Below are 126,259 nucleotides of genomic sequence, written 5' to 3' on the forward strand. Positions count from 1 at the left end.
CAGGCCTCAGTTTGTAATGCGTAGCTCACCACAAACGAGGTGCGACCGTGGGGCTGAGGTAGGGAATTGTATAGAACGCCAACCACAACTGCGAGGGCGCGTATAGAGTGTAGGATAGTCTTGCAAGCCAGATCAGGGTAATGGAAGACAGCGTAATGAGGTACTTGCTGGGTCTTGGAGTATAGATTAGCGGATCGTTGGGGTACGTAGCCAGAGTCAGGAATGGAGAGCGTAGAGTAGTCGTAGAGCCAAGCCAGGGTCAGTGCAGGAGAGAGCAGCGTCGTTGTGGTTCCATAGCCAGGGTCAGTGCAGGAGAGATTAGAGTAGTCGTATCCAAGCCAAGGTCAGTGCAGGAGAGTATCAAAGAGTAGTATCCAGGCAGGGTCAGGCAGCAGGGTTCAGGCAGATAGGCACAAGGCGATGAGAACTGCGTCACACAAACAGGAGTTATGCTCGGCAAGGCAGGAGAGCATAGAGAGGGTATAAAAAGGACCTCCCACCAATGGGAGGCAACCAGCAAGTAAGGGAGGCCTCACCGATAGGCTGCTGGATCGTGCAGGTGCGTCCTATTGTGCAGCCGATTAGGCATGGGGGTGGGACCTCTGGAGGCCGCGCGTGCGCCGCGCGTAACCCGCGTATCACGTTGGCGACCCGCCAGTCGCACGCGTCACAACACCTGCGTCAGTACGGGGTGTGCGGCTGCCGCACCGCCTACCGCTATCGTCAGGACGGGGGCGGAGTCGGGGAACAGAGGCCACGGAAGACCAGGAGGAACACTCACCGTGCATGCATAACGCGTCACCGCTGTTGCAGGGACCGCGCAGCCTAGACTTGGGAACTGCGGGGACAGACAAGAACCGCGCACAGAATGCCAGGCAGGACCACCTCTGGAACCTGCAGGAGAGGTGAGGGTTAAGGGGGCAGAACTGCCGGGATGGCGAATCCTCACAGTACCACCCCCACTAGGTGCGATCTCCGGGCGACTCCATGAAGGCTTTTCTGGGAAGATCAAATGGAATTTTCTAATCATCCTTGCTGCATGAATCCGATGATAAGGTATCCAAGACCTCTCTTCTGGACCAAATCCTTTCCAATGAACGAGGTAGTATAAGGGGCCACGAGAGAATTTGGAATCTAGGATGGATTGGTTTTCGTATTACGACTGACCCTGTACAAAGATGGAAGTGGTGGGAAGAACAGGAATAGAATGAGCGTTCTGGATCACCGGTTTGAGCAAGGACACATGAAACACAGAGGGAATTCTCATGGAAGGAGGCAAAGACAAACGATACGCTACTGGATTGATTTTTTCAGAAATGGAGAACGGACCGAGAAATCTGGGAGCAAACTTTATTGACAGGACTTTTAACCTAATATTTTTAGAAGAAAGCCAGACTTTGTCACCGGGCTTGAATTTAGGAGCGGGTCTACGATGGCGATCAGCCTGATGTTTCTGTCGCTCAACGGCAGATTTGATGTGTCTTTGCGTACTTTCCATAGAACTTGAAGTTTCCTGATCCTGTCGTCAGCGGCTGAGACCCCAGAGGAAGAGACAGTAAGAGGAAGAGTAGCTGGATGGAATCCGTAATTGATGAAAAAAGGAGATTCCGTGGATGATTCATTGCGAAGATTATTGTGTGCGAATTCCGCCCAAGGAAGGAGATCAGACCAATCGTCATGGGAAACAGACTCAAAGCACCAAATGAATTGCTCTAATGACTGATTAGTCCTCTCCGTCTGTCCATTAGTCTGCGGGTGATACCCAGAAGAAAAGTGGAGAGATATGCCCAACTGAAGACAAAAAGAGCGCCAAAATTTAGATACGAACTGCGATCCTCTATCAGATACAATCACTGTAGGAACCCCGTGAAGACGAAAGATCTCCTTGATGAATATCTCAGCAAGTTTGGGAGAGCTAGGCAAGCCTTTGAGTGGTACGAAGTGTGATTACTTGGAGAACCGATCTACTACTACAAGAATAGTGTTCATACCCTTAGAATTAGGTAGATCTACCACGAAATCCATGGATAAGTGTGTCCATGGCTGAACCGGAATAGGCAATGGCTGAAGTAACCCGGCAGGAAGATTTCTAGGCATCTTAGTCCTGGCACATGTTGGGCACGCAAGTACAACGTCCTTAACATCCTTCTGCATCCGAGGCCACCAGAAAGTCTGGGTGATGAGGTCCAATGTTCTTTTAGCCCAACATGACCTACCGATTTGGAAGAGTGTCCCCATTCTAGGACCTGTTTGCGCAAAGAAGGAGAAGTAAACAGCCGACCTTCAGGAACCGCAAGGTTATCCGGAACCTGATTTTGCTGAAGAACGATATCCATTAACGCCTCAAAGTTAGTGGATAAAAGAATAAGTTTGGGTGGAAGGATAGATTTGAGTTGGTCCTCAGAATTATCCTCAAGAGAAAATTGATGAGACAAAGAATCTGCTATAACGTTTTTTGTGCCAGGAAAATAGGAGATAACAAAGTTGAACCTTGAAAAGAAGAGTGACCATCTGGCTTGGCGGGCTCCTAGGCAACGAGCTCCCTCGATATACAACAAATTCTTGTGATCCGTAAGAATTGAAGTAGGCATCTCAGTACCTTCTAGCAGATGTCTCCATTCTTCCAAAGCAAGAAAAAAAATAGTTACTTTCGGCTGCGGAAATGTTTTTGGAGAAAAAAGCACAATGATGTAACCTGGCCTGAGTGTCCTTCCTCTGGGATAGAACAGCGCCCACCCCAACGTCAGATGCATCCACCTCGAGGGTAAAGGGGAGCTTAGGATCCGGATGAACCAGAACTGCGTGGATACGAACGCTTTCTTTAAAAGATCAAAAGACTTAACTGCAGCAGAAGACCAAGCCGAGGGATCTGCTCCTTTCTTGATAAGAGCCATCAGGGGAGCTACTAAAGAAGAGAAATTCTGAATAAATCTGCGGTAATAATTGGAAAACCCTAAGAAGCGCTGTACAGCCTTGGGCGTGGTGGGTTGTGGCCAGTCCAAAACCCCTTGACCTTTGCAGGATCCATCATGAGGCCAGAGTCCGAAATAATGTATCCTAAGAAAACAGTAGAAGATTGGTGAAAGTGACACTTTTCAAGTTTAGCGAATAAAGTATTCTCTCGTAATAAAAGTAATACTTGTTTGACATGTCTAATATGTTCCTCTAGAGACTTAAAAAAAAAATAAGAATATCGTCCAAGTACACAATTACGAAAGAATTGAGGAGATCTCTGAATATCTCATTGACGAAATCTTGGAACACAGCCGGGGCATTGCAAAGACCGAAAGGCATGACCAAAGTACTTGTAATGTCCATCCCGGGTATTGAATGCAGTTTTCCATTCGTCACCCTGACGGATTCTGATGAGGTTATACGCACCCCGTAGATCCAATTTGGAGAAGATTTTAGCCCCTTGAAGACGGTCAGAGTTCAGATATAAGAGGAAGAGGATAGAGATTTTTAATAGTAATTCTGTTAAGTCCACGGTAGTCAATATAAGGCTGCAGGGTTCCATCTTTTTTCTTCACGAAGAAAAACCCGACCCCAGCGGGAGATGTGGATTTGCGGATGAAGCCCCTCAGAAGGTTCTCAGTGATATATTCCTTCATGGCTTTGGTTTCAGGCATAGACAAAGGATATGATGCTCCTCTGGGTGGTGTAGTACCTGGAATTAATTTGATGGGACAATCGTAGGGACGACGTGGAGGAAGTAACTCTGACTTGACTTTGTCGAAGACATCCTTGAAGTCGATGTACTCCTCCGGCAATTGTACCCTTTCTTTATCTTCTGATACCGTAGTGGCACAAACGGTACTTGAACCCTTAAGACAATTTTGTTCGCAGTATGAACTCCACCGAATAGGTTCCTTGCTGACCCAATCAATCGGTGGATTATGAATTTGTAACCAGGGTAGTCACAATATTACTGCAATAGAGGGAGTGTGAATGGCATTTAACGAAATGTCTTCTACATGATTACTCACCGATCTTAGCTGAATGGTTGGGATCTCCAATGAGATGAAGGCAGGCTGAAGTGGTCTACCATCAATGGCCTCCTGTAAGCATCAGGGAACACCTCTCTCAAGGAGGGTTCCCCACTTACCTTGCCGCCGGTACTCCGCAGCGGGGACTGACCGCCAGAGACAGGGACCTCCTTCTGCTGCCCCAATTCCCGCTTCCGTATCTTCGCGCCCCGCGGCGCCAGCCCTCTGGATCAGCCAACAGAGGCGGCATTCTCTTCCTCTCACTGCCACGCCGAGCTCCATAGGGATGCACGCACTCGCACGCAGGGCTTCTTCTACCCTCGCGCAATAGCCCCGCCCCCCTATTGGTTCACGCACTCCTCTTGGCTAATTATCAGTTCCTCACCTGCTGCAGTGCCTTGCCCTATCACTGCCCTCTCTGGGACCACTCCTCCAGCACTCCATTGGCTCCTGGTCCTTTATTACCCTGCTCAGCCACTTCCTCTTTGGCTGAGCATAGCTTTCTGTAGCTTGTGTTACCCACGGTTGTGCCCTGCCTCGTGCCTTGTGCATCTTCCTTTTTTCGTAGTTTTCCTGTGTACCGAACCGGCTTGTCTGACTACCCACTCTGGATTACGACCCTGGCTTGTCCCTGACCATTCGATCTCTCCTATCCTCTAACCTGAAAACAGAAAAGACGGTGCAGAACAGCGCTAAAACACACAATGATATTAATATTGATATAATAAATTGGCAGCCAGACAAAAACTGACTGTACAGTCAGTAACTTGGCAAAGAAAAAAGATAAGCCGGCGCCAGTTCAAACTGTGACGTGTAAAGTCCAAATCAAGTCCTTTAGTGATGGTGATGAGCAAAGTGCAGATTCCTCCAAAACGTGACGTGATATGTGAAAAAATAAAGAGAGAATTATAGTGCAGTATGTCAGATTGAGGACATAAAAACATATAACACTGACAACATGAAACAAACAAGACAGACTCACAACATCAACTAGCCAGACAGAAATTAATCAAAAAGCTATTTAATGACAACTAATGCTGGATTCTGGATGATTTCACACACTAATCCGGGGGGGCAAAATCGTTGCCCTACTCACAGGATGCAGGATGTTTGAAAGCAGCAGGACTTGAAGCACTTTCTGTAGATCCAAGATGGCGACCGGAGCTCACTCTCTGGCGTCCCCACGTGTGGCAGATGCTGTATGGAGCTCCAGAGGGTCTGGATCAGTGGTGCTGCTACGCGTGTCTCTCTCCTCCTGCCGGTTTCCAATTCTCCTACTCTCCTGTTACCCAGCCGTGCGGTATACTCTCCACGAATAATTTGCTTCTAAAAACGAGTCCTCCCAACGCGTTTCGTGCGCATGCGCGCACTTCTTCAAGAGATGTCAATTGAAGAAGTGCGCGCATGCGCACGAAACGCGTTGGGAGGACTCGTTTTTAGAAGCAAATTATTCGTGGAGAGTATACCGCACGGCTGGGTAACAGGAGAGTAGGAGAATTGGAAACCGGCAGGAGGAGAGAGACACGCGTAGCAGCACCACTGATCCAGACCCTCTGGAGCTCCATACAGCATCTGCCACACGTGGGGACGCCAGAGAGTGAGCTCCGGTCGCCATCTTGGATCTACAGAAAGTGCTTCAAGTCCTGCTGCTTTCAAACATCCTGCATCCTGTGAGTAGGGCAACGATTTTGCCCCCCCGGATTAGTGTGTGAAATCATCCAGAATCCAGCATTAGTTGTCATTAAATAGCTTTTTGATTAATTTCTGTCTGGCTAGTTGATGTTGTGAGTCTGTCTTGTTTGTTTCATGTTGTCAGTGTTATATGTTTTTATGTCCTCAATCTGACATACTGCACTATAATTCTCTCTTTATTTTTTCACATATCACGTCACGTTTTGGAGGAATCTGCACTTTGCTCATCACCATCACTAAAGGACTTGATTTGGACTTTACACGTCACGGTTTGAACTGGCTTATCTTTTTTCTTATCCTCTAACCTGGCTTACGGATACCACCCTACTACCTGGCTCCAAACCCATGGCTCTCGGCATTGACTATTCTCCTGGTTCTTCCTATTCATCCGGCAAGTATTTGGACTACGCTATCTCTTCCGATCAGATCCGGCCGCACTGATAATCCACCTTCCAGGCATGTCTCCGCAGCTGTGGGTGCGAGCACTATACTTTCCACCTCAGTTCCGGGGTCCCTCCTTGTCCGTGGTGAGCGCAGCGTTACACCTCCATAGCGATGGGGTTCTTCTTGCACACTAAAGGGATCTTGTGATGCTCTGCAAAAGCTTTATCAATAAAGTTGCCCCCAGCACCGAATCAAGAAATGCCAAAGTGGAGACAGAGAATCCTTCACTAGAGGGGGTTCCGCAGGTGGTGGGTTGGGGGGGGGTTTGGCAGGTGGTGGTTGGGGTGTTCGGCAGGTGGTGGGGGGGGGGTTCGGCAGGTGGTGGTGGTGGCGGGGCGGGGGTTCGGCAGGTGGTAGTGGTGGGGTTCGGCAGGTGGTGTTGGTCGGGGGGGCTTGGCAGGTGGTGGGGGGGTTCGGCAGGTGGTGGGGTTTCGGCAGGTGGTGGGGGGGGGGGGTGTCGGAGGCTTAACTGCTTGGTTACCTGTGAGAAGAGTCAGCCAGGGGCGAGTGAGGAGAGGGTGACGTGCCCCACAGAGGTGATGGCGGGGTTCCCGGCGGGACTGTGGTGGTGCCAGGCGCGGTGCCGTGCCGTGCGCGGGGCGGTAGCTGGCAAGCCGTCCGTGGGTAATGCGGGGACCCGGCGGTACTGTGGGGGGTGGGTAGCTGGCGGGATGGACTGTGATGCGGGTGGGCCGGCGGAAGTGCGGGGGTGGTGCGATTGCTGGCGGACATGCGGCGGTGATGGGGGGGTTCGGCGTTACTGGGGTGGGTACGGTCAGGGGGGGTGGTGTATGGGCACGGGCGGTTGTGGGACAGCGGTGGGGATGGGCACGGGGGTTGTGGTGCTGCAGGGGAGGGAAGGGGACGGATCCAGGGGCTGGCATAGTACGGGGTCCGCGAGGGTAGTGAGGAGGGGAGAAGCGCCCATCACTGGAGGGGCCGTATTGGCCCCTCCTTGTGGGGGAGACACGGGAGGCTGCGGGGTTTGTGCAGGGGGGGGCTGAGTGATGCCGGGCGCGGGCGGGAGAGACATGGTAGGCTGTGGGGTTTGTGCGGGGGGGGGGCTGAGTGATGTCGGGCGGCGGGTGGGGGAGAGGTGGTAGCCGGCGGGTGGGAGGAGTTTGGCTGAGATGAGGCAGGTCAGGACGGTATGGCTGCACGAGACACACGGGGAGATGGGGCGGCGAGACACACGGCCAATGAGAGCCGTGGTGGGGTAGGACACACGGGGGGGGGGCGGGGCAAGACACATCGGCCAATGAGAGCCGTGGGAGGGCGGGCGGACCGACGGGCCAATCAAATGGTCTACAGACACTCACAACCAAGATTTTCAGTTTTATATATATATATATAGATAGCATGTTTGGTTAATAGGAGATCAATTAGAAGAACCAATATAGCTGCATATGTAATTAATATGTTACTTGAAAACGCAGCCAAAGAAAAGTCCCACATAACCTACGGGTCCCTCTCCTGCTATTTCATTAACAAAGGGTTATGGCTGGTATGAAATTATGCTGAACTGGATGTGGATAATCAGAATTTAAAATGGTGGTATATATTGAAGAAATACAGTGAATTTAAGCATGAAATAAGTCCGGTACTGGAGAAGAAACAAGCAGAATGTCCAATCGTCATTTGTTGGTATATCATGTAATAAATTATGACTAATTGTATTTCTTTGAATATGCTATACGACAGAGGACCCCTCTAGATGTGATCATCCGATTGACTATCCGGGAACAGTGCTGACTATACAAGAGCCAACTAACTTTGTTACTCACTAGCAGATGTATTTTCTTTCTTTTGCCTGTCGTGCTTAACCAGATGAAGTAACTCAGGGGTGCGCAGACTGGGGGGCGCAATATATTTTTTGGGGGGGCGCAGCGGTGACAGAGGCCCTGTGTTCTTCCCCAAGGCATTAACATTAAATGACGGGGGACCACGTTAGGCCTCTGTAAACTTCCCTTACTGTGACTCAGTTGGCTTGGACGATGCATCGCCATGGCTATGTGGCATCAAATGACGCAGCGGGGTCACGTGATGTGACGTCATATGACCCAGCGCCGTGATTTGACACTTCAGACTAGGTAAGGGGTGGCACGAGCAGTGGGGGAGAGCAGGCAGGGGGGCGCAAGGCAAAAAGTTTGCTCACCTCTGACGTAAGTGGTGCTGCATTATTACTCAACAGCACTTTTGGGGATTTGTTTTTGCCCTTCTGTGTCTTTGCTCAGCAGTTTCTGCCCAGACTTTTGAACAGTGTTTATCAGTCTTTTTTGACCGGCCGGTCTGAAACATGTTGATAGAAATGTGTTTCATTTTTTTGGTTCTCTGACTCACTGATGATTAGTGCACACCTTTTCATATAGAGGTTGTTTATAAATCAAGGGATATTGACGTGTTTTTTCTATGAAGGAATTTATATAGGAGTATAGGATCGTTGCATGGTTCTCTGTTTTTAAGCTGTCTTTTTCAATATTATAATAAATTGATATATATTTTGTGGTAACCAGGGTGCTTGTTTTTGGGATTCTTTTTCTCTTTTTCTCTTTACCCTCGCCATACGTTATCCCATAGCACCACCAGGAGTTTTTACTTCTAGCTTACGTTTCCTGTTTTTTTTTTTTGTACCTCTTATTTATTTGCCTTATATGCGATATCCCTTCCAATATTAATATGTGAACATGGAATTTATATTAATATGTGAACATGGAATATATATTAATATGTGAACATGGAATATATATATATATATATAAACACACAAGAAAAAGCCTGCAACAGACCAAAAATAATCAGTGCTAAAATCAGTTAATAAAGTGTATTAAATTAACACTATTGACGGTGCTAGGGATAATGAATATGTGAAAATAAGAAGAAAAAAAAAAGATCCCAACTACAGCACTCTAGCATACAAAAATATCAGATTTATTAAATACATCACATAAAACAACATTTAAAAATTACCACAGTGTCCCTAAAACACAAAATATAAAGCTAACAAGCTCACTAGTAACTGAGCAAAGAAACCTGTCTAATATATTGGAGATGAGCTATGCACTGAAACTAATAGTAACAAAATGCATGCAACTGCTAGTACACCCTTAAGTGTGGAGGCATGGAATCAGCCTCCTATCACTTAGACCGGCCGGTCAGTAATCACTAAAGTTAAAGATCTCCTAACTCTAAGGCAAATAAATAGGGATATAAATGATATCTAGCAAAAGCTGAGATCTTGCACAGAATGAAACAGAGACAGTGAACAAATGTCAACATAACCTAACTAAAGAGGAAAGATAATGTCCTGTAATAATGAGTGAATGATACTTAGCACAAGTCCAAATACAGGTATGCTATGACTTGAATCAGCTGCTGGAAGTATTGAGGACGCAGCAACCACACTGCACACGCTCTGTCGTCACCAGGAGCGTCACAGATGTATTCACAGTGGGAGAATCATAACATGACCAGGGACAGCGTGGCGCACACACAAACAAGAGAGCCCCGACGCGCACGTTTCGCCACCTGCTTCGCCGGGGGCTTAACGTTAGGGCTGATTATAGATGTTTATGTAGTCACAGTTGCCGTGACGTAAGAAGATTCAGTACAATGAAGATGCCAAAAACAGCAATGCTGATTGGTTGATTACCAAAAACACTCCTACGAGGGGGGAAGAGTAATCGTAGCAGGCCAAAAGGTAGTAACCTGAGTGCAAGTAAAGGCATAAAACAGTTAGGGGATACATATTTAAATTAAAAAACAAGCAGAGAAATATATTTACATAAAATTAAAGCTGTTGTGCAATGCTATTAATATGCACATCCCTTCAGACATACTGAAAAAACAAAGTGCAAAACAGTGCCTATTTTATGCCAAATGTGTACCTTAAATCACATAGCTTGAAAAAAACAAAGCTCTGATTTTAACTAATAGTATTGTTATCTTAGTATAAGATAAAGGTAGAGACACACTAACAAAGTGAACAGCTTTAGTCTAAAGAAACATGCAGGCCAGCATGATTAGGGGATATTATCACAAAGATGACAAGCCAAATTATAAAAAAATTATTATATCATAGATATAAGCCAAAAAAAAGGTTTAAAAAGAAAAGCAATATAAGTGTACCATGGGGTTGCCGCTGGATTGTTAAAGGAACATCGCATACCCCATAAATTCATTCATCCCTAAGGGCAGCAATGTTCCTTTTCAGCTAAACAAACTTACAAAACACACAGATACCCAGCAAGCTCTCAGAAACCCCCCAAAATTACCACAAAATATATACGTATATAAGTGTCAAAAGGAGTGCTACTGGGCTTCTTTGTCCTGCTGGACTCAGCTGTTTTGGAGGTCAGTGGCTCCTCCCTCCCAGGGTTTAAGCTCACCCCTCCCCACTTTCCAAGTAAACAGGTTTTCTTTTCATGCAGCTGGTTTTGACAGGTTCAATGCTAGGACCATTCTTCCTCTAATTATAGAGGTAAATAAGAATTTTAATCAGTTAGTGTTAGGACCTGTGAATTGGTCATGCCTTGTAGTGGCTCGCAGGCTTATACGCTTTAGCGAAAGGGTTAACTAAATGACCCCTTTTCCAGAGATATATAGGTATTTCACTGTGTATTTTTGTCACATTGGATGATGCTCTGGACTTCTTTGTTTCTTGTTATATACATTTAGCCATGCCCATATAGCACTCCTTTTGACACTTATATACATATATATTTTGTTGTAATTTTGGGGGGTTTCTGAGAGCTTGCTGGGTATCTGTGTGTTTTAAAAAAAATAGTTACTGTAGCGGCTATCCGCTATGGTAATGAAGCTGCTTTAATGTAGTTTGTATTAATAGTGTGCGGGAGCAAGGGGTCTCCTGAGATGAACCGCATTGATTTCATCCTCGGGACCCCCTGCTTAACGAGTTACAGGCCCTGTTATGGGGCGCCGGTATCTCCTCCATTATTTAAATACCACGGTCACGGGACGCGGACAATTAAAAAATGGTGGCGATACTGGCACCCAAAGCCCCATACCAGGGCCTGTAACTCGGGAAGTAGGGGGTCCCTGGGGCTGAAATCAAAGCGGTTCAGCTCAGGAGACCAACTGCTCCCACACACTATTAGTAAAAATTACATTAAAGCAGCTTCATTACCTTAGCGGCTAGCCGCTAAGGCAATGAAGGGGTTAAGGCACAATAGCAGGTTTATTAGGGGCAGAGGGGGTGAGTGAAGGGGGGTTCTTGGCCTTTCACTCACCCCCTCTGCCCCCAATAAACATTACAGTATCTACTACCCACCAATACAATACTACCCGCCCCCTATACCCCCACATAAAAGCATTTTTTATGCACAGGATTGCTACCTGAGGCCAGTGGGGGTCCTTAGGTGGTCCCCGCGGCTGTCTGGGGGCCTTCAGGTGGTCCCCATGGGGGTCTGGGTGTGATCCCTGTGGGTGTCTCTGGGCCTCCAGGTGGTCCCTGTGGGTGTCCGGGGGCCCCATGGGGGTCCTCAGGGTGTCCCATTGGGTGTCTGTGGGGCTCCAGGTGGTCCCCGCGGTTATCCGTTGGCCCCATGGGGGCCCAGGGGTCCTCGGGTGGTCCCCTCGGGTGTTTGGGGGTCCCCGCTGGCCTGCGGTACCAATCTTGTGCCGAAAATATAAAATGTGCAATAAATTGCTATAAATACACCCCCCCCAATGCATACAGTACCGTAATGGGCAAAATTACTATTATCCAGATTTCCCTTTTTATCCCAACTCATTTCACAGAAGGTATGTCAATGGCTCAAAATATTAAAGGAAATACAGAAACCATTTATTAGAACCTAAACACGTGAAATGACATAACACATATAACAAAACTACTCTATACATAAAACTATACAAAATTACAAAATACAACTTTTAAATAAATATATATATTTTTATCTTACCCCACTATAAACTTATGCTTAAATGAAAGTAAAATTATATTCTTCATTGATTCCATAAGGATATTTGGCCAATGGATTGAGGATTATGTGATCAAAATTTAGAATAAACAGATAAGGTATGTGCTAATCATTAGGTGAGCAATTACTTGTTTTATGGTATTGTACTGTAGGGTGGATGATTCAATATTTACAATCCTACTTTTGTCGGTATGCTAACTGCATAAATTGCCTTGACATCCCCCCCTTGAACCAGCAGCAGATACTCTGATTCCCATAGGGAAGTTTGTATTTTTAATAACATTTTTTTGTGATTTACACTGTGTTTTATTAATTGCCAGTTGAGCTACCGATTTACCATGATAGGTTTTTTTTTACACCTTTATTACAATAGGTCACATTTGACCATTAAACTGCATAGTATATCACTGCACACATTTTGTGCGCTTTGGGCAGCTTCTGTTGAACAACTACATAAATGTTGCACATTCTAACCTGGATGCACACAAAGATACTGTATATAAGCAGCTTTAGAACAATGATGTCTAATACCAGGCAAATGTGATAAATTGTAGGTGGTGATTAAGCTTTATAACTGCATTTGTTGAACTCTATAAATGCATATAATTAATTCCCATATATACTTGTTTAAACTTTATTTAGCACAGATTTCTTTTTAGTTCTGTACTTTTGCAGCTTTGTGACCCTTTTTATTAAGTGTTAATTAATCACTCAGACTATGTTACAGGGGAAGTGGAAACTGTAATATGTAGATTTGTTTTAATTGTTTCTTAATATAGCTATGTATAAGCATCTTAGTGACAATTTGACATAGCTGTTAGAGCTTCCATATCTAACGAACTTGGTAGTCAGGATATTTTATGAGTTATATTTATGTATGAAGGATCCATGAGTTTGTGTTCCTTCTTGGGAGTCTCACAAAATGGAGCGGTTTTACTCTTCATGGCTTCATGTAAACGATGACACTGACATTAAACAACTATAAGAGCACCAACTGAAGCTTTTGTCAATGAATTTTTTCCTTTTTTTGGAAGGATACTGTAAATGCACACATTTATTAAGGGTTTGTTTGCTATTAATAAAGATGATTATTTGTATTCTGTAATGTATGGAGTGCTCTCTCATGCGACACTGGATTTCCTGGGAATTAAATTTAGCCATGATTGGGGATTAATGACAGAATACTGATAATAGGAAAAATAATTAAAGCATTTGTGACCTGTAGTAGAATCTCAGTTGAATCAATTTTATATATGGACCAAAGGTTAAGACATTGTTTATGGGACAGATCAACCTACCAGATAAAATAAAATAAATGAAACAAACAGTGTAATTGGCTGTTTTTAAGAACGCATTAAATCACCCTTAAATAAACTGTTTTACTTGTTCATATTTTGTGAAAAATGAATATCTTTTGCATTCCGCTCGTTAGACTGTTCAATTATATCAGTTACGTATGTTTGTTTGTTGGACTAATGATGGCGCCATAATAACTTTTCACACAAAGAACAGAGCAGGATTTTTTTTCTGTGACTTTTAATCAGATTGGGGATATAGTTCAAACAATCAGATAGGCTGAAGTACCTTGTGACGGCAGCCATGTTGATTTTGGTGATGACATCACCAAAAATAAATAAATTAATTAAAGACACATGGTTTTCACAGCCAATCAGAGGCGTGTGAACCATTTGCACTCAAATGTGACGTCACAGGCCTATAAAAACCTGTACAGCCTCAATTGACGGCAAATAGCCAAGGAGAGGAGACCTCCTCCAATAGGATTACAAGGAAGAAAAGAAGAAGGAAGACGGAAGAAGACACCAAAAGAGCAAACCTTGGATTACAATTTAAAGATGAAGAAAAAGAAAGAAGAAAAGGACTTTGATTTTTTTTTACCTGTGGCCTGTTGCTGTTTGGGTTCGTGGATTGGTTTGAGAGCATGTGGTAACCACGGGAATCGGAGGGTGAAGACATCTAAAGGTAAGGAAAAAAATTGAATGAATGTTATTTTTCATTTACAGGTTTTTTTATTTTATTTTTATTGTGATTGCATTTTTTTTCACACATTCATTGCAAATGTATTTATGAATGGCTCTTTAGGGCTATACATACATACAGTGAGAAGCAAGGGTTGTGCTTGCTTGTATGTATTTTAAATGTATATTGGTTCTTTGTTTTTAAATGTGTATGCTATTTATATTGCATATTGATTTAGTGTTCTGGAATTTTTAGTAGTGTTTTTAATTGTTTATTTCTGGCTTTTGAATGGTGTTTGCTTTTTAATGTTGAATTATTTTTTTACTTTTGATTTTGAATGATGCAGTTTATTTGGATATTTATTTTATTTATTCATGGTTTTGTTTTGGTGTTGTAATTGTTTATTCTGGTCTTTATTTTGGCTTCGATTAATTGATTGGTGGTAATTTTGTTCTGTTTACTTCTTTATTTGTTTTTATTTTGAGATTGTTTTGAAGGCATTGGATCTTGTTTGTGATTGTTTTTGTTAGGTTGACCATTGACTGGCATAGTGTTAAATCGTGCCCATATTATATGGGTATGATGTACCCACTGTACCAATGAATGGGTGAAGGGTGGGGGTAGTTGCCTGGGGAGGGTGGTTGGGCCTCCAGGATGGGTAGTGGGAGAGGGTGGTTTAATCCCTTAATTACTATAGCGGTTACTAACTGGTAAGGTGATTAAGGTGTTAGGGGACATTAGATTGTATTTTTGATTATATTGTATTGTTTGTGGCAACGGAGGACATGAATGGTGATGAGGATGAAGGTGGCCATCGTGGCTGCCTGGCAGGGGTGAGTGCAAGTTTTATTTATTTCAGTTCTGCAACTTAATGTTTTATTTGTAATGGACAAATGCACTATTATCCATATCTGGATAATTGTAATTTGGACCATTAATGTACTGTATGTGTTAGGAGGCATAAGTGGGGTGGGGGGCGGGGGTGTATTTATTTAAAAGTATTGCCTGTTATGTTTTTTTGGGCGTACGATTGGTACTGCAGGCCATTATGGACCCCGGTCTCCTGTGGGGATCACCCGATGGGCCTGGACTCCCGCGGGGATCACCCAGGGACACTTGCTGGTCTGTTGTATTAAGTGTGTGGTGAAAAAAACATGAACAATGATTTTATTCATGGCTCCATTTCTTTTGCGCCAGCCTTTAGCTTATACAAAAATCTGGCGTGCTTTTAAAGTACGATTCCCTTATCACTGCTTAGTGAATCGCGCTGACTGGCAAAAAATGGCGCGTTTGACATTTTTTGCCCGATCGGACGATTTTTCCCAAATATTTTGGGGTGGAAAAATGTTTTTTTAAGGCCGATAAAGCACTGTTATCACTTCTTAGTGAATCGCGCAGCAGGCAGTATCAGTCTTAAAAGCCATTTATCGTACTTAAAAGCAGTTATCAATGCTTAGTGAATCGCCCCCATACTGTAGTGTCTCGAACTCCAATCATTACAAAAAGGTACATCAATGCAATCCAAATCATCTAATTTTCTGTGGTACAGAATTAGTGACATGCAATTGGAGAGGGGGGATCACATAAAAAAAATATCCCAGCGTGAATTCTATTGATTTATACCCTAAAAACGCTGGACCCCTTAGGTCATAATATTGATTGATTTGGTTTGGTTTCCTTTCTTTAAAGTTAGATCATGTGTCTCTTCTAATCTATAAGCGCTGAGTTATAATCAATATAAACGTACATTGCAGCATGACATTATCCGCAGGATGTTATTACAATATTTTTTGATTACGTCTTGCAGTTATGCTGTATTCTGCATATCATTTACACCTGAATAGCAGCAGACATGAACATATCTTTAATTCAAGATATATAATATAAATAACTACTTTGTGAAGTCTTAAGAATTATATAACTTGAAGTTTAAAATCTAGAACTCTGTAACTATTAAAATATTGAAAGCATGTATTTGGATGGGTTAGAATCTCCTATAGTTTTCTCTCTTTAATCTAGGGCAAAATGAGTCCCAATCTTAGATGGTAATAAATGATATCCTGTATTGGTGGAAAATCAATTATTAAGAAAAAATATTGTATTATTAATATTAGACAAAAATACAATTTTCCAACTATGTAACGAATGTAAACTATACATGCAAAATGGAAAAATTTGCAAGACATGCTTACAAACATCGTAAGTTTAATATAAGAAGAATGCACATAGTTGCTGTTGTGACAGTTTAAGTTACATTTGTTAAACAATTATAATGCATGCAACTTAAGCAACTTGCATAATATAGTTTGCCACTCTGCAAGTAAACACAATATCAAATGTGTTCTTTTCATGTATAATGTGCATAAATCGCAATAAAATCATGTGTACATTTCATAATAATTCATTAGAAATGTGCAACCTAGTGGAAACTTACCACAGATATCAAACATGAAGTGTTTAATCGTATAATCTATTTTATCTTTATAATATACTTGCAAAATGGACTCAGTATATACAATGGTATATAAGGATATCCAATAATATGCCAAACAAAATAAAGAAAAAAGAAGTAAAAAATGTAAACAAAGAAAAAAATGTGTCAATTAGGAATGGACATGATCTTTACATATGTGACCACTATATAAGGGTGCTGTGTGGTGCAGTGAATCATACCCATGAGGAAGCCAAAGTCTGGTGAAACGCATAGGATGTGATACCTATGCCTTGTGAGCACCCGTAGTGGAATACCTACACACAACCCATACCTGTTTTTGGCACCAAATCGGACCGGTGAGGAGGAAGAGTTTTGCGTGTCTGCTGTGGAAGCGGGAGTGGATCGGAGTTGGAGTAGGAGCAAAGTTTAAACAAAGACTACTGTACAGTGCTGCTATAGATCGTGAGGTGAATAAAGTACCAGAAGAGGTAACTAACACATCATCAGATGGATACTGCGACAACGATTCTCGGTGTATGCAGTGGAACACCTAGGAGCAGGTCCTCAGCTTAACACAGGATGGTGAGCAGTGATGGTGAATTTCAGCTCAACCACAGAGCCTGTGGGTAAGACTGTGTGAATCCGTGTTACCGGTACAAGCACTCACAGACCGAGCACATATGCCGCATATTTATCAACATCTTTAATGGAAACTTTAACTCATGATCGGATATAAGCGATTACATCAATCTGAAGAGAGGTAGTATCTATATACCTCTGAGTGAAATATCTTCTGTAGTCATAACAAAGTACATAACATCTTTAAGAAGAACTCCAACTAAAGCAAAACTCTAGGCTTCCACACATAACCAAATCAAGTGTGACTATACTCCATTTAGTCTGCCAATACTTTCTTCAATAAGAGGGGATCACACGCTTAGTGTTTTTTTTTACATTTGGGCCATGGTGCCTAGTATTAATTGAATAATAATCCGTTGAGGATCAGGACATTTTTCATTATTTCCATTTAGCCAAGTTCATCAATTGGATTTATATGTTGTATATTTTATAATATTAATTGTATATTGTGGGTTGATTAAGTTTAATGAAGACATAGGAATAATTGTGTCTGAGATTCCTGGTTATGATTTACTCAGTTGTACTTATTGTATTTTTTAATAAATTTATAACTGCATATCTAATTCCTTTTTCAAAACTCGGTATACCATTATACAGTAGCTTCAGATCATTCTTCAGTTCCTTATTCATGTGCCAGGGTGTTTTTTTCTTTTTTCTTTATAGGATGAACTAACCTGCAGAGATATCCCATCTGACCTAGAAGTACTGATCAGACTCTGCATCTCCTTCGACATCCGCAACCTAGAGAGTCAACAAGAGCGGAGGCTGGATCTACAAACCTTGTCGGTTCTACCAGAACCCCACTGTAACAGGGGAGTAATCCCTGTTCAAGTAATGTGCCTTAAATCTGGCAGTGTGGTGGTTAACTGCTGGTAGTCAATTAATAAACACCACCTGCCTGATTGCTTACAAAAGCCTGTCTGTTGAGACAGAAAGTGACTCCTTAGCTCTGACTGAGAGCTAACCTTTGGAGAGACAGAGGAGTGTTCTTGAGACTCCCAGGAGAGTCTGACCAAGAGAACACACATCTCTGGAGCTGACCGGTCTTGAGCTCTGCCCAGCATAGCTGATTGCAAGACACCAAATAAGACTTCTAAACCTGGATGCTGATATTTTCTGTGCACGCACGGGTGCGGTTCCAGGAGAGCAGAGAAGCTTACTCTACAGCAAGAAACAGATAAGACTTTCATAATTAAGAGACTGCTTATATCTGCTTATTTCATGCTATATGTTTTGGGGCTGCGAGACATGCTTGACTTATGGAGTTGTGAATTAATTGCATGGTATTTTCACTAGAGATACTCCCAAGGGAATAGAAGCTTTGTTCCCCCCTCCCCCTGTGTTTGGATGATTTCCTGATGAAAAGGAAAAGGCACAATAAAGCCTATTATAATTTCACCTTATAAAGTCTCCAATTGTGTACCTCTGTAAACGTCCGTCTACTCCCACCCTCCGATCCCTCTTCCAGCCCCAACTACCATTATGGAGGAGCTCATGGATTTGGGGGATATGCGGCTTTCAGAGGAGACAAAGCGCCTCTGACGTAGGACCGAGCCGTATCTCTACTGTAGTGAGAAGGGGTATATAGCTCGATCTTGTCCGAGGAAGCTGGGAAATGCCAAAGTCTATAGAAGGAGGGGGGAGCATCCTCGGGGTTGATGCTTCCGATGTTGGTGCCGGTGCAGTACTTTCAATGTGAATGGATTTCCAGTCACATCTGCATCCATGTTGCTTCTTCTCTAAGAAATTCTCTGCTGCAGAGCATAACTATGATGTCGGGAATCGGGAACTCTTGGCGGTAAAGATGGCACTGAAGGAATGGAGGCATCTCCTTGAGGGAACTTCAGTGCCTGTGACAATACTATGGGTCCACCTTAACCTGGAGTCCTGGGGGCGGCCCGTAGGCTGAAAACCTGCCAAGCAAGATGGGCTCTCTTTTTCACCCGCTTTAACTATTTTATTTCCTTTAGACCGGGATCCAAGAATGTTAATACCGATGCCCTTTCCCCCCAATTTTCCTCGGAGGATTCGCTGAAGACTGATGCGGCACCCATTATTCTCCCTTCTAGGATTGTCACCACCAGAACTCCCATGGTCATGGACCTCATTTGTAAAGCCCAGTTAGAGCTCCCCTTGATCTCTCTGTACCTCCTTGTCAGCTCTGGCTTCCCTCCCTTCTTTGTCTACAAGTCCTCCAATGGGGTCATCAATCAAGATTTGTGGGTCACAAGGTATTAAGAAAACGGCTGAGTTTCTTGAGTGGACCTTCTGGTGGCTGGAGATCAGAAACAATGTCAAAGACTTGGTTTCAGCTTGCATGGTATGCGCACGAACCAAGATGCCACACTCTCTACCACCTGGGTTACTTCATCCCCTATCCATCCATCCCATCCTTGGTCACACTTGTTCATGGATTTCATTGTGGAGCTTCTCCCCTCCCAGGGCATGACGGTAATCCTGGTCATCGTTTGCCGTTTCTCCAAGCAAGCTCATTTAGTCCCTCTGAAAAAATTCCTTCTGCTCCAGAACTGCCAGATATTTGCATCAGGGAGGTATGCTGCCTGCATGGGTCAGCAACACAGATTGTCTCCGACAGGGGCTCCCAATTCATTGCAAGATTCTGGAGGGCCTCTTGTGGCGGTTTAGACACTGACCTCCATTTTTCCTCCACCTACCACCCACAGTCCAATGGTCAGATGGAGAGGACCACAGACATTGGAAAAGTTCCTCTGGTGCTATGTCACCCAGCAGCAGGAAGATTGGGTAGACGTGCTGCCTCTGACATAATTCACCATGCACTTTCTGTCCCAAGACTCCCTGAAGTGCTCTCCTTCTTCACAGCTTTAGGGTATAACCCGACGGCCCTTCCCCGCGACTCCTCCGCGGTAGATGTCCCTGCAGTGGATACCAGGGTCGATGACCTACAGGATCTCTGGAAAGGCATACAGGGAACTCTTTGCATAGCAGCAGAGACTCAAAAGAGAAACGCGGACAAACATAGAAGGCCTTCCCCTGAATATCAAGTTGGTGATAAGGTCTGGCTCTGGACGCTGAATATTCGTCTACTTCAGCCCTCCGCAAAACTGGGACCACTTTTTATTGGTCCTTACAAGATTTCCAGTAGGGTGAGTGAAGTGTCCTTCCCTCTGGATTTCCCTCCATCACTCAATATGCCCTCCACCTTTAACATATCCTTGTTGAAACCGGCCATCTGGAACCGGTTTTCCAGGACTCTACCCTCTCCTGCATCTATTTCCGAGGATGGTCATAGTATGTCGTCCAGAAGATTTTGGACTCCCAAATCTCTAGGTGGTCCCTTCAGTACCTGATTAACTGAAAGGTATATGATCCGAAAGAAAGGAGTTGGGTCAAGGCATCCAATATCCACTCTGCTGCCTTGGTCAAGAAATTCCACAAGGGTTTCCTTCCAAACCCGATCCTGGACATTCGGAGCCTCCCCCAAAAAGGGGGATTCTATGAGGATCTACCTACATGACCGCCGAGGCAGGAAGTCAGCCTCTTCCTGAGCTTAGTGCTTCCACCTGACCTGTGACTCAATAAGACTTTCATTCCCTTCTCTGCCTTGTCTGTGCAAGGTTCTGGTTACCTAGCTTCCTGCTGAAAGCCTTATCCTACCTGTCTGGTTCCCTGCCTGTTGCCGGACTTTTTAATACATACAAAATGTTATTCAGAGTTGTTTCTTTTTTTTAAATGCTACAAGTATTTTCTTGTAGCACAGGACTGATTTATTTTTTAAAACGCACGTAGGATATTGCTTGGTCTGCAGCTTTAAATGACAGATTTACACTATGGAGCACTGTGGGTTTCTTTTTATTGTATTTACATTTTATCCGTGTCTAATACCAGGCAATTGTGATAAGTACTCAGCTAGCTGGTCATTCAGATATTATAATTGTATCTGTTGAACTCTATACTGCATATAATTACTTTCCATATAAACCCATTTATACTGTTGACAGATGTTTTTTTTGTGCTCTATTTTTGCAACTTTGTGACACTGAGCCTTTTTATTAACCGTGTTAATAACACTGACTATGTTACAGGGGAAGTAGAAGTTGTAATATCTTGATTGTTAAATTGTTTCTTAATATAGCTACTTATACTGTAGGCATCTTGGTTACAATATTACTTAGCTGTGAGAACGCCCATGTCTGCTGAAATGTATTTATGTATGAAGGATCCATGAGTTTTGGATTCTGGGTGAGTGAAGTGCTTCGCTCTTCATTTTTTCTCAAGATATGATACTGACATTAGTTAAGGCTTGATTTTCTATAGTGATTTCTATTTAACTAATTTTTTACTTTGTATCATTATTTTGGGTTCAATTACTTTACTGAATGAGTATCCATTATTGGAACCTTTGTCCCCATGCCTGATCTTCCCTACTGCTTACGCCCCCCACCCCCCTACCTTGTCTCAAGCATCAAATGACACTGTGGTCATGTGACGTCACGTAACCTGCAGCATCATTTGACACCACGTTGCCCTGGCGACGCATCGCCAGATGCCGTCTGAGTCAAGGTAAGAGAGACTTACAGAGCAGAGGCCTCATACGTTCCCCTGGTATTTAATTTAAATGCTTTGGGGAAGAGCGCGGGGCCTCTGTAACCACTGTGTCACTCCTGGAAAATCTCGCGCCCCCTGGTTTGCTCACCCGTGCCTTATACAATACTGTTGGGATAGCAGATATAAATGAATCATTATTAGAAATACAGTTTTTTTGTTTTTTTGTTTTTTAAACATTTTATTAACTTGCTTCAAATTTCTTTTTTTACAACACATTATAGATATTTCACATACAATATTATGTGCCTTTCTTAAGAACCTCTTGTTTCTACTAAAACATTACTATTGTATTCAACATTGTAAAATATTTTGGGGGGGGGGCAGCAGCTTGGTGAGAGCAGGCAGGGGGGCGCAGGGAGAAATGTTTGCGCACCCCTGCTCTACGCTAAACTTTTGTCTTAATAATATATCTAGATTAAATGTGTATATCCAAGTCATCACGTCTCTTCTCTCCTTTTTGCAGGATCTTCCTTTCCCACAGGATATATCTCTTTTGACCCCATGATCATACACCTTCTTTCCTCTGGTATACTGTACAGTATATTTTAAAATTAGTGTCCATTTTTCTGCAAATTTTACACCTAGTGGATAGACATACTGTTTGAACTCATTGGCAATTGTGCACTTACATGGTAACCTAGTTTAGAGAATATACTCATTCAGAAATGTAGCTTACAAATTATATTATAATTCAGGGGTGAACAATCTTTTTCCCTTGTGCCCCCCTGTTTGCACTCCCCCCTGCTCGCGCCCCTCCTTACCATGTCTCCGACGTCAAATGACGCTGCGGGGTCACGTTGCCATGGCAACATGGCGTCACGTGACCCTTTGACCCCGCGTTGTCATGGCGATGCATCGCCGGAGGCAAGGTAAGTGAAGTTACAAAGGCCTCACGCCATCCCTCTGCAATCGCCACGTCCCCCTGAAAAATCTTGCGCCCCCCCCAGTTTGCCCGTTATAATTGAAGTAATAAGTGCACAATTGTTGAATACATTGCATTTAGTGAATAATGTGCAAACTTAGCAAAGTAGGGCATTTAAAGTGGCAGTAGTTTTTATTTTATTTTAATAGATGCTGCAATTTAGTTACCTATGCTGCTGCTTGATCCGTTCTCCCATGATCAATAGGCAAAGATCCTGTTTACCCGGGTTTACAGTATGGCCACCTATTTCAGAAGAGGAAGTGTTTGGCTTCTGTATCTTAATACATTATAACTTACTAGCTGAGAGCCCCGGCGTTGGCCGGGATGTTTGTGGTGTGGGGGTGGCATTTGGGTGGGGAGTGGTCCACGCGGCCCATGGCGGTGTGCGGTGGTACTGCTGCTGTGGCTGTACTGATGGTGATTGTATCGGTGTGCTGATTTTGGAGGGTTTGTTGCTGATGTGGGGGTGCGGATGTGGGTGTGCCGATGGGGGAGGTGCGAAGGTGCCAATGTGTGGGTGCTGATGGTGTTGATGGGGGCTGGGAATGGTGGGGAGCCGAGAATGCCAGTGTGCTGGGGGGGGGGGGGGGCATGGGATACCGGTGTGCTGATGTGGTGGTGCTGGGGATAGTGTGTGTGTGTGTATACGTGTGTGTGTGTGTGTGTATACACACGTGTGTGTGTATACATGTGTGTATACATGTTTGTGTGTGTGTATACATGTTTGTGTGTATACATTGTATGTGTGTGTGTGTGTATACATGTGTGTGTGTGTGTATGTGTACGTGTGTGTGTATGTCTACGTGTGTGTGTGTGTGTACATGTGTGTGTGTATACATGTGTGTGTATACATGTGTGTGTGTATACATGTGTGTGTGTATACACATGTGTGTGTATACACATGTGTGTGTATACATTGTGTGTGTATACATTGTGTGTGTATACATTGTGTGTGTATACATTGTGTGTGTATACATTGTGTGTGTATACATTTGTGTGTGTGTATACATGTGTGTGTGTATACATGTGTGTGTGTATACATGTGTGTGTATACATGTATGTGTGTGTGTGTATACATGTGTGTGTGTATACATGATGTGTATGTATACGTGTGTGTGTGTGTGTGTGTGTGTGTGTGTGTATACGTGTGTGTGTATGTCTACATGTGTGTGTGTATGACTCCATGTGTGTGAGTATACGTGTACATATGTGTGTGTGTACGTGTCTACGTGTACGTGTGTGTGTCTACGTGCTTGTGAGTGTGTCTACGTGCGTGTGTGTGTGTCTACGTGTGTGTGTGTCTACGTGTGTGTGTGTGTGTGTGTGTGTACGTGTGTGTGCGTGTCTACGTGTGTGTGCGTGTCTACATGTGTGTGCGTGTCTACGTTTGTGTACGTGTGTGTGCGTGTGTACGTGTGTGTGCGTGTGTACGTGTGCCTGCGTGTCTACGTGTGCCTGCGTGTCTACGTGTGCCTGCGTGTCTACGTGTGCTTGCGTGTATACGTGTGCCTGCGTGTATACGTGTGTCTGCGTGTATATGTGTGTCTGCGTGTATACGTGTGTCAACGTGTGCTGTGTGTATACGTGTGTGTACGTGTGTATGTATACGTGTGTGTACACGTGTGTGTACGTGTGTGTGTATACGTGTGTGTGTGTATACGTGTGTGTACGTGTGTGTCTACGCGTGTGTGTCTACATGTGTGTGTGTGTATATGTGTGTCTACGTGTGTGTGTGTGTGTGTATACGTGTGCCTACGTGTGGTGTGTGTGTATACGTGTGCCTATGTGTGAGTGTGTATACGTGTGTCTACGTGTGTATACGTGTGTGTATACGTGTGTGTATATACGTGTGTGTGTGTGTGTATATACGTGTGTGTATACATGTGTATACGTGTGTCTGTGTGTATACGTGTGTCTGTGTGTATACGTGTGTCTGTGTGTATACGTGTGTCTGTGTGTATACGTGTGTGTGTGTATACGTGTGTCTGTGTGTATACGTGTGTCTGTGTGTATACGTGTGTCTGTGTGTATACGTGTGTCTGTGTGTATACGTGTGTGTGTGTATACGTGTGTCTGTGTGTATACGTGTGTCTGTGTGTATACGTGTGTCTGTGTGTATACGTGTGTCTGTGTGTATACGTGTGTCTGTATAGGTGTCTGTATAGGTGTGTGTGTGTCTACGTGTGTGTGTGTGTGTGTGTGTGTCTACGTGTGTGTGTCTGTGTCTGTGTACATGTGTGTGTCTGTGTACGTGTGTGTGTCTGTGTACGTGTGTGTGTCTGTGTACGTGTGTGTGTATGTGTACGTGTGTGTGTGTGCCTACATGTGTGTGTATGTACGGAGGGATCAGGCTGGAGATGAAGGAATGTGTGTGGGGGGGGGGAGGGGGAGCTGCTTACCTTACAGTCGGCAGCATCTTCCTCGTGCAGGCCGGGAGACGGACCCTGCAGTCATCTGGTACGGAGGGGCGGGGATCGGACGGGAGCCGGACAGAGGGCATGTGGAGGGGGGGGAAGCTGCAGAGAGAGCAGCACGGGGCATGTGGAGGGGGGGGGAAGCTGCAGGGAGAGCAGCACGGGGCATGGGGAGGGGGGGGAGAGCAGCACGGGGCATGTGGAGGGGGGAGAGCAGCACAGGGCATGTGGAGGGGGGGAGAGCAGCACGGGGCATGTGGAGGGGGGGTGAGCAGCACGGGGCATGTGGAGGGGGGGTGAGCAGCACGGGGCATGTGTGGGTTCCCTCCTGCAGGACGGGAGCCCCCCCGCTGGCCTCCGCCTCGAGGCGGTGCCAAGGAGCGTTGCAGGCGGCGCCTGGTAGGCTGGGCTTTGCTGTGAGGGGGGGTGGGAGAGGTGAGGCGGTGCCGAGGAGCATGCGGCGAGGCCCGTGGGTATGCTGCCTCACCCATCCGGCCGCTGCCTCACCCATCCGGCCGCTCCCACGTGGATGTGAGGCGGGAGGCAGCGTGTTGTGGCCCCCCCGCTGACTGTAGCGGCGCCGGGGTGTGAGCTTGGGGGGGGGGTGTGAGCTTGGGGGGGGATGAGCTTGGGGGGGGGTGAGGTGTGTGTGTGTGTGTGAGACACTGTGTGTGTGTGACACTGTGTGTGTGTGTGTGTGTGTGTGTGACACTGTGTGTGTGTGACACTGTGTGTCCTTTGGCCCGTCACTCCGCCTCAGGCCAATGAGAGGTGTGCGGGGGCGGCCCAAGGGACCAATGAGATTGCCGCTAGGGACACAGGCCATGCAGACAAACATACAGTGCTTTCACAAATATATAGTAGATTCAAAGGGGCATAAAATGTGGAGAGGGGGGGGGGGATAAAAAAACACAGTGAGTATTATCTAATACTTCACATCTGATTTATTAAAAAACACATAGGATTTTGAATGTAAACTTACTACAGATTTTGCAAGACTTACTGTCTCCGGCACCGTGGACCAACAAGCAAAAGTCTGCGGCGCCGAGACAATTTCAGCAACAATGGGGCAGGAGGAGTCCATTCGTCTGAATGGACCGCCCACAGCGTTAATCCTCCGGTGCCGCAACCGCTGCTGTACATTAAAATTCATTAAAAAGGGTATAAAGAGTGAGGGGGGGAATAAAAAAAAGTGCAGTAAGTTTAATCTAATACTACACAACTGATGTATTAAAAAACAAAAAACAAAACAGGATTTTTAATGTATTGCTGCTTTAAATGTTTAATGCCTATACTGTAACACTTTCAACATCACCTGTTTTCTAGCTGAAGCAATAGGGCATTCTCTTCTCCCCAGACTAGCCACAATGGGGATTTCCTAGAAAGAGAGAGAGAGAAATTCTCAAAATTCACAAACTCGCCTATGTGATGGAGGGGAGATATCTGAATAATCTTGCTGGTTATTGAATAGCATGCGAATACCTACTGTATATTTGCAGGCTTTCCATCTTTGCATACCAAGCAGATGCACTTAACTAAATTGCTATTTTCGCGCGGTTTGTACATGAGAGCTGTGTTTCCAATGCGAAAATATAAATGTTTACACAAAAACACCATTCTTGCAGGTTAATGACTGTACCCCATTTAAGGGGATGTAGATACGCTAAACAAATCTAGCTAAAATTACCCTGAAATAAATGCGCAGAAAATTGATGGTGATACAGGAAGTTCTATGACTTTATTGTAATGGCACAACATAAAATACGCATGGTAGCCACTGTATTAAACTTCTTCATCATAACGAAGAAAAAGAAAACAAAAACAGAGATGGCTACATTCCTGAAACAAAAAACACAAAGGGATGAACAGGAAGCAAGTATTCTAAGGGATGCACAGAAAGCAAGTTATCCCAAGCTTATGCTGTTCACAGGATGCATCATTGATTTAAAATTGTGCTGGAATGACAGTGTCCAATCACAAGGCGATATGCAAATGAGGCCTCTGTATTCTGTGCCGTATGCTGTACTGCTGCCTGGTTGTTATAGTGATACCCGAGGCCCTGTGCATCACAGCCTCTACTTATAACATTAAAACAAAACAACCTTCTGTTTCTCATGGGAAGAGAGAGGAAGGAAGACCACAAAAAAAATACATTAAGAATACCCGAGAGACGCTCAATAGAAGGGGGGTAGAGCTGAAAGAAGCCTGTTCTGGCCATGCCAGTACTCAACATTGCTGCTGAGTCAGAGACAGGTGTCCCCAAATCCCTTTGTGATGAGCTTCCCTTAGAAACCATGGAGGAATTAGAGCACACTTGTCCTCGGCCTCGCTTGGTAAGTAAAGATCATCGTTGCATGCGCTGGTGAGTTCAGACACAAAGGATTCAGATAAAGCAGTCCTTGCAAATGCTTTGTGTCAACAATTTAGCTGCAGGGTTAATCCACCCGTGCTGTGTGCCTGATATCTGCAGTGAGGGGAGTTAGGTTACAAGGCAGCATTGCACTGGTAGTGCAGAGAGATACTGGAGGATCCCTGAGATTGCTAGTGTGGCTTTGGAATAGAGAGTGTTCTCTCCTGTGTCACAGTGTGGCTTTGGAATAGAGAGTGTTCTCTCCTGTGTCACAGTGTGGCTTTGGAATAGGGAGTGTCCTCCTGTGGACAGTGTGGCTTTGGAATAGGGAGTGTCCTCCTGTGGACAGTGTGGCTTTGGAATAGGGAGTGTCCTCCTGTGGACAGTGTGGCTTTGGAATAGGGAGTGTCCTCCTGTGGACAGTGTGGCTTTGGAATAGGGAGTGTTCTCCTGTGGACAGTGTGGCGTTGGAATAGGGAGTGTTCTCCTGTGGACAGTGTGGCGTTGGAATAGGGAGTGTTCTCCTGTGGACAGTGTGGCTATGGAATAGGGAGTGTCCTCCTGTGGACAGTGTGGCTATGGAATAGGGAGTGTTCTCCTGTGGACAGTGTGGCGTTGGAATAGGGAGTGTCCTCCTGTGGACAGTGTGGCTTTGGAATAGGGAGTGTCCTCCTGTGGACAGCAGCTGTGATCTTGTGGTAAATAAATCCTTCTAAGTAAACCAGTCTTTGTTTTGGTTTGTGGAAGTCTCCGGGATTTTCCCCCCTCCATTAAGTTGAGTGATATCTGTGCTACACGGTTATACCTATTTCTATCATTCATTGTTCTAAAATTGTCTGATAAATGATAAGCAGAATATGTTGATTACTTAGTAGATGAATATCTAAGAAAGAAATTGAACGATGATATCACTTTCAAGCTGTTGACCAAATATGCTTTATGTTTCCAAAATATAATTTTGAACTATTTTACATTTTCAGCTTCATTTTGCAACCAGGAAGCATCTTTGGCTAAAAGCTACAAAGAACTATAATCTTATTACTGCTCTCTTTGTTTAAATATTATTGATAAAACAAAATACATCTGGATGTTGCTGGGTATGTTAGATGTATCCCTTGAATATATTTGTAAGTGTAAGAAATTCTGTGTTATTTCCCAGATACTAAAATACTATAGAAGTAATTGTGGAGAGTTGAATTGAGAAGGAGCTACCTCACACCTCCCTTGCACACGTGGCCTTCTACACAGAATATGGATATGCAATTTTGTATTGGCACCTGGCCCTTCAATTTTGATTAGATTTGACTTGGTCAATTGCTAATCAGTTTACATGTTTTAATACCAAAACGGTAAAATGTTAAACAACATTAAATTCACTTTCATAATAATAACTTTTTATTTCATATAGTGACTTTCTCCAAATTTGATTCAAAGTACTTCATAGCTACAGTGTAGTAATGTAATCAGCATTGTACATATCATTTTTTACAGACACAGTCCCAGCCCAAATAATTTTACTAATCTAGGTTTTGGTGCCTGAGGCACAGGGAGATAAAATGACTTGCACAAAGGCACAAGGAACTGACACTGGGATTCAAACCAGGCTCCCCTGCTTTTAACACAGTATTGTTCTTATCAGAGTCAGTGCCGTTACTCAGAGCCACTTTTAACTACCAAAGTTCCTGTTTAACATGTTATGGTGACTATTTTTCAAATGAACCACATCTTAGTGAAATCATTTTTTTTTCCTTCTGTTTTTTTCTTGTGGTGTTCTTATGTTTGCATTGTTTTAATTCATAATGCTCTATTCCAGGGGCGCGCAAACATTCCCCTCTGCGCCCCCTGCCTGCTCTCCCCCGCTGCTCACGCTCCCTCTGCTCCTTACCTTGTCTCCATCATTTGGCACCGCGTTGCCATAACAGCGCGTCACCAGAAGCCGCCAGAGACAAGGTAAGGGAAGTTACAGAGACTTAGGGCGCGCAATCCCTGGCATTTAATTTAAATGCCTAGGGGATGAGCGTGGGCACTCTGTAAGCGCTGCGTCCTCCCACCCCCCCACCCCAGTTTACGCACCCCTGCTCTATTCTATCGGTTACAAACATAATTAATACATTTATTAGAACACTAATATGCTGCTTACATTTTACATACTGCACAACAGTACTTCTTATTGGTACTGGTACTGATATCTGTAACTAGTTTCACTTTGGATTTCAGCCATTTTAAACTTGTAATTTATATCTGTGATTTTGGAGACACAATTGCGAGGCTCACAGATCTCAATTTTTTTTTTTTTTTTACATATTCTCAGAAAATTGCCCGTATGATCAAAAAAGATCCAAGTAAAAAATATTCCCAACCGATCTGTTTTGAGTGTAACCAGGTTTCATGTTATTAATATAAAGGTACATTGTAGTTTGCTTGGGCCCACAAAGTTTTGGAAAGAACATATTAGCTCAAATCTCGACTCTCAACTCCCTGGGACATTAGCACTAGCTCGACATGAATTTGAGAATCAAAGTGTAGAATGGCAGCTTAATCATAAATCCACAAATGTCAAGGATAAGCCTTTTTAGGATTAAAGGTGCAGTTCCACGTAGCTATATATTGGAGCCATGAACAAGTGAAAAACAATAAATCATGTAGCCCATTCCTTGCCTTTTTTTTTTTTTTAATAGAAAGCCTAATTGCAAACAACACCAAGATAATTACTATTCTATTTATTGTCCTACTTTCAATAAAGTATATTATATAATAAAGAACAAGAGCTGCACACACTATGTGTTCAACCCTGTATATATGTTCAAAGAGGAAATAGTGTTTCCACATACCCCACAAATTCTGAGTCATTGCAGAGTCATGCTGGAAGATATACTCGCTCTCCGTAAGTGAATGTGGTCCGGTGCTCCCAGTCCAATATTATAATGAAAATATAAGAGTATAAAAATCCAGCGTTTAAAAATACATGGAACAAATATATATATTGATTTCACCTCACCAGGTATAATAGACTCAACGACCGACAATTTGCATGGTCACGGTACTAGAACCCTGTAGGGTCAATAACAACTCATCCTACACAACACCGACAGTTGTTTCACGCCGCTCAGCGGTCAAGACATTAGGAATGGCAAACTGCACTACCGGGGGCACTTTTTAACCTTTCCGGAGACCCAAAGGTTCCCCCAGAAAAAGTGCAACATATCAAACAAAGTTAGGCAATTCAAAAAAGATACATACAATATTATTGCTCTACAAGACAGTATCAATCCAATCAACTATACTATCAAATGATGCAAATGTGCATACATTCTGAAACATTATTACAATATAACTATGGTAACCATTTATAGTAATAAATCTGGATATATTAAGGAGGAAAGGTATACAAGGCATAGTGAATAACACCCAAAATGCTCTCAACATTATTTGTAATAAGAATACACTCAGCACTGTACTTTTTTCTAGCTAATGATACAGAATCATAATATCACAGTATCATAATGATACATACAGTATCATTGAATTCCCTTGGAACCAAGGCTGATGGTCTATGGATCCAAAAACATTCTCTTTCTAATAATGTGGCACTCTCTGTCACCACCTTTCCCAAGTTTCTGCACTATCTCCTGTCACGGGAGAGCAGGCAGTTTACACCTTTTTACCAGGATCATTCATTGAGCAAAACGAGATAATGAAATTAATTAAGGTTTATTCACTTGAAATAGGCAAACATACAGTGGAACACAAAATACATAAGAAAGACACACGTACTGGAGGTCTGGGCTACAAAACCAGACTTTCCTAGTTGAAATGAACGAAAAACCAAAGTTTTTAGTTGACTGAAACTTAGCCAGAAATGTCCTGGAACTCAAATCAGCATGAAGTTCCTGACACTACCGCTCTCTTTCCTCTGTAGGTCCGGATATCACTTCACCGGGAGTTAGCCCCAAACGTCCTGGAACTAAATTCGTGTTACAATCCCAGCCGTGAATGCTAGACTTAGAAAATATTTCGACTTTAAATTTTTGAAGCCGGCTATTTCACTGAGGGCATCTTTTGGTACATGCAAATTTACCGCTGCTGTTCTGGCGCTTAGAATCTGATGTCCGGATTGGCTGAGGGATTCTTATAGTATTTCTGAGTTCATTCATGAAATACTACAGCCAATCCCAGCGTGGGAACTTTCTCACCAGTAAATCAGATGGCTGCCAGTCTTCTGAAGCTGGGCAAGCAGATCTTCTGAATCAGCCAAGGGCATGCGCAAGCTTGCCACCTTTGCCACTTGGTATGCAGAAGCCACCCGCTGATTTAGGCTCCTCACAGTCTGCTGGGGCAAATGGTAGTCCCAAGGACTTCCATTCATCCCAGGACGTGGCTACTCAAGCCTAAACCTCCTGCCCAAATGTTCTTCACACCTCTGTCATCCTCTGTGGCTTTCATGTCCGATGTCTGAGTAGACATGCTGGCACCAAGCTGGTAGCCCAGTGACTCACTCAGAACATCGGCCCGGAGAGACCCAGCTCATTATACTGTGCACAAGCATATATGTACTTAAAACACACTGTTTAATAAAATATACATTTTAGCTTTCCTACGTCTTCTGATATGGGGAATAGAATAAGAAGCCGCACTTTATTTCTTACTAGCCCTATTCCCCACACACTATAAACTAGACTTAACCTTTTAAAACTCCTCACAACCTTATCTATGGTTGGAGCACCCCAGAACCCCTATACCGGGTTCTGGGTGACCTGGGCATTAACTGGGTATCCCCCTTAACCTAGGGACCCCTTGACCGTTCCGTGGACACCTCACATCCCTATGCCCCATTTACCTTTCTGGTCTGTGCTGAAGCAGGGAATCCTAGCGGTGAGTCGCGCAAGCTTTTTCAAGGGGAGATTTTGCCGGGACAATGTGTCTAAATGTATCGGGGAATCCGGCCTGTTTCCCGGGTACATTTTTGGGGTATCCAGCAACTCTCGACCCCTACCTAGACACATTCTGACAACACTTTCTCAGCAAAACCCCCCTTGAAACTCATAGCCCAGCAATCTCTGCTTGCTGGCACTCCTGAAAATGTAAAAACACATACATTCTTTATTGTTGCATAATTTTTCACAATGCATGTACAATCACTGGGCTCAAGAGCTGACACTCCCGAACCCCAATACATGGATTGAGGTAACCAAACTGGCTTAACCTTTATTAGTGAGCCTGGTTACCCCTTCACCATCACACCTCCAAACCCATAACTTGGAGGAGATTAGAATGACTGTTATGAACATTTTTAAAGTGTTGATCCAGGTGTAAGGAGCTCTCCCCTCTGTTATTAATCTACGATGTTCCACGACCCTATTTCTCATCTGACGGTGTTTGCCACATATATATCATATTAAAGGGGCAGCATAGAAGATACAATATAAATATTCTTCTACAGTTATAAAATCTTAAATTCTATATTGCTGGCCATGAAGGATAAAGATTTTTTTTTTTTTTTTAAATAATTTTTTCACATAAAAGTTACAGGAAGCACAACAGTATTTGTGCTTTTGTTCTCAATTGACCGTTGGTCATTATTCAGACACTGTCTAAAAATAATTTTAGGTTGCTTACCGCAAATGGGAGAGAGTAATAGACCATTTATTACAAATTATTCTCCTAAGGGCCGTTCTATAGTGGCGGGGCATGCTACGCCATGCGCGTGCCCGGCTGTTATAGATGGCTGAGGTCAGCCAGCCCTTCTATACAAGGGCCACTCGCACGCGCACGGCAGGGAGCGGGGAGCCGACAGACAGCGGCGAGGACGGGAAAAATCATCTTTTCGTGCCGCTACCGGCGCTGAATGTATGTATATGTGTGTGTGTGTGTATATATGTATGCATGTGTATGTATGTATATGTGTGTGTGTGTATTTTTGTGTCTGCACAAATTTAATAAATATTTTATTTTTACCAATGTTTTGTTTTTTTAATAAATAATAAATTACACATACATACACACACACACACACACACACACACACACACACACACACACACACACACACACACACACGCATATATATATACACACAAACACACATAAACACACAAACACTGTACCTTCACAGCCCTCACAGTATACTTACAAAAAGCATGCGGCACGTGCACGCACCTTCGAACAGGCACACACGTGCGCACGGCCGCATGCAGTATAGAACGGGCCTAATGTCATCTGCCAGTGGTGAATAATCAAAAATAAAGTTCAATCTTTCCTCCAGTAGTTTAGGTCTTGATTTCAATAGCTTCCTTCTAACCAATTTGACATCATATCCGTTACAAAAAAAGCCATTCAAATAAATCTCTGGCTCGTTCCTGAAATGTACCAACATCTGAAGAGTTGCTATGTAACCATGGTAGCTACCCAAAAGGTATCCCTTTCCATACCGTTTTTTGATGGGAACTAGCATAACATAAAAGCGCATTCATAGCCACAGGTTTTCTAAATGTTTCAGTCACTTGTAGTCCCCTCTGATCTACATGTATTCTTAAATCCATAAATTCAATAGAATCTCCTCCAAGGACTGATATAAATTACATATTGATCATTTTAATGTTTTAGGGACATAACAAACAAATTAAAAGTCTGCTCATTCCCATCCCACATGATCAATATGTCATCTATAAACCTGGACTATATCTTAATTCTACCCACAAACGGGATGTTATTATAAACATTTTGTTCCGTCACTTACGGTATGACCTCTGACATTGCTTGGGGTTGGTTTTTCTCCTTATGTAGAGTCTATTTTGTCTCACATCCACCGTCGTTGAGCTGCACTACATACAGCCTCTTCAGGTCCAGTGACGCATAAGTGACTATATATACTGTACATTTTGCTTCTCTTTGGACCTTACTGCATGTTCTATGCTGCCTGTCCCTCTATTTCATATCTCGACCCTGCTGCAGCCTATCATTAATATCCGTATTCCCATCACTCATTTCTCTCTTGCCTTTTCTCTCTCTACTATCCTGTCTGCTCTTTCCTGTCTGTCTCAAAACTGTCGGTCCCCAACTGTTACTATCCAAATTGTCACTAGAATAACTGTCACTATCCTAACTAACCCTATTTTAAAAAAACTCTTCGAGTACTGTACTCTTTGGCAGCCACAAATGCGTCTCTTAGGAAAACTGGTGTTGAGTTGCCTGATGCAGTTTTGGGGAGAGTATGTCTGTGCAAGAATACAGAGCTGGGCTCTTCTCGGCCACGCGTGCACCTCCTCCTCCCCCCCCCCCCCGCTTCCTCTGGAGCATTGGGTTTCCATACTCCCATGCTCCAGCAGTCCAGGACCGCCGTTTGCAGCAACAACGCTGGCTCCCAAGACAAAAGACAACTCTTTTCTGTGCCAATTTATTTTAGCGTTATACCATTCAAATCTAAGTTTTAAATCATTCACCTTTCACGTCACGAGTGCAAATCTGTAGAGCTTGCCCTTTTTTGCCCCCAGGAGTTACATGTGCACAGATTATATACTGGGATCTATGAAAGTCTGCTTCTCCGTGCGTCATTTTTTTCTCCTTCAAAAAATTTGCTTTAAAAAATCCCCCAAGATTAAGGTGATTTTACTTTTTGGCTTCTAATAATTTGCACCAGATATAAGAAACTGTTTCTACATTTGATGTTTTGTGCCGAGTGTAATATATATATGTAAGAGCGAGGATGTTGTATTCTCTAAATGCAAAGAAGATCACCAACATAAATGCTTAATTTCGCAGTTCCATGATCAAAAATATTTAAGAATTATAACATGAATTATAATGGATTCTAGATGAATACAGCTCAACCTCATTATAGCGCGATCTGCTACAACGCAGATCCGCTTATAACGCGGTCTGAGCGTGGCTCCCATTCCCCCCCCCCCCCCCTTAGCACAAAACAAACAGCTAAGGTTGCCTCTCCAACCTGGGATTGTGCTGCCAGTGCTGTCGGCGGTGCAGGTGCGGGCAGACGTGGGCACCCCCCCTCCCTCTGCTACTGCGCTTCAGTGTCTCCACCTCCGCTCTGGCGTGAGCAGCACGTCCAGAGCGCATCATTGTGGACTGTCCCACCAACTGACCTCTACCCAGGGCTTGATTGGGCCATGGATTCTGTGATGTCAGGAGCGAGGGAGAGCACTGAGCTGAGAGGAGGAGTATGCAGGGTACGGGTACAGTACGTGGCAGATGCGGAACCCAGGATCACGGCCATTTTTTCCCGTGATCCGGTTACAACACGGTCGCATCGGGTGGACCCTGAGCACTACGTTCTAACGGGGTTCAGCTGTATTGTATGTAAAGTCTTATCATCCTTTCTCCTGTAGTAGTAAATTCAGAAGTGTGTCCCTTAAACTGTAAATCAATTAATATGCTGTGGGTGTTAGTGGTTAGGCCTACAGGTAATAATTGTCTTGCACTCTGGATGGCTAAAGTACAGTACATAAAATTAAGCACAACTAGTATTATAGAAACTGTTGAGCACACAATATGACAATGTACCCAGAACATACTTGAAAACGAGAGGTAACTCTCAATGTATTACTTCCTGGTAAAATATTTTATAAATAAATAAATAATAAATATTAACATGCAGACTCTGTTGTTTGTAAACAGTTAACTGCTCCTTACCCAAGTAAGAATGAGACAAACCGAATGCAGTTGATTCAGGGAGAATCCTAAATGTGTACTCCACAAAACAATGCCACCATCATACATGTGTACTGTATGTTGTGCAAACTGGTAGCATCAAGGGGTATTCCACAAAATAATTTGAGGAACAAGAAAAAGACAGTCCTCACAGCACCCACAGCAGTAAAGAAAGTACAAACCCAAGATCGGATTCCAAATATTTCATTTTATGGTACGTATTAGTACACTTCTAAATGACATTAATGCACACTATTTTAGGACTATGCAACAATCTAATCATGTTTGAAAAATTAAAGAGGCCAAAAACTGTTTGTGTAACATTAAATATTGTTATCTGTTAATATAGATGGCATGTGGCCTGTCTGTAAAGAGAAGAAATAATAATATTTTTTGTAAATATACTTTTTTTCTAGAAATCTATACACATTATGATTAAGTTGTGTTCACTGTAATTGAAGGTATTCAAGCAGTATTTCTGGTGATTCTAGACTGCAGTAAAAATGTCTCTGTCACTCTGCTCTCCAAGGGGTTAGTCCTTCCAGGAGTTCTCTGTTGTAGCTGCATCATGCTGCCTCAGAATTACCACTCCCCCTTAATTGGTCACTTAAAATCTTGCCAAAATGTCTTGCTTGCCTCTATTCCTTACTGTATACACCAGTATTTTGCAACTTGTTTGCTCTCGAGGCACATCTATACATAATGCTCAGTTGTGAGGGGCGCCCCTATTTATAATGATCAGTTGCCTGGCACCTCTAAAATAGTGTACACAGCTACACACACCCACACACACAAAAACGATAGATAGGCACACAAAAAACAAGGCCGGCAGTCACATAAGAAACAAGACAGACAGTCAGTCAAAGTGGATTTGAGGGATCCGTGGAAATTGTTCCAGCAGTGGGGTGAACGCTACAAGAAGGAAGAGCGACCAGATTCTTTATTGACTAGTATATTTGTGGCAGGTTTATGGTGGCGGATCTAAGGCGATACAGTTGGGGTGTGAAGCCTGCTCAGATAATTGGGTAACTTGTCCAGAAACGTGTCCCCAGTAGCCTTTCTGCCTTCTCCCTGCTCTGGGGGAGGTGAAATCCTGCAGCACTCCTCTGTTACTCACAGGGGAGGGCACCTAAGACTATTGTGGAAACCCGGTTGGGAAACACAGCTATACCGTACTACCACGGACATTATTGATTAAATGCATATGTATTGATGGGAACTTCAAGTTTGTTGTTTTCACATTTAGATAATCTGTACTGGCTCAACATGGCAATCTGACCTCAAGCATGTCTTCCCTGAAGTGCTCCTTCCTTCTAGTACAACTTTTATATAGACATCCATTGCTGCTATGTTATTTATTATCAGAAAACTTACTAAGTAATTGCCTTGTGTGAAAGTACACACATACTTTACTCATTCAATTATGACTCATTTAATTGAGTCATAAATTACATTAGTGTTTTTAACATTCCTGATTCAGTTTTGAACATTGTGTACTAAATAAATTAATATTTTTTTTTAAAGAAAGCATCAGATTGATTTTTTTTTGATGATTTACGTCTGATAAATCAGGAATTAGGAAATAATGTCTTCTCTTTTTTTAACGAACTGCATAATTTGGAGTATAACTACCTTATCGGAATATACACTTTCTGATTTATATGTTTGCAACAATAAAATACAATATCAGTACTGTAAGTATAAGAGATTGGGTTTATGTTATTGGATAATGCCACAAAATGTAAAAATATATCAAAATGATAAATGTCACTGCTTTTGCAAATTCATAGCAATAAATTATATTAATGTTTAACATTATATTTTTTCTCACGCCTGCATAGAGCTGCTATAGTAGTCAGAGTTGGCTTATACATTTCACTTTTCAATATACCTGAATAACCGGGAAGAGAAATAATTTGTCACTGTCTAACAAACCCAACCATGAACCCAGATGTCCTCCTTTGCATAGCTATATCCAATGAGTGCCCTTTTCCTCTTACGTATACAGTACTCCTATAACCATCACATAACAAGGCTTTGCCGTCCTATTGCTGTTAACAGTACACAGACTGCGATCAACAAATGAATCATGCTAGTCAAATCATTGTAATTACTAGATCTTATAATTATGCACTGGTGATGTAACATGGAGCTAAAAAGGCTGGAGACAATTGCAAAAATAGTTAGGGGGAAAAATGTAATTACTGAGGTTTTAACTACATTTATTTCAGTACTGCTTTGGCTAAAAGAATTTGACTAACTTTTTTTGGGGGGAGGGGGAAAGTATATTTGTAAATAAAAACATGTATGAGGGGGGTGGGGTGAGGACAGAGAGATTTAGTTTTGTAGAGTAAAATTCACCAATAACCACTGGCTATTGACTTCTATTTAGACATGTACCTTTCTTGGGTGTAAGATGCAACACCTGTCAAATGCAGTTGGGTGGACTTTCACTTGGTATATCATCTCTACTTAGGCTCTGCAGATAAATCTTCTCTTAGAATAGAAAAGTGGTCTAAAATAACGCTCAGATGATTTGCTCTGTTTGACAACAAATGTTGAAACCCAGACCTATTTTCTTTCAATAATCTCCCAGGGCACATCCTCTGCCTAGCTAGGAACTGATTACCATCTGCGGCCCCAGACCATACTTATTATTAGTTTAAGTTTTCTGCCTTCTTCTTTATCCCAGCATGAACTGGACTGCATGATACATAGTGCAACTTGACCTTGCTTGGAGATAAAGACACGGTTTGAGACCAATTCGTAGAAGAACAAAGTACAGTCATTATGTAATAAAACAATTTTGACTGTATGATCGGGTGTTGCAGTGAGTAGTAATACTCTACATGGATAGCAAAGTAGACATGTAATACTTGATTTCCTTTGTATTTCGTATTGCCACCTGGCCCCAAAGACAGCTTCAGAAAGCTCTGGTTTCTAAACAAAACCAGAAGAAAAAAACAGAACTGAGGGATTTACTAAAGGGCAATTTAAACCAGTTATGGCTTTTAAATGCTCTATCCCATATTACATACACATAGGGCCTCATGCAGTAAGCGCCAAAAAAGTGCTCTCGGCAAGTGTTCACTATCGGCATGATTTTGGCGATTTGCCTTTGCTGTATTCAATAAGGGCCGAATCTCTGGCGAATCATTGCGAAAGAAAAACGCAGATGAGCCGGTGGTGAAACAGAATGTCTCCCGATAACCTGCCGATAGGCCGTTTCTGCCGATATGTATTTGCAGCAGAGAGAGATCCGCCACTCTCTGCGCAAACATCGGCAAAATAAAAATCTTTCTAAACAACTTTTACTCATAGTGTACATGTGCAGGGGGTCTCGGAGCTGAACCGCTTTGGTTTTAGGTCCGGGGACCCCCTGCTTCCCGAGATACAGGCTCCTTTATGAGGTGCCGGTATCCCTCTGCATTTAAATGTCCCGATCACGTGACCGCGGAATGTAAACAAAGCAGAGGGATACCGGCACCCCATAAAGGGGCCTGTATATCGGGAAGCAGGGGGTCTCCGGACCTAAAACCAAAGCTGTTCAGCTCCGGAGACCCTCTGCACATCTACACTATGAGTAAAACACACATATAAATAAACAATCATTCCTTACCTTAGCGGCTATCCGCTATGGTAATTAAGCAGCATTAATGTATTTTTATTAATAGTGTGCGGAGCAGGGGGTCTCCTGAGCTGAACCGCATTGATTTGTGGCTCAGAGACCCCCTGCTTCCCGAGTTACAGGCCCTGGTAAGGGGCATCGGATGCCAGTGTCGCTGCCATCTTAATAGAGCCCACGTCGCATCTTGGACGCTATAAAGATGGTGCCGACACTGACCTCCGATGCCCCATACCGGGGCCTGTAACTCGGGAAGCAGGGGGTCCCTGAGCCACAAATCAATGCGGTTCAGCTCAGGGGACCCCCTGCTCCCGCACAATATTATCAAAATACATTAATGCTGCTTTATTACCATAGCGGTTATCCGCTAAGGCAATGAAGGGGTGAATGCATAATAACATGTTTATTGGGGACAATTGCCCCGAATAAACATTGCAATAAACAACATACACCCCCTGTGCCCCCAACAACCCCTATACCCCCATTACATATATCACATTTTTGGGATGCACAGCAATGATACTAGAGGCTGGCGGGGGCCCTCGGGTGTTCCCCTGCTGTACCAATTCTGTGCCCCCCCAAAAAAACACACAATACTTAACAATAAATACACCCCCCCTTAAACATACAATACAGTAAAGGGCAAAATTACTATTATCCACATATGGATAATAGTGAATGTGCCCATTTTAAATACATAAAGAACAATAAATACATTAAATACATATTGCACTCACCCTTGTCCGGCTGCCACGATGAAGGCCATCCTCATCTTCATCACCGTCCATGCCCCCTCCGATGCTGCAAAACAGAAACAAGAATAAAAACAGCCAATGTAATGTCCCCTAACCCCTTAATCACCATAGCGGTTATTAACCGCTACAGTCATTAAGGGGTTAACCCACCCTCACCCACCACTCGGGAGGCCTACATACCCTCCCCCACTACCCCCCCCACCCCGTAAGGCCTAACCACCCTCACCCAATACCTTGCCGGGAGGCCTACCCACATACCCTTGGGGCCAATACCCCCTCCCCCCACCCCCAGTACCCACAATAAAAACAATACATTGCCCCACAATAAACATTCTATTTATTAAATACATAACCCACCCCCTGTGCCCCCCCATAAATACATGATTTATTATTTTACATACAGGGTTAATACCCCAGGCCCATGTGAGTCCCCGGTGGGCCTGACGGGTCACCTCACAGACCTACAGGTTACCAGCATCATGTTTCACACAGGGTCTGGAGGCCTGTTGGTGGGTCCCGCCGGGCGCCATGGCCCACCAGGTGGTCTCCGCAGGTCACCGTGGGCCATAATGGGGTCCCCATGGTAGGCCCCCGGATGTCTGGGGGCCCCGGGTCAGACCCACAGGTGTCTGTGGGGCCTCGGGTGGTTCCCACGGGGGTCTGGGAACCACCCGAGGTGACGGCCTTTCAATGACATCACATCCGTTCTCCCCCAAGCCTCTGTCACATGGTCTACTAGAGCCAATCAGAGTTGGGATGTAGTTCCCACGCTCTGATTGGCTACCGTACCATGTGAGGCCGGCCATCTTTCTTTTCATGACGTCATCTTAAAGGCAATTGTAGCACAGCCATTCTGATTGGCTGGCGTCATTGCCTTTAAATGACGTCATCAAAATTAATTTTTTCCCCCCAAATCACATGGTTTTCACGGCCCAATCAGGGCCGTGGGAACCATATGACGAAAATGTGACGTCATAGGCCTATAAAAGCCTATGTCGTCTCATTTTGAAGGCAGACGCCGAGGAGGAAGGACCTCCTACAGAAGAAAGAAGGCCAGGGCATGGCCGAAGAAGACAAGAAGACCCCGGAAGAGACCGGAAGAAGATACAAGAAAGAAGAATACAGATGAAGATGGATTACAAATAGAAGACCCATGGATTGTTTTGGTTTATTATTTTATTGTTTATTATTTTATGGTTTATTATTTTATGGGTTCCTGTGCGTGGATTGGTTGGAGAATAAGCAGTTCAACGGGAGTCGGTGAGTGGGTCAAGTAATGGTAAGTGAACAAAAGAAATGTATTTTATTTAACTTGTTCATTTTTTTGTTTGTTTCTTACATGTGTTTTTTTTTTTTTTTTTTTAGATCATTTCTTGCCACTGTATGTATGTATGTATGTATGTATGTATGTATGTCTAGATCAATATATACATACAGGGTAAGAAATGATGTTGTTTTAAAAGCTTGTTTTGCAGTATTTAAAATTATTTTGGCTATGCTGCTATGCATGCATGTGTGTGTAATGTATTTTAGAATTAGATAGATGTCATTTTTGGTCTTGTATGGTGTACTTTAGGTCATGGTGAGGCTTGCTTTTGTATATTGTATTCTTTTTGGTACTTATATTTTGTCTGATGGTAACTTGTTCGGTTTAACGATTGAAATAGTTAATTGTTTAATTGTTATGGATGGAAATAAAATTGTTTAGTGATTTGATTAATGAATGCTAATTGATTTATGGTGACTTGATTGGTTTAAATAGTATACTTGTTTGGATGTATTGGTATTTTGTTTGGAATATGTTATTGTTAACATTCATTGGCAGAGTGTACATGGTGCATAGATTGCATTTACATTGTATACATGATGCATACAATGTTTTGATTGGCATTTGAGGCTTTTGATTGGAGGATGAGATTGTTTTTTTTTTAGGAAATATGATTTTATTGTACTGTGTCTGTATGGAGAAGTGGTATTTGTAGTATCTCTCTCTCTCTCTCTCTCTCTCATATATATATATATATGTTCTTCAGTATTAGGGGATACCTTTTTTATTGGACTAACAATTTATGTCATAGGACAAGCTTTCGAGAGTTCTCCTCTCTTCTTCAGGTCAGCAATAAGAACTCATTTATTCTGCACTATCGCAACTGGACTAACACGGCTACTTTCTGCTATATATATATATATATATATATATATATATATATATATATATATATATATATAGACCATACGATACCGGTTGCAACATGACATCAAGGGACAGCACGCAGGTAAGTAAATCAAAAATGTTCTATATTTGATAGAAGACACAAAAACTGACGTTTCGGTCCCCCAGTGGGACCTTTCTCAAGGTGGGGACCGAAACGTCGTTTTTTGTGTCTTCTATCAAATATAGAACATTTTTTATTTACTTACCTGCGTGCTGTCCCTTGATGTCGTGTTGCAACCGGTATCGTATGGTCTGTTATTGCTTTATGGGATAAGCACCAAAACTTACTTACTTGCATATGGTGTGCCGGCTGTGCATTGGATTCTATATATATATATATATATATGCAGAAAGGAGAAAGGAGAGAGCGCACGCCCCATAGTATAAAACCGTAAATTTATTGAGGGGAAGGGGGGGAAGGGGGGGAAAAAATGCACTCACAAGGGTACAAGGTATAAAAGCATTTCGTGATAATAATCACCACCATCCGGTAGCTACGCTAGGTTCTTGGGAACCCCCCGATCTCGAAAGTAGATGAACCACAGTCCTACAAGATGTCCAGGGCAAGTAGAGGCAAGGGTTCAGCAACACGTTCCAGAGATCGTAAAGTGTCGCTCCTTGCTGGCGAGTCTCTGTGATGTTGGCGCTCGGATCGGTCTGCTCCTGCGCTCCGTGATGACGTAGTGTTTCTGCGTCCTACGTGATGACGCTCCCTTCCCCCCCTTCCCCTCAATAAATTTACGGTTTTATACTATGGGGCGTGCGCTCTCTCCTCTCTCCTTTCTGCAGATTTCCTATGGACGTGGTTAGTCCTTCTGAGAGCAGCCGGAGACCCCTCACATCAGGATCTATCCACATCATTGGACTTTTACCTCGAGGACTGGTTTTTACCCTCTTTTTTTGTTTTTTGTTTTTTTCTTTTATCATTATCATTTTATTGTATTCTAATTTGGGATATTCACAGGTTTATCTTATTTATTTTTATATATATTGTTTGCACAGGCACTTAGTTAGTTTTACTTCACATTATACATTAAGTTTATATTGTATCTATTATCACATCATTTCTATCAATTATTCCATCTCTACCATTTTACTTATTTTTACACCTCCAGTAGGCGCTGCTTTTTTCTTTTTTGTTTGTCCTATATATATATGGCTTCATCATGCAACTATATATATACACTATATATATACACTATATATATATGTATATATATAGTTGCATGATGAAGCCACTGTACAAATGAATGGGTGAAGGGTGGGTATCGGGCCAGGGTGGCTTAACCCCTTAATTACCTTTGCGGTTATTATCCGATAAGGTTATTAAGGGGTTAATTGATATCTGAATGTAATTGCAATGTATTGACTATGTATTTTGTTGGCAACGGAGGACAAGGATTTTGCTGGCGACGGGGGCTTCTTATTGATGAGGTCAGTAGAACTTTATTTATTTTATTATGCTAGTTAATGTGTTTAATAATGGGCAAATAATCTATTATCCCTATCTGGATAATAGTTATTTGGCACATTATTGTACTGTATGTGTTGTGGGGGGGGGATTGATGTATTTAATGTATAGGTCAGGTGTATTTTTTTTACATACAGGGTTGGTTCCTTTTGTTCTGCGAGAGACCTCTGGAGACCACCTGCGGTATCCTCGGGCTTCTCACGGGTATCAGGCTGGCGGGTCCACGGGGGACACCTGCGGGGAAGACCCGGTGGCCCCACATCTGTGGGGGCACCGCGGACCCATAAGGAACACCCGTGGGTCCCCAGACCCCCGTGGGAACCACCTGAGGCCCCTCAGACACCTGTGGGTCTGACCCGGGGCCCCCAGACATCCGCGGCCTACCGTGGGGACCCCATTTTGGCCCACAGTGACCCACAGAGACCACCTGGTGGGCCATGGCACCTGGCGGGACCCACCAACAGGCCTCCAGACACTGTGTGAAACATGATGCTGGTAACCTGTAGGTCTGTGAGGTGACCCGTCAGGCCCACCGGGGACTCACGTGGGCCTGGGGTATTAACCCTGTATGTAAAATAATAAATCATGTATTTATGGGGGGGCACAGGTTGTGGGTTATGTATTTAATAAATAGAATGATGTTTATTGTGGGGCAATGTATTGTTTTTATTGTGGGTACTGGGGGTGGGGGGAGGGGGTATTGGCCCCAAGGGTATGTGGGTAGGCCTCCCGGCTGGGTATTGGGTGAGGGTGGTTAGGCCTCACGGGGTGGGGGGGGGGTAGTGGGGGAGGGTATGTAGGCCTCCCGAGTGGTGGGTGAGGGTGGGTTAACCCCTTAATGACTGTAACGGTTAATAACCGCTATGGTGATTAAGGGGTTAGGGGACATTACATTGGCTGTTTTTATTCTTGTTTCTGTTTTGCAGTATCGTCTGGGCATGGACGGTGATGAAGATGAGGATGGCCTTCATCGTGGCAGCCGGACAAGGGTGAGTGCAATATGTATTTAATGTATTTATTGTTCTTTATGTATTTAAAATGGGCACATTCACTATTATCCATTTGTGGATAATAGTAATTGTGCCCATTACTATACTGTATGTGTTGGGGGGCCGGGGGAGATTATTTCTTTATAAGTATGTATGTGTTTTGACATTAATTGGGGGGGGCACAGAATTGGTACTGCAGGCCTGCGGGTAACACCCGAGGGCCCCCGTCGGCCTATAGTATCATTGATGTGCATATATGTGTATGTTAGGGGGGTATAGGGGTTGTTGGGGTAATATATATATATATATATATATATATATATATATTTATATTTTTATTTATTTCGTGTGGGGCTGTTGTGTGTGTAATTTTTTTATTGTGGGTAGCGGGGATGGGTGAAGGGGGTATTTGGCCCCAACGGTGGTTTGTTTAGGGCTTGCGGAGGGGTAGCGGGAGGGCTTAACCCCTTCATGACCGTAGCGGTATTAACCTCTACGGTCGTGAAGGGGTTAAGTGCACCCGCAACCCCTCCGCAAGCCCTAAACAAGCAACAAGGGCCAAATACCCCCTTCACCCACCCCCGCTACCCACAATAAACCTGGTACGGCGGGTTAACCCCTTCTTTGCCTTAGCGGTTAGCCGCTAAGGTAATGAAGTGGGCTTTAAATGCATTTTTCCTGCCTAGGATGCATGCCGGGGGGCTCCGGTGCTGGTATTAGCGGGTATTAGCTCCGGAGACCCCGGCATCAATCACAGACAGGAAAAAGGCCTTGCCGATGCTTATACACCACCAGCCCGCCAATTTTAGTTGGCGGGCTGGATTGGCGTTCAAATCTCAATTCTAGAGTGCCGATCAGCAGCGAAAAGCTGATCGGGGCTACTAGATTACAGACGATTTGAAAAAGTGCCGAAAAGTGGCTTATCGGCACCAGCATGCCGATAAATTTTTATCGGGAACAAAAATTGCCGATTTTGGCCACTTTTCGGCGCTTACTGAATCAGGAAGGCATTTTTGGCGAGAAAATGGCGAGAAAAGCCTTTTCGGCACTTACTGCATAGAGCCCATAGAGTTTAACACTGTTATTTTAATATGAACTATTTCTCTTTCTAGAAACCACACATTTTCTATTAAACAAAATGAAAACTTTGCAAAATGTGAAGGATGTGTAAATAGAATGACATTTACTTTTGTAACCGTCCAATACATTACTGTGTATTATGTAGGAGTGTAATTTTTTTCAGATGTGTTCAATACTTAAACATTTACACATTGGGACAGTATGCTCCTTTAATCCCTCCACCGCTTAAAACGGCTTAAACGCATTGCTTTGTGTACATTACAGGCAACTCAAAGTGTTGGCCTTACGAATATGATCAAATTACCCTGACCATGCCTACTAAATGCAATACATCTCCAGGAAACGACACCCTTTTAACTTGGCAGTTGAGCAAGCAGCAAGCAGAGATTGTGTGCAGGTTCGGACTCCAGATGTTCTCTTGACTATCCTGGTCCACCAAAGTAATACTGAGACCAATTACAGTATGAGCGGTTATTTTTTAAACTGCGATCGTGAATTAATTGGGACCTTCCATGAGATAGTGCCCAGATCGGAACTATTGCAGAATTGTGATTAACTCCCATGGAGTATTGTTCTCCACAAATGTGAGTACTGTGACTTTATTATATTTGTTGGAAATCAGTTATGCCTTAATTGTTTTTTCTATATATCTTCTTAATATTACTATTATTTTTCAGCACTATTTACTATTATTTTCCTCCTCATGCAACGACTGAAAGTAAAGACAAAAACTTTGATGCCCTAATGACTGCAGAAAGGGGATTAGTTTGAAGGATGCAGCTCAGTTTTGTGTTACAGTACATACAGAGACAAGGAATACTGTGGTGTCCATTGACTGCAGGAATGCTTATTTGGTGCAGGGGTTTAGGCCGTGACTGGAGGCTTCTCTCCACAGACCTATCAGCAAATTTATTAAGGATGCGCTTGCTTTAAGCACAAGACAAACAACAATCTGTTGATTTAGAAAAAAATAACTGTTCCGTTAGCATTTTATTTCATTGCGTTTCTATTGTAAAATATATACATAATTAAACTTTTACCAATTCAAAACACAGTCTTTGTATGTCACCCAGTAAATGTATTACCATTTATTTATAGTCCAAGTGTTTGTGGATGGGTTTGACAGGGGGATGATGCACTATCAAAAGGTGGACACCACCGACTTTAATGACCTTTTAGACTTCAATCATGATTTTTGGCCGAAAACAGCCTGAACAGAAACCTCTTTGGAAACTATAGAATAAGGCGCCAAGCAAGATACACTGGTCTATATTAACTAGGAGTTGCCCATCCGCTTTGGCTGTAAAGTATCTTCTGCCAATGCATCGCCAAGAAAATATAAGCTACTACAGTATGTCCAAAAAATGAGAAATTAAAGGAAACTTTATATAAATATTAGCATAAAGAAGTTAATATGCTGCTCCCTTCCCTGCTTACATTTGAGTCAAATATGTTTCCTACATTTGTATTCAGGGAGCTTTATGTCAATCTCAGCCCAACCCAGGAGGATATTTTTTTGACCTAGTAAAAAGGAAAAAAATATGTACACTGATGCCAAATATAATACATCAATTTATATGCTTTCCTTGTCCCTGACTCCTTTAGACACTTCCAAAATCACAAGTTGACTCACACTGGGAAAAATAGGTTCATTGATGTTAGCAGATGCAAGTTGAAAATAATGCTTTGTGTGAATTTTGCTCACAAAATGCCCTGATGCATCACACTACAGCACCCAAAGTATAAACGTTTTAAGAAAATGAGAACAAGGTATTAATAAGATATTTCAGAGCTATAACACAATATGGACACAAACCACTTTACACAAATTCAGTACATGTATTTTCTTTAAACATCCGTGTAAATCATTTTAGCCTTATCACTTTAAGAAAAAATAGTTGTGTGAATTGTGTGAATTGTACCAACTGTGTGGTTTATTGGAGTCAAAAGTTTTTTTTTTTTAAATTAGCCAGTAAATTTTTTAAAATATTTTTACTAATGTTGTGATGTTGCTGTCATTCTCAAAGAGGGGACATGGCTTGTAGTCATATTGAATGATTACGAGAACATACAAGTTGTTTCTACAGATGTGCGTTTCCCTGTGCTGAAATTCCTACGCAGTCATCCAACCAAGACACTAGTGACGAGAACACTGCACCATGGTAGGGACCTGGAGACGTGCATGGGGACCCTCTGACTGGATTGTTGTGGAGAACTTTTACTTTGTGAGTGCATTGGCTTTATTTGTTTTTAGAATTTGTTGAATAAAAACTACTATACAAGAGGAGTTGTGTCTACTGCACTTCTATGTCTCACTTCTAAGTAGTTAAGGAAGGACCATTATGATGATTATTCTCTGAAAAGGGGAATTAGGTACTTTTTGAGCATTTTTAAAACCCATTTAGTATTTCTATCTGTAGTTTTATCAGTTGGTATGAGTTTTGGTTTTATGCTATCTTTATGGTAGAAAATTGATTTGTGTATATATTTTTTTACCCACTGTATCATTCCCTGTGTTCTACTTTAGTATACTTTTAAGATTGTGTTGGATATTTTGAAAATATTAATAGCTGTTGGGCACGTAAATACCACTGCCCACTAAATACCACCTAAATATTTCCTCCCTTCATTAATTGGTCATTTAAATGTGTTTTTTAAAAAAAAGTTGAATGTATAAATAATTAAGCTATTATTATTATCTTTCAACCTTTCCACTAAATGCACCAAATTTAGGCAACTTATAATGTAGTTAAAGTTAGGGCTACAATGGTGATACAAAGACAAAAGAAACAGCGCAAAAAACCTCATAGTATAGTATATAAAATTATATTGTGGTAAAACAGGTGAGTATTGCACGTACATCAAATTCAATAGTTACTAGCAGTACATGTTTTGGACATGTTACCAGTCAGCAACAGATGGTGGGTAAAGATCACCGGATGGCTCCCCTTCTCCTCTCCCGTTTCGTTCAGGATGCCGTGATACAGGGCAGCAGCCCCTCAGCATGAATACAGCAGTCCGATGGAATATAGCTGTCTCTCCACGTGTAAACCGTGGCTGTTTGCGGTAGGAGCAGGCTCTCAGTCACTGGCTTCAGGCGTGCGTCTGCACGTGTGGCGTCTGCTTGCAGCGCGCTTCGGATGACGTCATCAAGCGGCACCGATCACTCTGCAGTCTCAACCAGCCACAGTAGTTAAATGGCATGGATTGCAGTAACGGGGATGGGGCCAGGTGACAGAAATAGGGTACTGGCACACTGCGAGTAGTATCAGAATGCGCCCTCTTATCCAACGCGTTTCGTACTTCAAAGGTACTTCGTCAGGGATCCCTGACGAAGTACCTTTGAAGTACGAAACGCGTTGGATAAGAGGGCGCATTCTGATACTACTCGCAGTGTGCCAGTACCCTATTTCTGTCACCTGGCCCCATCCCCGTTACTGCAATCCATGCCATTTAACTACTGTGGCTGGTTGAGACTGCAGAGTGATCGGTGCCGCTTGATGACGTCATCCGAAGCGCGCTGCAAGCAGACGCCACACGTGCAGACGCACGCCTGAAGCCAGTGACTGAGAGCCTGCTCCTACCACAAACAGCCACGGTTTACACGTGGAGAGACAGCTATATTCCATCGGACTGCTGTATTCATGCTGAGGGGCTGCTGCCCTGTATCACGGCATCCTGAACGAAACGGGAGAGGAGAAGGGGAGCCATCCGGTGATCTTTACCCACCATCTGTTGCTGACTGGTAACATGTCCAAAACATGTACTGCTAGTAACTATTGAATTTGATGTACGTGCAATACTCACCTGTTTTACCACAATATAATTTTATATACTATACTATGAGGTTTTTTGCGCTGTTTCTTTTGTCTTTGTATCTATAGCTCTGGTCTGTGGAGCCATTCCTTGAATATAGCAGCATATCCTCACCAATTAAGTAACAGGTTTTTATTATATTAATATCACATTAATCTCACATTATAACACTAATCACGATTATCAGAGCGCAGTTCACCCTTTGTTTCTACTACAATGGTGATAGCATCTTTTCCGAATTTCAGCGTTTTTGTATTATGTTTATTGTTGAGAAAGAATGGCAACTAAGGAAAGCATGTAAGTGTTACATGACACATACAATACTGTATATTTAAGTATGTTAAAACATAAGGCCCGGGCCATAGAGGGGTGAGGAGATCCGAGCCGCGCTGACGCTGAGGCTCGCCTGCTGAAATCTGCGCGATTTCATGCCCATACAGGCGAGCCAGCGTGCGCGATCGGAGCCGGGGGGAGGTGGTTGGAGGCGGGGCAGTAATGTCGCTGGGCCAATCGCCCGCGACGCACTGACGTTGACACTGCTGTGCTGTGATTGGAGGTTTTCGGCCGACAGCGCGCTGAAAAACAGCTTGGCGCTCGGCTGAAAACTCCAACTCGTCAGCACGCCTGCGGACGCTCACGTGAGCCCCCTCTCAAGGCATCCTCATTGAGGATGCAGGGGCTCAGCGCTGAGCGTCCGCACGTCTCAGCACGGCCTGTACTTCTATGAACTCGGCCTAAGTGGGGCTATGTAGTATATCAATGTACACAAAAGTTTATTTTGACACACTTGCAGCTTTAAGCTGCAACATATGCAAGCTTGTTCATGTTGCTAACTTCTGCTACAGATTTCTAAACAAGAAGGTTTACTGTGCCATAGAAGTGGTGGGTTTTTTTTTTATGCTAAAAAAAAGAAGAAAAAGTGACACATAGGAGCACAATTTGATACACCTCACTGTAATATGTGCATCATGTAACTCCTTCCTAAATCCACCGACGGATGCTAACCCGAATTGCAACCTGACTCATATGGGAGGGAAATTATGATCTTTAATCCCTTTCGGGCCAAATAGCCCCTGAAAAGTTATTTTTTGAATAAGCAGAATTGTTTAGATTTTAGTGAATTCTTTACATAACCCATAATATTAATTATGTCAAGTAGATGATCTTGCTGCACTTGTTCTAATCTGTAGGATGTATTTAAAGATAATATATGCTTGTGCTGGCTTTGGAGAATGGCCGTGACCTCACAACCACCATTTGTATAAATTGCAGTACACAGCATAATCTCCTTTCAGCTGCATGTTCATTCAACTCCATACAAGGATGACTTTCAATCATACGCACACGACCCCCAGCATTTGTTCAAAGGATATTTGCAAGTAAAAAAGAAAAATGATTTAAAGTCATCCTCGTTTGGAGTTTAATGAATGTGCGGCGAAAGGAGACTACACTGTTTATCATATTAAATATGGCAAAATAATCTCATTGAAAGTCATTTTTGTAGTACTAGTCTATTGGACTCTCTCACAATGAAGCTCCATGTACAGCATTCATAGAACTTGTAGAGCTATTTACTAGAAAGCTGGAAAACGGAGAAAGAATTGGAAACTAATTGCACCAGATTGATGATCAAAGGGAAAACTCAAATGACTTGTAATGGGATTCCTTTTCTTGAATAAATATTCTGCCATTTTTTGCACTGATTGTCCCCTTGTTTTTAAACTGAGAGACTGTATTAAAACCTCTTGGTATTTATTGTTATTGGACTTCCAACCAAGTAAACCCTTAGGATGCTCCTATTATGTCCCAGAACGTCACAGGGGCTGGAGCTTTAGGGACCATTATGACATCCAGGGAATGTCATTTCATTTTTGCTTGTTGTCTAATGGGAGACCCACTTCCATTGATATCACTGGGGTTTTGCTACGACCACAGGACCGGTTAACCCAAGCAGTACCATGGATGCACTCCTGGAGTACAGACGGCACTCTTGTGCCACTGGTCTTCCAGCATCAAAAGGGTTAATGTAAGTTAAAAGGAAAAAAAATTACATTAAATTAAAACAGAAAAGCAGTCTAGTTTAAGAATACTAATTGATACAATTAATTAAAATTCCTATTTAGGGTGTATTTCAATTAAGTCTGAAGTGGCCATTTAGATTGCGATTTGTTGAAAACTCCCATTGATGGGAGTCAATGGAGTTTTCGTCCGATAGGCTGCTTCGGTCTATATCGAGTCAGCCCCTTAGAGAGAGAGGCATGTGCTTGTCTCTGTTGAATTGCAAATGTAGAGGACATAGCTTTCATTGTGAATGAGTGAAGCTTCTATGGAGGTTACTGAAGGGAGTTAAGTCATTCTGCAGAGACACAATCATGGGCTAAGCACAGAGGAGGAATTGTATTAAGGGATATTAGTGCCCTTTCACAATAAAAAAATTAATTCTGGAACTCCTATTTAACATGGTGAGAAGCCATTCCATTCAGGTAAATAGATGTTAATGATCATTAACTGCATTATTCTGCAGGTAAATTGAAATGAATGTATTAGTAACTGTGTGTTATCATCCTTCATATTCATATTTAATAAGGAGTCAGTGAGGCATTTCTAGGTTTCATTCAAGGTATTGTTCTACCTCTTTTCCCCGGTGTGTGTCATTTTGAAATTTGGGGGTAGTTAGAGGAGCAGTTACATGATGTCTGAGATGGTATGTATGAAATGCTGCATCTGGACGGACTGGTCTTTTTTTCTATTTTTTGTGAGACAAAAGTCTCGCATTGTTTGACATTGCATAACCTCTTACTAACAATCTGCGACATATGCAAAATTGGTCAAAAAGCACTTTGCGAAGGCTTATTAATACGTAGCCCCAAATTGTATAGAAATGCATCAAGATTGCAGTAAAACATACTTCCAATGTTTTCTCATTTGGTATATTCCTGTATGCCTTTCCTTTGTAGTAAGAAGTCCAAACTTTTCTTGAATATACAGTATCTATTGTATCTGTCATCACAGATGCTGGTGAAATCTTCTTTTGTCCAACCTTAAGGTACAACCCTGTGTTGTTTTTACTGTCCTTGGGATGAATAGTAATTTTGAAAGTGTTAACCTTGAAAATATTTGTAAACAGTTATCATATCCCCTCTTAGATGCCTCTTTTATAATGTAAATATCTCATTTAGCTAGCCTTTCCTCATAAGTCAGATCTTCCACCCCCTTTATTGATTTGGTGGCTCTTTTCTATACTTTTTCTAGTTCCATAGTGTCTTTTCTTTATGGAGTGGTGCCAAAAACTGCACTCCATATTCAATGTGTGAACTAATCACTACTAATGATTTATACAGTGTTATAGTTATGCTTTCTTCACTTCCACCCATGCCCTGTTTTATACAAGATAAGATCTTATTTGCCTTTGCAGTTACTGCCTGATGCAGTATGCCTTTGCACTATTGATAAACCTGTTCTCTACAAGCACTCCTAAATCATTCTCGATCAAGGATTGACCTACAACTTTAGCCCAACCTGAAAAAAGGTTCTAATTTACTATTATTAATAATTGTATTATCCAGTAGGTATTACTGAATATGATCTTGTACTGAACCTTCAAGTAGCTTCCCCACTATTGATGTCAGGTTTACAGGTCTGTAATTCTCTGGTTGTGATCTAACTCCCTTTTTAAAGAAAGGCACCCCATGTGCTTTACGCCAATCTTGTGGTACTGAGCCTGTTCAAATGAAGTCCTGGAATATGAAATATAATGGTTTGGCTATTACTTTTCCATGCTATGCTTTACTAACTGCTAAGACAAACAAAGGGTTAAGCCCAACTATCACCACCCTGGAGGTCCTAACCACCCACCCCAAGTGCCCCTAACCTGACCCCTTACCCTGAACAACTATCACTCCCTTAGAGTAATATCCATATTAGCCAAATGTGGCTAATGGGGCTTCTGGCCACTATATAAAAATCTGAAAGTCATATAAAGAAACATACATTAACATTAATATTACAATGAATACCAATTAATGTAAAATATATTGTAAACATATGGGTGCCTAGATAGGCACATTGGCACTTAATGGCAAGCTGTAATTAAAGTTTTGCCCTTTCCCCATCTATGATGAAGGCACTCATCATTTTAAGGGCCATAACCCCCGGAACCAATCCTAAAAAGAGGATGATGTCCAAACCATTAAATTAATCCATTACCTGATGTCGAAAAAATGGAGAGTGAACTCCAATGTTCCAATGCTGCAATCATATAAAAAAAGCAAAAAAATGCAATCACTGTCCAGGAGTAACTAGGAATGTCTTTAGGCAGGTGTGAGATAATAAGTATTAAGGAATAAAGTCAAGATGGCTATGAAGGTATGGGCACACCAGTCGGGGGTTAATTTGCAAATGTGAACCAAAGATACAAAGCAGTGAGACCGCAGCCACATCAACCATTGATCAATAATAGTCCCAATAATGCTAACCTGACCCGACCGGTAATCCTGCCACCTTTTCAGCCGTGTATTGCAATGAAGCAAAAAATCTCCTCCAACCTGTATAAGGCAGGGGAATCCCAGCTGCAGAGGAATCAAAGAACCTGGGTGCTCCTTCCGCTGATCTGCCGGTGGACACCGCAACTCATCTGCTGCCTGGCGTGTATGCCAAACCCTCAGCTCACCGATGTTGATGACGTAGGGGCTGCGTCTCCGAAATCCACGGCCGCGCTGTACTGGGGTCCCACGGGTGGTGCGATCAAGCCCATGGATGACACTGGGGCTCCATACCTCGAGGCAACCAGCCGCGCTGTGACTCAGGCAGATGACATGTAGGCAGTGTCACAGAGCTCGCCGGCTGTGTTGCACTGGGGTCCCCGGGTAGAGCGCTCCAACCCTCCGATCACACTGGGTCTGCCTCCAGAAAGAAACGGCCGTGCCGGGACTTGGGGTACTGCATGCAGGGTGTTGCTGTAGCGCAGATCAGCTGGATACCGCCTCCGTTCAGTGTTGATAGTAAACACCTGTAGCCTCAGAGACTGCTGTGTGCTCCATACCAAATAGGTAATAAGAGATAGGAAAGGCGGATGGTCAAAGATAAAGTCCCATGCTAGGGATGAAACGCGTTAGAGTGGTTCTACTATGATGTCCTACCTTTTTTTCTTAATAAAGTAAATTTAATTTTATTTTACTAGCTTGTAGTGTTACTAGGAGTAGTGACCATCCGCCTTTCCTATCTCTCATTACCTGATGTCCACCAATGAAAAGGAACCAAAAACAATTCATACGCACTGTAGACGGACGTCCACAGAGGTACACAATTGGAGTCGTTATAATGTGAAATTATAATAGGCTTTATTGTGCCTTTTCCTTTTCATCAGGAAATTATCCAAACACAGGGGGGAACAAAGCTTCCCTTCACTTGGGAGTATTTCTAGTGAAATCCTTGCAATTAGTTCACATCTCTATTAGTTAAGCATTTCTCCCATCCCAAACACATAGCATGAAAATAAGCAGATATAAGCAGTCTCTTAATAATGAAAGTCTTATCTGTTTATCAGCTGTAGAGTAAGCTTCTCTGCTCTCCTGGAACCGCACCCGTGCGTGCACAGAAAAATATCAGCATCCAGGTTTAGAAGTCTTATTGGGTGTCTTGCAATCAGCTCTGCTGTGTGGCTGGCAGAACTCAAGACATTGTGATGTCTCCAAAGGTCAGCTCTCAGTCAGAGCTAAAGAGAGTCACTTCCTGTCTCAAAGGCAGGCTTTTTGTAAACAATCTAATCAGGCAGGTGATGTTTAGTAATTAACTACCACACTGCTAGATTAAAGGAACATTACTGAACAGGGATAAGTCCCCTGTTACACGCACCTTGACCCCAAAAAGCAAAAATAAAAAAACATTAAAGTAATCCAAGTGACGATGGCCCCCAAAAAGAAAAAGGTCCATAAAAAGCAATACAGGCTCATTTATGATCCATTCTTATCCATAGGTCTGTGATGAGAGATCCTTAACTTGCCCTGAAGCCCTAATGTTCTGTTGCTTGAAGATTCTTCTGATGTATTATTTTTTTCTTCATTTCTTAAATTTTTTCTTTTTCCCTATGTATTCTTTCTTCAATCTTCAACCACCGGATGTGGCCTTCTTAACTCTTTTCCTGACTTCTGTGATGGCCCTGGCCTTCTATAGGGACTAGGGTCATTGCAGAATACATGGTATAGGGACACATGGTACAGCAACCACTTATATTAGTTGCTGTAACATGTGCTTCCCTACATTTGTGATGACATCACAGATTTTTCCAAACAGGGGTAGTCATCACAAATGGAGGGAAACACATGGTACAGAAACCAATATGTCCCTATGATACATCTTCTGTGACAGCCCTAGTCATTTTCAATGCCAGGGCCCTCACAAAAGACCAGAAGTCAGTCAAGAGGCTACATCCAGTGGCCGAAGATTGAAGAAAGAAGACATAGGAAAGAAGAAAAAAAGATCAGAAGAAATTAAGAAAAGAGAAGAAGAAAAAAAATGAATCAGAAGATTCTTCTATCAAAAGAGGATCCACACATGTTACGGGCCAGTTCAGGATCCACCGTTGCAGGACCATAGGTGAGACCAGATTACAAATAGGCCAACTGGCCTTTGGAGTGCAAATAGGCCTGGATTGATTTTTGGGGGGATTTTTATTTTGTAGCTTTTTTTAGGCCATCAAGCCTTGAAATAAATTTATGGGGGATTTTTTTTTAAATGTTGTGGCCATTGGGCCATTTTTATGTCTTTTTGAATGTTGGGCATTGGCTTTTTTCTTTGGACTAGTTTTGGGGGACTACAGCCCTGAATATGAGGGCAGACTTTAACAAGAATGGGGTGTGACATTTTGATTACAGCTTTCCATATAGTGCCAATGTGGCTTCCCATTGAGAGTGCCTAGGGAGCTACAGTGACAATCAGTTTATGTTTAATCTCTTTTTAAAATGAATTATAATATATTTTATTATTAATGTCAATGTATGTGTTTTTATATGACTAATATTTTTGTACTTGTAGTGGCTAAAAACCCTATTAGCCTCACGTTTAATAACCCTATTATTGCCCATCACTCTACAGGGGGCAGGTGATGTTTTTGGGGGAAAAGTGGGTGTTATTGCCCAGGGAGAGTAGTTAGGACCCCCAGGCATGGGGGTGGTAGGAGTTAAACCCTTGTTTTCTTAAGTGGCTAGTATGGCAATGCCTTACTAACCACTTAGGTAGCCATGGGTAGTTTAGTTCTGTTAATCCCTTTATAGCCTTTAGTGGTCAGCTAGTCATGGAAATCCATGACTAGCTGACCACTTGGGCAGCTAAGGTGTTAATATATTTTTAAATGCTCCATGTTGGGTTTGTTTATATTGTGTGTGTATGTATATGTGTGTATGTACATACATACACACACAATATAAACAAACCCAACATGGAGCATTTAAAAATATATTAACACCTTAGCTGCCCAAGTGGTCAGCTAGTCATGGATTTCCATGACTAGCTGACCACTAAAGGCTATAAAGGGATTAACAGAACTAAACTACCCATGGCTACCTAAGTGGTTAGTAAGGCATTGCCATACTAGCCACTTAAGAAAACAAGGGTTTAACTCCTACCACCCCCATGCCTGGGGGTCCTAACTACTCTCCCTGGGCAATAACACCCACTTTTCCCCAAAAAACATCACCTGCCCCCTGTAGAGTGATGGGCAATAATAGGGTTATTAAACTTGAGGCTAATAGGGTTTTTAGCCACTACAAGTACAAAAATATTAGTCACCCTCTGACATAGGTAGTCAAGTACTGTATATATATTCTTTAGGCAGCCGCCCATCACTTATAACATATTTACTTGGATGGAGTAAAGATGTTTACTTTGAGTGAGACACACATACATTTTCCTGCCATATGTATATAATGGCCACTATATATATAAAGCATACAGTTGTATTTGTGTGTATATATATATATATATATATATATATATATATATATATATATATATATATATATATATTATATATATATATATATATATATATATATATATATATATATATACTAAGGGTTGCTCATGTAATGTGAGCATGAGATAAAAAGTGGCACTGTGTGCTCATTTGCATGTCATTTCCCAGAATCCCTTGCTGCAGTGGAAGTGCTGTTTGCTGGGTGATAATGGTGAAAGACAGGGTTGCAGACCTGTCTAAGACATGCAAATGAATATACAGGAATATTTACAGTTGCTTTATGCTTTACTGTGGAGGGTTTTAGTCACTTTTTTTACCCACCATAACCTTAATAGTCGTGGTGATTACCTACTCTTATCTCATTTGAGCAAATGTCAGTAAGCCAACCTCACACTGATGAGACCCATCAAGGTTGAAACATGTCTGTGAGTGGGTTAACTGACTTTGCATCTCCCAAGTCCTTGCTTAAAAGCTGTGTTTAAAGCAGCATGCATTGACTAAGGGTTGCTCATGTAATGTGAGCATGAGATAAAAAGTGGCACTGTGTGCTCATTTGCATGTCATTTCCCAGAATCCCTTGCTGCAGTGGAAGTGCTGTTTGCTGGGTGATAATGGTGAAAGACAGGGTTGCAGACCTGTCTAAGACATGCAAATGAATATACAGGAATATTTACAGTTGCTTTATGCTTTACTGTGGAGGGTTTTAGTCACTTTTTTTTTACCCACCATAACCTTAATAGTCGTGGTATATATATATATATATATATATATATATATATATATATATATATATATATATATATGCAAATACAACTGTATGCTTTATATATATAGTGGCCATTATATACATATGGCAGGAAAATGTATGTGTGTCTCACTCAAAGTAAACATCTTTACTCCATCCAAGTAAATATGTTATAAGTGATGGGTGGCTGTCTAAAGAATATATATACAGTACCTGACTACCTATGTCAGAGAGTGACTGTGCAAAACAAAGAAAATATAATCGACACCTGATATTAAAGTCCCGGTACAGTATTGCCAAGACGAAACATATGTAGTATACAACCGTTGGATGTTAATTGAAGACCAATGTCCTGGTTATCCTGATTTCGATTTAGATGAGCACCCAATACATGAAATGAGAGAAAAAGACAAAACATAGCATAATACTGTTGTTTGACGTATCAGCACTAAAAGTGCTGGAAGGAAGCCTCAGAGATAGGTGAAAATAAAGGTAAGCGACAAAAGGGAAAAGCACATTTATTAACAGTTAAAATAACAAACAATATAAAATATGCAATATAAACAGCAATATGGATATGAAGGTCCAGTGCTGGTCCACTGCAGAAAAATTGGAGCCCTACTTACTAGATGTAGGTAGGATATGCACAGTGGATATACTGTATTAAGAGAATAACGTGACTTTAATATCATTATATTTTCTTTGTTTTGCATCTTTTTTCATATAACAATTTACATCTGACGAAGGTGCGTTTTGACCCCCGAAACGTGTTGATATGTCTTCTGCTCAATAAAAGAATAATAATTTTGCCTGAGTTGGAGTAACGATGTTTGGTTTAAGTGCAATGGACACAACGTTTGCTGCCATATATGACTGGATGTAGAAGGATCGTACATCAGTATGTGTCTGTACAAACAAGAAATCCTCTATGCGAATATATGCGTTTATTTGATGACAGTCACCTCTGCCTATCTTATTACAATTATATACATAGACAAGATAGGTCTAACGCCAATCTGGAGTAGGTGATAGAAAAATGCAGTATATTTGCCGTCAACCAGGTTCTCATAAATATCGGAACTTTATGGCTGGTACCAAAATTACAAAATGTGTGGTATTTAGTCATTTTGGTGCCAGTCCCGATATTTTTTATCAGATTTTTTTTTTGTTGCGGTACAACATTCATGACTAGCACCTTAAATGTAATGTGTTTTCTTGGACTATAATTTGGCTTTTTTTGGCTAACGCATTTTGATGACTTTTGGCTTAAATCTCTTAGCACCAAATTTAATAGAATAAGCGCCTATCGCACGGAAAGCAATCTTTCCGTGCAATCAGCGCTATCACAGTTTATAAAATAAGGTCCTTAGTCTTTCTCAGACATTTATATTACAATTATTTGTGCAATAGTGGCTGCTCATAGGATTACAGAAACTTAACTGGGTGGAAGAACATTCCTTCTTCTGTTGAAGCTTTATTTATTTCCAGAGAAATAAGTACTGTATGACCTCCAGGATACAACAATTCCCCCAGCTATCCTGTTCCAGGAACCCCAGATAGTCATATATTTTTTTACAGCTCTGTTTTCGAGCAATCGATTTTTTTTATAGCCTACTATAATTGAGCCACAGAGTCTGACTGTATTCAGTCCTGAATTAAATGCTGAGTCACTATATAAAACTCACATGAACAATTTCTTTAGATCAGCTACCAAAAACATAAAATAGAACAATCTCTCTTAAGAAGCAAGAGGAGTGAAATGCTAGTAAAAATATCGAAACACAAATTCACCTCCTTCAAGTTGCATAAAGAAAGGTGAGACTGGAAGTAGCAATACAATATATATATGTATATAAGAAACAAAAGGCATAAGCCAAAAATAGGTGGACGGAAAATGGTTATGAAAGTCCATTGATAATTCCAGGATGAGGCAAGACCTAAAAATTGAGAAAGATACCAAATATGGTGAAGTAAATTGTATTAGGATTACAGAGCTCTGATATATATTTTGAATATTTTATTAACTCTGTTAAGTTGTATAAGGCTGCGGTGCGCAAACTGCGGGGTGCGCCCCCCAGGGGGGGCACAAGACTGACTGTGGGGGGCACGGGGTTTACAGAGGCCCAGCGCGCTTCCCAAAGGCACTTAAATTAAGTACCAAGATTGTTGCGACGGCCTCTATTAACCTCACTTACTTCGGCTCTGGCGCCATCTTAGACGCGGCTCCATGGCAACGAAGCATCAAATGACGCCGCGAGGTCATGTGACGTCACGTTGCCACGACAACGTGACGTCATGACTCCGACGCCAGAACCGAGGTAAGAGGGGGGGGGGGCACGGAGAAAGGGGAATTGCTGCTGGCAGGGGTTCGCAGGGAAAAAAGTTTGCGCTCCCCTGATATAAGAGTTCCAATCAACTAATCATTGTTTATGCAGTCCGTTCATGCCTATCACCTGCATTCTGCTCCTTTGTGATTGGTACAACTATTGGGAACTCCAGCCTATCATAACTTGAGTCTGCCTATTTAAGGGCTCCATTCATGTGACAAGACATACCCCAGAAGTCTTTTTAGACGAAATACATAAGTTAAGGTCTAATGCAAGATCTTTTCCATTTAGCCCTTCCACAGACTTTTTATAGATGAAGCTGGTCGGACCATTAGACCTCTAAAGGTCAGAATTATGGAACATATTCGTTCCATTAAGAAACAAGATATTATGCTTTCCAGTTTCTAGACATTTTGTAAACTGTCCATCTGGAGAATTGCCTAATTTTCGGTTTTCTGCTATTGATTTTACATCTGTCCCTATACGAGGGGGCGATAGGATTCGTCAGCTGAATAAGCGTGAGATGTTTTGAATTCATTCTCTTAACACTCTGTCCCCTTCTGGGATAAATATAGAATGGGATATCAAACATTTCCTATGAATCTTGTTTTTTGATCTGGACACAGGAGATTACTGTTCCTTTATGTCTGTCCGACATCCCTTGCACATCCCAGGTCTATGCTGCATTTGTATATAGAAATTAATGTGATATATTCTCATGATGCAATATTTTCTATTTTGTCTTTGAAAGTTGTCTCGTTATATTTGGGCTTTTCTCCAGATGATAGGTTATCTAATAAATTACTCTTAGCTCACATTAATCTTTATGGAATTAGATATATTATTGCCATTACGTTTCTATTGAATTACACATGATAGATTAGTTTATTTGAAGATCAGGTTTCATACAATTATACTTGATCTATATTTACATTTATGTGACTTTTGTATTGCCATATTTGATCAATGTTATATTATCATAATTGTTTGATTGTGTTTATTCTTTAGACATCCAGTTTACTTATTTAATTTATTTTTAATGTTACCAGAGTCAATTTTATTTACTGTCTCTATGATTATGTCCTAATTTGGATTATTCAGTTAGTGTCCTTTTTGTGGGTGCATCTCTGACACTGTTAGATTGTCAGCTCTCCCGCGTTTTCATTCACTCTGGAGAGTTTCTGGTCCCTGGGGTTTCTTTACCTGGGAACACAGGTGGCAATTCTTCTGGTGGGGTAGTGCCTATAACCAGGCACCTTTTTGACTTTAGATACACTCTTTGATAAAGCGGCGACTGGCGAGAAATGCATTAGAAGTTTCTCTTCCTTTTTGCATTTTAGGCCTTATGCCTCAATAAAGTTTTGTTATTTTTCAAGTGGCCTCCAGTTCTCTCCTTCTGCAGTGCTTCTTTTTACCAGCGTCATCTAATCCGTTTACCTCACATCTGGAAGTACGCCGGGATGTCGGAACACCTTCATGGGGCTTGTGAGTAATCTCATTCATGTGACCGCTGAAGATTGCTGCATATACTAGGATTAGTTAGGCTAAGGCCCCGCTGCACGCGCCCGCACAGCCGCCTTGCTTGCCGGTGGCGCGTGCAAATTACTGCACCGCGATTTGCGGTTTGCTGATAACTTTTTTTGGCTCGGGGGGCGTGTCCAAAATGGGTCGGGGGGGCGGGGCCCATGTGTACTTCGGTGAATACAACTCTGAGTGTCCCTTGGAAGCAGTCTCTTCCCCCTGTATGCAGCGTGTCAGGGTCAGGCAGGGAGGTGATGTGTGGCGGTGCTCCTGTCTGCCGGTGAGTGCTGCCGCGGTGTCTCTCTGTGTTTGGGGGTTGCGCCCCCCCCACCCTCCCCTTCCTGAGCCGCAGTGGGCCGGGGCAGCCTGCGAAACGGGCACCAGAGGGGGAGGGGGAGAAGAGGAGAGCGAACGGCTGCCATACAGACTTGCCTCTCTCCTGTAGCTCCAGACAGCTCCCCTCCTCCCCTCCTCATTGGCTCACTGCGACACCGCGTGATGCGTCACAGCTGAAAAACACCAGAGCCTTGTAGCTCTAGCCGGCACACAGTGAGCCACGTCGGAAGGAGGCAGCGAAGACAGGCAGACTAGAGGTAAGGGGCTGGTGGCGCACGCGCCAGCGACCACAGCAGGACCTCAGCCTAACTCTCACTATGGGATTCTTGTTGCCTGATATGGCTGCTGGTTCCCTTTTGGTGACTACCAGCTCTGTTGGCCTCAATTCCCTGTTATTGTGATTCTGCCTTTGCATATACTTTCCTAAGCAGCCACGGTTTTCCCTTGCAGTTCATGGACATCCCGTTCTTCAGGAGTAAATATTGTCTCCAGTTTACCTGATTTCCAGTGTTTTGTAGCACCCTTCACTGAGGTCATTCCTCTAATTGTTGTTTCACTGACTTTTTATATACTTATTTATAGCTGCATGCCTTTATAAAGGCAATTGGGACTGCAAACATTAATTTCCCAAGAGAAACTGAGACTCTTCCAGATTTTTGAAGTGATCCTTGCCAAAACATTGTGAGATTTGGTGATTTAGGAGGAGGGGAACCGGAGCAACAGCGCCAGAGACGGCGTTCGAATGGCGTTCAACGTGGAGACCTGATCCCAAAGATACCCAGCTCACCTCATCTCTCTCATTTTTTAGGTCTTGCCACATCCTGGAATTATCTATGGACTTTCATTGTATCTATGTCCTTGTAGGTGGTTTTTAACTATTTTCCATCCACCTTTTTTTGTTTTGCGCATTTTGTTTCTTTCATCTTATATAACTCTTGGTTATTGTGTATAACTTATACATTGTGGCAGCATCCATTGATACAATTTTTTTTTTTCCAACTTCAAATTTTAATTGAATTTTTTCATATCAAATAAAACATTGCATATTTAGAACTTTCAAACGTGGAATAAAAAATATTCTTATCAAAATTGTAACATGTTATCTGTTTGTAAACCAGTAAAAAAAACAAAAGACACAACAACAAAAAAGGGTGGGGGGGGGAGGATGGAGAGATAACAGGTCTGAGATCTCTGCTTCTGTTATTTTACTATTACTCCTATGGGAACTTTCTTCAATTATTTTGTAGATGACTAATGTTCTTATTATTTTTTATATTTCTGGTTAGTCTTATTAAAAGGTGACCTATAGCTCATTCTTACGCATATTCTTACCCATACTTCAAAAGAGAACGCATTTATCTCTATCATTGCCAGATTGTGGTTCTCTCTACTCCTGGGATGTCTGTCTGGGCCAACCACGGCGTCCAGACTTTTATAAATTTGGCGCCGGTGTCATTAACCAAACTCATTAATTTTTCCATCTGGCAAATATACCACATTCTATTCCTAATCTGGGGGATATTTGGAATCTCTGCTTGTTTCCACAGTGCCATTGATACAATTTGATATTGTTTATACACATTTTGCACACTTATTTTCTCCCTAGATATATATATATATATATATATATATATATATATATATATATATACAGTATATATATATATATATATATATATATATATATATATATATATATATATATAAAAATAAATTTAAAAAAAAGAAAAACGCGCACCCCCTAGTGTATTATCTTCACAGTAGGAAGATGAATATTTATTTATAAAAATAGGTGGTAGGCAATGCACACTTACAAGAAATAAATATGCAATGTTCACATAAAGGTATCTTTAAGGAGCCTCGAATGCCCAGCCGGTAGATGGATTATGGGGACACAACCAACTCACTGCGATCACACTGGGCAGATGGCGTCTCTCATAGCACAGACAGCTTGTGCTAGCTGGTCAATGGCACAGCCCAGGCTTAAACGCGGGGTCCTCCGCCAGACAACAGGCAATCAATAGGCTCAGTATTTCCTCGATTCTAAGGTCCGTTCTGTGGCTAACGAAATGCTTTTATTTGTGCGAGCTTTCGAGATACACTGATCTCTTCTTCCGGCGATGTTACAATGAATGAAGCAAAAAAAGGGTTTTTACTTTAAAACAGTGCATACTGGAATGTGATCTGTGATGGAAGCTTATCCCTCTCCCCTGTGCAGTATTCGTTTTATGACTTGAGGTGTTAAATGGTCCCAGAATGTAAGTGATGTAAGAGTGTGTAAGTGTGTGTGTGTGTGTGTGTGTGTATGTACGTAAATATAATTTTGTAAAGTACCCACAGAGTATATATGGCTAACACGGTACTGATACCTCTACATCTATATATATAAAAAAAATTAATAGACTATACCGTTCTGTGGCTAACGAAAGGCTTTAATTTGTGCGAGCTTTCGAGATACACTGATCTCTTCTTCCGGCGATGTTACAATGAATGAAGCAAAAAAAGGGTTTTTACTTTAAAACAGTGCATATTGGAATGTGATCTGTGATTGAAGCTTATCCCTTCCCCCTGTGCAGTATGCGTTTTATGACTTGAGGTGTTAAATGGTCCCTGATTGTAAGTGATGTAAGAGTGTGTATATATATATATATATATATATATATATATATATATATATATATACACATATATATATATATACACATATATATATATACACACAGTTAGGTCTGGAAATAATTGGACACTGACACAATTTTCATAATTTTGGCTCTGTACGCCACCACAATGGATTTGAAATGAGACAACCGAGATGCAATAGAAGTGCAGACTTTCAGCTTTAATTCAAGGGGTTGAACAAACATATCGTATGAAACGTTTAGGAATTTTCATACACAACCATTTTCATACACAGTTCACTTATTTCAGGGGCTCAAATGTAATTGGACAAATTAACACAATCATAAATAAAATGTTCATTTTTAATACTTTGTCGAAAATCCTTTGCAGGCAATGACTGCTTGAATTCTGGAACGCATGGACATCACCAAACGCTGGGTTTCCTCCTTTGTGATGCTTTGCCAGGCCTTTACTGCAGCTGTCTTCAGTTGTTGTTTGTTTGTGGGTCTTTCTGCCTTAAGTTTTGTATTCAGCAAGTGAAATGCCTGCTCGATCGGGTTGAGGTCAGGTGATTGACTCGGCCATTGCAGAATATTCCACTTCTTTGCCTTAAAAAACTCCTGGGTTGCATTGTCCATTTGTAAAGTGAAGCGCCGTCCAATCAACTTTGCTGAATTTGAATCTGAGCAGACAATATATCCCTATACACTTCAGAATTCATCCGGCTGCTTCTGTGTTCTGTCACATCATCAATAAACACTAGTGATCCAGTGCCATTGTAAGCCATGCATGCCCATGCCATCACACTGCCTCCACCGTGTTTTACAGATGATGTGGTATGTTCCGGATCATAAGCTGTTCCAAGCCTTCTCCATACTTTTTTCTTCCCATCATTCTGGCACAGGTTGATCTTAGTTTCATCTGTCCAAAGAATGCTGTTCCAGAACTGGTCTGGCTTTTTCAGATATTGTTTGGCAAAGTCTAATCTGGCCTTTCTATTCTTGAGGCTTATGAATGGTTTTCACCTTGTGGTGAACCCTCTGTATTTGCTCTCGTGAAGTCTTCTCTTTATGGTAGACTTGGATAATGATATGACTACCTCCTGGAGAGTGTTCTTCACTTGGCTGGATGTTGTGAAGGGGTTTTTCTTTACCATAGAAAGGATCCTATGGTCATCCACCACTGTTGTCTTCCGTGGACGTCCAGGCCTTTTTGTGTTGCAGAGCTCACTAGTGCATTCTTTTTTTCTCAGAATGTACCAAACTGTTGATTTGGCCAGTAATAATGTTCCTGCTATCTCTCTGCTGGATTTTCTTATTTTTTGCAGCCTAAGGTTGCCTTGTTTCACTTGCATTGAGAGCTCCTTTGACCGCATGTTGTGGGTTCACAGCAACAGCATCCAAATGCAAATGCCACACCTGCAATCAACTCCAGACCTTTTACCTTCTTAATTGATGATGAAATAACGAAGGAATGCCCACACCTGTCCATGAAACAGCTTTTGAATAAATTGTCCAATTACTTTTGGTCCCTTGAAAAAGAGGGGTCTACATATTAAAGAGATGTAATTCCTAAATCCTTTTTCCATTTTGGATGTGAATACCCTCAAATTAAAGTGGATAGACTGCACTTTAAGCCCATATTAATTATTTAACTGGAACTTGAATTTATTTTGGTACACAGGAGAAATAACAAAAATTGTATCAATGTCCAATTATTTCCAGACCTAACTGTGTGTGTGTGTGTATGTGTATATATATATACACACATATATATATATATATATATATATATATATATATATATATATATATATATATATATATTGGAGAAACAAGAGAAAAAGCGCCCGATCCATGTGTAAAATCTGGTAACAAAATTTTAATAAAAAATCACAAGACAATGGGACAGATGACCCAATTTAGGGCAATATTGGGCGTATTTTACTTGAATTTTTCAATTGGATGGAAACTCCTTTAAATAGTAGCCCAATTAGAATGCACGTTATCCCCTGATGAAATCCATCAATCGGAAGAAACGCTTACACGTAGGGCACGTGGTTTCAAGGAGCTACGTTTGGTGGAATAGCTCGTGCGTCTGCTGCCAGGAGAGGGAGGACATTCCCTGAGCCACACACAGCATCTAATGCTGGAACAACAGACTGTATACCTGAATTTCTGGAGGGACATCTGACTGTGATGCACCGGTAGCAGGGAGGTCTGATGTACTGAAGTAAACATTCGGCGAGCAGCTACTTGTTGGCGCATGGGTTTACCCATACAATGCTTAATTTGCATTGACAAATTGTGAGTGTGCATTTGTCTTGTGATTTTTTATTAAAATTTTGTTACCAGATTTTACACATGGATCGGACGCTTTTTCTCTTGTTTCTCCAAAAGAATTTGCTGGGAGGTTGCTGAACCCAAAGAAGAAGCAGCCCGGACGTTGTAATCTCCATATAAAATCATCAACTTCTTTTGTGGAAAACACATATATATATATTTTTAGTTAATTTTTTACACGTTTTTTTATTTATTTTTTATTTTACATTTTTTAACATTTTAATTTTTTTGGTTAATACATTTCACCTAATCATATTATATTTTGATAATCATATTTTTCAGTGTTTTTTGCAATAATAGTTCATCATTCATCATTTTTTATTCAATATATTTTTTAACACACAACAATTATACATACAGGCATACCCCGGTTTAAGGACACTCACTTTAAGTACACTCGCGAGTAAGGACATGTCGCCCAATAGGCAAACGGCAACTCGCGCATGCGCCTGTCAGCACGCCCTGAATAGCAATACCAGCTCCCTACATGTACTGAAGCTGTGCGCAAGCGGGGAGACTATAGAGCCTGTTACAAATGCGTTATTTACATCAGTTATGCACGTATATGACGATTGCAGTACAGTATATGCATCGATAAGTGGGAAAAAGGGAGTGCTTCACTTTAAGTACATTTTCGCTTTACATACATGCTCCGGTCCCATTGCGTACATTAATGCGGGGTATGCCTGTATACAATTTTTACATTTTTATATTTTACACACACTCACCATCAATACTTATGACCACCATCTGAGTTCCTATATATATTTTATAATAATAAATTTTTACAATTGTTTTATACGGGTCATCTGTGTTAACATTTGTTGTGGTTTGTTTGTTCTCAGGAGTCTATTGTGGGGCTAGTACACACCCAGGCGCTGTTGAATCTTTCAATTAATATATAAATGTATTTGCATATATATATATATATACAGTAGAGGCAACTCTTATTCTAACAAAAACCAGTGGCAATTCCCCAAAAAACCCAGGAAACACCCAGGTACATTCTGAATACATGCCTTAAACTTTCCTTAAACTAGCCCCAGCATTTCTGCATTGATTAATGGCCTATCAGATTAACAGCGGGGGTCCTTGGCAGTCCCATTCAAACTGAATTGGACTGCCAGGGATCCCTGCTGTGTTAATCCTATGGGTCGTTAGTCAATGCAGAAATGCCTTAAACGTGCTTCAAACTAGCCCAGAACATACCCAGCACATACCCAGAATGTAACCCGGCTAGTTTACGGCAAATGTTAGAATAAACGTTGCCTCTACTGTATATATATATATATAAATATGCAAATACAACTGTATGCTCATCTGCATGTCTTAGGCAGATCTGCAACCCCACCTTTCACCATTATCACCCAGCATACAGCACTTCCACTGCAGCAAGGGATTCTGGGAAATGACATGCAAATGAGCACTCAGTATATATATATATATATATATATATATATATATATATATATATATATATATATATTGTGACATAGTCCAAAGATGTTAGGCAGCTTTCTGCCCCATTTTAGAGCAGAAAGTGCAGGAATAGTTACAAATGATCCGTTCCACAGCTTCCCATTAACTCAGGCAGCTGGATGGAAAATCCAGACCACAGATTACCATGGCTCTAGTTCTCCCTCACCTGCTCTTCTAATCACATGCACAGGTATTTAGAGCAGAGAGGTTTTGCATTTCTCTCTCTCTCTCCTTGGAGCCTGGAGGCTGGGGGTATCGCTGCTCCCCTGCATCCAGTATCGGGGTTGACGGCCCCTCCACGTATCACAGTACCAGAGGATTTGCCTGGACACGGGACCGAGTTCCCACCACGAACAGATAAGACCAAACAAATGTTTACTGCTGTTGCTAAAAGACTGTGCTGTATCTAAGTGACCCTAAATGAGAGAGCATTGTTTTAAGCTGGGGAACCAGGTTAGTTGGCCAGCAGCTGTTAGAGAGACTGATTCTATGTGTAGTTAGATCCCTGAAAGGGATAGGATTTTGTTTATATAATTTGGTTTCTTTTTACTTGAAATAACAGTGTGGGAAATACTGTAACAATGTAATGAGTGAACTGCTGAATGAAAGTATCTGAGTACCTCTAACCTACACATGTTAAAGCTGCAGTACCTTACTTGGATGAAAATAAAGCAGGCAGAAGCCTGAGTTAAGCAGCTTAATACTTTGCATGATCCTGTTTTTGTATTAAATAACCCTAGAAGACTGTGTCGGGAAGAACCCAGACAGACGTCAGCACTACAAAAGAGGGGCGTTTGTCACATATGGTGGAGAATGCGGGCAGACACTAAAAAGTCTGTGGGTTTGCAAATAAATGCGGGGGGTTAAAATGGCCGCCCAGCTGAACTAAAGTACAGATGCTATGAGGGAAGTCTGTCCCGCTGTGTATATCAGTTGTGCTTCTAGCATACACAGAGAATGTGCGAAGTGTGGATGCAATAGCACCCTGAACCCAAACAGAAAACCAAAATGTTTTGCTGAAGAAAAAAAAAAAAATTTTTTTTGCATCTAGCAAGTGCTGTTTGTAAAGCTTATGCCTTTTGCTGAAGTGAGTGAAATTGCAGCTAGCAAATTGTCCCTGCCGGGTTTCTAAAATGGCCGACGTGAAATGTTTGTTGTGTAATGTACGTAACCATACAAAATAGTGTCCCTTCAGGCCATACTATGATCACGACCCTGGAGGAGAGCCGTACCCACAGATGAATTTAGTATGCTGGGCCTGTCGTGAAGTAGGTCACATGGAAGATGTGTGCCCCAAAATTTTCAAAGACAAACAGCTGCAAAAGCAAGCAACGCCCTGTGAGTGCAAGCAAGATGTGGAAGCTGATAACAGTGAGTGTGTGCCCAGGACCACTGATATCTCTGGAGCTAATAAAGCAAAAAGAAAGAAAACTGTTCCTCAAGTCACAGGGGAAGTGACCGAGGCACTTGAACCTGCACTGTCAGGACATGCGTCAGAAAGGCGCCGAGATGAGCAACAGCCCATAGGGCCTGGCGCAATCGTCCCAGGAATGACGACACGCCTAGAGATGACAAAGGCTACTGCTACCATCATAGGCAGAGAGCCAAGCGAATCAAAGAAAACAAGAACTGACTGGAAACTATGCTATGAGATGTCCCAGAAAGATGTGCAAAACTTCATCACAGAGTTGGGGGTTTCTCGGCAAGAGGCTAGCGCGCTTAAAGCAGAGCTGGAACTCTCACGCCATGAGGTCTACGCTCGCAGCACAGAGCTGTGTACATTGAAGAAAACCTATGAGAATACCCTGAGTAATTTAGAGACTGTAAAAAGAGAGAATGTAAGTCTGACACAGAAAAATTCAGACTTGACTGACCAGATCAGTGAAGGTGATGAGAAGCTTCACCAAGCAGAAAAAGTGGAGAAGCAATTGATCCAGGAAAAGTTAGAAATGCAGGAAGCACTGCAGAATACAGAATCAGCGGCGATCCAGGCGACACAAACTGCAGAGCTCCAAAAAATGGAGGCGCTGATGCAAACCCAGAGCAAGCACCAGAAAGAGGTGAAGACCCTGAGGGAGGTCTGGCACGATCAGGTTGAAGAGCTGCAGAAGCAGATGGCTGAGCGCGAGATACAGTGCGCCAAGAGAGAGGAGGTGTCCGTCCGTCAGGTGGTTTGCCTGACACTGCGCTATAAAAGCGAGATGGCCGATATCTACAAGCAGCTGGACCACACGGCAAATGAGGGGGCCCGGCTGCAGCTGGAGCTGGACAAGACCCGGAAGGAGCACCTGCAGCTGCAGGTCAAGAATAGAGAAAATGAAACAGAGTTAAACCTCGCTCTGAAACAGATGACGGACATGGGAGAAGCGGCTAAAGTGGTTCAGTCGGGCTATCAATCCTACCTCCTAACCAAGCAAGCTGTACGTTCCTATACGTGTATCTTCAATGCTGTTGCAATATTACGACTTGCTATAAAGATGAAGTTGGAGAAAGAGATTCCAAGGCTAAAAGAGACACGGTCACAAAAGGAGACCAGGGAACGTAAACTCAATGCCCTCACTGATGACAAAGAGGAAGGAGAAAGAATTGACTTTGATTGTGCTGCTGTTATTCCAGAAACAGATAGGCACCCTCCTGAGAATATTCTCCCTGATCTGGGATTCAAAAATCCAGATCCTCAATTTCATTTACGTTGTCCAGAAGATTATCAAACCAGTGGACACACCCAGGACACCACAGAAGATGTTTTAGCCAAGTGGGTTGCAGTTCCTGAAAACACAAACTTGTTGACAGATCCTGATGACGTGGTTAATATGGACTACGTTTGTACAGAGGCAACTAGGTCTCCAAAACCCAAAGGCCCGATAATGGCCACAAAAGGGAAATCAAAGATTGAAAAGAAAAAACAACGAAGGTTAACACGGCGCCTGAATAGTTCCATATCTCACCAATCTGGACCACACTGTGGAGCCAAGGAGAATCCGGTCCAAGGGTCTCATCAGAAGCTAAAGAAACAGTCCAGTCATTTGCAGGTTGCAGCAGACTATGAAATAAAGTCAAAGGATGCAATAGACTGGAAGTCAAAAAAAAAAAAAAAAAAAAAAAAAAAAAAAAGTTTGGGGGAACTGACCGATTTATTTTTTTTATTACACGTGTGGACTATGTCACGGACACTTAACTTTGCAAATAAGCATTTTTGTCAATATTACAATGTTATATTGGTTCTCTGTGTTGAAAATGTAGCTAAACTACAAATTAATATACAGGGTTGATGGCCCTTAAGATTACAAGGCTGTAGTATAAAAAAAAAAAAAAAAAATGCCCTTTTCGGTTGGTAAATTTATAATGAGGTTCATATTCTAGAGTAGAAAAACCCAGGGAGGTAATAGAAATTGTCTGGTTTTGTGAATATATTTAGCAGATCCTGGGTTGCAAGAATGTGTGCTAGACATTTATTTTTCAAAATAGTTCCCTAATAGAGAGTAAAAAAAAAAAAAAAAAAAATATGTTTGCCAAGTATAGTCTCTTATGACGAAACCTATTGTCCATAATTGCCGTGGAAAAAGTTCATATTCGTGTCATGTGAATACTTAATGTTGTACTGAGGAGTTAGCTCAAGTATTTCAGATAGGACGCTCACCCCAGTGAGGTCCATGGCCGCTCACCCCAGTAGGTGTGAGCTGGGGAGGGGGATATGTGACATAGTCCAAAGATGTTAGGCAGCTTTCTGCCCCATTTTAGAGCAGAAAGTGCAGGAATAGTTACAAATGATCCGTTCCACAGCTTCCCATTAACTCAGGCAGCTGGATGGAAAATCCAGACCACAGATTACCATGGCTCTAGTTCTCCCTCACCTGCTCTTCTAATCACATGCACAGGTATTTAGAGCAGAGAGGTTTTGCATTTCTCTCTCTCTCTCCTTGGAGCCTGGAGGCTGGGGGTATCGCTGCTCCCCTGCATCCAGTATCGGGGTTGACGGCCCCTCCACGTATCACAGTACCAGAGGATTTGCCTGGACACGGGACCGAGTTCCCACCACGAACAGATAAGACCAAACAAATGTTTACTGCTGTTGCTAAAAGACTGTGCTGTATCTAAGTGACCCTAAATGAGAGAGCATTGTTTTAAGCTGGGGAACCAGGTTAGTTGGCCAGCAGCTGTTAGAGAGACTGATTCTATGTGTAGTTAGATCCCTGAAAGGGATAGGATTTTGTTTATATAATTTGGTTTCTTTTTACTTGAAATAACAGTGTGGGAAATACTGTAACAATGAAATGAGTGAACTGCTGAATGAAAGTATCTGAGTACCTCTAACCTACACATGTTAAAGCTGCAGTACCTTACTTGGATGAAAATAAAGCAGGCAGAAGCCTGAGTTAAGCAGCTTAATACTTTGCATGATCCTGTTTTTGTATTAAATAACCCTAGAAGACTGTGTCGGGAAGAACCCAGACAGACGTCAGCACTACAAAAGAGGGGCGTTTGTCACAATATATATATATAAAATGTACAATGCTGTACTGTATATTTTTCATTTATAAGTAGTTACCTGGTAGAACCCACAATAACATTTTGGTGTATGAATCCTGAAGCGCCTTAACCAAGACCACAAGAAGCCGACAATAGGATTTCAACCAGATTTTTGATAAATAGGATTTAGAGGAATAAAATACAGTATATATCCTGTATACAGTATATACCATATGGTGGTAACCGCTATGGTAATGAATGGGTAAACCCCTCTCGCTACCCACCCAAGAGGCCTATCCATCCACTCTGGGGCAAGTACCCCCTTCACCCACCCCCTCTACCCCCATGAAACATTAAAATCCAACAACCCTACTACCCACCCCCTCTACCCCCAACACCCCCCCCCCTCCCCAACACATACAGTATAATAATATACAAAATTCCTATTATCCAGATCTAAATAATAGCGCATTTGGCCATTAAAAATAAAACATTACTGTAGGCGGACGCTCACAGAGGTATGCAAGGGAGACTGATTATAGTGAAATTAAATAAGCCTTTTATTGCGCCTTTTCCTTAACATCAGGAAACCATCCAAACAAGGGGTAAACAAAGCTTCTATTCACTTGGGAGTATTTCTAGTGAAATACTACTGTATGCAGTCCACACTCCCTTTAGATAAGCATGTCTCCCAGCCCCAAACATATAGCATGAAATGAACAGATATAAAAAGTCTTGTAAATAAAAGTCTTATCTGTTCCTTGTGGTTTGGAGGGAAAATCTTCTCTGTCCCTGGTTGCTACCTTTTCTTCAGGGTTTGTCAGCATTCAGGTTTAGAAGTTTCCCCTGTGTCTTGAAAGCAGCTCTGCTGTTTCTTCTGGCAGAGCTCAAGACAAGTGTCTCCAAGTTCAGCTCAGGTGTGAGCTAAGGAGTCTCTCTTCCTGTCTCAAAAGACAGGCTTTTCTAAGCCATCTAATCAGGCAGGTGGGGTTTGTTAATTGACTACCAGCAGTTAACCACCACACTGCTGGATCATAGGCACATTACCTGAACAGGGATAACTCCCCTGTTACATACCTCCCCTGTTTGTGGGAAGCTTGGGCTTGCCACGGCCAAAGCCCATCCTTCCACTCTCATTCTAGATATCTCTGTGACTTGAATGAGAGTGGATGGAGGAAGAGAACCCCGAGTCCTGCTGGGATTGGAGCCCTTTCTCCAGTTTATTCGTGTCTCCTCCTGAAGGTGCTTGAGATCAGCACTCCTCAGTCGCTCGAGGAGGACTTTTTCTAAGTATAGTCTTTTTGCTACGTGCGCGATCATGAGATTTCCCTCGCGTCGGGTGCTCGTCTTATTGTAGGCATACTGTATGGCAGCAGTTGCAGAGCATTTCAAAACAGCCCTTTGAGTTTTCCGCTCTTGAAGCTGTCTCTCTGCCCTTTTCCCACTCAATGGGGTTGCTAGTTCAGCCTCTTTGGGGTTAAGTTGCAATTCCACACCCACTTCCAGAGAATGTCCCATCTTTTCAGCTTCATCAGCTAAGGATTCTTCTGGTTTTGATTCAGCACGTGTACCTTCCAAAAGTCTATTTATTTCCTTAAGCTCGTGTAGCTTTTCATTCTTTTCCTTGACTTCGTCTGTCAACTGAAAATTTTCTTCTTTCAGTTTTAAGTTTTCTCTTTTTAATCTTGAATTTTCTCCTTTTTCAGTCTCTGTACTATTCAGGGCCTCTTTGCAGTCCTCCTTCCATTTACGCACATCGGCTTTGAGAATGACAGTCTCCTGGCGTGAGACTTCCTTCTCTAGGTTGAGGGTCTGAAGCTCCTTCTGAGAGACTTTGAGATCTGTATCAAGATTGATAATAGTTTCTTTAGATATGTCCAGCTCCTCAGTGAGACTGTGTAGTTCCTTTCTGGAAACTTCCAGATCTGTGCGGCAGCTGTTGGTCTCATGATGTGAGGCATCCAGTGCTCTGCGGAGTGTCTGAAACTCTTTCTGAGATACATCCACCTCTGTCCGGACATTGTTGACCTCCTGTTGTGAGGCATTCAGCTCTACATGAAGAGTGTGAACCTCTTGCTGAAAGACTGTCATCTGCTTTAGTGCCTCCTCATACTTCCGCTTCAGCTTAGTCATCATTTTATCAGATTGGCTCTGCTTTTCATCCATGGCGGAAATAGTAGCATTTGCAGTATCTAGCTCAGTCTTGAGATCGTCTAATTCTGTCCTGGCTGCAGAGTACATTGAGAGCACATGTTCCTGTAGCTTCACGTTATTTTTAAGTAGCTCCGCATAACCATCTTTCTTTTGTTTCAATTGTTCACGGAGTATATCACAGTCACGCCTGGCATTTTTCAGGGCATCCTAAGGGCTGGTCAAGGGATCGACACTCACGGGTTCCGGCTCCACTTCCCTGGGATGGTTGGTTGAGGGTTTCTCACTGTTGGCACCGGACAGACACTTCTTTGGGGTACACGACTTCTGACTTGGGCCCTCTGGATATTCGGTTAACCGCGGGACGAATTCTCCATTTTCTCTAGGCTGCAGGGCAACTCGGCCCCCCTTTTCCTCCACAGGGTCTGCGGACGTGTCTGCTCCTTCTACGGTAAGTGAAGATCCGCTTTTCTTTTTTCGCCTTTTTGTTTTGGATGACTCGGTCCCCTCAGGGATACTGGGGTCTCCATCTTCATTTGAAATTTCAGCAGCGTCACTGGATCCACCCGGCTTTTCTTGCAACTGTAATAGCTGACGGAAATATTCGGTGATCCACTGCTCCCGCTCTTTCTCCTGCTGATCATATTCGTCATCAAAGGGAGCGGTCTTTTCTGTTCGTGCCGAGTTCAGGCACCCCCACCATTCTTGGGGTGTTTTGTGGGTGTGACTCGGTTTGGGTTCCCCGTAAGAGATGTCTTCCTCTTTATTGGACTGGAAGGGCCACTCTACCGTGGGGTAGGGTTCATTACAGGAATGCTGCATCTTGTCCTCCATTTTTAGGCTATCAGGTGTAATTTTCTTCCTGACCTCAGGAGGCGCTATTGCAGCTGTTGCCACTGTATTTGCTAGAACCCCCAATTGTGGTAGTCCTACAGGTGGGCATATTTTGCTTGTAGAGGTCGTAGCTCTCACAGGCATCTCTGTAGACTTTTTCTTTCTTGGGTAAGTTTTACAATATCAGCAGTGCTGTGCATGCATTTTCTCTTATCAGGTATACAAGATGTGCAGTTGCTAGGTAAAAACGTCTATTTGCTTTACACCATTTACTTGCTAGGTCTAATCTCTCATTAGGTATGCTGAATGTGTAGGTGAAATAATAGGTGTGTAATCAGCGCTTATGTAAACAGCAATTATAAACAATAATGAACCTTAGATACAGAGTCCCAATGGTAGTCCCGGAGCTGCCTTGAAAAGAATATTCTGGTATCTTCTACCCAGAGTTGGATTAAGAGCTGGAGATTATCTTTTCTGGCGCTGGGGTGATGTATTTGAAGAATGTACTTGCAATCTCTTCTGTTGAACAGTGACCTCAGGAAAAGGAAAGAAAAAAAGACAAAACATGCAGAGAATCTGCAATGGTGTATTACCCAAGGGATGACAGAGTTATGCAATGAAGGAGCAATTTATTAAATTAAAATATAGCAAGGTTAAAATAACCATGGATGACAATATTAAACACACATATAAAATACATGTAAAATGCAGATTAAACTAATAGAATGATGGACACGTGCCTCAGCACTTTCTTGCACTGCGGTGCTTAGTCCAGCAATTCTTGTCTTTGCTCCGTCTGGTATAAAATTGAAATCCTACTCACCAGAAGTTTTACAATATCAGCAGTGCTGTGCATGCATTTTCTCTTATCAGGTATACAAGATGTGCAGTTGCTAGGTAAAAACGTCTATTTGCTTTACACCATTTACTTGCTGGGTGTAATCTCTCATTAGGTATGCTGAATGTGTAGTTGCTAGGTAAAAACTTCTGTTTGCTTTACACCATTTACTTGCTAGGTGCAATCTCTCTGCTTCAGCCAAATAATGTGATTTTCTGTTTGAGTTCAGTCTCAACTTTGGGTATTATGACATTCACTCTTCACAGTTTGGGATACCTTTTACACAGTTCAGCAATTCCTTTTTTTCTAGTAGGCAATTTTACCCTCAGCACTTGTTTACTGAAAATTCCCCTGCTTCAGCACAGTCTTGCATCAATTTTCAAATTTTTCTGCATATACTCCATTCACAACTGGTAGTCCTATGCGGTGTGGCAGCCTTTACTTGCAGAATCAGTACCGCTCATGGGTCACCATCTGTATTCACTGCTTCAGCTAAACATTTGAAAATAACAAACAACTATCCCTTTCAAGGGCTAACTCACTTCTTGAACCCTGACTATGGCTGGAAGGCAAACCCCCTATTTCAATGACCATATTACACTTTATTGTGATAGGCAAATAAGGTTTTACCTGCTTCAGCAGTCTCTCTCTCTCTCTCCTCTTGGGATTGGGGAAAAGAGTCCATCTGTGGTTTTGTAAGTTTCAGTGCAGTGGTGTGTATCACTTTAACTCTGATCTCTGCTGCATGAGATTTTTATTTATTTTTTTAAAGTTGCTCAGACTGTTTGTAGGCAAAAAGCATAAAACAAATTTCACAGAACAAATCTCTGGTCCTTTCTAACTTCAAAGACCACCTCTCGTCCCACTTCGGACACCATATGTAGGCGGACGCTCACAAAGGTATGCAAGGGAGACTGATTATAGTGAAATTAAATAAGCCTTTTATTGCGCCTTTTCCTTAACATCAGGAAACCATCCAAACAAGGGGTAAACAAAGCTTCCAGTCACTTGGGAGTATTTCTAGTGAAATACTATGCAGTTCACAACTCCCTTATATAAGCATGTCTCCCAGCCCTAAACATATAGCATGAAATGAACAGATATAAAAAGTCTTGTAAATAAAAGTCTTATCTGTTCCTTGTGGTTTGGAGGGAAAATCTTCTCTGTCCCTGGTTGCTACCTTTTCTTCAGGGTTTGTCAGCATTCAGGTTTAGAAGTTTCCCCTGTGTCTTGAAAGCAGCTCTGCTGTTTCTTCTGGCAGGGCTCAAGACAAGTGTCTCCAAGTTCAGCTCAGGTGTGAGCTAAGGAGTCTCTCTTCCTGTCTCAAAAGACAGGCTTTTCTAAGCCATCTAATCAGGCAGGTGGTGTTTGTTTATTGACTACCAGCAGTTAACCACCACACTGCTGGATTAGAGGCACATTACCTGAACAGGGATAACTCCCCTGTTACAATTACCCAGCCAGCATAAAGTAAATTAACGTTGTACTTACCCCTGCCAGGATGCAGGCCAGCCTTGTCTTCCTCCGTGTCCTCTGCGTCTTCCGTGGGCAGCAACATTCAAATAAAAAAACTAACTACTGGCCACTAAGCCCTTAATTACCTTAACGGTTTGTAACCAATGGTAATTAAGGGGTTAACCCCCCCTCCCCCACTACCCAATAAAGTCATTGATTATGACTGTGGTAAACCATGCTCACAATATGGGCATGGATTGCCACAATGGCAATGAATGGTCAGCCTAAAAAAAACCCATAAAAAATACAATACATAACAATTAAATAAAAACTAGCATTTGCCAAAAAATGCATTTATTTTCATAGTGCTTATCTATGCCCAGGAAGGGGCATAGATAAACACATTGGCAGTCAATGGGCATCCTAAAAGTTAAACACAATTACAGTAAATCAAATAAAATCAATGTGTTTCTTAACTTTGTCGGATTCACCCTCATAATCCTACTTCGGCACCGACTCTTGAACTACAACGCAATGCTCCTCATCAGCCTGATGCGCAGAAGTCCACGATCCTCTGTTGATTGAAGAGATGTCTCAGGTAAGTTGTTCCTTTCTTTTTTTCTTTTCTTCTTTCTTTTCTTCTTTCTTCTCCTTTGTAATCCAAAGGGGCCCAGAGATGTTGATCCGAAGGATTCTTGGGCTTAAATGAGACGGGACAAGCCTTATATAAGGCTTGTGACCTCACAATTTGGGTGACACATGGTACACCCCCAATCCGATTGGTTGGTGTAAAATGTGACAGCTTCAATTTTTTAAAGGATGTGACATCATCTTAAAGGGAGGGAAGCCAGCCAATCAAGTAGCATAGGGGCACGCAAAGTTTTTTTGCTGTGCCCCCCTGTGTGCCGGCTACAGAGCTTGTGCCCCCCCTCCCCAGTAACCGAGCGTCAAATGACGCTGAGGGTCACGTGACCCTACAGCGTTATTTGACACGCGTTTCCACGATGACACGTCACATGACCCCGCGGCATCATTTGACGCCGCATTGTCATGGCGACATGACCAGAAGCCAACTGAATCCCAGTCCCCGGCATTTAATTTAAATGCCTCGGGGAAGAGTGCATTTAAATGCCTCTGCAACCGCCCGTACCCCCCTAGAAAAATCCCATGCGTGCCCCCCAGTTTGTGCACCACTGAGGTAGTATATGCTACGCTGAGGTAGCATATGCTTCACTCCCTTTAAGATGATGTCACTTCAGCAACAACAAAAAAAATGGAAGCCATCACATTGTACACTGTACACCAACCAATCGAATTGGTAAATATACCTTTCCGTTTTTGGAGTGCTGTGACATCGTCAAAATTTGAGGGAGGCATGTTACCTGATTGGCTATCTTCCCTCCCTTTTTGATGTCACAACACTCCAAAGAAGGAAAGGCATCATATGGTATATCTACCAATCCGATTGGTTGGTGTACCATGTGATGGCTTCATTTTTCTTTTTTTTTTTGCAGGTGGTGACGTCATCTTAAAGGGAGGGAAGCTTGTGCTGCCTGATTGGCTGGCTTCCCTTGCTTTGAGATTAAGTCACATCCCTAAAAAAATGGAAAAATGGAAGCTGTCACATTGTACACCAATTGGGAGTGTGTCATGTGTCAACCAAATGTGACGTCACTGGCCTTATATAAGGCCTGTCCCGTCACATTTGAGCCCAAGGAGCTGTCGGATCAACATCTCCAGCTCCCTTAGGATTACAAAGAAAAGAAGAAAGAAAGGAACAACTTACCGAGACGTCTCTTCAATCAACAGCGGATCATGGACTTCTGTGCATAAGGCTGATGAGGAGCGTCGTGGGTCAAGACTTGTTGCCGCAGTAGGATGATGAGGGTGAATCCAACAAAGGTAAGAAACACATTGATTGATTGTATATATTTTTTTAGGATATAGGATGCCCATTGACTGGCAGTGTGTTTATCTATTTTTTGGCAAATGCTTGTTTTTATTTAATTGTCATGTAAGGGTTTTTTTTTAGATTGCCCATTCATTGCCTTTGTGGCAATCCATGCCCATATTGTGGGCATGGTTTACCACAGTAACAATCAATGGGTTTATTGGCAATTGTACTGTTATGTCAATGTTATTTTATTTTTGGCTACTAGTGCCTTTACCCATTTGTATGTGTGGTGATTGGGTAGAGGATTCGGGTAGTTGCCCCGTGGAGGGTGGTTAGGCCTCCCAGGTGGGTATCAAGGGCAGGGGGGTTAACCCCTTAATTACTATAGTGGTTACTAAGCACTAAGGTAATTAAGGGGTTAGAGGCCAGTAGTTCACTTTTTATTTTAATGTTGCTGCCTATGGAAAACGCAGAGTACGCTGAGAACAGTGATGAGGATGAGGATGACCTTCATCCTGGCAGGGGTTAATACAACTGTAATATACTTTATGCTGGCTGGATAACATTTTATTTTTAATGGGCAAATGAGCTATTATTCAGATCTGGATACTAGGGATTCTGCCCATTACTGTACTGTATGTGTTGCGGGGGGTTGTTTGGGGGTAGAGGGGGTGGGTAGTAGGGTTCCCATTCATTGCTATTGGGGTTATCTTTGCTCCCATTTAGGGTATAGGTAACCACACTGGCAATCAATGGGTGTATTGGCTAGCATTGCTGTTTGTATTGTATTTTAATGTTTATTGGGGGTAGAGGGGGTGGGTGAATGTGTTATTTGGCCTGTGGTGGGTGTTTATGCATACCAGGTGGCTAGCAGGAGGGGTTAACCCCTCCATTACCTTAGCGGTAGTAACTGCTAAGGTTAACCGCGATGGTAATGAAGGGGTTAAGTCCTCCTGCAACCCCCCTTGGAAGGACTAAGCACACATCACGGGCCAAATACCACCTTCACCTAGCCCGTCTACCCCCAATAAACCGGGCACTGGTGTTTAACCCCTTCATTACCCTTGGGGTTAGCCGCTAAGGTAATGAAGCTGCGTTCAAATGTATTTTTATTACATAGGATTGAAGCAGGGCTACTCGGGAGCTGGTATTAATGTGGGGCAGCTCCGGAGACTCTCGGCTTCAATCCGATGCAGTAAAAATATTTTTTTTTCTTCAGAGTCAAATCACGGATCCTTGAGGTGGTGAGATCAGAACCTGCGAGTTGCTTGCGACTTGCTGCTGCGATGTGAATCTTGGAGCTACTAGAATTGCTCGATATTTCCAAAAAATGCAAGTTTGAGCATTTTTTGAGCTGCCGCACGGTTTGTCTGTGCAGGAGTGCTACCAATTGGGTAGAAGCACTTCTCGAGCGAGTTTGGCATGTTATAAGCTTTCTGAATAGCTACACTTGCAAACTCTTTCGAGAAGTGCCCAAAATGCTCGATAAGTCACTTATCAAAGCTATTAGGCCCCAAAGAGTGAAACCACCATCAAAATATCTTTATGTTATGAAGAAGTCATTCAAATACATCATTATTTGTTTGCTTATGAGAAATGCAAGAAACATGTTTTGTGTTAAATATTTGGAAGAGAGCCTTGACTGTGTTTCCCCCTACTACAATATATTTGAAATGTATACGTTTATCAGTTGTCTACACCAAAATCAATTCCTTTTTTTCCTTCTCTCCATGATTGTATTTTAGACTCTGGCTGCACCTGCTCCATTTGCTGTGGAAACAAGCTGTCAATGCCAAGCCCCACATGAGAAATTAACCATTTCTCAGGCCCGTGTAGGAACGCCAGGTGAGTCTTTAAATACATATTTGAATTACCTACTGTGTAAATTGTGCTGATATGCAGTTTAGTTATAAGAATTAAAGCAGCAACATAAAAGTATTTAAGGCAGCAATCAGCACAATTATATGTATTGGTTCCATTTTTGAGGAGCCACCATTCTTTGTTGTAATGTGCCCATACTTCAACCTTACAGTTTATTTATTTTTTAAGGCATCAATGTACCCTGATCACCATTTTTTTCTTTGAGAGTTTACTGCTTTTAAAAGTAGCTGCCACAAACAGTTGAATTCTTCTATAAAAGTACAATGATGGTCGCTGCTCTAGTCCATGCTGTCGATTAAGTAAAATCCTCATTGGGAGCTGGAGCGGGAAAATATACTATATTTCGTTAGATGCTGTTTGCATAAAATCACAGGCAACCAACTGCAAAGAAAACACCTACGATTAAGGCCCTTATTTGCTAAGCAATCTTCTGCCATGAGGCACCTTACAGTATGTTGACTTAAGTGGTCTATAAAAAGGGTTTATCACAGAAAACTGCTAAGAAAAAGAAATTATGGAACTCCATCCATCAGACAACTACATTTTGGTTCTTAGATAACATTGGCTGTTATATGTCTCTTTTTCTTACTACTTCCAAGTAAAGTGGTTTCGGCGAGAGACCACATATGCCTAATTCATTCCTATTTAAGCATTGTGGTGTATGAGGGAGACCATTATATTTTACATTCCTTTGACGTGCCCTCTAGTGAAAAAACAGACCAAATCAAGTGATGTTATAAGATAGAAAGGCAACAGGGAACTTTAGGCTAATCCAGGGGTTTGTTTCCTTCGGAAATTTTATGCTATTTGATACAGGTTGGTTTTTTGGGGGGGCCGGGGGGGTCCCGTTTTTATGGGGAATAATGGTTAGATTTGCAAATTACTAAAAAAAATTGGGGGCAGGGGGGATATCAAATGTAATATTTTTGCTGTTAACATTTGTGGTTTCAGTTGTGTACCACTGTGACTGTAGGCTACCATGTAGTGAATACTTTGTTTTTTTTTGTTTTTTACATTTTATTGTTGCAGCGCTTATATTTAGTCTTATATTGAAATTATGCAAAATATATATGAGGAGTTCAGATACATTTTATTTTATATGTAGCACACGGGTTTCCTTTTGTTTTAATTTAAAAATAAAAAATGCAAACATGCACTGTAATTTGTTAACAGAACGTAAAGGAAAATCTATTCCTATTTGTAGGATTATATGGCAGGCAAACACTTCATGCAGAGGAGGTTGAAACCTCTCACTGAAGATAATCCCTCCAGTCTAGAGTCAGAGATAGACTATGATGAGGAGGATAGAGATAGAAGATTGAGAAAGGCTCCCTGGCTGCTCTTCTCACATTGGCTCAGAAATGTCTGAGCAAGACACAGTTGAGGATGAAGCTCTAGAGACAGAGCTCTGGTGAGGGAAGAACAGGTCAAGATTACATTTACGACACAAGCCATACATACCCCTTGAACTACGTACTACCTAGGTCTTACATCTACCTACACACAGCACTTCAAGGGGCTGTGCTGAATGCAGTACAGCTAGGGAGCCACATCGTACCAGATGGATGTGCTCTGAATGTAACGTGGGGGTGTACTTTAGCACATTCATCACTTACCATCAGAAGTAAAGGATTTGCTAGACGGATGTCAAGGGACAGTAGAAACCGTGAAACAACTCAGGGACTACACCATCACAATTAACACACACACACACATATATTTGTTTAACTTTAATGGAAAAATGACAACATTCCATGTTTCATATTTATTTCATATAGCACTTTTCTCCCGATAGGACGCAGCACATAGGCTTTTTACAGACACAGTCAGTGCCCAGATAAGCTAACAATCTATATTTTGGTGCCGGAGGCACAGGGAGATAGTGACTTACCCAAGGTCACAAGAAGTTAACAATGGGATTTGAACCAGGTTCTCCTGCATTTACACACTGAGCCACTGCTTCAGCTCAAAACATTATGTTTCTGTGCCTCAAAGGGTTAAAGGGGAAGGATGATAAAAAAACGTAATTATAAGATTTATATTATGTTTACAAATGTGTACTTCTTATTTTCTACATGTTTGACAGATAAATCATAAAGTTGACACAAGAGATATATAAATACTGGTGACCATATATGTCGACAAATGTCACACATGTGCAGTCGCAAGTGCCGACTGCGCATGCTCAGTCATGCTCGTGACTGCGAGCACCGACTGTGCATGCATGAACGGTGAGTGTCGACTGTGCAGGTACAATGAGTGTTTGGTCGCCTATGCGCATGCGCGATCGTCACTTGCCGACCGCTCGTGCGCATACGCAATCGGAGCTTGGCGGTCGTGTATGCACATGCACGGCCAGCAAGTGTCCATCGCGCATGCGTGCACGACCGATAAGCGCCGATGGTATGTACGTCATGGCCTTTTGCTAATTTTCTAGGCAGCGATTGAGTTGACTGTAAACTAAACTGAAGGGGTGTCCCCTTCCGTTCCGGTCACCAGAACCAGGAAGTGATTATGTGAGCACTCAGGAGAGCGGTCACATGATTGCTAGGTCTAGTGGGTCCGTGACCATGGAGGTGGCAGGATCCTCTACTGTCTAATGCGGAAGTGTGCAAGCTTGGGGGGGTGCAAGATTTTCTAGGGGGAGCGCGACGGTTGCAAAGGACCGCGTGAGGCCCCTGCAATGTCTCCTACTTCACTTACCTTGCCTTCGGCGACATGTCGCCATGGTAACGCATATCAAATGACGCTGCAGGATCACGTGACGTCTAATGCACACTTTTCTTGTATCACTGTTCTCAGTTAAAACATACTGTATGAAAATCCTCAGCTGCTTTAGAAATGATTGATCTACTTGCATGTACATTTTAGTGGATGAAAGTTACGTTTTTAAGGCTTTTATACTATGGGATAGCTTTGGAAACTGTTTAGAAAATGATGTCCCAACTTCGTTAACAATCTATCATCCGGCCACAAAGCATTATAAAGTAATTGCATTTATTTTAATAGCCAAGCATATATACAGTATGTGTAGGGGTGTTCTGGTTTTCCTTCTGTACCTCGGTGCAGGGCGCAATCACGGGAGGTGCTGTGAGGGAGCGTTATGAGGTTCCGCGGTGGCCCGATAGCACAGGGCGCCGCCATGTTGTTGGGCATTGCGCAATACTCAGGCGCGACCAGGAGGCACGGAGAAAGTTTGCGCATGCGCAGTGTAAGCGCACGAACGGCTGGCCAATCACCAGGAGGCTCTGAGGTTAAACTACAATTCCCATGAGCCTCAGCAGAGCCACCTGACACCAGGGAACGAATAGGAGTGCAGGGATTGCTGGCAGGCAGGAAAGGGAAGCGTGGGGGAGCGACCACGCTAGGAGAGGGCACCGGAGGAGCAAGGGGAGAGGTTGTGTGTGTGCAGGGGGTCAGTGACCCACCTGCATAGGCCAGATTTCCCCTCAGGCCCAGTGCAGACCCTGAGTCACCATTAGCTTGTGGTGCTGTAGGGAAAGCCCTAGAGAGAGAGAGACATCCTATTCCCTTACTGTAGTAGCAGACAGGGACACAGTGTTTTTCCGGAGCTGCGGTGTGTGAACAGCAGTTTGGGCTCAAGCTGCGGGACATCACCAACTCGTGAGAGACTACGCTGGATCGAGGAATCCATTTGAAGTCTGTTGCCGGCTGCTGGAGTAGCTGGAACGTATTTAATAAGTGCACCAACACCGATACCATCAGGCGCTGATCCTGCCTTGGGGGAGGGTTCTTTGGGGACACTGGGTTGAGTGACCAAGGGACTGAGTATATACATTGGACACGGTGTGGGGTGCACGCAGTGGTGGGAAGTGACATTACTCTATGAGGAGAGTGGCCAGGCCACTGGTGTATATACTGAATATCAGTTATTCATGTACTGTACTATATGTGTGTTATCCCTAATAGGTGTACGCGAAGGTTATGCAATTACGTATTAGTAAAAGGTTACAACGTTGAGGCTGGTTAACATTATTCTTACCTAGGGGAATCTTACTTATTGGGGATCCTGGGTAAGTGGAGGCGCTGTCAAGAACATATTGTTACCCCAGGCTCCCAGTTAGCGGAGGCCCAGATCTCACTGAGCCAGCAGGTACATACAGCATTAGTAGTCTCTTTATATCAGCAGGAATAAGGGCTACATATGTATAACGAGTCACATTGGTTTGCTCACATACCGTGTGCTGTATAGAACATTTCACTGTTTTTGAGCATTCTGTGAAGATAAGTATGTGGTGCAGACTTCAGATGTTATTCACAGATGTACTCAGCCTGAGAACACAGATTGTAGGAAGTGCCCAGAATAGCCGAATTACGTGTTGCTGAAGTTCTTGTTTGGAAAGGAATTTCTTTGTTAGGTGACAAAAAAATTACAGGCGTATAAAAGAAGATGAGCCCAATCTATGCGATAATACAAACTGTATTGTACCATGAAAATGTCCTTTCTTTATTGTAGCACAGTTGATACTGCAATTTTCTTTTCGGTGATTATGCTTCAATGGACCACTTTGTTATATTAAATCAAAATGGTCTTTGCATGGACTGTTAATCTTTTCTTCTACATCGACATTTTGTGCAGTTAGGTACAGGTAGTTATGTACAGTATTTTTGAATAATTTGCGAAAAATGTATACAAACATTTTACAATAATGTAATTGTACCATAGGAAACTGGTGGCACAAAAAAATAATAATTCTAATAATGGTTTTAGCTCCGCACCCACCTACTCCCTGGTGACCTGCTAATGCAAGGTATAAAAGACATGTAAGATTACAAGTCAATGATTCGTCCTCCATGAAAAGAAAAGAGAGACGCAGGAGTAATGCAGCTCAGGGGACATGGTAAAAAAAAAAAGAATGAAATTAAAAGTTAGGACTTGCTTGATCTGGTGTTACTTTGTAAGCTTATCTTACTTCGACAAAGAAGAATGAACTCAAACCCAATTTAAATTAAATATTAGCGATAGTTAAAGATTTGCAGCCTTTTATGCAGAATTATGTAAGTAATAAGAAATGGGGAATAATCATTAAATGGAATTTTAGTGATTGTGGATGTCCATTGTTCCAGTGTTGTTGTTGTTCTTGTTGTTTTCTTTTTACAAATTATTAATGAAGCAGAGCTCCCAGTTACTCACAGAAAAATACTGTAGTCAAAATAGCCCTTTCTGGTGCTCAACGGTGTGGGCAAACTCCCTGTAGAGAAATACCTTGATGAATGTCCCTCTCAACAATGATGCAATACTGTTTGTTGAAGGAGTGGCACAGTTATTAAAGACACTGACTCTGAAAACAATGATACTAAGTTGGAATCCTTGTGACCTTGGGCAAGTTATTTTATCTCCCTGGTTCTCAGGCACCAAAAAAATAGATTATAAGCTCTACAGGGCAGGGACTTGTGCCTGCAAAAATTCTATGTACAGCGCTGCGCACACTGTCATCACTATACAAGAAAAAACATTGTTATTTATTAGTAGTAGTTTGAGTCCCTGCTGATTTCTCTGTAATGCCTGCATTATTTATTTATTTATAAAATATTTTACCAGGAAGTAATACATTGAGAGTTACCTCTCGTTTTCAAGTATGTCCTGGGCACAGAGTTAAGACAAATAATACATGTTTACAAATACAGTTACATAAATGAGCAGGGTATATATTATATACAAGACATTGCATGCACTGTTAAAGATAATATATATTATGGGCGTATGAAACAGTTACAGACCAGATTAAAATGTGTGACAGCCTTAGATTTGAAAGAACTTAAACTGGTGGTGGATGTAAGAGTCTCTGGTAGGTTGTTCCAGTTTTGGGGTGCACGGTAAGAGAAGGAGGAGCGGCCGGATACTTTGTTGAGCCTTGGGACCATGAACAGTCTTTTGGAGTCTGATCTCAGGTGATAGGTGCTGCATGTGGTAGGGGTGAGGAGCTTGTTCAGGTAGCTGGGTAGCTTGCCCATAAAGAATTTGAAGGCAAGACAGGAAATGTGAACTTTGCGCCTAGACTCGAGTGATGACCAGTCTAGTTCTTTGAGTATTTCGCAGTGATGTGTGTTATAGTTGCATTGGAGAACAAAACGACAAATTGAATTGTAGAGGGTGTCAAGTTTGCTAAGGTGGGTTTGAGGTGCCGAGCCATATACTATGTCTCCATAGTCAATAATTGGCATTAGCATCTGCTGTGCGATACGTTTTCTGACCAGGAGACTTAGGGAGGATTTGTTTCTGTAAAGTACCCCTAGTTTGGCATAGTTCTTGGTTGTCAGGGTATCAATGTGCATTCCGAATGTTAAGTGGGAGTCAAACCATATGCCCAGGTATTTAAAAATAGTGACAGGTGTTAGGGTGGTGTTAGTGTTAGTTCTAATCTGGAGCTCAGTCGCTGGAAGCTTTAAAAATTTAGTCTTGGTCCCAAATACCATTGTTACAGTCTTGTCAGTGTTTAAAAACAGTTTGTTTTGGGAAATCCAGTTTTCGAGTCTGAGAAAGTCAGACTGAAGTATGTGTTGAAGGTCAGAGAGGCTATGGTTTTGTGCATATAGGATTGTGTCATCTGCATACATGTGTATTGAGGCTTCCTGACAAGCTGTGGGAAGATCATTGATGAACACTGAGAAGAGTAGGGGCCGCTAGAACAGAGCCTTGTGGGACGCCACAGGTGATATCCAGGGGGATTAGAGTTAGAGCCAGAGAAGGACACATGTTGGGATCTACCTGATAGGTAGGACTGAAACCAGTTTAAAGCATGCTTCCCTATTCCAGAGCTCTGGAGTTTGTTAAGCAGGATAGCATGATCAACTGTGTCAAAAGCCTTTGCAAAATCTAGGAATACTGCACCAGTGAGTTGACCCCCGTTCCATTCCACACTGGATTTCATTGCAAACTTTTAGCAGAGTAGTTACGGTAGAGTGTTTGGGGCGAAAGCCAGATTGGAATTGGCTAGGGAAATTTGTCTTGTTATAGTAATCGCTTAATTGGGAATGGACACATTTTTCCATGACTTTGGATAGGATTGAGAGAAGGGAGATTGACCTGTAGTTTGAGACAGTGTTTTTGTCCCCACTTTTGAAGATTGCGACACCTCTGGCAGCTTTCCAGGTCTTAGGGATATGGCCTGCAGACAGGATAGAGTTGACTATGGAAGAAATTGGTTTGGCAATGGCTGGGGCACCAAGTCTTAGGAACCTAGATTGTAGTAAGTCAGGTCCACATTGGCTGCTTAGTTTTAATTTGAGAAGCGCTTGTGTAATCTCCTCTTCGGATACTGGGCCAAATTGAAAAGTATATGGAATATGTTGTTGATAACCTTCCAGAAGTTAGCTGGGTTTGATGTGTTCTGGAGGAGATATCAGAGTAATATTGTGCTTTTGCATGCCTTGTTTGCCTTGTGGACATGTTCTGCAGGCATTTATAGTGATTGAGATCCTTGGTAGTGCAAGTTACTTTGTGGCTTTTCCACAAGGCATCCCTGAACTGGTAGAGTGCTATAAGGTCAGGTGTAACCCATGGAAGGTGGGCCCTCCGTACCCTTATTATGCGTAGTGGAGCATGGGTATCACAGAGTTTTAAGAACTCGGATTGGAAATAGTCGAGCGCAGAATCAGGGTCAGGAATTAAATTGATTCTGTGCCAAGGGCAGTTGGTAAGGTCAGCTAGAAACTGTTGTGGGTTAAAGTTGCTAAATGTTCTAGTGAGGAGAACTTTAGGGCTTGATTGGGGCGGTTTAATGTTCCTTACACAGTACACTATTGCATGGTCACTGAAAATGTCAGGAAGGATGCCAGAGGACTGGATTCTGCTGGAATTTGAGGAGAGAATCCAGTCTAGCAAGGAATGGTTGCGCGATTTCAGGTTTGTCCGTGTGGGTTGGGAAATGAGTTGCGATAGGTTAAGCGACTTGATTTGTATCTGAATTTTGTGGTTTTTAGGGTCAAGCCATTTGAAGTTGAAATCCCCAAGAATTAGCAGCTCACTCATTTAGAAAGGAAATGGAGCCAAGAAACTGGGTGATATCAGTCAGAGACTGTAGAGGGGCTTTAGGGGGCGGTAGATACCAGCAAGCAAGATGGGCTTAGAAAAGGGGATGCAGATTCTGCCAATTAGGATTTCAAAAGAGGGTGGGCTTTGGGGGAATTTTAACAGTGTAAATTGTAAGGTGTCTGCAATATAAAATAACACCCCTCCTCCTCTCTTTGACCTATCTCTCCTAGAAATGGAGTATCCCTGAACGGGAATATTTGCATCGGGGGTTTTAGGGTTAGCCATGTTTCTGTGAGAATGATGGCTTTTGGTTTATGCATAAGGCACCATGCTCTAAGTTCATCCAGTTTGGGCAGCAGGCTCCGGATATTTATATGGGCGACAGATAGCCCTTTTTGGGGCTATCACATCACAGCTTCCAATTGGCTTGCGGGGCGCGAAAACTTTGAAACACCACCACAATGGGATCTCTCGTAGCTGAACTGAGCAGCTACAGTCACCACGTATGGAGGTATCTCAGGAAGCAGGGGGTTACTGGAGCTGAAATGAATGGGGTTCAGCTCCGGAGACCCCCTGCTTCAAACCTGTGTAAAAAAAAAAAAAAAAAAGCGAGTCCTTTATTCCCCCGTATTCACCATGAAAAGGTTAGAAGATTCATTTATTATTGTCAAGAGATATACTGCATGTCCCGCTTTCTGTGCACCACAATAAAAGGTATATCTCCCAACTATTTAGGCTCTGGGATACATGGAATGTTTTCCTGATTTATGTTTCATTGTGTACAAAAACAAGTTTTCCTGGCGTCATTGAGTTAGGTTGGAGAGATAGCAGGTATTCCATGATAGAATACAACATGTATGTCCTTGATTTGTCTGTCATAGGCTAAAACATACACATCCCTCCTTTCTTTGTGATCGAATAATAAGCACAGGGCTAGTACAAGGATATTTCGTGCCCTAAGTCGAACCTTCAATACTGTGCCCCCTGCCCTCTCCACAATTAACTTCTATTTTTTTTATTTGACACCCCATTCTCTCTTTTCCTTCCCTCATTCTCAATCCCTTCCCTGTATCCCATTCTCTCTCTCCCCACCACCATTCTCTCTCTCACTCCTTCTCACCCCATTCTCTCTCCTCCCCACCTCCATTCTCTCTCACCCTCTCACTTCATCCCCTCATCCTCCTTCTTTGTCACCACCCTCCCAGCTCATCCTCTTTCACCCTCCCCCTCACCCGCCCTCCTCATCCTCTCTCTCACACCCTCCCCCCCACCCCCCCCCCCAGTTTGAAATTCCTTATATGGCTGTGGAGTTGAGCGGTGGACGTCTTCCCTGGCGGCAGACATTGGAAGTTGTCACTTACTTCCAGGTTGGACAGCTTGGACAGGCTCTGCCCCCAATGTCCTCTGCCGCAGCCAGCTGCATGCTTCCTTCTCTGCTCCAGGATCCCTACCTTCCACCACCCTCACTCACCGCCGCCCACTTCCTGCTCTGCTCCCACTGCCTTACCTTCCACCACCCTCACCCTCTGCCATCCGCTTTCTTCTGTCCTCGCACTGCCCTACCTTCTGCTGCGATCACCCTCCGCTGCCCACTTCCTGCTCTGCTCCAGCTGCCCTACCTCCACCAACATCACCCTCCACCCCCCCCCCCCCCAAAATCCGCCCTCCTATATGACCACCTAGTTCGCCTAGGCTTAGCCCTGAACCTGCCTAAATATGTGCAAGGATGGGAGGTATGCTTTCCTGATTTCTTTTTCATAGGATAATATCTATATAATCAAAAATGAAGACGATACCGTTCTGTGGCTACCTAAATGCTTGTATTTGTGCGAGTGTTCGAGATACACTGATCTCTTCTTCCGGCGTTGTTACAATGAATAAAGCAAGCAAGGTGTATATATATATATATATATATATATATATATATATATATTTATACTGTAAATATTACTGAATGTTCATTTGCATGTCTTAGACAGGTCTACAACCCTGTCTTTCCCCATTATCGCCCAGCATACAGCGCTTCCACTGCAGCAAGGGATTCTGGGAAATGACATGCAAATGAGCACTCAGTGCCACCTTTTGTCTCAAGCTCGTATTACACAAGCCAATCCTCAAGCCAATGCATGCTGTTTTAAACACAGCTTTTAGACAGAGGCTGGGATGAGATGCAAATCCATTAAACCCACTCATAGACATGTTTCAACCTTGATGGGTATCATCAGTGTGAGGTTGGTTGTAATGGCTAAGCTGGTTTGAGACTAGACTAGGTATTCACCACAATTATTACGGTTATGGTGGGTAAAAAAAGTGACAAAAACCCTCCACAGTAAAGCATAAAGCAACTGTAAATATTACTGTATGTTCATTTGCATGTCTTAGACAGGTCTGCAACCCTGTCTTTCCCCATTATCGCCCAGCATACAGCGCTTCCACTGCAGCAAGGGATTCTGGGAAATGACATGCAAACGAGCACTCAGTGCCACCTTTTGTCTCAAGCTCGTATTACACAAGCAAATCCTCAAGCCAATGCATGCTGTTATAAACACAGCTTTTAGACAGAGGCTGGGATGAGATGAGATGCAAAGCCATTAAACCCACTCAAAGACATGGGTCGAGAACCACCGGCACTCTATTTTACCCTGCATTACACTGAGGGTAAGGGGGGGATGGGGGGAAACCGGGAGCGCGGGGAGACCGGAGGGTACCTGGCAACATCCTCCCCCTGGTGAAAACATCAACGACCCCGCTTGATCCAAAACAGGCATACAACATTATATATAATAAAAATGCAGGTTTCAGGGTACAATTTACGATCACTTTAAACAAGATTGTACATCTCAACAAACATATTGATCACTGAGGCTAGCTTGGCTTTAGCTTGCTGCTGAGACTCATAGTGGGGTGCCCCTAGTGAATCGTAAGCCACTCTAGTGGGAGGGCGTCTCACTCGTTGGCTCCTGCGAGTCTCATTCTCCATTTCTTCATTTACCCTGCATTACACTGAGGGTAAGGGGGGGGGGGGAACCTGGAGACCGGAGGGTACCTGGCTACACACACACACACACACACACACACACACACACACACACACACACACACACACACACACACACACACACACACACACACACACACACACACACACATATACATACATACATACATACATACATACATATATATACATATATACATATATATCTTGAGGAAGGTCCTCTTGCTGGGACTGAAACGTTGGAGTTTGTGTGCTTTTTTGTGTTTTAATATACTTATTTGATTCATTTATCTCTGAGTGCTGCTTGGTGATTTCTATTTTGGTGGGGATCGCAGTATTGTTTATATATATATATATATATATATATATATATATATATATATATATATATATATTCTTGAATAGGGAAAGGTGGAAGAAGAAAGTTACTGCATTTATTCAAAACTGAATTGTGCCTTTTGTTGGTCTTTTACAGTTGACCGACCTGTCAGAGTGTATGCAGATGGAATATTTGATCTCTTCCACTCAGGTCATGCAAGAGCCCTTATGCAAGCCAAAAATCTGTTCCCAAACAGCTACTTGCTAGTCGGAGGTAATACCAGGACTGAAGAACAAAATAATGGTCATAAAGAGAGGCAACATGTGCACTAATATATAAATTGTATTTTATTCCTAAAAAATTAGTAAAACAAAAAACTAAATTAACATTACTGCTAAGCCCCTCTTAGAGACATTCGTAGACCTCATAGAACCTCATCTCAGAAGATTAAAATAAGATTTATATTTTTTGATAATATTGTTTGTAGTCTGAATGGTGCTCTGTGCTGCCTGGTGTAGTGGAGAAAGGGAGGATAAACTGCAGATGTAACCATGTTGCCGCTCTATTGAAGACGTTGGGCCTTTTAAAATAAATGCAAAGTTAAATCACAAAAAATAAGGTTGGTAATCTGCTGTTAAAGGAGAGGTTACGTGGAGCATGTCAAAACAGGTCACATTGGAGGGAACTGCACAAGATGTGGTATTGTTTGTGCTTTTGTATTTATTGGTCACTTTAATATTATGTTGTTTCGCATATTGTAGCTATTGGTAAACTTGCAATACATTATGAATTCTTTAGTGGCCAATGAAAAGGAAGACCTAAATTCTCTCATGTTTCCCCTGATCAAGTTTCATTGTGACAGTAAATTCTGTTATACACCATGATCAGGCCCAGGGATCGCAGTCCCAGGGACCCAGGGCTGAAGTTTCTAATTGTTTGTGTATCAGTTTGCAGTGATGAGCTTACCCACAAGTACAAAGGCTTCACAGTGATGAATGAAAGTGAGCGATATGAGGCTCTGCGACATTGCCGTTATGTGGATGAAGTAATCAGAGATGCCCCATGGACACTAACTCCAGAGTTCTTGGAAAAACATAAGGTGGCTAACTTAGATTATACATTCATTAATTCAATCAGTTATTTATTTACTCTTTCTTGTGTTCATTTATTTATCCACTCATTCACTCATCCATATGTGACCAGCCATTGGTTAAAGTATTTCAGCCAAGTGAATAGCTCAGTTTAGAGCAGGGGTGCGCAAAATTTTGACACTGCGCCACCTCTGCCTTCTCACCTCTGCGCCCCCCCCCCCTCCTGCAAGACTCTGGCGTCAAATGACACCACGGGGTCATGTGACGTCACGTTGCCATAGCAATGTGGCATCACGTGACCCCACAGCGTCAAATGTTATCTTGAGATCAGACACAAAATTAAATTAATTATATTCTGTCATTCCCTTTAGTAAATACAGTCATAGTGATTACTCAAGATAAGTGCCTTAAAAAACAGCAATAAAGTTGCAGTTGCCGGAATACTGGGCTGTATTTGCAAAAAGCCGTGTATATAGTATCTAATCCTCTAACCACAAGAGTGGAAACATTATTGCTTATAGGGAGATTGAGAATACCCTGCTAAATTGTAGCAAGATTAGGAGTGTCCATAATGTTGAAAAATAAATGATAGCTAAGGGCAGATATTGTGCTGTGTAATGATAACAGCTAATACTAGTTAATAGTGAGCACAGTTACAAGCTAAGTAGTGTCACGATGGTAATTAGCTCCTTTATTAAGTAAACAATGTGCTAGTTTGGTTCCCCCTAATAAGACTGCTTGTGTTCCGATTGTGCCAATTCTATGCTGCTTGTGGAGATCATGCATTACTCTGAGCATGCGCCAGAACTTTAGACTGAGTTAGTCCTAAAACTAACTCTGCGCATGCGCATATATCTATTATTAAAATGGCGAACCACTCAAAATAAAGCCACATTTTTTATTTAAGAAGTGTAGTATACCACAATGCTTGTAAATCATTCTTGGTATCACTACCTTGGTGTTGGAACCTATAAAGTAAAAAGCCTAAAAATGTCACAAATGAATCTTCTTTTATTCACTTGCAGATTGATTTTGTGGCTCATGATGACATCCCATACTCTTCTGCTGGTTCAGATGATGTGTATGAGCATATAAAGGAGGCAGGTAAGGGAATTTATTTTTCAACATCTCAGACACAGTACACATAGTTGTGACCTACAACAGTACAGTGCCATTTCTGAAATGTATCTAGTTTAGTACTGGAGGAAAAATATTATGGATGCTATAGTGGCTATAGATTTGATACAAATTTGTATCTCTTTTATTTTGCATGTTCTATTGATATTTGGGGTCTGAATATGAGACAGAGGGACAGATTTACTAAGTAGGGATAATCTATCAAATATCCTATGGCATATTCAAGTGAATGGGCTATATGGTATTTTATGGAAGTGATTAAATAATATTGCTGAAATTAATATACTGTTGATATTACTGAAATGGACTGGGGGGGGGTCTCTGGAGAAGGATTGAAGGCGATGTTCTGTTTCCATTTTGTCTGTTCTGTTAGTGTCCATTTTGTGTGTAAGAATGTGTGTGTGTGGTGTGAAAGGAATTCGCTCACAGTAGATTTACGACTGTGCCTGAAGTAACACCCACATTCCTGGTATCAAGGAGTACCTGGTTCCTATAGAGAGCTGTTTTCATCTAGTTTTAACCAGGTTTTAATGACCTGTAAGATGATTGGTTTAAGAATTAAGTAGTGGTTAGTATATTATGCTTAGTAACCTATTTTGAACAAAGGAATCAAAAATGTATAAAAAGCCTGCTTGGACACTCCCCTGGCAGAGAGTCTCATTTGACTTTTATGTGTATGATCATACTCTGTGCTTTACTGTGCAATAAACTACTTATCTAGAACCCGTGTTTGTGAGATTGCAAACAACGACAGAAGCATACATGGACTTATGGTATGGCACCGCTTAGTAAATATGGCCCTTAATCTTTTGCTATTTCTTCTGCACTTTTTCTTTCTACCATTGTTAAACAAAATGCTTTCACACATTATTAATTATGTGTTTTATGACCACACACAGTTAAAGTTCACTTTAAAAATCTGAGACGTGTTGCAGAAAGTGATGAGTTTGACAAAGTTTGTTAAATCTAAACATGAAAAATATTGTGTAATTCCGATTTTTGTTCGTAGTGTCCTATAAACATTAGTGGTATTCGACAGCTTCACTGGAAGGGTAGCAAAGGAAGCAAAAGTCACAAAACATGGTGATTAATATAGGTTTCCATGGGGAAAGTACGGGCAAATCTGAGTTGACTTGGAGACCTGCGTGACCAGCCATGAAGGTCCCAAGTGCGGCACAATTGCAAACTTTGGTGAAGGTTTTAGGCATCTCTACAAATTAATTTAATTTTTATATGGAGGACTACCACTAAAACAGATGTTTGCAACTTTTTAAAGAAAGATACATATTTGTGAAGATTTACATGCAAGCATGTTCACCTTTTCCAACACAAATGTGCAACTTTAACCAAACATACGCATATGAGCATATTGTGACATATTGTGACAATCACTGCCTGCGCAAGACAGAGAGCGGTGCAATGCGTGTGTTTCAGGCATGCTGGAGGTTAAACTCCTCTGGGAAGGCTAGCTGCAAGTGCAGCTAATTAAGGCAGAACTCCTGATTGTAAAGGGGTTTAAAAAGGCAGTCAGTAGCTATCAGCTGAGAGAGACTTTCCCCAACCAGGAAGGAAGTTGGTTGAAATGGTTCCCAGGCCTGCAGGAAGCAGGGCCTGCTGGAACGCACACCCAGGAAGAGACTCTCCATGTAAATGAACAAGTCTGCTGGATATGGGCCTTGCCTTCAAGGAACCGGCATTCCATTGTCTGCTGAGGGAGCTGAGCTGTCAGGTCAGTGTTGCAGTATCAAGAAGGATTTCCTGGACCTTCTTGGGACTGAGTTCCCACAACCGCAGACACGGACTTGATATTATGTTTTCTATACATGTGTATTGTTCAAGCTGGAAACTGGGCTAGACACCCAGTGTGTTAGTCAGACACACTTGTATAGTTATTCTCCTAAAGGGAAGTAGGTTTTTATTTTATGATTTGGTTTACCTTAAAGGAACCATGTGCTTATTTGTTATTGATGTGGAAAATAAACTACTTAAGGTTAAAGCCTAAAACATACCGTTTGGACTCTTACTGACCCTACCGTGAGGCAGTCCTGCCACAATATATAAGAGCTAGAGTTAGTTTAGCATCCATCTCTCATGGCAGTGCTGAAAATATGAAGGTTCTCACACAGGTGCTCACTGTAACAGTGGGTATTGACATTGCATACCTAGGGGTTTATTCTATAATTTTGGATCACCTGGTTTCCTCCTTACCTTTAAGGCTCTCCACTCATCTGCTAATTTTGCAGTTTTGATCTTTCGCTATGGCCCTGCTCGTCTCCTTCGCTCTACCCATAACTGTCGCCTCTCTACCCCCTTTACCTCTACTGCTGTTTCTGGCCTTAAATCTTTATCCCTTTATGCACTTTACCTGTAAAACTCCCTCACACTCTGTATATGTCAAGTGACCTCTCTCCTCACCTTTAAGACACACCTTAAAACTCACCTCCTTAAATTAAGCATTGGCTACTGTCCTTCACCCACAGTCGCTCCTACCAACTGATGTAGCCAAGCACTACCATCTACTGCACTTATTCCCTCACCGACTGTCTCAGTAAATCTCCCAACATAGCAGTTAGATGATAAAATCTCCAGGGCAGGGATTTCCTTTCCAATTGTCTGATTTTGTTGCACTTATTGTATTAGAATTCCCTTTACTGTATTGTCTCTTTGTAAAGTGCTGAGTACACTGTGGGTGCTATATAAATAAAGGTATACATACATGTGCTAAAGTGGTCAATTGGGCTGTTTTCGGATGAAATTACCCATTGAAGTCAATAGGGAATTTCGTCCGTATACGACCTGATTGGCCATTTTGGTACAGTATATATAGAAGCAGCCCATTAGAGGATAAGACATGTTGTTTAGTATCCTGCTAGATTTTGCTGTATTACACAGCTTGTACAGCTGAGCTTGGGAAAAATAAGAATACAATCAGTGACCCACTCAAGCACACCTATTTCGTCCTTTTGGACTCCGGTGTGTTTCCTTGTATCTGTGCCTTATTTCTGGTGTATGCAACAAGAGAATGCCAGCACATTACTAGAGGTAACGTTTCCCACCAGGATTTCCAGTGCATAATTAGCTGCTGATTTTTGGCAAATGTTAGCGCATGTTGACAGTTTTACTAACTTGAGCAGTAGTTTCACACATCTCTAATAATATAGCAGGAAGAAAAAGGAACCCGCTTAAGAGCACTCAGGTATACCGTAATGAAAATAACATTTTATTAATTGACACAAGGAACATTAGAAAAACAGTACAAGATAGTTAAAATATGGCAAGGACCCCTGACACGGGCGCTACCCAAAAGAAACACTAATGTATATAATAGGGGTAAACTAGCACTGTAGTCACCGATACCTAGTGTAAACAGTAATGGTATCACCTGAATCCACAGTGGAGTAATAATCTGGCTAATGTGGTTAAAGTAACTCTGATTCGGAAGATATTAGGTAACAAATTCCAAGATGTAGAAAATACATGTAAATGGATAAATCCGCATGACCATTGACTAGTTGCCTAGTAGATGAATCTTCCACATCAAGCATTAGTATACAGCTTGTAAGGGCAAATTTGTAATCCAAACCCACAAAAAAATAGCAGTCTGTAGGTGAGTGATCCTCTCAAGCTCTGAGGGTCACCCAATGCAGTCAATGTAACACATGAGACATGTATAATAAACACACTCAGTCGAGTGCAGAGTCCAGTAGCCAGCACACTGAAAAAATAGCTCAAAAGGTGATAAATTTCCAATAACATAACAACAGCAGTGTTAGGTAGCATAGTTACGTGTACTCCGGTAGGAGAATCATCCAGGGGTCCTGCCTAGCACTCCCACTCCTATGCGTTTTGTCCAAAGACTTAAACTTGCAGTGGTGAGGAGGCTAGGGCAGGCAAGGGGCTGTTTAAAAAGGAGAAATTTTGTGCCACGAGGAGGGGGAACAGCTGTATGCAATCGGAACTACAGGAGAGGGATGGACACTTCCGCGCATAATAGTAAGGTTTACTTCCTGTATCGCGCTATGCAACGTAATGCGCATGCGCAGTAATTTACACTCGCAAAGTGTACTAATCCTCTATAGAGACAGCCAGGATTCGTTTAGGAGCCATAAAGGGACATATGCACAACTAATATCATGGTAGACAGCCTTCTGGTATACAGCGCAGTTCATTAACCTGCACCTTCGCGCTGTGTATATCAATGCGCATGCGCAGTGGGTTTAGGTTGGTAAAGTATGAGCCTTCTCTATAGCGGCAACCAGATTGTCTTAGAAGCCAGAGGGAAAGTATATATCCAATTCATATCAGGATATTTAGTCTACACATATGTAAGGCCCGTCCAAACCCTCTCTACAGCATGTTATTTATATGTTAGCCTGTTACAATAAAACACATCATAATAAAGATTGAATACAATATTGTTCAGTCCAGAGAGAGAGATCCAGCATCAAAAACAGGATGTTAATAAAGCTCATCAGTAGCACAGTAGATGTTAGATAGTCCAGATCTTCTGAAGGAAGCCACGTATATTGTTGATTAATAAGCCTCAATCCATGGGTAGAAGGTTTTAAGGAGCCACGAAAATACATCATACTCCTGCCAGGATATCTGAGAATAAGTCATCTGGTACCCTGTTCTGCATCTTTATGTGGGTTGCATAATGTACTAGGAAAAAAGCAATAAAGAAATGCAATAAACATCCTTATAGAATAATACTTATTTACATCCATAAATAATCTTAGCAAGATAACAACTCTACCGATAAGGCAGATTATACATCCAATGACAAAATCTAACATTAAGGCTTCTGAAATATTGTTAGCTAACATGACTAATGACCTAACATAAGACAATAATTATCCCGTATGTGGCTATGATCAGTGGTTGACAAATCACCAAAAAATCTACTCGCCGAACAAAAAAATCTACTCGCCACCTAGTACCACATGTGTGCTGCTTGGGCCAATAGGAGCTCGCCACGATGTTAAATTCACTCGCCCGGGGCATGCAAATGTATAGGTTTGTCGAACACTGGCTATGATGGTAAAAATTATATATAATTTTCATTACGGTATACCTGAGTGCTCTTAAATGGTTCCTTTTTCTTCCTGCTGTACTATTATCATTGGCCCGTGAGCCCCGCCTGTTACGGTAATTATTCCGTAATATATGGGCTTATGGTGACCATCTATATTGTTAAAGTGGATGCGAGGTTATTTTCCTCTTCTTCGTATACATCTCTAACAATGTTTATTTGGTCATTTTTAACAATTCACATCTATAGAAAACTGGACCTCAAATATCGAAAAAAGGTTTACTTTTAATAAGTAAGGAGATGGGTCAATACTGGGGAAGAGGTGAAGATCCGTGGAGGGATGCAACGGAGCACAGCCAGGTCACAGCCAAAATAAAACAAAGTGGGGGCAGCAATCATGGATCCGATTAAAATAGATTTATTGAACCAGTAAACACATGGTACATAGCAGGTGCAGGAACACCACTCTAACGCGTTTCACGCTACAATAGCGCTTTGTAAAAGAGTGTATGAAGGTACTGGGGAAGGTTGCATGGAAGCAATGCAGGTTCTGTCTGGCTGAGCCGCCGTCCTTGCATTGAGTTGTGCAAACGCCTTAATGGTGATGTAATGCGGGGCGAGAGCAGCAGGGTGTAAATCTTTGAGACCGCTCCGGCAACAGAGTAACCCCCTACTCCCTTTTATGATTGAACGCAGTAACATTTGTAAGTGCAAAACTTTCCTTGATTCTTTGATTTGTATTAAATAGAATCACACTATTGACGTTTTGCACGTTTTTTGTTTTTTTAATTTCTCTCTCTTAAGATCAATACTGCTGGCCAACACTGAGGTTGTAATGGACTATATGTGGTCCTTGGCCTACAGTTTGAGAACCGAACATTTTACAATTATTCTAATGGGTAACATTTAATTTTTCAAATTGATGCAGGGCCCTCTATATATGTATATTCTGTCTAAATGCTCAAAAGAAGAAATGCAATTGCACTCAATGCAAAGAGGAAATATACTTGTGGATGCTGAGCTCAGAAGGAAATGTCCCAAAGTATCCACGTCATAAGAAGAAGATAAGCATTCTAAACTCTTGAAAGTGGTATCAGCTTCATTTTAAATATCCGATGTTTCGAGGCAGCGCAGTGAACCTTTCTCAAGGTGAACAAACAGTATAATGATGCCATAGATAAACCCTCTCCGGGTTCCTCCCCCTCATAATGCCTCAGGTGACTGAAATCTGTGTTAATTACAATAGACAATAAAAATTAGACAGTTTTAGAATAATATACAGCTCAACCCCCTTATAACGCTGTGCTTGGAGTCCAAAGAATCATATCGCGTTATAAGCGGATCGTGTTAGAAATAATGTACAATTGTATGCATTGTACAATAAAGTATTTAAGATACCAATAAATCGTGTTGTAAAGTATTAATAAATACGTAAATTGGGAGCCACGCTTGCATCTCGTTATAAGCGGATTCGCGTTGTAACGGATCGCGTTATAACGGGGTTGAGCTGTATATGTAAAAAAAAAAAAGGGGGGGGGGGGAAATAGTACCTCTATACAAGTGTGCTGATATGTGATTAGGTGAACTGGTGCACTTGTTAATGACACCTACGTATGTGTGATGTAGAAAGTGAATGAATAGTGTCAAGTGAATATTGACATACAATGTGAATAAATTAGACGGCTAACCCTTCATACACCGATACCGGATCCGTTCTCCATCCCGTTTTGGTGATGTCACTCTTGCAGAGATTGTTCTCTCAAATGCGTGTTTTTACTCTCCCCTTGTGGGTGCAAGTCCTGGTGACTGTCTCTTTTGAATCCACTAATAAATTTTATAACGTACATACATACATACATATGTACGTACATACATACATACATACATACATACATACATACATAACCAACATTGAAGGATCAATCGGATTAAGAGTAGCGCAACCATGAGCATAAAAAGCCTAATTTTAGATGGATATTCCTCGTTGCATCTCAACCCTGCGTCTCACAACGCGGAAGCAAAACAAATCATCCCTTTCTGACCACCCACAAAATGACCGCCATGCGTTTTAGCAGTACGTTCCCACTACCAAGTTCAAGACTAACAGACACACACTTCTGTGCCTAAGGATGGGCCAGTCCGATTTACACCAGCAAAAAGACAAAAAAATTTACAGAAAAATATGGAACAATAAGAAAATACGTCCAACCTCGTGCGATTGACCACTCCATCCATGGCAAAACAATGAACATACAATAAAACATAAATTGTGTCAAATATTATGTGTCTCAAATATATGTGTCAAAGGTTATATCTGATATCCCCTCTTCAACCTAATACAAATGTGTACAAAATAGGACAGAAGGAAACACATTTGTTTATGTTTATATAAGTGGAGCCCTCCCTTTTGAGACTACTTGTTAGTATTGTATAATGGGTTAACAGCCTTTATGAGTTAACCGTGTGGTTAACCCATTAAGGGTTACACTGCTGGTTCACCTTGAGAAAGGTTCACTGTGCTGCACCGCATATTAAAAAGGGAAGCCATTGGATATGTGATATTGTCGAGTCCTCGCCCATTATATCTGCTCTGTTTTAACTCCAGTCTGTTCAATATTTGCTTATTCACATGGATAATATGCTTGATCACTGCCTAAATTGTGTTTTTAGGAAGGTGAACAAGATCTGATATTTAGTATTCAGCATAAATGTATATGTATCAGTTTTTCAGGAATTTAGGCTAAATTTAAGCCCACATTTACTATAAACATGCAGTGTCGGAAGACACCTTGCAGTGCTGAAATACAGCTTAGTGCCCATTCAAATAATGGGCCAAAAAGAGTCTCAGTACCAGAAGGTGTTTTATCTCATAGTGTCAGGTTCTAGCCTGCAGTACCCATGCATATCCACCGGGACTGCTGCTGCTCTTGATAGCTCTCATACAACCTTCCAGACTCTGAAACCTGACACCTTTGCACCTGTCCCATACCCGCAGCCAGACATATATAAGTCTCCATTTCCTGTTCCTCCTTGCCTGTTTATACTGGTTCTTCCAGCACCTGCTAGGTTTCTGTATTCTCTGATGCTGCTGTCACTGTTTGCTGTTGCCCTGTTCCTGAGTCCCAGTCCTGTTCCCGAGTCCCAATCCTTTTCCTGCCTCCTTGTTGCCGACCTTTGCTTGTGACCCCGACCACGCTATCTGCTGCCTGCCTCCAACCTCTACTTGTGAGCCTGACCATGGTATCTGCCACATGCCTCCGACCTCTGCTTGTGACCCCGACCATGCTATCTGTCATCTGCCTCCGACCTCTGCCTGCTCACTGCTGTTCCTGCCACTGGGATCCACTCCTGCCATAGAGCTCTCCCTGATGCATAGCATTAAATATTGTCCTTAATCTCTGCCATCTGTTTCATCCAAAATATGTTTACTTATAGTCTTTCCCAGACCTAGTACCATAGGTACTTGAGCCTCCAAGAGACCCAATACATAGCGCAAGGATTCTTAATCACACATATGTGAACTAGAAGAGAGCTCAGAAGATAACTGAGATGAAGAATTGACTGATTAAGATATAATGACAGGTATTCGATGCAGGCTAAACCAGTAATCCATGCTTCGTGTTCAATTTTTTTTCTTGTTTAAGCAGGCAAGCATCTTAAAGCAGGGTTCCCTTATGTCTTACCACCAGAAGCCCCCCTGATTAGGGTATTATTCATATTTGGCATATCAGCATTGTTGGGAGTGTAAAATGGCAGTGATTGGATCAGAGGCAGGAAAATGTCTGGCAGCCCTCATAGCAAATGTCCTTTATAAAATATCAGATTTTTCTGACACGGTGGTCTCTCCACTGAAAGGCTGCTGCAGCCAGACAATAGCAACCAACTGGTTAAGAGCACCCCCAAAAGAAGGGAGGGGAAGATTGTCATATGCTGTTTAAAAGAGTATTTGAAAATTAATAAAAAACAAGCAAAGAGAAGAAAATACAAATATTTTTTCATATTTTCCTGTTAGGTATGTTTGTACCAACACAGAGAACTGAAGGTATCTCTACATCTGACATAATAACTAGAATTGTGCGAGATTATGATGTTTATGCCAGACGCAACCTCCAGAGAGGATACACTGCTAAAGAGCTAAACGTTAGTTTCATAAACGTAAGTATGAAGACTGCTACTAAACTGGGTTAATATTAGCCATCTTCAAATACATGGTTTGAGAGAGTACTCTCTTTCTCATATATACCTAGGGACAGGTGTGGGAAATCTATATGCATTACCAGGTGTGGTGCTCCGCCAGTGAGAGCCTGGGGTGTATACTCTGGAACTATAATCACAATACTGTATACAGCGCTTCCACCTGTGCCGGATTCTAGTGTGTAGAATGACCCCTGACACAGGACCCACATACAGTATAGTAACCACATACACCAGGTTATGGTTAAACAGTTTACTACATGCAGAATAGAACATAACACATACATCAACGACAACAACCTTAGTGTCACCCCTGTAACACTGGGCTCATAGTCTGTAACCCCACACCATATTTTCCAATGTCCCAAGAGTCCCACTCCCACCCAAGTGTGAGGCAGCGCTGCCCACTAGTGATGGGATTAAAAAAATGTCAGTGATGGGATTAAAAAAATGTAACAACTGGTTCTTACCAGGGCGGCGTCTAACAGCATCTCCCGGCTTCTATTTCCCTTCTCAAAATGGCCACGCAGCAACACATGGCACCACGTTGCCATGACAATGCGACGCCGTGTATTGTTGTGGCATCTTGTTTCCATAACAATGGTCGTCACGTGATGCGGTTACGCCATTTGACACCACGCAGCCATATTGAGATGATTTGCAGGGAAATAGATGCCGGGAGATGCTGTCAGACGCCACCCGCCGCCCGGACAGGTGAATGAAGGTACGAGAATTAAGCACCGGTTTGGTTTGTGACATTTTAGTAACAGGTTCGCACTAGCCGGTGCAAACCGGCAGAATCCCACCGCTGGTTGGTGCACTTGGTGTATTATGCAGGTACCTGCCGGGTGTGTCCACACACGGACTCTCTGATGGTCTGGACTGAAGATCCCTTGATCTAGAAGAGGGATCCCGCGTCGGGATCCTCCTCTGTCCTGGTATCTCACGGTAGACGGTTCCACCCAAAGATAGTCTATTATCCTGAGTGGAGTCTGATCGCAGACACAATAGCCAGGGTTGCACAGCGTAGCAGCTGTGTCCCTGGATCTCTGCAAATAACTAAAGGGGCAGGGGCCCTATCTAAGGGCCTGTCCCTGTAGCAACCACAAACTGGTACGTGAGTAGGGGCATGTCCCTGTAGCAACCACAAACTGGTACGTGAGTAGGGGCATAGCTGGGGCCTAGGGGGTTTTCTGGCCTATTGCAGGGGCCACTTGCTCCCTGCCCGTACACACCCTCCCCTGTCTGTGTCCCAGTTCCTACTGATATCCTGAGCTAGTGCGCAACAATGTATCTTTCCCTTCAGGGGAAGCTGTAAGCCCTATTGTGCTCCTGCCCCTGGGGCTGCTGGGAGTTGTAGTCCCCCATGGGCCTCTTTCTCATTGGGGCTGCGTGCGCTATGTATACTGCACATGCGTGACATCGTAATGGCCGCCGACACCGCTAACTGCGCATGCGCGACTTCGGGCCGTCCCTGCAGTATGTAGCGCCAGGCCTGCCACTGCTCATTCTTAGTAATGGCCGCCGCTTCTGCGCATGCGCGCACTTCCAAGATGGCGGCGCCCTGCAGAGGGAGCCGTTGGCCAGCCCGTCACCACCCGCAACTACCCCCACCATAGCGATGGTAAGGGAGGGGAAATGGAGGACCGGGGAGCAAGAGGGGACCTAGTTACATTCTCTCCCGGGTAGAAATACAAACAGCCCTGCTTGGAGGACACCGTTACACTGCATAAGTTTATACAATAAAAATGCAGGGCATGATATGTACAACTTGTCATATTACTTTAGATGAATTGGTACACAACGTAACACCCACAGTAATACCCGAGGCCAGCTGAGTGTTAGCTGTTTGCTGAGACCGATAGTGGGATGCCCCTAACGAATTCTGTGATGGCGAGCCACTTTGACTCCTGTGAGTCTCTTTTACTGTAACTAGAGTCTCTGTAGACTCTTTGAACTCATGATCGGGTACTGCAGTCTCTGGGTCCAAACTGCTTCCTCCCCCTGGTGGAAGGAACAGTCTCTGTGCCAGACCCTTACCCGGCCATCCGCATCATGGATGCGGTAGGCAAGGAGGTCTTGACCTTTTCCTTGGTCCACCACATGATGAATAGAGCGCTCCATGTTGTGCATGAAGGAGGCAAGTTACCAGAGCGGTCACAGCACAGTCTTTGTCCGCTCCAGCAGTCTCTTCAGAGATGACGTCTTCTGGGAACATCACGAGATCAATGTGCAGGTCCATATATTGAGACGGAAGTGCTTGGTGGTTCCTCTTGTAGGAGTAAGCGACGAGTAGGGCCTCTTCACCGGATACCTCCATGGCAGCCTGCAGCGAGTAAAGGGTTGGTGCCTCACCGCTCCGCTGGCTGCTGACTCTTCTCTCCACTTGGCAAGTAGGTTGTAGGGGTTGATCCACAGTTGCCGTCTGGTAGAATTCTTTTAAGGGGGACACCTCCGCCAGGACGTGATGCCAGGGCGAGCCAATCGCCCATGTAACCATGATTAAGGAGCCACCGTGCTCCGCGGTCACCTGGGAACTCACATCCGACACCCCTGGGGCAGTCCGCTCAATCTTGGCGTCGTTAGGTACTGGTCCCAAGCCTACGACCGATGGTACCATCATTGTAGGCTGGACCGGCCATTGTAGGGCCCACAGCAGAGTCCGCAGTAGATGCTTCATCTTCACTTGGTTGGTCCGCCGGCTGGCGCATCACTACGGATTGTTGACTACTGTCTGTAGTAGAACAAGATGGAGGTAGGGACACCCCCGCAGGGGAACAGCGTTGGGGCGCCTCGAATTCACTGGTGGAAATCGGCAGGAAGCGGTCCTGCTCTGGCGGCACCAGTGGTAGCGATCCCCATTCTCCCTGGGCAGTCACCTTACCCTTCGTTGGTTCCAACATCTGGGGTTCCGTCATCTGTGATTCCAGCATCTGGGGTTCCGTCATCTGTGATTCCAGCATCTGTGATTCCAGCATCTGTGATTCCGGCATCTGTGGTTCCGGCATCTGTTGTTCCTGTTTTGGAACCGAGTCTAGAATCGCTGTTAGAGGGTACAAGCCCTCCGAAATCTCTGTGGTTGAGGCAGATTGGTTAACAGCATCGACCGGCCCAGTGGAGAGGACAGTTGCATCTTTTTCTGTGGTTTCCGTTGGTCGCAGCCCCTTGGGCTTCAGGAACTGTGCTCCGCAGCAGGCACACTTACGGCCCCCATGCCAACTCACCATCCTGGAAGTCACACTTGGTACAGAAGCAGTGTACAGTAAGCAGCTCATCCCTTCCACCTTTGCCGCCCAATAGTCATATGGTAGTGGAGTGGGGTTGAATTTCGTACCACCAGACAGTTTCAATTCCTTTTGTATGCACGGGCACAAAAGAAAGGGTATAGTCACTGGTTTTGCGTACCAAGCTCCATACTACTGAGGGTGCGGTTCGCTGCATCTTTTACCTTTCTTAGGGGGAACAGAAGTTGCTGACTGAGGCTCACTGTTCTCCCCCCTGGTGGAATTCAGAGGAGTGGCACACTCTATTATGAAGTGGTTCTGGCTCTGCAGTGTGCTACGCACATTGCGGGGATGGAGCTCTGGTTCTCGCGCCAGACCCGGACAGATTTCTGCAACACAATTTTGTGCAGATGGGCGATCAGCAGCACGTGCGCTCTCCTGACTTGGCAGAAGATGCCATTTTAGGTGTAACTCACTGTTAGGTTGTGGAGAGTCCACTGAAGTATATAAGGGGATAGCCTTCTGCTGGTACCTCTGGGGCCTGTAAGGTCAGAGGGGCATTTTCCCGGCATATTTCCTGACCCACCGTCCATAGTATGGTAGTCCAGTAACCGGTGGGGTCATACGTTTCTCCTATCACCCGCACTTTGTCAAAGCCCAGAAGTTTATCTAGGGATTTCTGCATTGCACTCCCCTCCTCATGCATGGGCATGTTCCCTACTGCTACCACGTGACTAGGCAGCTCCCGAACCCTGACGGCCCAGGCATGAACCTTCTGGATTGTGGGTAGTAATATGATTCTTTGTATACTTTTGGTATTCTACAGCTATTGGGCACCCCAGGTCTGATCTCAGCAGCGCCTCCAAATGTAACACAGTTCCCCCCCCCCAATCGCAGATAGGGACAGGTGTGGGAAATCTATATGCATTACCAGGTGTGGTGCTTTACCTGTTACGCTCACAGGAGGCCTGCACCTCCGCTAGAGAGAGCCTGGGGTGTATCCTCTGGAACGATACTCACAATATACAGCACCTCTACCTGTGCCGGATTCTAGTATGTAGAATGACCCCTGACACAGGACCCACATATAGTAACCACATACACCAGGTTATGGTTAAACAGTTTACTACATGCAGAACAGAACATAACACATACATCAATGAAAACAACCGTAGTGTCACCCCTGTAATGCTAGGCTCATAGGCCATAACCCCACACCATATTTTCCAAAGTCCCAAGTGTCCAAAGAGTCCCCCTCCCACCCAAGTGTGAGACAGTGCTGCCCACTAAGATGAGATGAGGGTTGGTGCACTTGGTGTATTATGCAGGTACCTGCCGGGTGTGTCCACACCCGGACGCCCCGATGATCTGGACTGAAGATCCCTTGATCTAGAAGAGTGATCCTGCGTCGTGATCCTCCTTTGTGCTGGTATCTCACGGTAGACGGTTCCACCTCAAGATAGTCTATTATCCTGAATGGAGTCTGATCCCAGACACAATAGCCAGGGTTGCTCAACGTAGCAGCTGTGTCCCTGGATCTCTGCAAAAAACTAAAGGGGCAGGGTCCCTCCCTAAGGGCCTGTCCCTGCAGCAACTACAAACTGGTACGTGAGTAGGGGCTTAGCTGGGGCCTAGGGGGTTTTCTGACCTATTGCAGGGTCCACTTGCTCCCTGAACCTACACACCCTCCCCTGTCTGTGTCCCAGCTCCTAATGATTTCCTGGGCTAGTGCGCAACAATGTATCTTTCCCTTCAGGGGAAGCTGTAAGCCCTATTGGCTGCTGTGGCATCACATGTGCTCCAGCCCCTGGGGCAACTGAGAGTTGTAGTCCCCCATGGGCCTCTCTCATTGGGGCCACGTGCGCTATGTATACTGCACATGCGCGACATCGTAATGGCCACCGACACCGCCAACTGTGCATGCGTGACTTCGGGCCGTCCATGCAGTATGGAGCGCCAGGTCTGCCACTTCTCACTCTTAGTAATGGCCGCCGCATCACTTCTGCGCATGCGCAAGGCCATCCAAGATGGCGGTGCCCTGCGGAGGGAGCCGCCTGCCAGCCCGTCGCCTCTCGCAACTACCCCCACCATAGTGAAGGTAAGGGAGGGGGAAATGGAGGACCGGGGAGCCAGAGGGGACCTAGCTACATATATATATATATATATATATATATATATACACACACACACACACAGTATACACACACATACATACACTGTCTATATGGAGGAATGTAGCTTTCAGCTATTGTATGTTGGCTCGAAACCCCTCTTATAATTACAATCACAATGGTGACAATTGATGGTCAAAGCAGCTGATCGTTTGTGTGTGTATGTGTGTGACCTCCCCAGGCTGGAAACTGGAGGGTGCCCCTGGAGCTTAATCATTCTACTATCAGCTCATCCTTACCGGTGAAGATACCAATGTTTCATTCCCACCAGGGGATACAAAATAGCTATTCAAATATCCTGCGTCACGCAGGTCAGTAGCAAGCCGCAACATCATCCTTTGCAGCTTACTATTGGACGGCTATTTAAATCCTAGTGCGTAATCAGAAAGTGATACCAAAATGTTCACCGGTAAGTATCTCAGGAAGCTGGGGGAACTCCGGAGCTGGAAATAGCACAGGTCAGCACCGGGGACATCTGGTTTTGAACATGAAAATAGAAAAAAGGGGGGGGGGGGGGGGAATAAAAATAGCAGAATTGCTCCTTTAACAAACTTTCACAACATATTAGAATAATTTGTAGTAAAGGAATAACGGTGTTAATATTTAGGATATTCTGATAATGTCTACTTGTTTCCTTAGGAGAAAAAATATAGATTTCAAAACCAAGTGGACAAAATGAAAGAAAAGGTAAAAAATGTGGAAGAAAAATCAAAAGAATTTGTTTATAAAGTGGAAGAAAAGAGCCACGACCTTATTCAAAAGTGGGAAGAGAAGTCAAGGGAGTTTATTGGAAATTTCTTGGAGTTATTTGGGCCTGATGGAACTTGGGTAGGTCTCGGACAGATTATTCTGTATTTGCCATAATCCCTTATACACTTCTGAAAATAAATCCAAAAATGAAATATTTGTAGACTAGAGAAGTTTCGCTTCGTTATCAGAAATTCATTTAATGAAATTGCCAATGATTCAGATAATGAAGTCATGTTTTCCAATATTGAGATGCTCAACAAATATATATATATATTTTTTCAAAGCTTTTGGTCACAATTTGTTCCATGTTAAGGAGACCAAGACCAGACTGGGTTTGCACCTTCAATTCCTTATCAAGCTCATTGTAGTTGAGAAGGGCGATTGAAAAAAAAGAAAAGAAAAAGATGATATGACATAGCCTGGAAATTTACAGCCATATTGTGACCCTATTTTACATTCCTCTTAAAAACACATGTAAAATCAGTTTTCGCTATTTTTTTCTACTCTCTCACCACGTCATTTCCTTATTGTTTTTTACTTCTACAAAATGGCCGAAGTGTGAGGGCACTAATTTTCCCACCGAATACCACTACCATTTCGTTTTCATGCACATATCAAAACTGTTTATTTATCCCCAAGATACTTACAGTAATTTACACAGCTTTCTACATTACTAGAGATATGTATGAATTCATTATCATTCCATTGGAAGATCTTCTATGTGATCAAATAATATTTTCAGTTGTTTGTATCACTATGCAAATCAATTATTACTATTATATTATCATTTGGAAAAAGAATTAGATCAAATGCTCAACCTTATTATTCATATAGTACATGTAATGGGGTGCATGGGGAATAGACAACAGCAATACCAAATGATCAGAGATGATCAAACAAGAAACCCCAGATAATTGCACTCTGCCAATGATAAATGACTCATTTATCATTGGCAGAGTGCAATTATCTGGGGTTTCTTGTTTGATCATCTCTGATCATTTGGTATTGCTATTATATTATTATCTCTGAAAATGGATCTCATGACCTTTTGGCTCACTCAATACTGCAGATTCAACACTACTGCACGGAAAGTCCTATCCAAGTCACTGGGACTTTTAGTGCCATAGTGCCGTACTTTATTGAATAAGCCCCTCAGTCGAACATGGTACTGTACTATTAAATATAACAAAAACAATACAAACCGGCGCCTAAAATGTCCAAAATCAGTCTGAAAAAAGTGAGACTGATTTTGGACATTTTAGGCGCCGGTTTGTATTGTTTTTGTTGTAGTATCTTTTGACTTTGTTTTGGGTCATTTATTCCTGGCAGCCTTGCCTAGTAAGTGCTGGGTATATCCAAGTGTTTATTAGTAGTTTGCACTTCACATATATTGTTTAGCTTGTAGCGCTATTTGCACCAGTCTTTTTCTCCATGTACTACTAAATATGTTGAAGCCTTATGATGAAATATTAATGATGTTAAGCGGAATGTCCCAGAATGCATTGCTATAATAAGGTGCTTTTTCTTCCAGAAGCAGATGTTTCAGGAACGCAGTGGGCGAATGCTCCAAGCCCTATCTCCAAGGCAGAGCCCAAGCAGCAGCCCCACCCGAGACCTCTCCCCGTCACGCTCTCCCTCTCCCACTTTAACATGGATGCTTAACAAGTCCTCCCCTCCGTCTTCCCCTAAAGGTGCTTCAGCCTCCATCAGCAGCATGAGCGAGGGAGATGAGGATGAAAAGTAACTTCTAGTAGTTTAAGAAAATGTAAACAAAAATAATTAAAAAAAACAGTTAAACATTTCCCAGCCAGAGGGACCAGCTACACATTGCAGAGCTGGCCTCTCACAGTGAAAGGATTAAATGTGTATTTTTATTTATGGGATAAGGGTTAACAGGTTTGAGGAGTAAAAGTGGCTTTCAGGAATGCAAGTGTCCAAAAATACTCAGGCACCATGAGTTAACATGTCCGAAAAACCAAAATGTACCACTTTTGCTATTTGACCTCAGACAAGTTAGCTCTTAAAGATGATGCTTAACAAATAACTGCTTTCCTCAATGTTAGTTAAAAACAAAATCGTAAGAGGGAAGGGGGGGAAGGGAATATTTCGCTTAAACTGCGATTGTGGAGTATAAAATTACTCACTGTATGAAGTTTGAAAAGAGGGGTGCTACTTGTGGATTAAATAGCATATATACACAGAAAAAATGGGAGGGAAAAGAAATACTCATGTTATGGTGCGCTCCGCGGTGATTATCAGGTGCTAATATGAAAGTGATTAATCACTTAGTGACAATGACTTCCTGAGTAATACTTGCAATTGCTTGAACGTATAATTAAATTAAATAGGTTTGTAGAACCAAGCTGTAATTGGTATTAACCAGAAGTACGAAAAGGATGAAATATAACCTTTTATACTGGTCTCTAAAATTGACAGCTAGAGACTCAAAACGACACCTATGATGTTAGATAGGTGTAGAGGAGGAATAGACTGGTAGCTAATTAATAGCTGCCCTCGCGGAAACCACTAGGTGGCGAAACGTGAGTTAGGTTCACAGCACAGATGTTACTACTGACATAATGCCTGCTGGGGGCTGTTCTGGTCCATCCTCACTCTTTAGCTGTCAATTTTAAAGACCAGTATTAAAGATTATAGTTTATCTTTCTTTTATACTTACAGATTGGTTCTACAATCCTATTTAATTACATATTCAAGCATTTGCTCAGAAAATCATTGTCACAAAGTGATTAATCACTTACACATTAGCACCTGGTAATCACTGTGGCGTGCACCGCAACAAAAGGATTTATTTTCTCTCCCTTTTTGTCTTAGTTACAAAGAAAGTCTGAAGTCTCCATGCCAAAGTAGGTAATTAATGACCGCAGTCAATCTGAAGAGATAAATGTAAAAAGACGAATCTGAACATTTGGTTCCTGGTATAACTTGAGTCTTACATATTGTTACACAGTAAACAGATCAATAATAATTACACGTATTGATTATTACACATGCAAAGCACTATGGGGATTATTTATCAAGATGAAAGACTATTTCATCTAAAATTCTTTCAGCATCCCCACTGAGAATTCCGATCCTTTGATTCAGATGAAACATTTTGCTCAGTGTTTTAGTTTGTACCATCCTCATAAAGCTGTTTCACATCTTTCTTACATTTCACACAGACCTCTTCGGAGCAGAGAGTTGACTAATTTATTTGAAGCAAAAAAGAAAGGGAATGTGCACCAATTATAGCTGCATCTTTTAATTCATTTATTTTATTTATTAATAATTTATTTGTACATCTCATTATAATATTGTTCTAAATATATTTCCCCCTAATTCCTCCAATAATCACTCCCCATAAAGCTCAATTGAACCAGAGCTCTGAAATATTGAAGCAGAAGTCAAAATAGCACAATGTGTAACTGTTTGTGGGGCAATATATTTCAGTTTGCAACACTTCTTACATATACCCCCCTCCCCACCAGTAGTACTATAATGTAGATACCTACATACATTAACCTCTGGTGACAAATTCTGCTGGCACATATGTGGCACTCTGGCAGCCTCCCAAGGGTACAAAGGAAAGTGCATTAAGCAACAGAGAATGTAATTGTATCATGGAATCCATCCCACAAGATAATCCATTTAAGACCAACCCTTTAAAGCACCAATTCCCCCAAATGTGATGGCCACATCACTTTGTGGCTTTCTTTTGACCTCTGGAGCCATCTTGACACTGCATCCATGTTGTGTCCAACAGGTAAAATATTCTTGCCCGGTAAAAAAACAAACAAAAAAAATCTTTGTATCTCACGAACTGGGGTGTCCTTGGAGGTTAGGGTACCACGGGTCATCTCCAGGGGACCCCTAGGTTCAGGCAAGAAAAATATAACACCCCCAAAAAAGAATGTACAGGTGGGATTGCTGTTTTATTCACTATGCCAAACCTACTTCCATATTAATCAGTGCAAATCTGAAGATTAGGTCTTTAATGGGCTATTTAATAAAGTCTCATGTCACTAAAACTCAGATAAATACACCAAATCATTTTGCCTTCATGATAAATCTGGTGATTTTTTTTCTTCTTTACAGTTTTCTAGCCTTAAGATTTTGCCCATAAATAGCCCACTATAATGTTATCATGTCGGATCAACACATTGATGAAGACCCCTCAGAAGGTTGTCTGTAGTGCCATTGGATTGCCATTGGGGGAAACAATATTTAGAGACAACCTAACCTAGCAAATAGCAACTACATTCTCTGCAGGGCTTCGTTTATTGACTTTTGCATTGTATTTTTAACACCGGCTGTAAGCATGGAAACATATTTTATCTGCTTGTAGATAGTAGAGGCCGACGTAAAAAAAGATTACAATGTTATAGTCTGCAGGTTTCCCATACACACTTAACTTGATTTTAGCTCCAACTTTGTTTTCTTATTTAAAGTATTGATTTGTCTTCCATGCATTTCTTTATTGCATCTCTCTCTACCACCTGTGTTGGGAGGATATTGCATCCAAAATTATTTCAGCTTCACAGCGGAGACCTACAATTCTGTTGCACTGACCATCCTTTCTTTAGCATTTCATTTCCTTTAGTGCTACCCTTGTTTTTTTTTAGTGTCCCTTCTCTCATGGGTTTATATATGTGAAGGTTCTTTAGTATAAAGTATTACTGCAAAATATAAAGACCATAAATGTTACAATGCTTTATAGTTGTCCACGTCAAGTCATCATCTTCAATTCTACTAAAGCAATGCAACAGCAAAGCTCTTGTTTACCCCCTCGCTATCAGATGTGCCTCCAATGGTGTGCTACCTAAATCCATGAAAAAAGAAAGACTCCACTGCGCTCTACTACAACCCTAGGGTCTATTATGAAATATCAATAACAATATTAGATTAGTTCATAGATTCCTGTATAAGGACTGCCAATAGGTGGATAATGCTGCTCTCCAAAAGGTAGGTTCTCACTGTTCCTTGGAAGTTTTGCAAAGAAAGTGAAAAAGATTGGAGGAGTACACAAATACACCAATATGGTGCAGTACGTTTGATTAAAAATGTAATTTTCACATGCTTTCCATTAAAGCACAGAAAGTTAAAAGCATACAGATGTCTTTGTCCTGGAGCTGGCTGTCACACTTCCATCCACACATGGCTTTAGATGGGGTTTCCCTGTTGTGTGGAGGATGGGCTGCTCCGGTGCTAATGCTACGTCTCGCCCCCAACACTTCCGGGAACGATCGCCAAAGCAGAAGTCATATGCATGTGATGTCATGTTGCTGAGGATACTTACAGGACAGTGTATATCCTACGGGTTTCGGGAGTCTATCCCCCTTCCTCAGTGGTAAAATGTGGTGTATCCCACCCACTTAATAGCGTTCTATCCAAGGGACCACATTTTCAAAAGTAAAAATAGGATATATTAAATAATTATTTATAAAACAAATTACATCACATAATAATATATATTATAATGGTATTTGTCTCATAGCGTCCCCATTTATGATGTATTGTTGATTTATTTCAGATTCCTAACGTAACCCAAACTCGAGTGTAGCAAAATTACCGTTTGGTTTATATTAATACATCGTTTAATTACAGTTCACTAATATATTTAAAATGTTTAGTCTTTAATATGATCAATCGCATAAAAACATGTGGCATCTATTTTTACAGTTTTAACAGAGTCCAAACAGGGAACAGCTAAAAACCAGACATTTGAATGGTTTAGAGAAAATTATAGGGACAACAGGACGTTTAATGGAAGAAAAAAAAAAGAAAAGGGGGGGGGGGAGGGGGCGGACACGTACGGTCAACCTAGTTATATACACCTCGTTTTAACCGTTTATGTGCCAGTATAAAAGTGTAACCAAGCAAGATTAAATCATACAGTATTTGGAGATTAGAGTCTGGTATAATGATAAGCCTACAAAAACGAAAGGTGAAGGGGTATGATATCTACTTAGGTATGGTAATCACTAAGCTTGTAAAAAACCTAAAGATATCAAAATTATATTGATCTAACCATATAAAACTGCAGATGGTATAAAAAATGTAGTAGTGAAGAGGAACTTGTCCAGTTAATAGAGCGGTACACTACTAACACTAAATTAAGAATTGTGTCAAACCAAAGAACAGTGACCGCCAAAAATAAAGCCCAACAATTTGCTATCAAACAATAAATAAATACATGATAGACCATGGGCATGTGGAACAAAAGGAGGCTACCTTAAAATGGTAGTACATACAAGAATACATCAAATATAAAAACGGCATAAAAAAAAAAAAAGTATTAACTTCAAAATATATATATTTATAATAAAGTGACAATCAATAAAAAAAATATAATATATATGAAAGATGGGTAAAAGTATGACTAGAACTGATATATACATACAATAAAAATACAACTAGATTGTTAAATAGATATAAAAATAAATACATAGTTGGATGTAATAAAATAAGTTATTCTAAAAAATAGTATGTATGTGTCATAGAAAGGCAGCTAAATACATTCAAACCCCTGGGTGACCGTTTTCAATCTATAATTCCAAAATGTTTCCCTTTGACCCCTTTGTACTAAGATAAAAGGACTACAAGTGGTAAAAGTAGAGACCGGTGGTGGTGATGGGTTTTCCTTTGACACAATTTGAAAAACCTACAGTATCTACAGCCATACGTGGTGACAGCCAGCTCCAGGACACAGACATCTGTATGGTTTTAACCTTCTGTGCTTTAGTGGAAAGCATTTGTTTTAAAACATATTTGACATGTTTAATAAAGGGTACTGCACCATATTGGGGGTTGTGTGCTCTCCAAACCTCTAAGTTTCTTTGCTAAGTCCATGAAAAGCTGATGTTATCATGCAAGTACAGTATTGGATTTGTTTTTGCAAAGTTTAAAAAAATAAAATAAAAACTAGGAAATACAGTATAATACAGCATACAAATTGACAATGTGAACAATAAGAGACACTTGAATTTGGTTGAATGGCTGAGGTACAATGAGAATGGATAATGTGCTTGGTGAATTTGTTAACGAAGAGGAATCTCTTGACAGTAGATATTACACCTCGTAAATTGAAGCAATGCAAGAATAAGCAATTTACCATTGCCCAGACCCACAAAAGGGTCCCAACTTTTCACAGACTTTTTCTCCCATTCACATGACCGGGAGTATAGGCATGCTAATGTGTAGCACTCGTGTGGACCTGGGCTAATATATGTTCCTTTGTTTTATATTTGATAGCACCAAGGTGTAATATGTGTCTTGGGGCCTTATTCAATCAAGTGCAATAGCCAATTTGACACTTAACTACAGTATCAGCACTGCCACTGTACTTGTTCAGGATTCAGACCCTGGTGAGAGGCAGAATGACTCTACTCCAACTTAACCAGTTGAGGGTTTATTGAATAACTTGTTAACAGTGACAGGGTCACTGTAACTCTATGCCCAGGACATACTTGAAAACGAGAGGTAATTCTCAATGTATTACTTAAGTAATAATCCCCAAATAACAGGGCATTACTGGCCAATAATGCCCTGGCTGAAAGAGTTGAAGGCCCGAGGCGAAGCCGAGGGACTTTAACCCAGCCAGGGCATTATTGGCCAGTAATGCCCTGTTCTGAGGGGATTATTACTATTATAGGCTTATTTAATAAATAATAAACACTTTTGTAAAGTTAAATAGATTTTTTTATTAAAATAAAATGGTAAATACATGAAACCACCTCTATATACGCTTACGCTGCAGATATCTATATCCACACACTGCCGCCCCCTCTGTGTACACACACACACACACACACACACACACACACACACACACAAACTGCTGCCACACACAACACAGCACCTCTACACACACACTGGAGCTCTAGACACACAACACAGCACCTCTACACACACACAAACCACAGCACCTCTACACACACACAAACCACAGCACCTCTACACACACAAACCACAGCAGCTCTACACACACCACAGCAGCTCTACACACACACAAACTGCTGCTACACAAACAACAACACAACACACACACTGCAGCCACAATAAAAAATGCAGCCACTTACTAAACTTTGCACTCTCCCCCCCCCCACAACACAGCACCTCTACACACAACACACAGCACCTCTACACACAACACACAGCACCTCTACACACAACACTGCACCTCTATACACCTGTAAGAGGACATGTGCAGAGGTACGCAATGGAGACTGTTTTAAGGTGAAATTAAAATAAGGCTTTATTGCGCCTGTCCCTTTAAACACAGCAAACATGTGAAAATCCACAAACAAAATCTGCTCCACTTTGGAGTATATTTACACTTGCAGTCCAGCCCTCTTAACTGCATGTTTAGCCCAGCGATTCACCAGCCCAAATCATAGAGACATCATTATATATATAGATATATAGAGAGAAAGAGAGGGGGAGAGAGAGGGGGAGAGAGGGGGAGAGAGAGAGAGCGATAAGTCTTATATGAAAAGTCTTATCTGTCTCTTGTAGTTGTAAGGGGGAGGCTTCTCTGTTCTCCTGGTGTCCACACCCTTGTGTGATAAGGCAATGTCAGGATCCAGGTTTAGAATCTTGTCCCCTTTTGTCTTGTTATCAGCTTACAGCTCAAGACATTTGTTCGTGTAGTGTTTCCTTGGTCAGCCCCACGTCCCGTGTGAGACTAAGGAATTCCCTGGTCTTTCTGCTTCCTGGGTCAACTCAACTCAGTGTGAGCTCAGGAAGAATCTCTTTCCTGTCTCAGGAGGAACCTTTTCTCTCACAAACCTCCAATCAGCCAGGTGCTGGTCAATTTACCAGCACACTGCTGGATTAGAGGCAAGTTTTCTGAACAGGGATAAATCCCCTGTTACAACCCCCCAATTCAACTGAATCTGCCCAGAAAATCTCAGCCAGCTCAAGAGGGGGAGGAGTCAACCCATGGCTGATACTTCCAGGCCAATCCCCTGCCCTGTCTCAGAGCTGTTACTTAATTCTGACCAATCCCCTGCCCTGTCTCAGCTGTTGTGAAAGCTGATTGGCCAGAAATAAACAGATTGAAAATTACACTTTGCATCAGAGAGCAGGGTTTTCAATAATGCCCTGAATTTTACTGCTTTCGCCTATAATTCCTGGTCAAATATTTTATAAATAAAAATAAAAAGTGTCACCTGGTTAATCAGTCTCATGGTTTAGTGGGCCAGTGGCACATGTTTTTTTTTAAAGATAACTTCCCAGAGTCTTAGTGCATACTACTTGAGTCCCAGGGCATGGGGAGCTGGAGTGCTGGTTTTCCCAGGGTTGTAGTTCATCAGCTATCTATTACTGCTATACTGTAGCTTTCAGCTCTAGCAACAATAAACACCTTTTGACCTGTCTTCCTCCTGGCACTGAACTCAGGCACCTTTTCTAACCCCTTTCACCTCCTTAGTTGTTCCTAATTAACTTAAGGCTGCACTTATAGTGCCGGCGACGTGACGTTGCCTGAAAACAAAAGCATTGTCGCCGTCGCAAGCGCTTATAGTATGTGCGACGCGACGGCGCGGATCAAAAATTTGGAAGCCGATAAAATGTAATTTTTCAGAGGCTGTCGCCACATGTGACAGCCTCTGAACCAATCAATGGCCAGGTCACCAGCGACGTCGCCTAAAGTTAAATTATAACTTTCGCACGCACTATAATCGCGGTCTAACACAGACACTTCTATTTATAGCCCAGCCTGAAGCCACACGCCCTGGCTAAGAATGGCCATTATCCATTGAGGAGGCATCCCCTTATACTGAGGAATTAACCCATTAGTGCCCTAATGGATGACCACACATGGAAAGTCTTATTGGGTTGATTGGGACTTCCAGTGCAGTAATGCATAATTGGCCCTATGGCATTTTATTGCATCAACCCCTTTGTTTCATCACTTCTTGCTACTGATCACACACACACACACACACACACACACACACACACACACACACACACACACACACACACACACACACACACACACACACACACACACACACACACACACACACACACACACACACACACACACACACACACGTACAAGGATATAGCTCAGGATAGTATAATATCAGTCACATTTTTTTCAGTCAAATGTAAAAAAAAAAACTTTAAGTGATACAATTTTACTTTGATATGGTTTATCTGTGTGTCAAAAGAACATCAAAATATGTAACATAGTTTAGCAAAATATTTGTAATTCAAAAGACAATTTTTATTTGTTTCAAATAGTACATTTGAAGGTGAGCGGGTAAAATAAGAAGTCCATACTAAAAGTAGCAAAATGATTTCCATGAAGCAAAATCCAAAAGGTCATTTTGTATTCTTATCCCTGCGGCTTTTACTGTTGACAACTCTCTACTAATTCAGATTCTACACTCTCTTGGTATCAGGAATATATCTTTATCCTGATTCTCCTCATACCTCTCCCAATATTCCTTTTCTGCCTCAAACATGCCCTTGTTCCTTCTTCACCTGTCTGTTAGTGTACCTCAGGCATCTATTCTAGATCCTCTCTTTTTCTCTCTACATACCATCCCTTTTTGACCTCATCAACTTCTTTGGCTTCAAGTATCGCATCTACACAGATGATACACAAATCTATATCTATCTATCCACCGCTAACCACACAACAGCAATCCAGTCCCAAGTCTCTGCTTCTTGGCCTGGTTGGTGCTTTACTGCCTCAAACTTCAAATAAAACGGAGCTTCTCATAAACCTGGCCCGATATCTCCTATTCCTATTACAGTAAACAGAACCACCACCCATTCTGTTACCAACGCCTGTTACCAACGCATGTTGCCCAGGTGTGGCATTTGACTTCTCCCTCCTCATGTCACTTTTTGCTTTTTCCTCCGTAACTCTAGCAAGATCTGCCCTTTCCTCTGGCCCTCTATTTCTAAAACTATAATGCATGCCCTGATCCTCTTCCAGATAGGGATTTCCTTTCCTGTTGTCTGGCTTCATTTGTTGTACTTCTTGTATCATAATCGCCTGTAAAGTATTGTCTCTTGTTAAGTGCTGCCTAGATTGGTGGCGCTAGAGAAATAAAAAATATACATACATTCATGTGGCTTGATCAAAACCAAAATGGTGCTTTTATGTAGTATTCAAGAAGTGGGGTTATAAGCACATTACCACAAGTACGTCATATATAATTTGTTATTAATTATGAAGTCTGATCACCGGCGATCCCAAACTCCAGGGCTCCCTGCCATTGTTGTAGGTAGTGAACCACAAGAATAAATGTGTGGGCACTACAGATTTTAAAATGGGGTAGTTTATTTTGGCACATGGAACCCTATAGCAAAATAAACTAATTTTTCATAATCCGCAGTGTTCACTACTTTACTCTGCTTTTACATAGAAGACATAACTTCAAATCATACTGTTTGAAGAAAAAAAAAATGAAAAACAATGTGTTAAAATGTCTATTTGACATTTTCTCCTAGCATTCAGGAATGGGTCATGCATAATTCTTCATCGTGCATGTTGTAACAGCAAACCTAAACACTGATGTTTACATACTGTACTTCCTTAGTTACCATTTTTAGCGTATAATATGGAAGAACAGTCAATAAATAGAATCAAATATAAATATTTACTAATGTAAAACTAGCAAATATCAGTAATAATAGAACCTAAAAAGAGACATTTGTTATTCCTTACTATATCAAATAATTGATGTTCTTAAAATACCATTGTTTAGTTGTTTTTACAGTATACGTATGAGGTCTGTATGAGAGCAGAATTTGTTCATGTTTATCTGCAAATCCTCAAGAATGTCTCAGTTTCTACTACTGTACATAGCCGTGGCTGCAAGAGAAAGTGCACAGGGCTCTCTGGAACGGAGGGAGTAAATGCGATACTTGAATGGGCACTTGTACTCTATGGTATACTCATTTATATAAACCACTCGCCTCATTTGATTTTAAAGCTGTAGTAGAAATACCTCTTTTTTTTATTTGTATGATGACAATCCAAAATAATACATGTACTCAAGGGGCGTTTTTCCCTATCCCAAAAAAATGATATTTGAATTATGTTAAGTGCAATTTTGTCCTACTCTAAAGGGGTTCACGTGGGTTTAGGAATCAAGCCATAATTATTTCCACAGCACTCTCTTTTAAATGATTAAAAAAAAAATGACATGCTATTTAAATATTAATACTAGCTCACATAGAGCAACCCTTCAATCATTATATATTTGTAGCCCCATAATGAACGGAAGGCTGCTCAGGACATGCGTAGCACTGTTAAACATCCTGTTACTACTGCTTGGTCAGATTATCACTGCAATCTGCTGCTTCAAGTGATTTTGTTTTCACAGTGTAAAATTAAGTTGAATGTACTTAATCTCTGGTTAAAAAAAAAAAACCTAAACAAAAATATAACACTGCTTAAAATGTATATTCTGAACTGTTTTATTTTTGCCTGAGAGACACATTGAAATTTTATGGTTTGAATTATTTCCAATTTTTTAAGATATAAACTATTTCTCTTTCTGATGTGTTATCATGAGTATTTAATTGGTTGTTTTTGGTGAGGCTTCCATGTGATCCGGTGATTAAACAGCAAATTGAAGTGGTGTGTATACCTGTGCACTTGCCTTGAATCAAACGGTAGCTGAAATGGTGGCGCTTGCAGTATCTGTGTAGGGATCCTTCTGCTACACAAGTCCTCAATAAAAGTTAATCAAGACCCGTCACAAAATGACACCAATTTTACTTTTATTAAGCAGACAGATACACATAATGTTTCCGTAGTCTAAGACCCTTGGTGTCGCACAACGGGTCTTTATAAACTTTTATCCTGTGACTAAAGCACAAAAACATTTTTTTTATTAACAGCGGTGCTGTTAATTATAGTTTTACAATTATTTTGTTTAAAGACATGGAAGTTTCTGTGCCCCATCTTTCGGTTAGTGAAGGTCTAATTCAGCTTAGTTGATCTACTATAGATGTGTATTTGTATATATTTTGGCCATGTGCATAAGCAGAGCCACTGACCACTTTCCCAAGGACCAGGAATAAAGTTTCGACCTGGGCCCCCCTGTGAGTCGGCCCTCTTTCTTCAACTCCCCCCTCGCTCACCCTGTCCCATCTCACTCACCCTTCTCTCTCACATCCCCCTTCCCCAGCCCCACCCCCATAAAAAATGGAGCCTGAGGAGGAGTTCTCAGCTCATGAAGGGTCCCTTAGGGGAAGGGAGCTGGGGCCCATTGCTGGATGCAGTAGTTGTGAACAATTTTTACCGTCGTCCAGGGGAGTTGGTGGATGAGGGTGCACGGCCAACAGAGACCCCAGTGGCCTCACACACAAGTTTGGGCTGATGTTCCAACATCGACCGGACAGGCCTCCCAGCGGCACTGAGCCCAGGATACTAGATTCGGCTTACATATTCTGTACCCTCTTTAATATGGATTGTAGTCTTGGCCCATTATGTCCCCCATCCACTACTCTTATCCATACTTTGTCACTTTCTCCAATAAATATATTTGAAGAAAAGCACGTGCTCCACAGTGCTAAACGGTCCAATAAATGTAATACAATAATAATTAAAAAAAAAAAAAGGAGCGGTGAAAGATGCACTCACAAAGAAAGGTAAAAATCAAGCATTGAGAGATTAATATTTATGGGCACCAAGGAGGAGTAGTCATCTGAGTCAGGAACACAGGACCAAAGATGTATGATGTAGCATGTGCAGCTAACAGCAAACAGCAGTCAGGTGCACGGTCTAACCAGCGTCCACTCCGTACATGCATCCTGCTGTAAGCAAATGTTCCCAGCAACTTTCTCCAACCACAGCGCTTCTCCGCATCTCTCCGACAGTCCGTTTGGTGACGTCACAAAAGCGCCCTACATGTTTCATCGCGGGACTGCAATTTCATCAGCGGTTAAGGGAGTGTCCCAAAAACAGCTCTTTAATAGTCCATAATTGCCATGGTAACGATCAATAAATGGTAATAGAATTTAAAGAAACAGATCCACTGTTTCAGAATCAGGAAAAATCCTTATTTTAAAATATATAAAACATGCAGAACTCAAAAAGACTAGAGTTTACCAGCCCGAAGAGTATTTTCAATACATACTAGTGTACCATAATGTATACGTGTCTAAATATTAACACAAAAACAGATAATATAATTTGTTAAATAACTCTGTTGCTATGGTCTCCAGGCGACAGCGATACACATCAAAATCACCCTGTGCCAGAAAGTGGATATATAAAAATGTTAATAAATTGTATCCAACAAGAAAGTATGTACTAATCTGTATAATCAGAAAAAGAGAATACGCATATTAAAATAAAAGGATGCCAAGCACCTCAAATAAATAGAAAAGGTGAAATACAAAGAGAACACAATGAACAGTCAGACAGAATAGAGCTACTACTATACCAAGGTGGAGACAAAAAACGGGAGCAGCGCACTGCCAAGGGAGCCAGGTAGTATAAAAATAAAA

At 42.2% G+C, this 126,259-nt stretch overlaps 1 protein-coding gene across 3 annotated transcripts; it reads left to right on the forward strand.

The window, feature by feature from the left end:
- The first annotated feature begins 27,041 nt into the window (after window positions 1-27,041).
- Window positions 27,042-117,560, forward strand: PCYT1B (phosphate cytidylyltransferase 1B, choline). Of its 3 annotated transcripts, none has more exons than XM_075594268.1 (8): window positions 27,042-27,367; window positions 82,728-82,827; window positions 94,333-94,449; window positions 95,124-95,275; window positions 96,293-96,371; window positions 105,449-105,591; window positions 111,665-111,853; window positions 113,307-117,560. In XM_075594268.1, the coding sequence occupies exons 1-8, from the start codon at window positions 27,251-27,253 to the stop codon at window positions 113,517-113,519; spliced, it is 1,110 nt and encodes a 369-aa protein (XP_075450383.1). In that variant the 5' UTR covers window positions 27,042-27,250; the 3' UTR covers window positions 113,520-117,560. The 3 variants fall into 3 exon arrangements, with proteins under 3 accessions (XP_075450383.1, XP_075450384.1, XP_075450385.1); XM_075594269.1 differs by having other exon boundaries at window positions 113,310-117,560; XM_075594270.1 differs by having other exon boundaries at window positions 111,665-111,712.
- Window positions 117,561-126,259: the final 8,699 nt, after the last annotated feature.

This window comes from Ascaphus truei, chromosome 3 (assembly GCF_040206685.1).
Source record: "Ascaphus truei isolate aAscTru1 chromosome 3, aAscTru1.hap1, whole genome shotgun sequence".
Lineage (NCBI taxonomy): Eukaryota > Metazoa > Chordata > Amphibia > Anura > Ascaphidae > Ascaphus > Ascaphus truei.

Excerpts from the sequence above, each read along its gene's own strand:
- PCYT1B (XM_075594268.1), top strand. The coding sequence starts at position 27,251 with ATGCCAGTACTCAACATTGCTGCTGAGTCAGAGACAGGTGTCCCCAAA. Across the intron at positions 94,450-95,123 it reads CAGCTACTTGCTAGTCGGAG|TTTGCAGTGATGAGCTTACC; the intron begins GTAATACCAGGA and ends TTTGTGTATCAG. Across the intron at positions 111,854-113,306 it reads TTGGGCCTGATGGAACTTGG|AAGCAGATGTTTCAGGAACG; the intron begins GTAGGTCTCGGA and ends TTTTTCTTCCAG.